Source organism: Vanacampus margaritifer, chromosome 2 (genome assembly GCF_051991255.1).
Source record: "Vanacampus margaritifer isolate UIUO_Vmar chromosome 2, RoL_Vmar_1.0, whole genome shotgun sequence".
NCBI lineage: Eukaryota > Metazoa > Chordata > Actinopteri > Syngnathiformes > Syngnathidae > Vanacampus > Vanacampus margaritifer.
Window position 1 is genome coordinate 26,779,295 of NC_135433.1, and position 129,260 is coordinate 26,908,554.

Sequence of the window (129,260 nt, forward strand, 5' to 3'; positions counted from 1 at the left end):
CAGGTCCAGAAGGTAAAAATAGGAGATGGTGGAGATGAGCTTGTGTGCCTGTCTGTTGAGAAGAAGCACCTGTGGCTAAAGCCAATCTGTGGCAAGGTTTTTACTTTCTGGACCTGGATACCCCAACCCTGTTAAGAAACATGAAGTAAATAAACCCGGACACTTTTTTTTTAAAATTATAATCCTTTTGTGGAGGTTTAAGTTTAACCCAATAGTTATTAAATTTGAAGATAACAGGATTAATACACTTCTGTATGACCAGCCTTTATCCAGCACTATTTGTATCTTATGTTGTTTAATTAATAAACCACAATGTATATTGTGCCTTTTCTTAAGAAGTAGCCATACTTAAGGTGTTTATTAATGCAAGTTACCCAATTCATCAAGAAAGTAACTGAAACACACAACTGCGATTAAAAACGTTGCCACCTAGTTTCACAAACAATCACACTGGGAAGCATCACAAAATAAGAGTATTGGAAAAACAACAATAGCTTTATTTCAACAGGTATCTTAACATACAATACAGATTGTTTGCATGATGGCAAAATATCCTCCTCCCCTTTTCCAAAAAATGACATTTGGTCTGGTTAACGGATTAATCAAAGCAATTGTCCACACATTCACCACCATATAACGGTAAAAATCAAATTAATTTTCATACAGTCACCAAATGAGATTTTAAGCCCATTTCAACAGTTTGATAAAGCCCTGACATTTATGGACGTGCTCCAAGTTGCCATCTCTCAAGTGGGCAACATGAACAGTGACCTGATCACACAAATCAATTTTGGGGGTGGTTTGGCCCCTTGTGACAACATTGTTTAAGTAGTGTGAACGTCAGACAGCTCACCTTTAGAACTAATTTACAAGCAAAACTCTTGACCTAGCCCGGCGGTTGGAAAACTTATATTTCTCATTTAAGAATCAGTCCAATTTGACGACCTAAACCTGAACATTGATCTGGATTGGTTTATGTACAAAAGGTATAGAAGTAACAGGGCCACCAATATTGAAAACACTGTACAGTAGAGTCATTTAAACCTCGATAGGACAAGATGTGAATGATGTGTATACCAGGCTGCGGCTCTGTTAAATGAGGAAAGATGACATATGGGGACGCTTGATTAAATCACTCCTCCTGTCTGTTGTTGGAACACATCAATCGTGTCTTCATCTTCCATTTCCAACTGTAAAAAAGAACAAGAACAAAAAATATTTTAATTTGTTTTAGAAACTTACAAAAACATTGCACATCTGCTTTGCAGCCCTGCTGTGTTGAGGATATTCCTGTTTTTTTGTTCATTTACACCACCATAAGCCACTTGTGGAGCAGAGATGGCATTTGGAAAGTCCAAGTTTCCCGTTTATAAGTTTGAAATAGGTGAAAATCTGCTATATAGAAAGACATGCTTTAAACATGTTTAAATGTATTGAACACCTGTTCTCACTCTATGTCAAGAAATGAGAGACTACTGTAAAACATCACTGAGGAAACGAAAAGACTTTTGATCGCACGGTTCTCCACATAAGAGGCAACGTCTGCTTGTTTCAAGCTGTTTGTGTTCGATACTCCCAGCTGGTGTACAAACACCATTACATTACAGTGGTTGACAAACTTGAATTTCACAGACAAACTAGGCTAGACTCTCTTCTATGCCCACCCCTTGAAAAAAAAAAAACGTTCTTGACAAATAGATTCATCAGAGGCAAGAAATGGTTGGTTTCTAGTTGACAAATATAAATGTCCACAGCAGTGAATAAGTTAAAAAAATGTGCATTTTAAACACCAAAGATTCCTATCAACCCATGTTTCACCTAATAAAATTCTGCTAGCTTAATGCTAACATATACAGTGTTCCCTCACTTTGGCACCGGCCGAAAACAGGCCAGGCCAATCAAATTTGTCTATTTGCGGGACGTAGTCTTCGTGAGCAACTTCACTCTTCATGTTTTTCCCGCAACGACGACATTCAACAACAGCGTTATTCACTTCTGTCTCCCTTCGGCTAGTTGCCATGTTGGATTTTTACTCTGTCTCCGGCAAACAAACAAACAAAAAAAAAAGATTTCAACGAGTCGCTTTTCTGACGTCACTTCCGCTCTTTGCTTGGTTCACTCCACTGTCTGTTAGTTGAGGTTTGCCCCGCTTCAGAAATGCGACTGATAGGGCGGTTGACCAGACTCACTCGCCGGCAAAGTCGCGAGTGAGTCTGGATTGCCAGGCTAGCTTCATCTCTTCCATTAGTGCTCTGTGCCGCCTGGCATTGTTGTGGCACAATGTGGTACTACACCAAAGGCCTGCAACTCAAAATTCAGACTTGTCTGAATACTTTAAAAACTAAAGAACTACTACTTAAAAAAATGCGAAACAACGTGGCGCGACGATGGCCTATTAGTGTCATCATAGAAATACAAATGCAGATATAAAGGCTTCCCTATAACAAGCATCCATCTATCCATTTTCTTAATCACTTGTCCTCATCGCGGGGGGCGCTGGACCCTATCCCAGCCAGCTTCGGGCAGAAGGCGGGGTACACCCCGAACTGGTTGCCAATCGCAGGGCATATAACAAGCATCTTACTCCTTAATAAAGTCAAGGTAATCACTGCAATTGAGTATCAGTAAACAGATAGGTGATCTGAGGAGTTATGGTATTTTTCCATTATTCACTAAGAAGTTAAGGAAACATGCTGTTGGGGAGAAAAGTTCAAACTAATGTCTTAATCTGCACTATAATTACGCGCCTTCTTCTTCTTCTTCCATGCCCTACTTGTCAACAGACCCGCTTTTGTCCATTTAAGAATATCTGAGATTGTGCATGTTTGCAAATCATGGGTCTTGGAGAAACACTGGATACATTTTGTCCAAGGGAAAAAAGTGAATATCATATTACGAAATAGTCAGTTAAGCGTCTCCAGGAGCGCAGATGGCAAAGAATGCATGAAATCCTGGACAACCCTTGACCAAGACTTGACACGAAAGCTGCGAATGCATCAACAGCAATCACGTGGATATGATACCATAAGCACAAGGGTGAACTTGATCAGATCCTCTTCGAATGGTATGTATTTTGTTGGTTTTTAAATATCTTAAACTTACTTGTGATGGTGTGTCTGTCTCGTTTATTGGCTGTCCATCAAATCTGAACCGGATTTGCCTCATAGACAATCCCTGGAAGAACATGCACATTGTTAGCGTACATCTTTACTGTAGATAGAGATATATTAAAGGGGACTAAACTAAAAATTCCTATATAGTGGTTAGAGAATGGGAAATGACCAATGATTTTGGAACACAGTTGCAATCACTCATATGTTTGGGTTGCTATAAATGAATAGTGAATTGTATATAAAAAAGATACCTAACATTATAAACAAAGATAATGAATTATCAACTTATTATAACTGCTTAAAAGTTAAATTACCAAAATACAGAGTGCAGTAAATACCACTTTGTTCCTGGTTAATAATGAGTTAAGGTGCATAATGTGGAAGTGTGACAACAGTAATTAGTTAATCACATGATTTTTCAGTTGCCCACACATAAAAGAAAACATGCTTGCAAAGTACAAACAGGTGTTCCTCTTCTGAATCATAAAGTCATTCAATTATTTTCATATAATGCCCCACACACCAAATACTATATTTGCACCACTACACAGATGGAAAGAAATACTTTAAGGACCCATAATTTCAACATAGACTATATGCTAAAGACGCTGCATTAAAAGTGAAAATGTTTCCTTGCTTACATTCCCCCACCCCGCTTTAATCGAACAATGGTGTATTTGATCAAGCAACTGGAAAAGCTTGTATGATGGGGCTCTCGTAAATCAAAGGTCGACTGTCAGGTGTCAAGTAGAGCTACCTGTCTATCGCAGTAGGCCTTCATGAGTTTACTGAGCGCCGTGTGCCTTTTGATCTTGAACTGCACGACGGATCCATCCTGGCCTGCCACCTTCAGGTTGATGTGTTCATTACCTTCAGTCTTTACGCCTTCCTATGGGACAGAAGCAGGAAAAAACACAAACCAGACGTTAACGTTGCGGTTGTGGGAGGTCAGAGCCAGTGAGGCGTTCTCTGTTGGCATCCTACATATCACTGGCGTTGGGCCCAGAACTTTCTACATCACAATCTAGTATATTTCACAAAATTATACTATTGATCAGTCCACAAATAATTAATGCTGAGCCTATAGTGCCATTGATAAACTGCAAAACGTATCGGAATTACAATGCGAGTGTAGTAGTAGTGTAGTTACTTATTTTGTATTGTAATTTTATGTGACTCATGGGACTGTAAACAATCGTCAATAATAAGCCTGGTTCAGCCTATAACTTTTTCGGTTAATTTATTTATTCGAAGGGATGTTTGTGTTTTCTTTCCTGCGTTGTGTATCGAGCCGAAAATAAAGTATTCATTTATCTTAAGTGTGATGATGCAATTATAATGACTGAACAAACATACTGTTTTTGGGGTCGCCTGAAAAGCGATGATTTTTTTTAGGTATAAGGATTGTGCCTGACACCATCCTAAATTTCAGTATTTGTTTTGTGAAATCTCTTTGTTTTGTAGCACAGTAACCCCGTAAGTGTCCTGTATGTGGATGTCAGATTTCAGCCTCTATGTGTTGCCATGTGAATTAACTGCAGAAGGGGCCTTAAGAATTAGCAGCGCAGGTCCACATAACTTCAGATATTGACAATTCTGAGTTTACGTCACAAGTAAAAAATGCTGAGTGAAAAGAATTGGACTTTGGATCATTGCAATTTGATTTTTGAGGATTAATTTGATTTAAAAGTGTGATGAAATGTAATTTGACTACTATAACAATCTGCCTGATTTGTATGATAGTAATAAGCAAAAGCAATTTAATACGCTGTTTGTTTTCACAGTGTAAAGGAAGAATTTGCATTGCGTTGCACTGCAGAAATATGAGAAATGCCTAGATGTTCGAAATTGTCAAATGTCAATACTATACTAACAGTTGGACTGTGAAAGTGGCAGCCCAGCATGCCCCCCCCCCCCCCCACACAAAGAGCAGAAAATTTAAAAACACGTTTCCTCTACTACAGTGGACCCCTGCTTACTTGCAGATTCCCCTGTTCACAGAACCCCCCTCCCCCCCTTCAATTTGAAATTTTCGAAAATCCAGGCATTTCTGGTATTTCCACAATGCAAATGCTTCCTTTATATGGTGAAAATAAATGTCGGATTGTATTGCTTCAAATTTAATTTCATCACATTTAGAGAAATAAAAAATTATCCTCCCAAATCAAATTACAAGGATCCAAATTCCAATGCTTTTCAATGGACGAAGATCGTCATTTCACCGAGGAAGACCGCCATTTTGACTTGACTCTGTGACGTAAGCTCGGAATTGTCAATAATAGGTTTTCAATATATGCATTTTTTAAAATCAATTTCTAGTGTTTACAAAAAAGTATTTGTCAAGTTCATCATTAATCAGAGAGTACAGATGACTGAAAAATATACTTATGTACAGTCACACAATATTTGTACTTCATTACTCAAGTACAGAATACTTAATGTAAATAGTATTTATACTCTGTTACTTTCCATCACTGGACACCATGGGAGCATTTCTCAACATTCCAAGCAATTCGACAAGTGAAAGGATGGAAACATTGTTGAACGAAGACGTGAACTGAGGGTGACACCAGCTGGTTGGCTGCGCCGTGTGCTCATCCACAAAATGCCGGCCGCGCGCCGCTCAATGCGCGTGCACAAGCCTTCCGGTCTATCCAAGTCGGTTCAACGACTTCAGTTGTAGCTTGCAAACTTAGACAAGATTCAACAAAGCACGTGGAAATTCACGTTTTATCTGAGCCCCTGCGCCTCCCACGTTGTGGATTAAAATCGGATTTAAAGGCGATGTGGTGTAGTAGCACTCACCTTAGGTTTCTCATCAGCCATGGTCACTCTTTTGGCGGTTTCTCTTTGCTGCCACACAAAGAACACGGGCGCGCGCACGTGCTCGTTCCCGCTAAAAGTTTCCAAACCCTACGTGCGCGGCCCCGAGCCGGTGCGCGCACGATACGGTGAGCTCCGATTGGCCGCTGGCTGTCACGCGGGTGGACGCCAGCCCGGGCGTGGGCGGGAGAAGAAAGATGCGCGTTACAGAGACTCTTAGCCCAACGTGAGCGCGCATGTCGTTGTTTTTCCTTTGTTGGCTTTTTGATTGGGGTAAATGCGCCGAATCAAAGCATAAATAAAAACAAAACAGACTATCTTCTAACGAGTGTCCCCTGTAATACTCTCTTTGTCAACCGCCTACGTAAAAATAGCCACCGTACGTTCGTCATTTTTGTGTTACAAAATCCTTTACTTTCGTACAAACTTGAATGCCACACGATTCTTGGTGTGTTCATTGTCAAATAGTATAATTTCGTAGTGTAATTTCGGTCATTATCGGTAAAGCAATGCAGATTAACTACGAAGCGAGGACAGATGGAAAATCAGGCATGAAAGCGGGCAGTCGTGTCTTGACGTCATCAGGCGGCACTGCGGGGGCCTTTCACTGTATAGCTGGAGCGCGCTAAAACATCACATTTGTAGTTCATCTACATGTATTTATCTCTATATTTGCTTCTTTCTCCACATTGTATTATATTGGTGATATTCCCTGATGGAGGAAGTTGACGTTGACCCAACAACTACAGTAAGAGACTTCAGTCGCTAAGTTTCTCTCGCTATTTTCTCGCCAAAAATTTCAAACTATACACGTCACAAAACGTAGTTTGTTGAGTACAGGTTCATGTTAAGAGATGACAAGTGTCGATTGCTGTTGTGTTCTTGTCATGTCTCTCTCCCTCTGTTTTCTTTATTGCAGAAAATTCCAACATCCAGTCATGGGAAACATTTGGGTTTTGCTTGGGGTCCAGGAGATATCCTCGTGTATGAGACTCTTTACAAACAATCTGGTGTGTACTATTCAGTGGATATAAAAGTCTACACACCCCAATCACATTCAAACTCATGTTTAAAATAAGTTACTAAATACGGATAAATCAATTAAACAAATATTATGGTGTTCTTGATTAGGGATTTTTTTTTAACCTTAAAAATCCTGATCAAATATGCAAAAATAAAATCCAAGGTATTTTTCAATTATTATTTTTTAACAAACAAAGGCAGTGATTCAAAAACAATTACAATAAACAATATCAGATGTATTTTTGCATTATAGGATATTAATAAGTAAAAGGCAAATTAAGTATTAAGTAATATGAAAGACAGATTGAAACAATTCCAGGTGTAAACTTACTAAATACTTTGATGTGCAGTCTGAGTTCACCACAACATAATTCTGCTACACAAATATGGCGTAAACGTAGAAATATATTGACAATTCCAAACATCCGGGCATATCTGATCTTTCTGCAATTTCATGATTTTCAATTAGTGGAGAGTGTCCTTTCGCTGTGAAAAATGCAGCGTTCGAGAAAAATGGAAAATCTGATCTATCCCACTCGGTTTTTGTCAGTTCCAAACATCAGAGACATAACCCTTTTGTTTGACACGGGCAGCACACATCAGATAGCTGTGATGGCTCCCGCACTAGGTGGTCTATCGGCACAGACACTCTATCAGCCATAATTTGCCTAGCTCACACGTAACCTATGCCTACTTGCTTGTGCCCTCTGTTTGCAGGTGATTCAGGGCCATGCAGCCCCTTCATCCACAAGGTCAGGAAGGACGAGGACATTTACGCCCCCATATTACGCAAACTCTTCAACGAGTCGCACTACATTTTTGTTGGTCTGCAGACAATCCGAGAGGAAATCCCCGGCAAGAACAAGAATTCCCAGTAAGATCAACTCAAGACTTATCCAGTTAACATTCAATCCTTTCAAACATGTTTTTTTTCCTCCTTAGATTTGTCAGCATCAGTAAAAATTATAGATCTGTAATACGGGCCTGTATAGAAGAGCTTCAACAAGTTGCAGGTTTGCATTTTCTTACTACACTTCTGGATTGTTACCACTTACTCAGTAATATGTGATTTGTTTTATTTTCCTTTCTTATTAGTTAATACCAAAGACTCAGTGGTGTGTACACAATATGGAAATCAGGTTGGTATTTTTTTCATTGAGCTTAATTCAGAACTTGTTTTTTAATAAAATAACTGAAGAAATAAACTGGTTTTCAAAAACATAATTACTATTTGCATCTCACCCTACCTTATTGTTCTGTATGATCAGGTGTCAATCCTGTTGGCCATTGAACTGATCTGGAATCTTTGTGAAGTGCTCTTCATTGATGCAGGTCAGTGTCACTGTGCACTGGTTTATTTTCTCCTTCTTTCTGTGTTTGCGGCTAACCTTTCTCTCGTTTTTGTTTGTGTCCTTAGCGGATGCCCTGTTGCTTCATCTGCTGGACTGGGTGAGGTTACACAAGGGTGACGTGGACGAGAAGGCGACGCACGTGCTGCAAAGCGAGAGTCCCGCTGAACACCGCAGCTACTGGGACGTGGTAAGTTATGTGCACACGCTGTCTGTGAATTCACGTACATTAATGATGGTCTTTTCTTGTACAGGTGGTGAGCTACGTGCTGCAGGGCCGTTTGGAAGAAGTCAGACAGTTGTTGACTAAGCAAGCCGTCCTCCAGCCCGCTGCCAGGAGCATGTTCAAGCTGATGGACAACCTGCTCAGCAAGATGCCCTTCTATAATGTAAAACCTTGTTTTGTGTCTTGTTATGACTGTGAAAAGCATTAGTCGCAGGCTTTATAAGAAGGGTTGGGAGGTTTACAAAATGTATTCTGATACCATTAATAGTTACCTGGCAAAAAATGTAGTTAGTAAGGTTATCCAAGTAAGAAAATATTCCAGATATGTGAATTGACTAGTTTAAATTACTTTTGGATTACTCCAATACCGAATGTGCTAAAAAAAAGAAGAAAGAAGACAAAAATAAATAAATACCAATATGCAAGCTTTTTGAATGCGGGATTCAAATCCAAACATAAGTACTGTGAGGCAGACGTGCTAACTTCTTATTCATGGTGTTATAGATGGATAACTTCAATTCATGGTGTGTGGGAAATGAGATTTTCTAATTTCATAACACATTTTCTCAAACCTTTTCTACATCACCGGTTGTATTAGGGAAAATTGAGTAAAAAAGACAAATTAATCTTATGCAACTGTTGTGGTTAGCTTTACTACCACATGCATGCACAAAAAGGCCACAAACGCACGTGTGCATCAATTCAATGACTGATAATTTGGGGGGAAAAATATTTTATTTTTTCTATTCCTGGTGACAAGTTTAGCTGCTGATATTGGTAATATTGTATTATTTTAAAAATGGTAAATTCTCCAGTGAATATGATCCAAACAGTCACTGTTCATTCTCAACAAATTCAGTTGAATGCCATTTGCTTGAATGACCAACAAAAACTTTACCTGACGACGAGTAATGGTGGACCATTAAGCTATATATTTGCTGTGACTAGTTATCCGCTCAACTCTTGGGAAGTTTAGTTGACCCACTTGTTTGAAAGCGGACAAAGCCCCAATCCAACCAGCCAGTCTCTCCCTGCATACAAAATGTAATCCTGCAAAATAATTCAAATTTTTAATCAATGCACCAGTAATCTGATTGCGTTTTTTTTGGATTACAGTTTAAAAAAAATTGTATCCTGAATACATAATATATTTCTTTACTCCCCATGCCTGTTTAAAAGTGCCTATATTAATCGTTTAAACCAGGGATGGCAAACTGCAGTCCTCGAGGGCCAGAGTCCTGCAGGTTTTAGAGGTTTCCCTACTCGAACTGCAGCTGATTCCAATTAACAGGATCATTATCCGTCTTATGCAGAGCTTGCTGATGAGCTGATCATGAATCAGCTGTGTTGAAGAAGGGAAATATCCAAGACCTGCAGGACTCCGGCCCTCAAGGACTGGATCTGGCCATCCCTGGTTTAAACCATAACTACATAATTAAGCCAGAAAAATATTGTGTTGGACTGAATTTGGCCACCAGGCTGTAATGCTGCAGCATAAGCAAAAACTGAAATAAACCCCACAATTGTTTACTCTTCCTTCAGCCCGGTGGTACTCAGACGGCGACAGAGTTTGATGTCAAGTGGAGACACTGGCACGAGGAAGTGGACCACTGCCTCCAGGACAATTCTTTTGCCAGCAACCCACACCTGGAACTCATATGCAAGGTTCGACCACCCTCAGCACAGAACATTTCATAAAGTGTAATTAATTACTATGGTATTTGTGTTTTGGTGGTGTGCCTTTAAGGCGGTTAAGCTATTAAAAGTCAATTCCTTGCCCCCCACCCCCATTTCCTGTCCTTTTAGATCTTAGTGGGAGATGAAGACACTTTGTTGGAACAGAAAGAGCTTGTGGGCACCTGGTACCACTTCCTGGTCACAAGACTGCTCTATTGCCACCCCACAGTCAAATCCACAGAGCTGCATTTCTACGCCCAGGTTCGATCACTACAGCAGCACCGTTTGCTGTTCATGCCGCTTCATTTGTTGCCTAATGTGTTTGTGTGCTCTTTGCAGTCATGCATGACCATGTTTCTGGACCCCAGGAGCGCTCCTGAAGCCCTGGACAGCATCTTATTAGCTGCTTTTGAGTTTGACATCCATCAGGTCATCAAGGAATGCAGGTAGTGTAGCGTCATGGAATTCACACTGTGTTGGGAATCATTCCTTATTCACTACTGTACATATCATCCTACGTAGTGAGAGCCATCACTTTGTCTCACGATGCAGCTTGAAAAGTAACAAACTGAATACAGCTACGGTGTTTTTGCTAATTCCCCCCTTGTGTGTCCCCCTCAGCATTGCTCTCAACAATTGGTGGTTCGTGGCTCATCTGACAGATCTGCTCGATCACTGCCAGCTCCTCCAGTCTCACAATCTGCAGTAAGCACCGGACTTGGCAAGTCACTTCAATCGACATTTTACACAGAGATGCATCAGATCCTTCTTTTTGTCTTTTTAGCTTTGGCTCCAACTTGAGAGAGTTTCTGCTGTTGGAATATGCATCTGGTCTCTTCACTCACCACAGGTATAGGCTTTTTCATTATTAACTCATTGACTGGCAGCTATTTTCAAAGCCGAGTTCCCCATATTGCCGGCCGTTTTAGAATATATTGTATGATCTTTCAAGACATGCAGGTTGCAGAATACTGTGGTCTGTCACAATACAAGCATTGAACCTACCAAAAGAAAGTGTAGTGTAGTGTCTTCCTTCACCAAAAAAAGAAGCTTATAGCATTTTCGATTCTTTAGAAATCAGCAGTAAAACTTGGCTTGGTTTAACCAAAAACACTGGTTCCTGGCCAAAAAAGTGGAGAAAATAAGCTTTTTGGGATGCTTCAAACTGTAAAACAAAAACAAGACTGAAAAAAGGGCTTTTGTTTGTATAATTGATTTACTGATATACAACCAAAAAGCTCACCATTAGTCTGTTAGTTACTCTTTCTCTTTAATCCGCACGTCAATAAAGCAGCTGCGTATCTGACGATTGCTTGAAACTTAAATTTTGGCTAGCAGCACAAAGCAAACAATTAATCAAACGGATTAGAAAGTCAGCTATCCATTATATTTTCACGTTTAGACAAATATTGTACAACTCAAGTCTTACCAGAGTTCATGCTTGTGTTCAGTCTGTGGCAGTTGGCTGTGGACTACTTTGACCATTGTCCGGAGTTTGGCCGCGTCTACCTGGAACTGCAAATGGAGCGCATCCCCTTAGACACGGAGCGCAAAGCCCTCAAGGTGCTCAGGATCTGTGAGCAAAGGCAGATGTCTGAACAAGGTAGCTCCTTTTCTCTTTTACAAGTTTCTGTTGTTGTTTTTAATGCACAACAGCAGTGATTCTCAGTAGTACATCGACTTCCTCGTTTGGTATGTGGAAGAATCACTGAATTAAATGTCCAAATTGTGTGTAATGTTACAGTGGCTTGCACATTTTCTATGCACAGTTCCATTCTATTTAACTTTTCAGTACATTACATTTGCATTGAATGCCCCCCCCCCCTCCTGTTCTTACACAGTGCGCAGTATTTGTAAGATCATGGCCATGCGCACTCTGAGGAACAACAGACTTGGCTCCGCCCTCTCCTGGAGCATCAGAGCCAAAGACGCGGGCTTTGCCACCTTAATTTCTGAAAGGTTTGTTTGTGCCTGGAGATGACTCATGGGGGAAAAAAAGGCAGGGATTGCGTGTTGCGTTACCTACTCGACAATCAACCCATCTAATCAGCCTCTGTATGCGTTTGTGTTCAGGTATTTACAGGATTACTGCGCCAGAGGGACCTTTTCAGATTTGGACCTCATAGACAATTTAGGTTCGGCCATGCTGCTCAGTGACAGACTCACATTCCTCGGTATGCAACAAGAGTGCACACCTTGCTTTTGATGAGCATAACAATCAGTCCACATGCATATTTTCTCTTTTCTTATTGCACCTTTTCCCCCAAATAACTTTCTGAAAATGCCTCCTGTTGCTCTGGAATTTGCTTGACCGCCATAGAGAATTTTCATTTTTTTTATATCTTAGGGAAGTACCGTGAGTTCCACAGGTTGTATGGAGAGAAGCGCTTCAGGGAGGCAGCCAAGCTTCTCCTCTCCTTGATGACGGCCAAGATTGCCCCAAGAAGCTTCTGGATGACTTTACTGACCGATGCCCTGCCGCTGCTAGAGCAAAAAGAGGTCAGTAAGGCAAAAGCATTTTAGATACAGGTTGGGTGGAAACTTATCACTGCTGTCGGACGGAATCGTGGTACCTGCAAAATCCTCACTTTTCAGGAGATCAAGAGAATGTTTATTCAACCAACTAACATTGCATCATCAAAGAGTGCAAGCTATTTTTAACACTCCTTTGTAAAAATAACACATACACACAGAACACGCCAGCAATATGCTTTTCCCAATTTTCTATATTGAAAATTCCTGATTGATTGACATAAACTATTAGTTCCCATTGAAAGTTTCCGACATTGGAAATTCACAGAATTTTGCAACCTTGGTATGAGCGAGCTTTAGAAACGCAGCCACTATAGATGGCGGCAGACAAACTCATCTCACTCGTGCAAGCCCGGGGAACTAAATTCAATTGCGTATCGCTTTTTATTGCTGCATTTCAGGTCGTTTTCACATCAGAGCAAACCTATGAGCTCATCTACTGTTTGGAGGAACTCACCTCCTCTTCCTGCGACACCACCGCCACTGTTTCCAGGACCGACACTTCCATGCAGGTACACATCTCAATGCATTGAAGCATCACACCAATCCATGCCTAACAAAATGTAACTAACTCAAATGTATCTGATTTTCACTTGGTAGTGACTAAAAAGCATTCAGACTTTCAATGTTGAGGGGACATTATCCGGCACAGCTCCCACATTGTGAGGAAGCAGTGGCGTGCACAGAGATTTTGGGGGGGCAAATGCTCCGGGGAGGGAAGGAAGGAATATACCTTACTGACAATTCCGAGATGACGTCACAAGCCAAGATGGCTGTCAATTTTGGTGGGGGCGAAAAGCGTTGGATTTTGGATTGTTGTAATTTGATTTGTGAGGATTATTTTGATTTCAAAATGTGATGAGATGTCGTTTGTATGATAGTCACAGGAAAAAGCATTACAATCTGCCGTTTGTTTTCACCGTATAAAGGAAGCCATTTGCATTGTGGTGCATTGGGGACATATCAGAAATGCCCGGATGGTCGGAAATGCCAATAGTTTTTTAATAAACATTATACACACATAATAATTAATAATACCCCACAGATAGTTTTAATAACAGCCTATTGGGGCAACATGACTGCAAGACTTGTAGCATAGATGTAACTTAGTTATGATTTGTACTAAACAATAGCTAATAATTTAGCTAATAATAGCTTTATGCCTGCTGATTTAGTACGCACTAATTAAAAAAAATTTTTTCAATACAATTAACCTTAAGGAGCAAATCAATATTAAAATGGGATCTTTAAAAGGTGCTAAACTCTAGTTAACATGACTCTCTCCGTCCTTGACTCTGAGCCTGACCTTTCATCTTCATGCGTCTTTGATATCATCCAAGAGAGCAGAGAGACGCTTCCCTTGACTGCTTGCTGTAGATTCTTTTCTTTTCCCCTTTTCAGCCTCTCCTTTCTAGGCAATATGATACAATTACTAAATAAATAGACCAATTGTAACCAAACAGACCAATGGCATGAGAATGAATAAGACTGACTGTTGTCATCACAACAAGGCAAAAGGGTATTTTTCACAGGCAATTGACAATTTCAAACATCCGGGCATTTCTGATATTTCCACAATGCAACTCAATGCAAATGCTTCGACCACCAATGACGTATTGGATTGCTTTTGCCTGTGACTACTAGTATGATACAAACCAGACACAAACAGTTCACCACATTTTTAAGTCAAAATAATCCCCACAAATCAAATAACAATGATCCAAAGTCCAATGCTTTTCAATGCACGGATCACAGAGAACTTCCGTTCACCGTCATTAGTCTTACTATGTGGTGGCTATCACGTTATCTATTGTTGAATTAGCATATAGCATTTTAAACTAAGTAGCTAATATCGGCTTATTTATGCTCAGTTGTTTGTGCTGTATGAGACATGCTACTTCACAACAAAACGATTATAGGTAGGGAATAGAGGGCAAACAAACAATACAATTTCACTGGATTCATAACACAGTTAGTTGGCTGGGGTGGAGCAGCAGGGGAAGGAGTTGCGTGTGTGTGTGTGTTTCTGCCTGTCTGCCCCACACCGCAACCATGGGTAATTGGCGTTCAGCGAGAGAGAGAGCGAGCTAGGTCGGGTGCGCGCACGCAGGGGACGCATATTGGTTTTTTTTTCCACACGCAATTAATCATGCAGCTTTTCTGAAAGATTGTGTCAACATTGACCTGTCCTCAGTAAAGTGTTTATTTAAAAACAAAAAGACAAACTTTCCAAAGGGCACTTTTTTGAGTGAGAGCAGAGGGGCAAGGGTGTGAGCACCACTAGGAAGTCTACTTGTGCACGCCAGCGTGAGGAAGAGTCCACCATTTTTTAAATAAATTTTTTTTACAACACTTCAGCAGCTGACAGATTTGTTCTCAAACTATTTTCAACTCTCTTTAAAATTTCTTAAATAAATAAAAAAGACCAAAGGGAGGAAACACCAGTTGTATTGATTTGTGGGGAACCCCCCCCCCCCCAAAAAAAAAACAAAAAACAAAACATGAACTTGACCATTGTTTGCTGTTGAAGGAGGAAGATTTGGAGGTGGCCAAAGTGGAGCTCCTGAGACTCGCCCTGGCGAGGAACTTGGCCATGGCCATCATCAAGGAAGCCACAGTAGAAGTGTGAACCTCAGCATACACAACAACTCTTTTCTATTGTTTATATACATTTTCAAGTAAAATCCTGTGTTTGATAACGAACCTGGTGTTACTTCTTCAATGAAAATCAGCTTCCACTCACGCAGAAATATTTATTTCATGCAGCAAACAAACTGAATGTACAAATGTAAAACTCTAAACATGTCACATATTCACAAACGACAAGACAGATTGGATTTATGTACACTTAACACGCATTTCTGTACATCTCATATGCAAATGAGGCTATTATAGTCACCATGACAATTCCACTGCTGAATATTTGTTTTAATTCACATCCATATATTTTATTTCACATTTTCAAGGTTCAATGCTAACTGACAATAAAATGCAGCCAACGTATAGTAAACCCTTAGAAATACATTAATGATGATTTGTAATTGCTTATAGATGCCATAGGATGGCAGCAAAGCGCAACTTTTGTCTAATGAATCTCATCAACTCACTTCAACATAGTTCCTTGGCACCAAGGTGCCACAAAATAGCAAAACAAAATGCAAATATGCGCAAGTTCATTGTCCTGTACTCCGCAATCTGGGAATAGTTGAAGAAAAACTATAATCCAAATGATAACAGGCATCAAATGAAATAAAAACAGCGTTACACAAGTTATTTGGTCGTCAGAAATTATAACCCTTCAACAGTGACATCGCAAACAATTTTTTAAAGCAAAAATATTATTTGCTTAGACATTTTGTGCAAACAGTAAATGTTAAAATACTGAGGATCTGTCACATTTATCAGTTTCTAGTTACAAACCTGAAAATGTACACATTTTTTCTGTTAAGCTGTGATTCAGTCAGAATTTTAGTCATGGTGGGGTATTACCTTGGATCTTTATGTTAAAGGAGACATATTTCACATTTTGTCACAATACCCCAAAGCTCAAGACTGATACTTTTCACCCACTTTTTTAAGCCTTGCTGAAATTGAGTTTTGAGTGGGCGTGCCAGTTTTATGCAAATGAGCCACTGTGGACACTCCTCTCTACTTCAAGTGCAACTGGGTTGCTAGTGTAGTGATATTCTTGCTATATTTTCAGAGTATTCCTACAGCAACTATTTCTAGCAAGTGAATAGCAACAAATGTAGCGGCAACCTTTTGGAGACTGAAATATTCACTCCTGCCATAATTCTGTTTAATTGCTTTGCTTCTATAGTTCCAAGCGCGTCCCCGCTGATGTGCACATCAGCTAACAACCAACCAAGGAAGTGGTAGTTGACAAAAGTACAGCCAGTGGTGCCAAATAAGCAATTTGGTCAGTATATGTAACTACTTTCCCCAACCACTCGAGTGACTTTTTATTTATTTTTATTATTATTTATATATCCATGCCAAGATTTATGGAATATATTTCAAATTGTTTTTTGTACATGATTATGAAAGATGCCCAGTGGAAGGCAGCAACCACTAAGTCAATCACACTTAACATATATGACATTTATACACTTAAGTTCACTCCGAACTGAGGAATGTGCTTCCTCGCTGCAAAACATGTTTGGTTTGGAGAAACAAAACAAAAAAAAAGCCACAAAAAAAAAAAGAAAGACCAAGCAATAGCTAACTCTGAAGTTGGGGCACTCGGAACTTAAGTCAAGGTTCGCTCTATTTGCATTCAAACAATAAAAATGTCAATTTTCTGTAGTATGTCCCCTTTAAATATGACTGTCTTCACCAGTGTTTACCTTAAGCTACCTGCAAAACAAACCAACAACGCAAACAAACATAAGCTTAGCTATACAGTATATAAATAAAACCTGAAGTGTCACTTAAACCAATGAAAATGTTGAGTTGTTACAACTGCACTAATGCAGTGATGATAGATCTCCTTCATGGAAACTGTATGTGTGCGTAAGTGCATTTGTATGTGTTAGATAGTGTAGGTTTGTGTGTTTATAGGTGTCCCCATGCCTCAAGCGATGGGAACTGGTCCACCTCCCCCACCTCGTTGCGCTGTACATCCCCAAGCGTGAACGCCAGCTTGTAGCGCAGCCGCACCTTCTCCTGAAAATATGCAAACAACAAACACCGCGAGTGGCTAAAAAGTTAGTGTAACGTAGAGTAACGGGACATTTGTGTGTATGAGTGTGACTCGCCTTTGTTGGATTGGCCAGCAGCATGATCTGCGTGATTGAGGCTGGGGGCAGGATGGGGTTAAACGCGGCCAATTCTGTTCCCGAAGGAGGTTGCAGCTTCACCTTCATTGACTGGCACAGGAGGGGAAAAAAAGGAAGTTGTTCACAACAAAAAACACTTACAGACTCCGTACATAGGGCTTTAGAAATGTTGAAAAGTGAAATTGCACCGCGCCCCCACATGTTTAGAAGTATATATTGATTAGATGATGCCAAATCACTACTTTTATATTAGGGCTTACACTAGTCTACCTTTGGTACAGCAGCTTGCAGTACCACCCCATGAACAGGGAGTGGCGCTGTGTTAAGCATGGACACCACCATGACCAAGACGTCGGTCCTGCCGGGAGGAGAGTCGGAAGCAAAATTGAGCAGAACCCGAACGCCGTCCTTGTCGTAGGCGGTGACCGGCAGCACTTTACCTACAACAGGAAGGACACGTTAGCCAATCAGAAGCCATAAAGAAAGCAGGAATTTACCAAACTGAATGTTGCCACTAAACAGGCTGCCTAAGTATTTTGTGTGTCTTACTGGGTCTGATGGCCTCCAGAGGAACGTGTACGTTGCTTAGGGACACCTGTGCAGCTCTGGCGGGGCTTCCCTGGACTGCAGGGTGGGCCGGGGACAGGGAGCGGAACAGCGGGCTTCCTGGGTCGGAGGCCAGGTTCTGGGCCGTGGTGTGGGTCAGGGCTGGAGAGCCGGGCACAACGCCCTGAAAGAGAGATGCTGGAGACGGGGAGCTCGACACGGGTGCGGGGGTTGGAACGACTGCGGGTGCCCCGAAACCGCTTCCCACCATCATGTGACTGGAAAAAGTATAAAGTCACACTTTTTATTCAACATTGCCAGCATTTAACTCATTCACTGCCATTGACGGCTATAGACGTCAAAAATTCATTTGAACTATTTCTATTAGTTTCACATTTTGTCCCACTTTGGTTAACAAGAGTATGAAAACCTAGAAAAAAATGTATTGTATGTTTAGAACAGATATCAAATTTGTGATTAATTGTGAGTTAACTAGTCATGCGATTAATTACAATTAAAAAATTTAATCGTCTGACGCCCCTAATTTTTTAATAATATTTTCTTTTTTGTTTGATTACTTAATGATTAAACTCAAGATTCAATGGCATCTGCGTCAATGGCAGTAAATGAGCTAATATACAAATAGTTTTGCTTTCATGATAAGGTAGTAAAAATTTGTTGATTTCCATTTTTTTGATGCTACGTTTTATGAATCATGAATGGCCTCTACATAACAAATAAACTGACTCAAATTAATCTACTAGTCTTCAAGAAATGTGACTGAACACATTTTCTGTCTTTATTAAAATTGGGTGCTTCTTTCTTCTAAACGAGCCTATTGTTAACTTTAAAGTAGAGCTGTCAAACGATTCATTTTTTAAATCAGATTAATCACATCTTTGAATTTTGATTAATCACGATTAATCACTTAATAAAAAAGGCTTTATCAAAAAAAAATTCTCGCCAAATTTGAAGAGCACCGGGTTATGTGTTCACTCTTTTGACATTTAAGGACGTCTTCAACATTTTTGGATCCACTGCACACGCTCATCCTCCTCTCCCTCAGATATTCTAAAGGTGATCTGCAAACATTTATTAAATGCTTTTCTTTAATGCATGTAATTATTTTTACTGCTCAAACTGTGTGTGCTTAGAATGCTGATATTATGCTTGTAATTGATCATGCATTATTTACACTATGAAGTAACAATATTACCAGAAGCATGTTACTTTACGATTTAAAAGGGAAAAAAGCCGTCATATTATGAGAATAAATATGTAATTGTAAAAGGGGAAAATTTCCATTTGTACAACAAAGTTGTAATCTCCTCCGAATAAGTAAATAATATGAGGTGGTTTACAAATAAACATGGTCAAGCAGTAATTGGCACCTTTTATGATTGGGGAAGCCCATCATAGCCAAGTCTTGAAGGTTTTGGAGCGAGGTAAAGTTGGGTTCTGCTGGGGGCAAGAGTGGACCCGGACACACTGCACTTCCGAATAAATCTGTATTCGAAGCAGGGTTCTGGAGATAAAGAAAGCCCTCTGAGCATTTGTCCCATATCCTTATTCCTTACTAGTAAGACAATTCAGCTCACTAGAGGTGCAAGAGGTTACGAGTGCAAGACACAGACCTAGTATTGTTACTAGTTCAACCTCGTAGATTATTACTGTAATAGAATGTGTACTAGAAAGGCAAAAGTGGCTCATTAAGAATCACAATTCTCACTTACTATGATTCAGAATTGATATAAAATGTCTTAAAATCGATTCTATTTCAACAGTATTGCCCTTGTTTATGTGAGCCTTTATTGGGAGCGCTGTTCATGTTGTACACAATTTGGCCACGTAGGGAGAGTGTGGTTCCAGGCGTTCAGACACTGTCTCGTAGCCACATTTAAGAGGAGAAGAGAAAAGTTACGATCAAGTTATGTGAATACGAGTTGTTTTTTTTTGCAGCGTAGGAAGAGCATGTGCCTGTAAGTAATGTTAAGATGCTTCTCTTTATACATTCTTGCGGCGTTTTATAGGGATAGCTGTTCTTTTGAGTGAAAAAATGCTGTGCGTAGCGCGCTAATTAGCATTAGCAAGTCAATGGTGCATTAGCTTTGCGCTAGCTACGTTCGGGAAACAAAGAGTGCGCTGTGTGTAATTCTTTTTGATTTGTGTTTTTAGTTTTACAGTTAAACTCAATTGGAGTTTAATAAACGGCTTGAAACTAGTTACATTGGACTCTTTTTGAGCGACTGTAAGCTAGCTGCCAAACTCAGGCTGCTCAGGGAGGGCAGAATATATAAAAGCTATACAATTTATAGTTAGCTTCAGTTGTAGCAATTGTGGTCCACATGCTGTTTTTGTGGAAAAGGGCACTTTCCTTACAATTCAAAACTTAACAAATGTAAAAAATAAAAAGGCACTTTAATTCATTCATTTGCCATTTTGTCTTGCAAAGCAGACTGGAGAAGATCATGACAATTCTTTACGTATCTATAGATTGAAGCAGAAGTCGATTGAATTGTTTTGAATTGAAAATTGATTGTGAATCGAATCGTGAGACAGTCAAAGATTCCCACCACTTAGAATTTTTTTCCCAAGCAAATCGTGGTTGTTCTACTAGTGCGCTGAATTGTCTTATTAGTGAGGACAGAGAGCACCGGCACCTCCTATTGTGCGCTTAAGTTAACCAATGAGTACTTGTTGTACCTGCAAGGAACTCCACTGATTGGATGCGTCGTTCAACTTTGGTTTGGATTGGTCGCTCAGTAATGCTGGTTGGTCATCATTTAGTCCTGTGAGATGGACAAAATTCATTCTTGCTTCTGTCCTTTTGACTTAAGTAAAGCAGTTGACTGAGTACCTAACGACAGCAGCTCATGATCAAGAAGCGAGAGCGCGTCAGAGGCCTTTTCGGGCGGGGGGTGACCCGGACTGTCGCTCTGACTAGCCAGCGAGCCCGGCGGGTGTTTGGGAGGCGGGGGCAGGGCGGGGAAGGACGAGTTTCCCAAGATGTCGGACAGATCGGCGCAGAGCTGGACGGGGGCCGCGGGGGCCACCGGCCGAGGAGGACTCGGGGGGTCCGTGCCGGCCAGGTCGATTAATGTGTCCGTCGTCTCTGGCGAGTCTGGGGGACAAACAAGGCAAGACGATGACGCGCCATACAGGATCATCTTTGTCTGTGTCGGTTTTGTGAGGGATTGTGTGTTTTGTGAACATGTGAATTATTCTTATTATTATTTTTTATTTTTAGTGTTCATTTTGTGTGCATTTTGTTTGTGTATTGTGAGCATGTGTGTTATCTGACCGCTGTGGGCGTGTCCACGAGCCTCCTGGCTGTCTCCATTGATGGGCAATCCCTCGACTATTATCTTGTAGGAGTTGATGACTCTGGAGAGGTCGTCGCTAGCCTGCAGGATGTCACCTGAGCATAACAACCATTAATTCCTCGTTAAGAATGAAGTGTAATTGATTATTGATTGATCATGTGGAAGAACCTGAGGCAAAATGGATTGCAATACTTAAGTCTCAGCTAGTTTTTTGCAGTTCCTTAAAAATAAATAAATAAATCCACTAACCTAAATTGGTGTCATTGTCCTCAGCCTCGGTGGCCATTTTGAAAGTGGCCCGCCTCAGCTTATCACAGCGCTCGTACAGTTCCTATAGGCGGCGAAGAACAAGTTTGTCAAGTATCGGTTCGGTGTAACTGACATTGTATTTGAACACAAACCTTAATAATCTCCTTGTCGGATTCTGACGAGGCGTCTTTGTCGTAGTGGGAGAGCATCTCAGATAAGAGCTTGACGTTGATGTTCACCTCTTCCAGTGTGTTGTTGCGCTTTGACACCTTCTGCACCCGCACTTCATCCTGGGGAAAGAAATAAGATGCTCACAACCCTGCGTAATAATAACAAAACTGTTTTCCCCAACTTTTGGTCAACCAAAGCAGCCATTTTACGTTAGAAAAATCTCATGGCACAGCACCACACAAAAATGTCACAAAAGGTATGAATAGTGAAATAATGCGTCATGATCTCGTGAAATCTGGGCCTCTTTAACTCATTCACTCGCAGCCATTTTCACTGAAGCAACCCCCTTCGCTCTCGGCTGTTTTACTGGATTTTGAAGCTGCATCAAAGCCTTTTGTATGCTCTAGCATAAAAACATATTTTTTAAAAACGTATAAATGCGTCTTCGGGAGAATGGTAATATTTAAAATAAAACGTATTTATACGGTTTTGGGAGCAAACGAGTTAATTGAAGACAAAAGTACAAAATCTACCCAAGTATAGATTTTAAAGACAATTACTTAGAGTATCACAAGCCTTTCCATCCCTGGCGGTTATTATGGCAACAAGATTTCAAATCCAATTTGGCAGTAAATGTTAGGTAACAAGACAATTAATTGTGTTAAATATTTAAAAAATCATATTTTACATTTGAAAATGCAACGCAACATGACTGAAGCGTCTCACCTCTTTCACCATATTTTTGATTAACCTGTTGGCCTCCTGCAGGTCTTCGGGATTTTTGCTGCGGAGAAGCTCAGCAAGGAGCTGCGGACACGCACACGGTCAAAGGCACACTAGTTTACTGCATGTCGAAACCATCACCACTGTACAAAAAAACACTATCAAAAAGTAGGCAACTGTGGTATATGGCATCTGGAGCAGTTCACAATCAAAACGTATCTAATAACATGACAAAAACCTTCCCCATGTCTTCATTGTCGAACACTGGATGTTTGGGCCGTGTGGGTGGAGAGGGAATCAAAGTCCGGTCCAGCGGTAACTCTGGATCCTGCATCACCAACCCTGAGGGGAAGAGTGTTAGAATAAGCAAAGAACGGGAGAGGAAAAAGGCTGATCCAAATGGTGTCAGCGCAAACCTTGTCTTCTCAGTGTTTGGTAGGCTTCGTTGATCTTGGGCTCATTGGAGAATGCAACGGTCCAGCTGTACAGCATTTCTACAATCTTTGTCTTCACCTTCTCAGGTGCACTGTCGCCCATGTACTGGAAATCAACAAAATGGAGCACAACATACAGCTACGGTTCATTTTTTTCTAATAGGTTTTAATAGTAGAGAGGTGAATCAGGATTTAGTTACAACATAATTAGGAAGCAAGAAGAGGAGGCAGTCCTAGTTCCATTGGTAGTCATCATGACCCATAATACAGTAGAGAGAATATCTGTGAGTATTGTAGTGTGCTCTGTTTGTATGTGTTGCTCCTCCAGGTGTTTGTTTGAAGGTTTAGAATTACTGTAACATCCAGGCTAATATCTGTTGTCCCGTCGGTGGCGTTTCAAATTATACAGTTCCGAGAAAATTAACAGTCCACTGCGCAATTAACAATTTCTCAGATTTGGCTGTTTACGTCTACTGACAACACAACTCCCAAATACAATATTGTTGTTGGGCATTTATTTGCAGAAAATAATATATATAAAAACAAAACAAAAGGTCTTGTGCTTTCTTTGGTCTATTCATTTTTTGGCTAGACGAAATGATATGGTTTGATTAAACTTTTTGTGTTTACTTTATAGGGGTGGGAATCTCTGAATATCTCACGATTCGATTCAATTTCGATTTTTGGGTCTGCGATTCGATTTAGAATCGATTTTCGATTAAGAACCATTTTTTTTATTCAAAATGATTTGATTGACAATGATTTTTGCTTCAATCTATAGATGTGCAAGGTAATTGTAATGATCGACTCGCTAATGCTAATTAGTGCGCTACTTGCGACACTTTCATCACTCAAAAGAATGGCTCCACGCTGAAAAAAAAAACTTTTATTGGAATAAGTTGAGCGTGACTTTTTTCTTCTACTCTCTAATGTGGCTACAACATAACAGTGTATTAGACCACGTGGCCAAACCGGGTGCAACATGAACAGCGCTCCAAATAAAGGCACACACAGACAAAGGCAAGACAGTATAAAATAATTTAAATAAAATTGATTTTGGGACATTTAAAATCGATTCTGAATCGTACTAAGTGAGAATCGCGATTCTTATAAGAATTAATTTTTTGGCACACCCCTATTACTTTAAATATACAACGTTTGATTCACTATTGTTTTGATGTGCCTGTTTTACATTAAACTTCAACTTGGGAGTGACAGAGCTTGTAGCAAGTACGCTTTGCCTCTTGTCTTTTTTTCATTTCCACAATCACGAAGACGACCAGGAACATCCGGGTATTCCTCTACAAGGAAATAATTGCATTGGAAAGTAATTTCTTCCGCCTGGGAAACCTACGTTTATACAAAAACGACATTGGGTAGGCCACCCTCAGCATATAGGCTCTTGTCAAGAAATTGTAGTTATAAAAAAAAGAAGAAGAAAGAAATAGAAACAGATACAGCGGGATTCGTACCTGTGACAAAGCGCATGCGGGGTAAAAGTAGGTCAGACAACTTTCCATGCGCAGAATTGCCACTTGTAGTTTTCACCCAGCTCACAGAAAAGGTGCTTGTGGCTTGTTGGAACCACTCCATATTCACAAAATGGATGGATGCACTTCAGGTAGGATATTCATTTGTTTTATTTACTGGCGTGCTTATTAGTTCGTCATGTCAGAGAGCTTCTTTGATTGGCTACATTCCGTCTCACATGAAGATTTTCATTGTAAATAATGAACACGTTCATTATTTAAAATTGTCAACTCGACTGGATTTAGACCCAATTATTGGGACAAATCCAATCTTAACACAGCTCACACATAAATATAATCTTATAAGACATAAAATAGTCAGGATTTTGACGTTCTTGGTTGGGAAGGGGCAAATTTGTGACAAAAACAGCCCAATTGTCTTTATGTGTGTACCCGGCTTTAGACGTAAGACAACTTACCTTTGGAGACACAACTTTAATCAGCTCGTTTAAAAATCGGTATTTGCCAACTTCGTTATGAAACCTCCTCCCACAGTTCTTCATGCATGCCTCTAACACCTGCGCACACAATCAATAAATCCAATTTAATCAAGTTTGTTTCTGCTGCACTGAAGATTTTTTTCTTCTTCTTCTTCTTACTGTAAGTGCCTGAAGAGCTTCCCATTCTTGTGGCGAATGGATTTTGTGGACCAGTAGTGGTATTGCAATTTGGGGGCTGCAAAAGAAAAGTCCTTTTTTTATCTAGATGAGGATAATAACGAACAAATATGTGTTGTAAATGTTAAACAAACCCTTCCAGTTCTTTGTTGACTTGGTCACAGAAACCAATTATGTACTCCCAGTCCTCTTGTCTGTTTGTTGGATGGGTGGCTTTATCTGATACAAACACACACGCACACATTTTCACATAATTACATAATGATCATCGGTCCAATCATACACTGAAAAGACACCACGTTCAAATATCTCCACCCTGATGATTGAAATGATGCACACATCCACTAGACACGACTACAACGGCACCGAAAGTGACGGAAAACAGTGCTGACAATGACTGTTTTAAATAAATTACTGTTTCGTAACGCTGGCATTGGAATTTGCATGACTACTGTTGTCTTTTAATTTATAAAATTATAATAATCACTCACTGAGCCAGGATTCAAGCGTCTCCCCTTCCTGGTACGCCATAGCAATCAAAGCATCGCGAGACGAGATGTCACAAGCGCGTGAACGAGAGTCGCGAAAAAATGGCATTCTTAGCAACTTGACATTAAAATAAAATTGCAATGCAATTTTAAAGTACAGTTCCATTTGGATTGTTATTCATATTTTGAAAACATATATCTAAATAATTTTGTTTTCAGAAGGCATCTGCACGGGCTACTAAAATCGTCGGGGTCCTGATAGACATTTACAACATGGCGACTTCCATCCCAGGACTCTTGAAACCTTGGACGCCCAGGTAACGTCGCATTGTTAAACTATAACTAGATAAGTAGTACCTCTATGATTTTATTGAATGTAATTTTACTGTATTTCCTTTAAAAAATTAAGGAAAATTAAATGTACAGACTAGAGAAATTCCGTTGTATCGTCAAACTTCTGTTCATAATTACCTGACTGTGACTGTACGATCTAGACTAGCCTTTATTCAAGTGCATTGTGCATGATCGTTTTGTTTCGCTCTCCCGCTCTCTATCTGTACTTACTTTTGCACATTTGTTTGAAAATCATCCGTCCATCCATCTATCATCTACTGCTTATCCGGGGTCGGGTCGCGGGGGCAGCAGCTTTAGCAGGGAAGCCCAGACTTCCCTCTACCCAGCCACTTCAACCAGCTCCTCCAGCGGGATCCCAATGCGTTCCCAGGCTAGCCGAGATACATAGTCTCTCCAGCGTGTCCTAGGTCGTCCCCGGGGCCTCTCGCCGGTGGGAAATGCCCGGAACACCTCTCCAGGGAGGCATCCGGACCAGATGCCCGACCACCTCAGTTGGCTCCTCTCAACGCGGAGCGGTTCGACACCGAGATCCTCCCAGGATGACTGAGCTTCTCACCCTATGTTTGAAAGTCATCACAATATATCAATTTTAATAGTAGCTTGCGTTTTGTTGGTTCAATGGCGCTACCTACTCATGTGTGTGTCGATAATTTCAGATTCTCTTACACATACGCATTTAAAGCATTGTCAACCTGATTATGACATTGATAGCATTCTTCAAACTGAAATGCATTAGAAATTGTCATGACTGCCTGATATGACGATTTGACGACTATGAATGTTTTGCGTTTGCAGGGTGGTGGCGATGCGATGGAGCAGATACAATCCATACTACCTGGAGCCAGAGGTGAGGAAGGAGGCCTATGACAAACCAGAGACAGAACTCAGCGATGAAGAGAAGGACGAGAAGGCGCTGAAAGCATTGAGGCCAATCAAGGCGGCCACCAAGGGCGTCACCAGCTCTGTTTTCTATGATCCTGTCATCAGGTACCTCACATACATTCTAGAATGCTTTAATAACCACAGATTCTGACTGATAACTGATCACGTTATTAAAATCACATCTTTAAAATGGGTAAATGGCTATAGCACCTCCCCCCCCCCCCCGTCCGCCCATTGAACACAATCTGTTTGATTCCAACAAAATATAGAATCTTTGGTACATTAAGAAATGACTTAAGTTTAAATAACATTCTTATCATTTTAAACATTTTCTTAGCACAGAACAAGAAAAAAAATAGGGCGCCAACTAACTTCAAAAAGTCAGCTTTGTTTACTCCGCTCTGCAAGCAGTCAACCTTAATGTACAAACCGCTTCAGAAAAGTAAAGAAGAGCTGGGAAAGCGGTAGTCGGTCCATGCCTATTAGTAGTAAAAGTAAAAAGTCACCAAAAAAGTAATTACTCAAGTATATGTACCTGGAAAATCGACTGAAGTACAGTAATGAGGTTTTTATACTTGGTTTCTTCCCACCACTGTTAGCTGATGATTTTGTTTTTGGTTTTGCAGCAAGTTCATCAACTTGATGATGAAGCATGGAGACAAAGTTTTGGCACGGAGCATCATGACAGAGGTATGAACACACTTATATTTACTCACAACTTCAAATACGTTATTAGACGACAGACTGTATTAGAGAGGAGGCCTTTAGCTGTGGCATCTTTTTTTTTTTTTTTCAAATCCATTGGACATTTGTCTCTTCCTTTCCCAGACATTGGAGCATATAAAACGGCAACAGGTAGAGAAGTACCACAAAGCTCCAGAGGGGAAGAGACAGGAGATAGAGTGCAACCCTTACGCCATCTTCCATCAAGCTTTAGACAACTGTAAGCCTGTCGTTGGTCTTTCCAGCATCCAGAAAGGTGGAAAGTACTATCAGGTCAGTTTCGATTGCATAAAACTTATTAGAAGTAACTAATGAAATCTCAAAAAAAAAAAAAAAGCAATCGACACCAATGTCATAAAACCATTTTGTAAAAAAAATAAATAAATAAACACCCTCTCGTCACACAGGTGCCAGTGCCGCTTACAGAAAACAGGCGGTGCTTCCTTGCCATGAAATGGATGACAACGGAGTGCAGGGACAACAAGCACCGGCGCACACGCATGTACGAAAAACTCTCCCAGGAGCTGATGGCGGCTTTCGTTAAGGAAGGAAATGTCGTCAAGAGGAAGGTCGATATGCACAAGATGGCTGAAGCCAACAGAGCATACGCGCATTACCGCTGGTGGTAGAAGTGCACGGGACTCAAAAACATTTCTTCTTGATATTGAAAGGTGACATGTGTCGCACCTTTTGTAAATAGTGCATCAGAAAACTGTAGGGCTGAAGAATTATGAACTACAGTAGTGTATAATTGTTTTCAAATAACTTAGTAACATGATTCAGTAAACCAAAAATAAAATCTGTTCTGAATCATTTTCAAGTTGTCAAGTTATCTTTGTTCCCCCGTTCTACCTAATCTTTGTAACGTGTGCACTCATGGCCGACAGCTAGCCACTTTATGATTGAATTGTGGAATTGGTCAAATTTTAACTCATGACAGCCACCTCTGGCCTAAAGTGTATCTTCAGCCTCTGTATCAAGCTTGTGCATGGTGTGCGTGCGAATAAACTTAGTTTTTCGATTTCTCTTGGAGTCTGAGCTGGAGTTTGGGCTGTGCTCAAAGCCCCGGCCTCTTTTTTTTTTCTCCAGTTTCCTCCATCCCACTTTTCATATGCTCGATAACACATATGTCCCCGCAAGAAACTGTGGAGTGTGCCCCAAACACTCCCCTCCCCTAAGGGAAGATACAAGGTGATAGGCGCAGTCACAGTTAAAGTCAGGGCACTTTGTACTCATCTGGGCATTGGGCATGACATAGAAAATTATTTAGCATAATCATTTTAAACTCCACAAAGCAGTGTCCATGCCAGCCCAAAGACATGGCCCACATGCTAACCACATTTATCTTCAAAGGTATATACTTTTTGTGTATGGAGTTTGCATGTTCTCCCTAACCCCGTGCCTGCGAGTTTCCTCCCACATTCAAAACACATGTATGGTAGTTCGATTGAACCCTCTACCCTAGGTGATAGTGTGTGAATGGTTGCAACTTGTTTGTGTGCCCTGCAATTGGCAGGCAACCAGTTCAGGGGGTACGCTGCCTACAGCGGGATAGGCTCCAGCATGCCAGTCACCCTTGTGACGATAAGCGGTCTGGATAATGGGTGAATTTCACTTATTGCATTGAAATACTGAAAAAGATTTTTTTTTTTTTTTTTTTTACAATTTGGAGAATAAATGACACTATTCATCACTGAGATGCATCTGAACACAGTAAAAGGGAACGTACATCATTTTGACAAAGTCAGGCTAATATCCACATTTTTTTGTTTTTTTAAATCTGTTTTATTGGATCAAATACAAAAAAAAAAAACAATATACACAAAACAATCTCCCTGAATAAACCCTTAACACTCCTTTTTACCAGCTGGTAAAGAAAACATGCAAGAATAAGTGCAATAAAAATCTTTAAAAATAAAATAGTTTTTGAAACTCCAACAGATATTCTATTTTCTTAACTATTTGTCACACATAAAAAGTGTCAAACCAGCTTGTATCTGGTGGAACCTTGAAATATTTTCTCATGAAAAGAAATGCTTTCAAGATATATAAAACTACAATAAATAAATAGATGAATAACTAAGCGAGCTGTGTGACTGAACCTCGGGAAATGAACTTTGGGATCTATTGCACATTCCTTATGTCCATGAAAACTGCTGGTGTATCTCCCCCCAATCACAATGCCCCTTTTGTCGCCTTCAGTCTGCAATTTCGCTGTAGTAGTATCTGTGCGCTGTGCCACTGAGCACCCAGCCCCCCGCCCTGAATTCCAGAATCTCCAACAGCAGGAGGCGGGACATGGAGGTGAGGCCCTCCTGGAGCAGGAAGCCGTCGCGCAGCAGGTAGAAAAGCTCGTCCATACGTTGGCCGTTCGACTTCTCCAGCTGCTCCCCGATGCGATGGAGCTGCAGCACCAGACAGTCCACCTGAGAGAGGATGAATGGAAGGAAGGTGGATGTGAGTACAGTGCTGCGAAATGCAAACATCTGTGAATCTAGGTTTGTAATTGCATATCGATGCCACAAGATGGCAGTAAAGCAACTACGACAGAATAATTTAGCATCAACCAAACATCGAGGCAATCATGAAGCCATGTTAGCTAAACACCTGTATTCATTCAGTAGTTAAATTATTCAACACAAGCCACCATTGAGGCCTGATCAATAGTATCAGCTAGCATAATCTCCAGAAGAAGAATTTTTTTTTTTTAGCTAGCATACTGGTCTAAATACAATGTGGTCTTGCTCACCTCCTCTTCATTCATCAGAGCGTCGGGTTGCCCCAGCCTCATCAGACAGTCGTACACGGGGTGAACCAGCGCCACTATGGGCACGTTGTTCACCTGAGCGGCATCACAAAAATTTTAACAAGTGCATGCTAACATCACTTTTCTGGAGATCACAAAAATGGCATGTTTGGTCAAGAAGGATTAACATTGCATCATCAATAAGAGCAAGCCATTTTTAAAACCTGAGATTGTTCAATAATTTGCAAAAACAACACCCACACGTGTAGATTGACCAATAGTATAGTTTTTTCCTTTTCTTCAAATTGCGATATGAGGTTCCAGCCTGATGCTAGCGTTAATGGTAAGCCAAATGATCACTGCTTAAAAGTAGACCAAACAAGACTAGACGATGCACTAGATAACAGTAATGCACAGTTGAATAATGTTTTGTGATTATACTTGTACCAAGTGCAATTATTTTGTATTTCACGCTTTATGTACATGCATTTTGTTACAGCTGCAGTTTTTGTTAAGTGCTCTAGTAATCGAGTTTATACATTGGATATAAAAAGTCTACACACCCCTGTTCAAATGTTGTTTTTGTGCTATATCCCGTACAACACTGTTGAAACAAAACAAAACAAAACAGCTGAACGTTATTTGTGGTTATGGTGCACTTTAAAGCTGCTCAATGCAGGAAATTGAATTTCAAATTGCTACTGCCACGTGTGGCCAAAAAAGGAAACGGCACACTCCCTTCTTCACACTCAGCACATGGCGTTAAATCCGCAGGCAGAGGGGTAGGAAATTCGAATCTGAAAACTCTTGACCAAAAGCCTGCAAGAGTACCCATTGTGAATAGCGAAGGTGTTAATCTGCTAATTAAGAGATGTTTGAGTCTTGCTACATTAGGTACCTTTAAATGGTGGCAGCTACTATATGTGCTGACTCTCACTTCAGTCAAGTCATCTTTATTCCTATCACACTTTCAAACAGCCGTAGCTGTCACAAAGTGCTTTACAGAAACAAATAACATAAAACATTAACAATTATAACAAACCAATATTTTTTCCCCATTCCTACATATGCATTGATGATTGAAGCGGTTATAGATGAAAGAGGAGCGATTCAGTCGCCTTTCAAAGGGTGTGCACGCTTGAAGTCATGTCTCGATGTCAGTCGTTTACGTGAGACATTCTCATTCAATCCCATGAAAATTGAAATGCAGATAGTGTAGATGTTTGCACACTCACTTTGAGGTAGTCGTAGATGTTGCAGATGAAGGTGACTAAGCAGATCCACTCCTGCTGGGAACGAGCTCGGGTACCCTCGCGTTCCTTGAACTCCTGCTGAAGCCTGTTCAGCAAATTCCTCCTAAACATGCTGCCATTGTTCTGCTTGGCCTCTGCCTGTGCCACAGAAGATTGTCACGCAAGAATGTGAATCAAAATGCCTCATGCTTCGTAGATACATGGTACGCTCAGCCATTGAATTTTGGAAACATTTTTGTCACAAAAATGTATTCCTCACAACTGTGCAAATAAACACACTCCTGGCTACTTATATGAGGAAATGCAGGCCATTTGTACATGTACGAAATCTCCCGATATTGTAATCACCTGAACGATAGTGTAGCAGATGCGTCCTGCTTCTTTGCTGAACACTTGGTCCTTCAGCGACTGGTCCACAATGATGTTGGACACTTTCTCCAGATTCACTGACCCTGGATCTGGAAGATAATATTTTTCAGTCCATTGACAAGCTGTTGGGTCTATTTATGCGTTAATCTCACCTTTCAAGGCTGTCTTGAGCAACATTTGCGTTTCCAGATCAAACGACTGGATCCTGTAGTCCTCTGGAGAGTTTTCCATAGCTGCAGAGATCAGCGACAAACAGAATCATTCACTCATTCTATTTTACTAATACCTAGATTGTATGGGGATTTTAAATTCGTTTTTTTCCCCTAAATTCTAACTCCTACCTAAAATATTTAGCAGGCAAGGCAGAGACAACAATAGCTCCAAAATCCTGTGGTGTCATCAAGTTGGCCCCAGAGTCCAGAACAAGGATTAACTCGGGTCACATTAAACACGTTTCTTTTCAGAAATTAATTACTAAATAAAGCCCAATCCTATAACTTCCTCATCACCCCACACCCTTTTGTCTCTTTTAATTACCTCCCATCGCTCTTAACATTCGTGTGGGGGGAAAAAAAGAGTTTGTTTAACGTTCAAATCGAACATGATGCTAACAAACTAGCTTGTTTACTAGTGCTCAACAAGTAGGAATTTAGATTAACGCAAAGAAGAGTTTAATGTCAATTTATGAAAACATGGGTTCATATTTCACTACTTACATTTGGAAAATGCTACGTGAATCGTAAAGTTAATTGAAGATTCTTCGCGTCTTCACTCGCATAGAGGTACTTGTACTGGATGCATTCAAAGATTAAATATGTCTACAAGAGAGTTCACGTTAACACTCGCATTTGTAAGCGTAGTCTTTCAAAGATACACGATTAGTACAAGTCAAGATAAACACCCGAGAGACAAACTACCTTGATTGTCGTGGCGAGAGGCTTTTTAAAATCATTTTTAATTTTGACCTTTTTTTTTGTATGAATTTACATTTTGATCATTCTTTTATGGCGCTAAAAGTTGTTTTATGAAATACATTTGTTATTTACGGTGTTATGAGAAGTGTTTTTGAGCAGTAGGAGACGTCACCTCCCGGAAGTAGTTGTAACAGTTGATGGTGGAAGCCGCATTCATTTAACTTGTTCTTGTCAGATTTTCCAAGTCTCCATGTTGCGGATATTTTTGTAAAGACAGACACATTTAGCCAAGTAAGTTATTGCCTACTCTGGTTATTATCGTTGCATCCTTCTTTCCAAAATGCTCTCGTTGTTAGCTTAGCTTTTAGCCAAGTCCTACAACATGCCCTCTACTGTCGGGTTTGTTTACATATTTCTCACATTACAACTGTCAGAACTCTGAGATTCTTTGTTAAATAATTTCACCTATTTCACTTTAATTTATCTCTTTGTTTGATGATTGTGAAAAGGAAGTTGACTTCGTGTTGAATCAACCAAGAGTTTTTCATTTTCCTCTGGATTTAAGGTGTGGTTGGGAATGGAAGGAAAAGACTGCTGCTCTAGATTTCAAAATATGAGAGGCTAAGGGAAAATTCTTGCTTGATTTTCGATGAACGACCCAGCACACGTTTATTCTTGTAAATTCTTAAATAAGAATGATTTCAAAGGAAATCTATCAGTTTGTTCACAACTGGTATTGTTTGATGACACAAGCAGAACAAAGTTATGATTCTTTTTTAAAATGTGGTAACAGGGGCATTGGAGACATGGTGGGCTATGACCCCAGGGTACAGGGCGTACCGCTCAGTGCCCAGGAGGCAGCCCTGGCGGGGTCCGCTGCCGGGATGGTTACCCGAGCCCTCATCAACCCTTTGGACGTCATTAAAATACGATTTCAGGTAGCGTGACATGGAGTCATTACATTAGCCTTCCATCTGTTTTCTAAAGTGCTTGTCCTGTTCTGTCTTGGAGCCCATCCCAGCTGATATGGTGGACTGGTCGGCAGTCAATCCCATGGCACAAATGGACAATTTAGGGCTATCATTACAGTATATTATATATTGTGTTTATGATGTCAATATTATTTTCCCGTCCAGCTTCAGATTGAGAGTTTGTCCTCGACCAGGCATAGAGGAAAGTACTGGGGATTATTTCAGGCGGCACGTTGCATTCACACAGAAGAAGGCGTCCCTGCTTTTTGGAAGGGTCACGTCCCCGCACAGCTGCTCTCCATCTGCTATGGAGCAGTGCAGGTACAATCGACCCCCTGACTGCCGCCGAGCGATCATGTCAAGACCCTTTTGTGATGGATGAATATCCGTGATATAGAGAAACCATGCAAAAAAAGAAAAACTAGTGCATAAGGGAAAAGAGTGTTAAACGTTTTAAGACGACAAACAAACCATACCATTTTATCTAAGTTCACTAACCGCATGCTAATATATACAATATGAAATGCCGTAGAGGGGCTAATGGAAATTAGCATGGATGTTTTGCTAACTATTAACCTTCAAACAGCTGCTAATCACTCACGGAGCAGCCACACATACAAACAAATCTTACAAAAATAATCACAGGCATATCCTTAGCATACTAGCATAGTTGGAAAAGCAGAAAAAAACATTGGCATTTATTTAATTATTTTTTTTACAGCAAGTAAAAAATTATATAGGCAATTATCCAATGAGGCTAGCAATATGTTCTACACTAAGGGTGTCCAACTATAAATTTGGACCGACCCATATACAGTAAAAAATACTCGGAAAAAAATTGTAGTGTAATTTGTTTGAACACATTTTGTGTGCGTAGAAAACGATATTAAAAGTGAATTTTTTTCCCGTTGCAGTTTGCCACTTTTGAGTTTCTGACCAAGGCGGTGCACGACACGACGGCGTTCGACAGCCAGACGTCCGGGGTGCACTTCCTGTGCGGAGGCTTGGCGGCCTGCTCGGCCACGGTGGTGTGTCAGCCTCTGGACACGCTCAGGACGCGCTTTGCCGCCCAGGGCGAGCCCAAGGTGCGAGATGGTCACAACACTCAATCATGGCCAACCGTTGTGATTACATTTAGCACGGCGGGATATGTCGCAGACTCACCCGAGTGAAAGTTTGGCCCTCAAGAGCACCTAACCTCTAACACACCTGAATCACATAATCTAAATTGAAACTCCTCAACTCACTCTAACATAGTTCCTTTGTCGCAAGCGGCCATAAGATGGCACCAAATCGCTACTTTTATGTATATTCAGGTCCTCAACTCACTTATTGACATAGTTTTAAATTTGGCAGTAAGGCGCTACTTCTGTCTACATGAAGCTTCTCAACTCACTTTAACCTAGTTTGTTGGCACCAAGACGTTACTTTCCTCTAAATGAAGCTTCTCTACTCAATTCTTTTAGACAACAATTTGGTCTGAGCAAATAGAAGAGGATTAAAAAAATATGTACACTTATAAATGCTAAATATTATGATTATTATTATTATTAATACAGCATCTCTTAGAAATGTGTTATGTTATCAAATATTGAAATGTGCATGCTATGTGATCAAATTGCGTGTTTGCAGTTGTACAAGAACCTGACAGATGGCGTGCGTACGATGTGGAGTTCAGAGGGCGCGCTGACATTCTACCGCGGCCTCTCTCCAGTGCTCATTGCCGTCTTTCCTTACGCCGGCTTGCAGTTCTTCTTCTACAACGTCTTCAAAAGGCTTCTGGCGCCGCCTCCTTCCGCTGGGAAATCGGGAGGTCAGTACACTCGGGTCACATCGCGCTTTTAGTATAAGTTTGTCTTTTTCTTGAGGCGGCGGTGGCCTGACCATGTCGGCTTTTTTTTTTTTGCTGTTGAAGAGAACCTCAGGAGTCTGGTGTGCGGCAGTGGAGCCGGAATGATTAGCAAAACAGTCACATATCCGTTTGACCTCTTCAAGAAGAGACTTCAAGTTGGAGGCTTCGAGGAGGCTAGAGTCCACTTTGGACAGGTCAGCTGCTTATTTATTTTTTTATTGTAAGTTCTCTTTCCACCCTATTTTCAAGTCTAAAATTTGACTAATTCGAGAGGCAAGAGTTATAATATTCATTTACAGGTTTTTTTTTGGATTGACTTGCAAGCAACATATTTGAGTGTAAGATGGCGTGCTTGCTTCAAGCTGTTAATTTCTCCTCCTAGTGAAAGTTTGCTGTATAACTAAACATAAAACAGAGAGAATTCCATGTTGTGCATTTAACCAAACCATGCACATACTGTAACTTTGTTTGTAGCTTAATGCTCACACATATAGAAAAATGCCATAAATGGGCTAATATGATTAGCATCAATATGCGGTATTCTAACCCTTTAAGTGACAGATATTTGAACACACACAGTAAAAAAAGATAAAAAATAAAATAAAAAACTTAAATTTTGGATGTTTGGATGGATTTTGGGTGACTGAAATGGATTGTCATTTCAATGGGTAAAGTTTTAAGTGGTCGTGAAATTAGTTAACTCATTTGCTCCCAAAACATAGAAATACCTTCTATTTTAAATATTACTAGTGTCCCAAAAACTTTATGCGTTTTTTTTATTATTATTTTTTTTTTATGCTAGAGCATACAGAAGGCTTCGATGCAGCCTCTCAACTGTAAAGAACGCTTAAAGCAATGGTAGTTCTTACAAAAAAACGTCCAGCAGGTGGCAGCAGAGTTTAAGAGATCAGCCAGGGTCATGTTGCCAAAAAGCTCTTTCCCCAACTGTTTTAAACAGATTTGTTTTGTTTTGTTTTGTTTGTTTGTTTTATTAATTTTTGTTTTGTTTGGATGAAGATCCGACAGTCTTTTGTCCATGTGTTCTCGATAAATCCAATCTTTCCCAATTGTCGCGCCCTTCTGGCAATGTCAGAATTTCGTTTTGTGAGATTTTTATTGACGTTAACATGTTTGCTTGTAGCTATCTCTCAAAAAAGCAATCTTTTTCTTCCTGTCAACAAACCTCATCGGAACTGCCGGTGGTCGTGTCCCCCCAGTTGGAAGCCAAAAGCACATCTGGATGTGCGCTGGATCCACAGTTAATCCCAAATCTCTGAGTTGAGTTGTCACTTGCTGTTTGACAGTCTCGTTCGCTGAAGCTAAGTCAGAATCAACTGCACTTGTGTTGGCCGCAGCTCTCGCCCGAGGGCCGCGGCGCGGTTTAATCTGGATACCTGTAACTATCACATCGTTGATTGGAAGATTCAGTTCCAAATCATCCACTTTTTGTTCAAAGATCTTTTTCTTGCGTCTCTTTCTTCAACTGCTGAGTTTCCTGCAGAAGTGGCTCGATGCTCTTTTTCATTTCAACTATTTCGGTGACCATTTCGTTGAGTTTTGCAAGAGAAGATTTTATCTCCTCAATTTTGTCAACTCTTTTTCCGCCAAGCATATTGCAACAATGTAGTTAAAAATCCCAACGTCAACAAAAAGGTTAGAAGTCACGAGCGAGTGCAGGAGCAAGTACAGATGCGTCCTTCCTCGACAGATGCGTCCTTGATGATTGTGATGATGATTTATGAATAATGATGAAACGTAGGCGCTATATTCTAATGCTAATTGCTGCAAAAGGGAAACAGAAATATGCTTGTTTTCCTGATGAAAGAAGAGACTCTAATCTTTCTTTTGGTAGGTTTTTATAGCAATGGAACACAATATTCTGTGGGCCTTGCAAAATCCAGTAAAACAGAGTTGAAAATGAGTTAAACTTGTAAATCAAGGCACCAAAAGTCCATTTTCCCAAAATATGTCCCGTAGGTGCGGCGTTACCGAGGGTTAGCGGACTGTGTGTCGCAGATAGCCAAAGAGGAGGGCGTGCGAGGCTTCTTTAAAGGCTTCTCTCCCAGCCTGGTCAAGGCGGCCCTGTCCACCGGCTTCATCTTTTTCTGGTATGAATTGTTCCTCAACGTGCTCCGAGACCTCAAAGACGTGCCGAGAAACGACGGCGACCTCAACAAACGTGCGGCGGGAAGATAGCGAAGGTGGGGAGTTTACAAAATGGAGGTGTGGTGGCAGGACTCTTTACAGGACAGTGCAGTAAGGTGGTACGCTGAAAACATGTATTTATCATATTCTTTGTCATGTCTTTAAATGAAAAGTATACTATCATGCATACTATCATACTATCATACTATCATCGCACATTTTAACCATTGACTGTTGTTTTGCAATCTGAGTGTTTATTTATTTGCATCAAAACAGTGGAACCTTTATTTACAAGTTTGTAAAAAAAAAAAAAGATTCACTTTGTGTTTACACACGAGTGGGGTTCAGGTAATCCGCCACTAGATGGCAGCAGTGTTCTCAACATCTGTTAACACGGTTACCTCGCAGGTCGTGCAAGTATTTGGTGCTTTTTGTGGTTATGTTTTCCAAATTGTATTTTATTCTTACCAAAGCAGTATAAGCATAATATACTATGTACTAATCAGAAGGTGTCGCTAAATGCTAAGAATAAGTTCAAAGATGTCCATCTCTGCCAATGAAAAGATGGCAAAGCTGCTGAAAGTGAAGAAAAAGACAACAAAAAAACCCCATAACTTTTCATAAAAGTAAAGTGAAAAAAAATGCATCAATTAAGGAATTATGTTTTGTTGTTGCTGTTTTAGGCAGGTTGGAATGGATTAGTAGAATGACTAAAAGTTGACTTGCGATGCAAGCATGGTGACAGAAGGGATTGATTACATTTCTAAATCAAGGCACCACTTTTCTGTTATACACGGTGTGTTGTGTACTGTACTCAATTGCACAATAAACAACTATATTGATATATTTCTCATGTGAAAAGTGGTGGTTTGTGGTTCAGTCATCGAGTGAGTAGTGTCATTTAAAAAAAAAAAAGTATTTTGTGTAGCAGGTCAGCAAGCCAGTAGTGGGCTAAACCGTGATCTACTTTTACAACTGAATATTTTTTTTCAATCAAATTTGATGAATTTGCTACGTTTACTCATTCACTAGCATTTCACTAGCAATCAGTAAGTAGTGCTGGCTCATCAAACCTCAGCTAGATTCCAATCAAATTTGTCCAAGATGACATCAGCATTTTTTTCTCCTCTGGTCAGAAAGAGCAAAACATGTTCATTTGACATGCAAAACTCTACAAACGAATATCATGTATCCTTTTTTTTTTTTTGCTTTTGTTGCGTTAGCGCAACAAAATGAATCACAAGTCATTTATATTAATGCAACAATATTTTATTTCATTGACTTGACAGAATAGGAACCCCATAAACAGAATGGGATGTAACGAAGCTGCTGAAATGATTCAAATAGTAAAAGTACACAGAAAAGTTGCAATCACGTCAAAGAATATGGGAAAAACACTTAACATTCAATTTGCCCAAATTCAAAAGTCATGCAAGTACACAAGTACTGTGATTGACACGCACACAAAATAGGCAGATTGTGCGTCCATTCAAATACACAACAGTCAATTAGCATGACGCCACCAGAGGATACAGTGTTCCTACGCTATATTGCGTATTTTTATTTTTATTTTTATTTTTTAAAGTTTACAGTCCTGCAATGCCCTCGCATGTGGTAAAGCTGTTTGTCGGATATCAGGAGCACAGTTAAACACAATAGCACTGCCACGCAGAAGCTGCTGTCAGCCGCAGCTCATGCCCAGACACTCACATTTGCTTGCTGTCACACATATGCCTAGCCAGCCTCTTAAAGGCACATGCACGGACAGACACTACAATATGTACAGTATTTTCTATGCATTTTAGACCAGCAGTTTTTTTTTGGTTCAAATATACTTACAATGTGTTTAAAAAGTTGTGTTTTAATATTTTCAAGTGTGTGGTTGTAGTATTAAAATAATAATTATTTTTTTTATTTCTACGACACAGATTTTGTGAAGTAGATTTGGAACATATCACTGGCAATAAAAGGAGTGCTTTGCCGCCGCCTGGTGTCTTGCCACAGAATTATGTTAACGTGAGTTGATGAGCCTTATTGAAACAAAAGTAGTGCTTCACCACCATCTTGTATCAAAATGCTAAGGAATGCATGTTGAATTGAGTTTTGAGACAAAAGTCTAGAGATTTTACGCTTTATTTTTGGCACATTTAGTGCCAAAGAACTGTTGAAGTGAGTTGATGAGTTTGGACAAAAGTAATGCATTAACAACATCTTTTGGCATTTTGGTACCAGGGAACTACGTTGAATTGAGTTTGGCGCTTTGCCACTAGTTTGGTGTCGAGGAACCATGTTGAGGTGAGTTGAAACTTCTTGGCCGCCATCTTGTTGCTGAGGAACTATGTTGAAGTGAGTTGAAGAGCTTCACTTTGACAAAAGCAGCGATTTGCTACCATCTTGTGGCATCTCGGTGCCAAGGAATAAAGTTGCAGTGGGTTATGGCTCATATGGCTCAATTGGACAAAAGTAGTGCCTTGGCACCATCCTGTGGGGTCTATAAACCTTTTTAGGAGGCGCATTTTTGCTCGGTCCCAATTTCTTTGTGAAGATGTAATCTTGTTTATTACTGAAGCATATTTACAGCCCCCCCGCCACCCCCAAAGTCATACGAGTCAAGTGATACAGACACACACACGTGCCAAGCACGACGCCAGCTCAAGAAGCAAAACAAGTGTACGCCAGATGTGCGTCATGTGACTCCATCACAACATACGTAAGCATCCACACCCGAAGCTCGTCTTCTGTAATGTGATTTCTTTGTAAGGAATGTATGCTACACTTAACGGGGCCAAGAGTGCTGCCCGGTGCTTCTGGCTGGTGTGTCTCCGTCTTGGGAACCTCCCGGATGTCCCGTCAGGCTGCTTGTCCGCATGTTCTGCGGCGGGTATGGGAGCTCGGACCGCCGTCACGCCGAAAACCGGCCGAGGGGCTATTACGGGATGCGCCGGGCTCATCATTCGGGCTGCGGGCCGGAGTTCCAGGAGAAGAAGCTGGGAAGTTTGAAAATGGAATCCCGCCGGCCCTGCGGGTCGGGCAGGGTCAAGGTCTCCGGGGCCGACTTCTTACGGGGGCGGTCCTTGGGCACGGTCAGGAATTCGGGGGCCTCTGTGGATAGGGGCGTGGACGGGGCGCTGTTGGGCCCGCTGCGGGCGTTGGCGGGCAGCGGCGTCTCGGTGATGGCGATGGCCGGCGGGAAGGTGCCGATCTTCAGGTTGGTGGCTTCCTGCGTGGCGCGCTCGTACTCTCGGACCTCCTCCATGGTCATGTCTGGTGTTGAGGACACAAGGAGGGGGGAGGTCACATGACACTGTTAAAAAAATAGTTTTTACACAAACAAAAAATATTAGGGGTATCAAAATTTGTGTGTTAATGTTGAGTTAATTTAAAGTTCCTTTAACGCCATTCATTTTTTTAAACGCACGATTAATAAACGGCCCCTTACTTGGAATTGAAACTGGGGGAATTCCAGTTGTAACACAGCAGACACGTCCATGTCCAAATTTAGCAGTAATAGATTTAATAATAATGCATATATTTGGGGATCAAATTGTATTTTACAATTTTAAAAATGTGCAGAATTTCACAAGTTACTTAATGTTAAAGATTGGATAGCTCTTAATATGAAAAGAACAATGCACTGAGCTGTCACCAACGTATTACAAATGCAATTATGCCATCTAGTGGCAGAAAAATGACTTCAAGACAAATCAATATCACACATTGTAATTTTAACTCAATTTTATGAATTATTATGAAATTTCTGTATCAATGACTAAAAGATGCAGCCATATTTCTATTAGTTATGTTAACAAGAGTATGAAAACTTAAATATTTTAATATACATTTTATTTTACATTTAGAACAAATTTAAAATGCTCAATTAATCGCGAGTTATTGAAGTCATGCGATTAATAATGATTAAAAAAATTAATCGCCTGAGACCCCTAAAAAATATATTTTACAAATATTGGCAAAAAAAAAATAGCAAAGTGGTTAAACTAAGTTTCTGAGGTCAAGATAAAAATATTTTATTTCAACTCATTCACTCCCAGCCAATTTCACTGAAGCAACCCCCTTCACTCCCGGTCGTTTTACTGGATTTTGACAGATTTTGCAAGGCCCACAGAATATTGTGTTCTATTGCTATAAATACATGTAACCTACCAAAAGAAAGATTCGAGTCTCTTCTTTCATCAGGAAAAAAAGTAAATTTTCTATTTGTTTCCATTTTGCAGCAATTAGCATTAGAATATAGATAGGTTTCTTCATTATTAAAAAAAACTGTTGAAAACACTGGGGGAAAGAGCTTTTTTGCAACATGGCCCCGGTTGATCTCTTTGGCCGTTTTTGTTGTTGTAATAACTACCATTGCTTTAAGCGACCTCTCAGGTCAGAGGCTGCATCAAAGCCTTCTGTATGCTCTAGCATAAAAAAAAACCCACAAAAAATGTATAAATACGATTTGGAGACCATGGGAATATTTAAAATAGAACGTATTTATACGTTTTTGGGAGCAAATGAGTTAAAGGTGCAACACATTGGGGCCAATTAAGTGATTTTAGCTGATTAGTATCTTGTGAACTGCGGTAAGTCCCTGAAAAGAAATGCCGAATTTTCATAGCTGACCCTTTCTTTCCTGTACGGTAATGGTGTCAGTCAGTTACTGAAAGGTTTGCGACTCACCAATCCACTCGTCCACCCAGGCAAAGGCCTGCTTGTGTCCCAACAGCAGAACGTCTCGTATTACCTGCATGAGCACAAAAGAAGAAAAGTGTCAAGAGGCGTTTCAAGGATGCGAGGTAGGAATCCAGCATTGAGTGCTCTCCATTGACAGTTTCAAAGTACGTCATGTCCTCAATATTTTGTATTCACCCCCGAGAAGAACGATGATTCATGAGTTCAATATCCCAATTTATTCATTTTTTAAAATGTTCTCATCCAGACCTTGTGTACAAATTGCTCCACGCGTGTCTGCAGGCCCCACACTTCAAATTTGACGCTGACCAGCTTGTAGGAGCACATGATGGGGTCCTGGGTGTCCATCCAGCCTTCCTGCAGGGGGCCACGCTCCGTCTTCTTGGACTTGAAATAGCGCAAATCCTACGCGAGACAAAAGTAGAGATAAATAGATAAAAGTAGTGCTTTAGCGCCACCTTGTTTAACTATGTTAACATTATGGTGCTGAGCTTCCATTAGAAAGATTGTCACCCTGGCAAGTATAAAAAGTATTGTTTTTTTTCAGAGGCTGTTGGTTCTATTCATTGACTGTACTCGTGTATTTCTGTGACTCCCCACGCTTCGCTTTCTTATCTAGCGAAGCAAAAGTACAGTACATCAAGTACATAATATGAATTTCTAAATATTGTATTATTGTAAAGCACAAAATATGGATTAGACTTTTTATTTGTTTGGAAAATTGTGGTTATAATTGAAACGTACAGTATGTTTTGTTTTTTGAACCGATAGACATGTGCAACGTTACAAAGCCGTTCAACCATTGATACAATTTGGTATGATGTTGTCGTTCCCAGCACACGTTGCGTCACTTATGCCTTACTTAATCCACCTCTTAAAATCACCACTGTCAAACAAAACATCTACACAAAAACGCAATAGAACAAACAACTGTGCCACATATTGTTTTTGAAAAAAACGGCTTTTATCTACTAAAGACATCTGAAATCTGATTGGCCAAAAAAACTAAAAACAAAACAACATCCACATATGAACTGGAAGCAGTAAAGCCAAGAGAAATGTTACCAACTGAATAGAATAGGTTTGAAATAAATTAATCCAGTTTCATGGAACAAATATTAATAATTTAGGTTGTAAATGTAGGTCAGTACTACTGACTGGCTTTGCTGCATCTCTCACCATTTAATCAATTCTAATTCCTAACTTGTAGCAAACACACACGCACTTGCATCTGTGGAAACGTGCGTGTAAAAGTCCTCAAGCACATGAACACAGAGACAAGCTGCTGGACGGGAGTGCCCCCATTATCACGTTTACGTTCGTTAATCAGTGGTCCCTCCGGACTCATTATGCTGTTGCGCTCATTTGTCGGGCTGCCGTGTTGGACTGCGGCTTAACGTTCCGTTCACGCAGGGAGAGTGAGCTGTGTTGGAGCTGCGAGCACATGTTGCACCGGTGGCGCGCCAGGCCTGCCGCGTATGCCAAAAGTGTCAGTGTTACTAGGGTCCAATTAAGATTGGGGCCCGGTGTTGGTTAAAGCTGCCCTACCACATCAGTCTAGAGTTCGCTATTCCTAAGAAGAACAAAGATGTGGCACCGCACCCCAACCCACAATTCCAAAAGTGTCGGCTAAAGACTAATCAACAGCAAATAAGCGCCCTCTAAAATTAATGCTCTGGCGCCATCTTGTGGCATCTTTGGGTGTTTCGGAATGAGCGCAGAATTAGCAAATTAGCGGGTTTTTCAGCAAGTAACAGATAATTGAAGTTGAAGTGAGAGGAAGAACTTTTATTAGGACAGGACAAAAACCTGGCTTGTATAAAAGTAGTACTTTGGCATTGTCTTGTGGCATCTACAGTGTTTTTTGTTAACCTATCCTCTATTTGCTGAAAAAAAAAACACTTATTCACTGTTCACTTGTGTTCTTTCTTAAAGGTCCTAAAACGCCAATAGAAATAATAGAAAATGAGTGCTTTGACGCCACCTTGGTCCCAAGGAATATTGTTCAAGTGAGAGAAAGGACTCCTTCAAACACCATGGCTTGTGTTTTGCTACTCACAAATTCACCTTTCCCCTAATTTATTTTTAACCTATACAGCCTCATAACAGGAAAAAATCACCTATTTGCATATTCTTATTTTTTTTTTAAATCAGAATTTCAAAATGATAAGAGGCAGCATCGTCGTCACCTCTGAATCCTTGCAGTAGCGTTCAGGAACCTCATCATAGACGATGTCCACAAAACACACCTCCGTTTCCTCATCTTTGGGCTCGCTGCAAAATATCTGCATAGGAAGGCACAATTCAAACAAGTGACGACAGCCCGATCAATAATGCGCTTTCGGCCATTGACAAAGTGTCGGCTGTGATTTCCCCAGCCACAAGCTATGTGTGTGTGTGTGTGTGTGTGTGTGTGTTGCAGGGGCATCTTGAAAGTCAAATCAAAGAAGAGCCAGACTGAGATACATAAAGGAGGCAGAATGATACAATAATTTCCTAAAAGTACAGCTCAGATTAGATGAGAACTTCCCAGCGGCCCTTTGAGTGTGTGATGGAATGAGATTCTCATCTCACACACAATAACAAACAAAATGCTCCTGACACTTTTTTCGGCTTTTGGGACTTCTCAGCATATGAATTATGAAGTGACATTTTTAAACTGGTTGTCCATTGCAAATAGTGAAATTTGAGACAATAAGAATTGAGAGGGAAAAAACTCGTGATTATTTACACAGGTGAAATCATGCGAAGGTGAGATGTGACAGCACATTTTTTTATTCCATATTTAAAATGTGGAATAAAAAATGTCTGGGGCTTTATGCCCCTGGCAAAGTCACCCATGACAAACAGGTCCTACGTGAGGGACCAGACAAAGCATTGGTCAAACAGACCCCTTATGATGAGTACAAACATTGGATCTTGGTTTCCCTTGCCAGGACGCAGGTCACCGGGGCCCCCCCTCTGGAGGCGGGGCTCGAAGGCGAGCGTCTGGTGGCCGGGCCTTTACTCATGGGGCCCGGCCGGGCATTTCCTGAAAAGGCAGCGTGGGTCCCCCTTCCTATGGGCTCACCACCTGTAGGAGGGGCCAAAGGGGTCGGGTGCGTAGCGAGCTGGGTTGCGGCCAAAAGCAGGAACTTTGGCGGTCCAATCCCCGGCTACAGAAGCTCTTGGGACATAGAATGTCACCTCTCTGGCGGGGAAGGAGCACAAGCTGGTGTGTGAGGCAGCCAAATTCTGACTAGATATAGTCTGACTCTCCTCCACACACGGCTTGGACTCTGGTACCAATCCTCTTGAGAGTGTCTGGACTCTCTTCCACTCTGGAGTTGCCCACAGTGAGAGGCGCAGAGCAGGTGTGGGCATACTTATTGCCCCCCGGCTTGGCGCCTGTACATTGGGGTTCACACCGGTAGACGAGAGGGTAGCCTCCCTCTGCCTATGGGTGGGGGGACGGGTCCTGACTGTTGTTTGTGCTTATGCACAGAACAGCAGTTCAGAGTAGCCACCCTTTTTAGAGTCCTTGGAGGGTGTGCTGGAGAGCGCCCCCTCTGGGGACTCCCTTGTTCTGCTAGGGGACTTTAACGCTCACGTGGGCAATGACAGTGAGACCTGGAGGGGTGTGATTGGGAGAAATGGCCCCCCCAATCTGAACATGAGTGGTGTTTCGTTGTTGGACTTCTGAGTTCGTCACAGATTGTCCATAACAAACACCATGTTCAAACATAAGGGTGTCCTGTCCATATGTGTACTTGGCACCAGGACACTCTAGGCCGCAGTTCGATGATCGACTTTGTAGTCATGTCATCGGATTTGCGGCCGCATGCTTTGGACACTCGGGTGAAGAGAGGTGCGCAGCTGTCAACTGATCACCACCTCGTGGTGTGTTCGGTCTGATGGCAGGGGAAGATGCCGGTCAGACCTGGCAGACCCAAATGTACTGTGAGGGTTTGCTGGGAACGTCTGGCGGAATCCCGTCAGAAAGAGTTTCAAGGCCCACCTCTGGCAGAACTTTTCTCTTGTCCCGAGGGAGGTGGGGGACATTGAGTCAGAGTGGGCCATGTTCCCCGCCTCCATTGTTGAGGCGGCCGATCGGAGCTGTGGCCGTAAGGTGGTCGGTGCCTCAAACCCGCTGGTGTAAGGGATGCCATAAAGCTGAAGGAGTCGTCCTATCTAGCTGACAGGTACCGGCTGGCCAAGCGGAATGCAGCTTCGGCGGTTGCTGAGGCAAAAACTCGGACATGGGAAGAGTTCGGTAAGGCCATGGAGAATGACTTCCAGACGGATTTGAAGAAATTCTGGTCCACCATCTGGCGGATGAGATATGCCCGGAGTTCCTAAAGGCTCTGGATGTTGTGGGGCTGTCATGGTTGACACACCTCTACAGCATTGCGTGGACATCAGGGACAGTGCCTCTGGATTGGCAGACTAGGGTGGTGGTCCCCCCCAGAGGGTGTGCTCCAACTATAGAGGGATCACACTCTTCAGCCTCCCTGATAAGGTATTTTCAGGGGTGGTGGAGGGGAGGGTAGTTGAATCCTGGATTCAGGAGGAGCAGTGCGGTTTTTGTCCCGGCCGTGGAACAGTTGATCAGCTCTACACCCTCGGCAGGGTCCTCGAGGCTGCGTGGGAGTTTGCCCAACCAGTCTACATGTTCTTTGTGGATTTGGAGAAGGCGTTTGACCGTGTCCCCCTGGGAGTCCTTTGGGGGGTGCTTTGGGAGTACGGGGTACTGAGCCCCCTGATACGGGCTGTTTGGTCCCTGTACGACCAGTGTCAGAGTTTGGTCTGCATTGCCAGCAGTAAGTCGGATTCGTTCTCAGTGAGGGTTGGACTCCAAGGCTGCCCTTTGTCACAGATTCTGTTTATAACTTTCATGGACAGAATTTCTAGGCGCACCCAAAGCGTTGAGGGGGTCCGATTTGGTGGCCTCAGTATAGCACCTCTGCTTTTTCTCCAACTCTCACTGGAGCGGTTCACAGCCGAGTGTGAAGCGGTTGGAATGAAAATCAGCACCTCCAAATCCGAGGCCATGGTCTTCAGTCGGAAAAGGATGGCGTGCTCTCTCTGGGTCGGGGATGAGATTCTGCCCCAAGTGGAGGAGTTCAGTTGCAGCGTCTGCAGTGATGCGGACTTTGTATCAATCCGTTGTGGTGAAGAAGGAGCTGAGCCGAAAGGCAAAGCTCTCGATTTACCGGTCGATCTACGTTCCTACCCTCATCTATGGTCACGAGCTGTGGGTCAACGTAGACAGCTGCAACCACCAGCGCCAACGTCACCGTTAGCATCAGGTGGTCAGGTAAGTTGATCGATTGCCTTTCTTATATTTCAATAGATTGTACATTCCAAAAAATGTAACAACCAAGTGGCAACATTTTGTTTTTGGCAATAGTGCTGAGTCCTTTATGAATAAATGATGCTAGCAATGTAGCGGCTTTAGCGCACTGAGGGCGTTTTGGTGGCCAAAGAGGCGGGATGGGAGAAAGTATTTACTGTAAATTGAGTTGTAACAAGTAAGAAGGTAAGGATGATTTTTTTCACACTTTTCATAGAGAGGCTTCACAAAGTTCTTCACATAGTTTAAATAAGTCACTACAATGAACAGTTTGAATTCAGAATGGAAAATATTAGCAAGCTTCTTAATGAATATCACATTTAAAAGTGGCAATTTTTGTAATGTGAGAAATTGTTCCCTGCATGTCCTGAATTTTGGTGTCAATAAACTGAGAAATGTGGAAGAACAATGTAAAAATCTTGTGAGATTATTTTTACAAAATCGTCAGTTTTTTTGTGTGCCTGTGTTTGGTAGCGTGATTCCTTTCCCCACAATAATACAAAAATAAGAATATCTATTCTATTACGTAGAATTTACTGTGATGGAAAGATGAAAGATCAGCTACACGTGAAATTGCTAATTATTATTATTATTTTTTTAAATTTGGCACTTGGACAGATTTTGGTGGGCCAGGTGTCATCCGACAGTTGCACTGCAAACTTGAGAAATGGGAGGAGGGGGTAAAACTACCTTGCTTGCTGTATGTAGTCTTCTACAACACCCTCAAATGTGAAACGTGGACCATCTGTGCGAGAATGACGAGACTGCAATGCCTATTCGTTGGCCACTGGGTGGTGCTGTGGCCTCTTTTCTGAACTGACGCTCAGCATTGCGTAATGTGTTTTTAAAAGTGACACAATAAAACAAACTCACAGTACTGGATATGAGTAAAACGTAATAGTGACACTCTGTACTTAGGTAGAAGTACAGATACTTGAGTAAAATACCCTAGTATATGTAGAAGTATGGATTTATCTCCTTAAGTAAAAGTAACCAAAAAAAAGTACAGACTGTACATAAGTACAAAATTTGTTGTTAATGAAGTATTTGTACTTAGTTACTTACCACCACTGGTAATGAGACTTAAAAACCGCAAAGAGTATTAAGTACTATTATTCAAATTTCATTGAAATATTTTCCTTTTGCTCCTATTTTTTGCTGGGCGCGTAAATAATCAAGTAAGAAGCAATCATGTCCTCGTCACATACGGAAATAAATGAAAGGTGGCACATGCAAGGGCTGCCACTCATCTTCCTCACTTTTAAAATCCCGATTTATGATTAAATTAGGACTCCCATCCTCCTCTTCGCATCATGGCCCATTTCATATTCACCTCCAGACACTTTACCGGCTCTCGTTGGCACTCACATTTTGAAGCATCACATCTTCCCCACTTTTTCTGCCAAGCCATTACCTGCTCTGGCTAATATGTACGATATTTCAGCACGGAATTAGTCAAGCCCTCTCTAAGCTGCTTTTAAAGAGAAAGATAGCAGAGAATATGATGAGAAAAGGCAATCAAATAGTGGGCAAGATCACGCAAGCGTTGGTTGTGGCAACTTTTGTACTCACGTTATCATTGCTCCCTTTGTTGTCTTCGTATTTGCTCTCTATGTGGATGGAGAACTTGGGCAGGAAAGAGCACTAGTGAGACAAACAATTAAAATTTTACACCATTAAGTTACCACCGGAAAAAAAATAAGTAGCACCATCATAACTGACATTAAAAGTGCTCATCAAAAACATGACATCAATACTAAAGTATCAACACAGTAGTGCAAGTTTAATTCATACTTAAATAATTATTCAATCAACTTGTATTGCATATTTAATACACAAAAATGTAGAGTAAAATTGAAAAACCAAGCCATTTTTAAATATAAAATCCAAATGTCTTGTGCTAAATTGTTAAATACAACTGAACTAAACTTTACGAAATGAGGCGAAAGACATGGGACACAAAAACAAAACACTGATCACACAGACAACAAGAACACCCAAAATCAAACAAAGTCCCAACCCCACAGAACCAAAATATAACAACTGGGCTGATTATGGTGTTCCTGATTGTATAACAAGGAGACCAATAATACCATTACCTTTTTTTATCATTATTAAAAGCCATAGAACAACGAATGGTCAGTGTTCCATCACTGTCAAACGAAATTATTCATTTTCCAACTCAAATGAACCTGGAGCCTGAAGTACTTGTTGAGGTGGCAAAATGTTGCTTCCTTTAATTGGCTCCAAGGGGGAGGGATTTTCCCATATCTTTTTTCGGAATGCTGTGCTAGGTTTGAAGATTAATCTTGTGCCATCAAACTTGTATGAAATGATTAATAATCCAAATAATACAGTTGAAATACAGATTTTTTTCTCGTGCGTTTTCCGTTCAAAAAGTATATCTTACTTAATAGTAAAGAAATGCTGTTATTGTGCAAAATTTGAGTGAAGCCCAGCCAGATCCCACCTATTGCCAGTTCTTTGTTTCGCCCACCCACTGCCCAAGTGGGGCCCAACAACAAAGCCCACTCTATGCCCATGTCCAACTAGACCAAGTGGTGACCATTTGGGCCCCAACTGTACATATTTGCTGGGTTGGCATTGCATCAGTTCGGCACGTCGCATTCAAGGCAAGTTTGTATTTTTTGGTTTCCTGCTGCTGAAAAGCTTTTAAATCGACCTGTATAATGGAAAACAATAATTGCACGACAACCTTTGTTTGATAATACAGAGCATTCATTGCAGATTTGCACAACTCTGCAGCCACTTCAGCTTTAATGAACTAAAAAACACTTGACCCAAAGCATCCTTAACCTTTTGTGGCGAACGCCAGACCTCTGCCAAGGCCAACTTTAATTACAGCATTCATTTTTTTCCCCATTGGATTTGCACCAAACTGTAAACAGCGCGCTCATGTGTACGCTGCAGCCGTTCACAAGTCTCCTGGACATCATTCCGATGGATTTTTGTGTAAAGCCAACAGCCTGAAGTGAGAAGATCAAGCAGCTGTTGTTTTCTTCCCCTATTGATGTTTTCTGGCCACCTCTGGTGGACAGGCTCGTCCATCTTAGCGCTTCATCTCAGCTCAAATCAATTAACAAGTTACGATATAGCCGAGAGGGGCTGGTTGGAATGTTTTTATGCCCTTCATTCGTTCCTATCGACTTGCTGATCTTAGATTTGGACCCCAACACATGAAGATCTTGTTGGTTCATGATGGTGTTGCGTGCTAAACTCATGGGTGTTGGTGTTTTATGATCTTCTCCGCCATTTTGTGGCATCTACACACAATTACAGCCCCCTTTTACGTCTACATAATGAAAAATAACCTTCATCTTCGTCCAAGTATTTGTACAGCTTACTCAGAACAACTGCTGTTATTTCATGTCATTCATTTCACGAGTGCAGAACAAATGGAAGCATCGGAACGGTCATTAATGAACCTCTCATTTGCACTTGTATGGCTTCGTGTGTGCAGACATTGAAACTACTCACCGTATACTCTGATCACATTCCCAGCGGTGGTTGGCGGTGTAATGGACAGAACGTGTGAGGGGGGGGGCGGCAGGAAGAGAACAAAGGAGTAAATGTGTGAGTGATGAAGAGAAAAACAGCATTTGGATGAAAAAGCATTCGGAGTCCTGATATCACGTCAGTTCCATGTGACAGAACATGGAACAAATCTATAAGGCAGCCGCACTCGAGGCCACGCTCACATCAGCGTGGCCTCGAGTTCCACGTAATCAAAAGTTTACCTTTTACTCTACACATTTTTGGGAGTGACATTTAAATCCTTGAAGCATACAAGACTACTTTGATAAGAATATGTTGATACGATTGATTGAAACCTTTTTTTCCTAATATGCAGTACAAAAAAAGAAAATCAAATTCCTATTCCGTCACATTTACCTAAGATGCAATTTTAGTGTAATATTTCTTCTTCATTTTCCCAATAATTTGTATTGGATGTTCATGTTTAGTAAGCAAACTGATGAGGAGTACCGGTGATGGTGTATGGGTAGTAGTTCCAAGCCTTCTCTGTCACGTAGAAAATCTTGGGCACCACCGCTTTGGCCCAATTTGGTAGCTTGCTGTAACCCACAAAAAACATGACAACAGGGTGAAAAACATTTCACCATTTGTGTTTTTATTTTTCTGTTGGAACAATTAAACTTGGCAATACAATTTGTTCAGCTGGAAAGCTCTTTTTTTTGTTTTTTTAAAACGATACCCCATTTGTAAAGAACATCGCATTTGTGTGATGGTCACAGCAACTGCAGACGAAGGCAAAATGTGCCAAATGCTCACTGCCTGTGCCAAGCAATTCATTCTGCTATAGCTGCAGACTCGCTTTTAGTCTTTTCTGGTGGTGCTCTGCTAGCCAAAAATGCCATCAGAAGCACTCACTTGCTACTTTCATTCAGTAAAATGGTATTAGTTTATTCCAAACTGTCTATTCATAGCATTTCTCTTGGCGACACTGCTTCCAGTACATATATGTGGATGTCAGTTTATTATTATTATTATTATTATTTTTTTTTTTTTGTCCAATCAGATTTCAGGATCCACGTGTTTCCATGTCAATCTAATCTGCTCTGGGCCTTCACCGTCTGTTAGTGATTTCTTGTCTATGTTTCTTTAAGCAATCAGATTTCAAATTCATCCTCACAGGGCCAGAGCACTGGCCCTTGATGACATCAGCACTTTCCCATCCTCTGATTGGTTAGCAAAATTTTTCGACCAGGTAAACGTGTCTGTTTCTGGTGAGTTTGATGTTTTGTAGTTTTTATGTCTTTGTCATGCTATTAGCAAAAATGTTTGGCATATGGTTTTTTTCATGGTTGTTCTTAACTCATACGCTGCCATTGACGGCTATAGACGTCAAAAATTCATTTGAACTATTTCTATTAGTTTAACATTTTTTTCCCCCACTTTTGTTAACAAGAGTATGAAAATCTAGATTTTTTTTATTGTACATTTAGAACAGGTATAAAATTTGTGATTAATTGTGAGTTAACTATTGAAGTCATGCAATTAATTACGATTAAAAATTGTAATCGACTGACACCCCTAATTTTTAATAATCTTTTCTTATTTTTTTTTAAAAATCACGTCAGGCGATTACATTTTTTTAACTGTAATTAATCGCATGACTTCACTAGTTAACAAATTTTAGATCTGTTCTAAATGTACAAGAATTTTTTTTCTAGGTTTTCATACTTTTGCTAACAAAAGTGGATTTTTTTTTAATACTAATAGAAATAGTTAAAATGATTTTTTTTACGTCTATAGCCGTCAATGGCAGTGAATGAGTTAATCTATCAAACACACGTTTCTCAACTTTTTTTGTCTAGTTAAAATTCATTGGATCGTGGATAGGGACCAAGTTCAACCGTGAATAGCGAAAATTCACAAATAATGGACGGTCCCCTAAATGTGATTCTAATTGCCTAAGTAATCGCTTAAATACGCCACAAACGATGATCCCAAAACACTTGAGGAGAAGCTCTTTGCATTTGAAAGAATTACAGACATATTGTAGACATGAAAATTCAGACTAGGCAGGTTTTTCTGCAAATAAGATGAACCATGAATACTATATGGAGGTCCGCTATTTTGGAGTCCTAGTCACCAGGAAGAGGCACTGCAAAGCATCCAGCAGCGTAAAGTGTTACCAGAGGTCATTCATTCATGACGGCCCCTGTTAATGTTGATTACACCCAACACCCTGCAGTGCTCTTGCACATAAAAACTACATGACGGACTCTTTATGCTGATGGTTGCAGGCACCTCATTGAGCATCCCAGTAAAATTGACATGAATACTGTCAGAAGGTTAAACGAGGACACAACAGGACTTTAGCGATACAATGAGAAGTGTTCAAGTCACAGCTTAAAAAAAAGAAGAAGAAAACTTGAAAATAAGGGAGATACTTATAGGACATAACAGTTGATGGTGAATGGACAGCTTCATTATTGAGTTCTGAGCAGCCCAAATAAGGCTCGGCCCAGATGACAGCAGCCTGAAAATAAGCCAATCAGGCGAGGCAGAAGGCCGCCAAGTTGCACACAAAATTGTCATTAGATGTGCTGCATATTTCCCTTTCTCTCTTAAATCAGTAGTAAAATGTGATAACACATTGTTCTCAAGAATCCTAATAGTTTTATAGAAATGAAAACCAGAGACTGGGACAGTGAAGCAATTCTCCGGACATAGTCGACTTGTTCCATGTCATTATGCAGCTTTACGTGCGGCCAAGACACCTCATACACTGACACACACTTCATTGCATCATTTAACAAGTGCAATTATCCAGAGAGGCTTGCATCAAGAAGCGTTTAACCCTTTGTTGAACAGGGAACCACAATTACAAACATAAGTGGCCCTTTCAAGTGGACACAAACTCCCCTTAAACACCCAGCCCATACGAGAAGAAAAATAACGATAATAAAGAAAAGTGTACCGTGATTATATAACTACCTAATTGTGTAATGTAATCCAACAATTATTTCAGGTTGAAAATTTTGGCTCAATGCTGGCCATTTTTGTTCCTTCCATTGGATTCTGATTATGTCCACCGATTACGGCAACACATGGACTGTGGGATGCCGAGAGAGGATTGGCCATATTTGGCGCCCCTCATACCGCTATGCTCACACTCCAACTGGCAGAAGGGCTCCAAGGACACGCTGTCTTGTATGACAACTTCTTTAACCTGGGGAGAGCAACCCCTCGGGAGAAAAGTGGCAGATGGTTGGCACAACCACGAGACATAAACCAGAGATGGCTAACTCTTCAGCTCTTACAGCAACCACAGAGGAAGACACTGTTGTGGTGCTTTCTAGCCATTGTCTTGAGTGAAAGTTTCATCTACACTGTAAAAAAAACAACCCTGTAATATAACAGAATTTTACTCTTTATTTTACAGTAAAAAAAAAAAAATCATTTAATTTACAAAAATAGACTGATTTTACATGTCAAATGTAAAATAACATGGAATCACTGTAACTGTAAGAACACCCAATATTTATGTTCTTTTACAAAAAAACAAAACAAAAAAATAGCTACATATATTGATTGTTAAAATTTGTTCACAAATGTATCGTGATTTCACAAATATTTGTTATTTAATGAGATCAAATGTAAAATTCAACTTTAAAACCCTAAAAAAGAAAAAAAATTATATATACTAAGAAATTAACAGTAAAAATTTAAATTTAAAAAAAAGTGAAAATAATTACAATTTCTGTTATGTCCTACAGATTGTAGCATTCATTGTATTAATCAAATGAGCAAATGTATCTTAATGAGATATAGACTGCAGAAAAAAAACAAAAAAAAACCACTGTAATTTTCCAGCAGCTGGGGCGCCAGAAAAATACCGTGAAATAACAGAAAATGACTTCCTCGTAAATAAACGTAAATTTTCTGGCAGCTGGGGTGCCAGAAAAATGCAGAAGTAGAAGTTAAGGAGTACCAAGGTTTTTTCTGTGTACAAAATTCAGAGGCGGCCACCTCCACCTTATTTGCTTACCACCTCCAGCCTAAATGACTGATAATGAATGAATGCTTAAACATGATAATATTCTTATTGGAACTATTATTCTTATTATTGAAACATGGAATAATTATATGTCGCCTGTAAAAAATGAAAGCAAGTCAGTTGACTTTACCGCCGTGAGTACCGATACCTTAAAATAAGACTGGTATTGGCACAGATACCGATACCTGGTATCGGTAGTCACCCATCATAGTCAGGATGATACCACCTCTTTTTCAATTTGAGCCAAATCTTAAAATTGACAATAGCTTTTTACAATATAATTAGTAAAATTACATTTTGGACACAAACCTAAGTGGACAGTCATTTTGTAGAAAGATTAAATTGTCCCTTACTTAGACTGACTTTATCTCTCTACAAACACATCGCTCGCTCGCACGCACGCACGCACGCACGCACGCACGCACGCACACACACACACACACAGTCTGTCCAAAGCACTTCACTTGAAATTTCCCAGAGGTCCATTTACTTGTTGTCCACAGCCACAAAATCTTGTCGTGTTTGTCTTCTCCCGTATGGCTATCTTTTCATCTCTGTCTAAAAAAGAGGTAGAAGAGTTGAGTGGCGACTGGCGAGCTTTCTGTCCAAGTATTTCACTCATAAATCAGAATTTAAACAGCTCATTAAAAAAGCATGAGTCCAAGGTGAAGTCATTAAAGAATTGGGGATGAAGGGAGAAAAGTGAGAAAATGTTGCACTTTGTAAAACTCAAATCTACTTATCATGTCACAAATGGCGATGTCTGCTGTATAGGAGAGACCACACTTCAGTATGATCATTTCTATGAGAGCATGCAATACAAAATGCCTGCCAATTACCGCTGAGTTTATTTTGTGCATTGGGGGAGGAGCATATGCAAATAGATTAATTTGGCACATAGGCCTACAATGTGAATTATAATACACGAGCGAAATTGCTGACTGATTTTATGTGTAAAAAGTCGTGCCAAGGAAGTAAGGACTAAATGAGAGGTAACAGGGAGAACTGGTCATTTCTGCTCTTGTAAGCGTTTTTTGAACTGCGAGAGCAAACATTCTCAAGACAATTTTGGAGCTGCCGAGTGATCTTCTTTGCCAGTCACAAGAAGGAGTCAAGCATTAGCAAAATTATCGGGGGGATCTTGTAATTCAGCAATACGTTTGGTTGTCTTCCGCTTACACTTCCAATGCCATTACTTCAAACTTTATTTCATGCTCGGGGCGCCTGTTGCCAAAAGTGCAGTCAATCTGTTAGCGTGAACAAATGCACCATTTAGTGCCAACAATTTTTGGAACTTGGTAAAATATCGCAGTCTTAGTAGATCATCTGCAACACAGCAACCATCAGTGTGCGCTAACTGCTAGTAGCGTGAACACACAATTTTTGGGGATTTTAGTCAATTAGGCATAAAATTCGGATTATTTCACTATTTTTTGCTATACACTTGATAATAACCATGCCTGCCAAAATTGTTTGCTGTTTGCTGGAATTTGAAAGGTTAATGACTTCACCACCTCAGGGATGTAATGGCCAATCCAAATGTCATGTTGTGTCACATGATGCTAAATGACGTTTCTGAGTGTGCAGATGTCCGCCGCAAAACTGTATCAATACAGTAGGAAACATAATGAGTTTTACTATAATACTTCATTTTTAATATGTACCTGTGGCTAATAAGTCTTCATCATTAATGAGTGGAATGATGAGACTTCTCAAATAGCAGCCAGGGCAATCAACTTATTTCCTTGACAATTGAACCATCTTGGTTTTGGTTCATTAATACATGTGACACTTAAAAAGGTCGCAGTAGTTTGTTGCAGTAAGCAGCCTACTAATTTGTTTCAAGCTTATTACATCAAAAAATAATGGAATAACAACAACAAAAAAACATTTTTATTAACAAAATAAAATGAAAATACTTTTAAAACATTGAAAACTAACTAAAACTACCTGTACAGCCTACATTCATAAAGGTACCGAAAAACATACCATTTAAGTACCCATCCCGACCCTAAAACTTAAAAAAAAAATAATAATAATAATAATTACAGCGAAAATGTCCTTGTCTTTCTTCTTTTTCAATTAATATCATAAATGAGCTACTGGGGTTAATTTTAAAATGTATTTATTTCCAGAGATGGTAAATGTGTAAATGATGAAGAAAGTAAAAACCCTTCAGAGGTTTGGAAGTAGCCACAAGTGCTTCTGCTCTGGCAGGTAAACGAGCTCAGGTGATTAGAAACACCTGTGGGCTACAAACTCCTGAAGGGTTTTTACTTTCTGGACCTAAATTTCCCATCTCTGTTTATTTCAGTGTTGCTGTTCATCTGTACAATAGACGGAAGGTCAAACAGTCATTTGAGAATTGTAGTTGTACTCGATATTAAAAAAATAAATAAAACAAAGCATTAAAAGACCAATAAAAAAATAACAAAACTCGTTCTAAAAACAGAATTTAAAAAAAGTACAAAATGAAATAAAAACTAACTAAGCCTGATTTGTTTGCAACTATTTCGTTGCGACGATTGCTCAATGTGTGACGAGCCTTTGATGATTACATCTCTTGGCCATCTGCAGTGTTCAGTTGGACGTCAGCAATCGTTGGGAGATACAGTAAACAAATCAATGAAGTGAACTGGCACTGTCCCCTGGATTCATCTCTGGACTCAAGTCATGAACAGCACAATTCTCAAAAGTATTTCCAACAAACAAACCATTTCTTCCGAAGGAGACCATTATTATTACGGTACATGCGGCAATTGATTGAGTCAATCATTTAAAACAGTCAATTTCACACTGAGGAAGCTCAAGAGCGCAGTGTTGCCTTGGCCTTATCAGTCCGCTTAATCCCTTACTCATTCCCAAAATGGTAAAAACACGCTTGGGACAACTACCAAAGCCTATTTATTGACCTTTTGCACGTGAAGTCAGCCCTCATGGAAACTGGACGGCAAAAGAGCCACTTGCCTGTATTGTAACCATTGAATCTCATACAGCGTAAAGTGCTTTATCTAATCGATTATCTTATCAAATGGTCATATCTTGCTGTGCGGTCGGTTGTACAGACAGACAAAGGAGTAAACCAAATGTTGCTTTTTATCGCATACCTACTAATGAAGACAAAAGACGTCGATGGATAGCAGCAATCAACAGAAAAGACTGGCAGCTCACAAAGTATTCACGGATTTGCAGCGATCATTTTTTGCCAGGTTAGTAGATAAATGTTGTAATTAGTAGATAAATGTTCATACATTTTACTAGTAAACGTAAACGCTAACAAAGATTGTAGCAGAGGTGTGGAATTGCGTGTTTCAAATCACATTAACGAGCCAGATAGTTAGCGTCCACTCCAACTGCACGAACACACAGCTTAGTTTTAAAATGCACCTTCTTCAAAACTATTAAGTGCATTTGACTGTTTAATAATAAGGGATTTCGTCTTTGTGCTTGGGAGTTTTTCACTCTGCAGCCGGAGTCATAAACATGAAATGACTGCATAGCTTGCCACTACGATAGTCATTTGTTCCATGCTAGTAAACATAGTAACATAACATCATCACAGCGTTTCAATATAGAACGGACTATGTAAAAATAAGTCAGTTAGCATGACAAACAAGATTCACCTTTGCATTACGAGGTGTATATTGTCCCCTGGTGTGAGCGTAGCATCTCGTCCCAGAGACTCAGCCAGCGACTAGCTTTTAAATCAGCCCCAGTGTAAGGAGAAGAGACGGCATTGGCTGCATAAGGATATACTGTAGGTCGTGCGATGTGAATTCCGGCAAAGTCGGCGATTTGATTAACTTGGTAAAAACAGCAGGCAACAAAATGTAAGGGGCTGTTTTCAAACTAGCGATCTCCAACTTAAGTAAATATCGCACTTTATGAGTCCCGACTAAATGTGCCACTTGGACTGACAGGCGAACTTCGCTTGAAGTAGTAAATTCCATGGCTCTATAGGCAATAATAACTTTTCATTTGTAAAATAACAGTTGCTAAGTCACTAAGTCGCTCCGGGTCACGTCCACTTCCATTCAACAATCCTTTCCTTCCGCCGTCCGTCATGGGTCAGTCACGTGATCATGTGATGTTGGTGCAAATGGTCAATAATATCATGTTCTATATGTGAATGCTAGGCTATTTATTTCAGTAAAACAAAATTCAATTTCAGTAGAGTTCATTTGTAAATGGCAACCGTTGGTTTCATTGGAATCCCGAAAAAGCGACTCCGGTACAACCGAGAAAGGTTGAGGTGCGAAGAATATTTAATTGTCCGCAGGCATGTCAGTTGATAATCTAAATAAATTCTAGTGTGAAACCGAATGACAAGTAGAGGAGACTCACTTGCTGAGGTAGATCCGTTTCTCCGTGAACTGGCCCGATCCGTGCTCGGGGTCCTCGTAGGGCTCATTCTGTACCACCTCCACCCCCTCGCCACGTTCACTCTGTTCGTTGCTGTGCTTACTGATCATGTACAGCTGGCCGATGCGGTACTGAAAGACAGGACAGCGGACAAAGAATTAGATATAATTATGAGATTCATCATTCAGTCGAGTTAGGTCGGTGAAGGTCATCCTGATTGAGTGGCGTTGCGATAAGAGCAAGCCACCTTGGATTCAATTCAAATGATGCCGCTCCGGATGGAAGCAAAAAGTTCTTGTCCAAAGGTGTAGCAGTATTAAAGTGTTACCTTAAATTACAAGTTTAAAGGGGTCTGGAAACAAGGTCGTAATTCAATTTATTCATTTAGTGAATCCATGTCCACAGTTGATTTTTTAAAATTGTATTATTATTTATTTATTTTCCTTTCGGACATATATATATTTTTAACTTTTCAATAAAATTTGGGCAGCAACATGAAGCAAAAAAAAAAAAAAGTTGTGACACTTGCAAGTGGACTTACCACTGTAATTTTAGAACTGTCATAAAGATACAACAGAGGGAAAGTGTAGGAACTATTTTATGTTCATGCCACGAGTGCCACCACAGCAAAGGAAAGCCATGCAGATTAGCAGCTGTCTACATCATAACTACAAAGCGCTCAATCCTGACCAGACGACACAATAGTAACCTTCATTTGGATGAGCCCTCTCACCTTTCGTTCATCGCTCACTGACCCACTTGGCCACGTGACAAACTCATATTAGACCTCATGACAGGCTGGAATGGGGAGTCAGGCGGCAACTATTTTCCATACATTTGGAGCAAGTGTTGCTGTGGGATGGAGAATTCCGACTGCTAGTACGCCTATTTCCAGGCCTGAGAAATGGATACAGCACTCATGATGACTTATGCCACTCAGCAGGAATGCCAAAGGGTCATATAGACACACATATACACATACAGAGTGCCAACTGAGGATTGCTTTGTTAAGCTAATGGCAAAAAAGTCCAGTCAACCCCCCTCCATTGCGGGTTCCAGTTTCACGGTCCCGCTAGCTCACAGATTTTTTGTACAGTTCAACGGGAAGTATTTCCACACAGCCTACTTGAACATTTTTCATGTCATCCTGCTTTTTACCCCTACAGAAAACAACAGCTATAGGTTAATGTTATAAAGGTACATCTTTGGGCAGCATTATTGATGTATATTGTGATATGATACGTTTGTTAGTTTGGAAAAAATAAAGGGTTTTAGTAAGTGGAAAGCGATTGCCATTTGCACAATTGTTTTGTGTTACCCATTACTCGTAGCCTATATATATATATATGTTACGTTAAAGTGGCACAGGTTGTGTCTGAGCAATAAACATAACTACATACATTAAAGTAAAGCATTTTATTAAATGTTTGCGTATGACAATCAGAACATTTTGTTCATGTCAAACTACTTTTCATTTTAAATTATGCAAGTAATTAACTGATTAGAAAATGAGGAGGATGAAAGTGTGCAGTGGATCAAAAATGTTGAAGACACCCTCATAACATGTCGAAATAATTAACACATAACAGGTGCTCTTTAAATTTGGAGATCAAAAATTGTTGACAAAAAAAGCCTTTTTAATTAATTAAGCGATTAGCTGTGATTAATCAAAATTGCAAGATGTGATTAATCTGATAAAAAATGTAATCGTTTGACAGCTCTAATATATATATATATATATATATATATATATATATATATATATATATATAAAGATGTCAAACCCATTTTCTTTGCAATATGTTCTATGTTTATGTCTATCTAAACACTGTATTATAGTTGAGCATCAAAATTCGCCTGTTTTTATTCATCTCAGGAAACATTTTGTCACTTGCTGTCGACAGAAAATGACATCACAGCTGCTCAGGGCTCAGGTAATGACCAATCACGGCTCACCTGTTTTTTTTAGTTTGGCCATGTGACGTTCACAAGCTGAGCCGTGATTGGTTGTTACCTGAGCAGCTGTGATGTCATTTTCAGTCGACAGTAAGTGGCAAAATGGCTGCTCCCTGAGATAAATTAAAACGAGTGGCTTTTGCTACTTAATTCATATTACACAATATTAATTAGAATGCTATGTTAAGACTACTGGGGGTGCATAAAACATATTATTGTAAAGAATATCCCCCACCCCTTTTTATAGACCTTTAAAAAAAAAAAGCGATGAAAATGCTATAAAAGCTTAAAGGGTATTTCTGATGTATTGCGGATTTTACTATATTGTGAGGGTGGTCTTGTAACGGCCACGAGGAGAAGGGGGTTACTGTACAGTAGTAAGCTTGTGTAACTACTCCACAACAACTACAAAAAGTCAGGAACAGACAGAATGTAAATGTGATCGCGTGGCGGAAAATCAATCCGGCCAAGAAGCCCCGGGGTGTAAGTTCGTATATCACAATGCCGCCACAATTTTCCATCTGACTGTCAGGTGAGGAAAGTGAAGCTGGAATGTGGAAGGCGGTGTGTTTCTCACTCAGCAGCTGTTGGACCGTGGCATCGTTTTTCACTTGGGATGACAAAGTCACTCGCAAAGAAGGTGATTAAAAAAGGAGCTAGTGTTTGTTGTCACTCAAATACATGTTCACATTAGCATAGCCAGAATGGCAAAAGAAGCTGCCAGAATTAATGCTGTGCCAGCAAAAGATGTGAAATCAAATATAGAAAACGGCAAATTGTGTTCAAAGAAGACAACCACAGACTTTACCAAAAAATCTCTTGCATTCTGGCTGGATAAAATAAAGTGAGGAAAAAGGGAAAATGTAAATTTTTTGGGGGGCAGTAATTCTAAAATGGTGGTAAGCAAATTTGACTTGTGTTATTGTCACTCAATCATAGTCATTCTTCTTCACAGAAGATAAACAATGTACATGCCTGTGAGTTTCGTTACGTCTTCCTAAAAGTTTTGGTCCACTCTTTGTGTTCATATATTTGTTGCTTACAGCCTTCTAACATTACGACACAGATGCTATTTTTGAGCCTGTCTATGGCAATTTACATTGTTTGTTAGCAGAGGTGGGTAGTAACGAGTTACATTTACTCAGTTACATTTACTCGAGTCGCTACTTTTTACTTACTTAAACGCTACTCTTACTCCATTACTTTAGGCTCACTAGAGTTGTTACCCGCCGCCCCATTCATGTATTAGATTTACCTTATTTTCACGTAAGCGCTCCACTTGACTGTTTGGGAGCAATTCCGCGGACACATTGCTTATATACAGGAAATGCGGCTCTGGTTGAAGACTGGCAGGCATGATTATATTACAACGCGAAAGAGTCAACTGAAAAATGACGTCCTGGTGCTTTCACTTTAAGACTGGGAGGTAACTGAAAAATGACGTCTTGTTGCTTTCACTTTAAGACTGGGAGGCAGCGCCGCGCTCGTTACGCTACAATTTGTGAATGAATTGTGCATGCTTGGTGTTGATACTTTTGGTTAATGGACAAACTATTCTCTACCGAGACTGTGACTGTTGCGTGTATGCTTACACTAAAAAGAGTTCTATGTGAAGCTTGGACAAAAGGTCGCACGTTTGTTTGACTCGGTGACGGGCAGAAGAGAGCCGTTGTGCGCATGAGCCAACCTTGCAAAGCATTATGGGTTATGTAGTTCATTACATTCAATAGAGATTTTTGTGCATCAGCTTTGTTGTAAGATGTTATTTGAAATCAAATGAAACAACATAGAACATACATTTCAACAATAAATAACACAATGTATACAGTGCATGTATTTGTATAATGATACATGTAATATTAGCATTATATCGTTGTGATATTATTTTTATTTGTTTTGTTCCTTGTTTATGACCTGTGGTCTTATGTTCAATAAACAAACAAAGACATACACGAGCCATAACAATGTGTGTGTCCTGCTGAGCCTTTTCGGAGGGCTAAAATAAAAATATCCAAACACTTGGGCTAACGTTGCTTGCACTGTTTTTTTGGCCAATTTTATGTTTTTGTCTGATGACATTGTTCTTAAAAATAAATCAGACTTCATGTTCAAGCAGTTAATCAGTACTTGAGTATTAATTTCAGCGAATACTTTTTTACTTGTACTTGTGTGATTTTTTTTATGACTACTTTTTACTTTTACTTGAGTAATATCCTTTTTGAAGTAACGCTACTCTTACTTGAGTACAATTTTTGGCTACTCTACCCACCTCTGTTTGTTAGCATTAAGCTAAGTGGATTTTTCTATGGCAAAACTATGTGACTGAGACTATGTGACTTTTCAAGTTTAGCCTGACAATAAACTTCCCACTGTGCTACATACACTACAGTATTTTAATATAGTCATGATGGTAGTTGGTGTAAAAAGTATGAGAACCGCTGATGTATGTGAAGAATGAGCTGATAGCATGTATTCAGATAATGTGCTCACAATTTCCCAGTGTGTGGAGGAAATACAAAACAAAGATGAGAGACTGTTGACATTGCTCATTAAACTCCCTGGAAGGTGAACATGATCACGACCTAGAAATCATCAAGAGTGCTACTCGGTTGATGACTAACGGCGGTGTATTAAAACATCAACATTTGTAATCATTTTTCTCTTGGTTTCATTTGGTTTTCATCTGCAGTTGCCAGTTTGTTTGCCATCCAGGCTCCTTCCTCTGTGTAGACTTGACAAACAGGAGACTTGTTTTTCTTTCCGTAATAGGATGGAGAAGTGGCTGTTTTGAGCAGACGCAATGTGTTCTTATCATCTCTCTCACCTTCTCTGGGAAGATAGAAGAGGCACTAGGCACCATCACGATATGATGCAAAGTAGTCAAGATGTTGCCCTGACGCACTTAAGCAAAAATAGACTTGTGTTCTTACTCAGATTCTTTTGCTACCTACAGCCAAGATAAGATTGAACTAAGCAAGGGATTTTTTTCTACCTGCACAATCATAAAATTAATGTCATCTTTTTTTTTTCTTCTTCTTTTTTTTCGTTTTTCTGGAGAGCTCAGTATTGTTCATTCGGTAATTTTACCGATTTGACATGTCATCATCATTGCTCTCTCTTTTTTATTTATTTATTTTATTAAAAAAAAAAAGTTTTTTTATTTTGTATGTGGGTGAGTTTGTGTATGTGCATGTGCGTGTATGTGTGTGCGTGCGTGTGAGTGTGTATTCATTAGTTCACCTAAAACCTATTTAAAAAATCCCATACCGTTCACCTAAACCGAACACTTCCAGCCAGAGTTGTGAGGCCGTCAGGAGACCCGAGGAAGGACCAAAGAAAAGAAAGGAAAGTGAAATCCAGCACCGACCAGACACCACCCACCACCCACCGGGCCACCAACCAAATGAATGTCATCTCACTTACCTAGCTACTGTCACTACCAACCTGCACACATTGTCCCTATCACCTATACAACCATTTTACCTACTCCTCTACTTACCTTCCTACATGCTAATCTAATCTAATCTAATCTCATCTAATCGAAATCAAATCCTTGTTTCATGAAATTATTTCAACCTCTATTTTGCCATGTCAGTCTAATACAGGGGTGCTCAAGTTCGGTCCTCGAGAGCCCCTCTCCAGCCTGTTTTCCATGTTTCTCTCCACCAACACACCTGATTCATGATCAGGATCGTTATCAGGCTTCTGCAAAGCTTGCTGATGAGCTGATCATTAGATTCAGCTGTGCTGCAGGAGGGAAACATGGAAAACAGGCTGGATAGGGGCTCTCAAGGACAGGACTTGGGCACCCCTGGTCTAATATCTACCCATGGTCTTCGCAATTTCAACTGTATTAGCAAAGGGACTGTCAGGTGCGAGGGGGTTGAGGACCCTAATGGAGGAAATGGGGAGACGAGGCAAGTTTGCAGGATGTCCACACAAAAAAAAAAGATTTATTACCAAAAGTAAAAACAAAAGGCAAACAAGGAACTTGGAATTGCAACTACTCAACGAAAAGCAGATACACAGTAACAAGCAGATACACAGTAACAAACACCTACACAAGGCACAAACACAAACAAATGATCCAACAAAGACTTCAGGGAAGGCGGGAACTAAATAGAAGCATACTAACGAGACAATGACAAACACCTGGACATGAGAAAAGTGGCAGAGGGTGCTGATTAGAAGACACAAGGGCGGTCACATGACATGAAACTAAAGCCCCGTCCACACGAAAGCCAGTTTCAATGTATCCTCGCAAGTTTCTTACCATTTAGGCCATTCGTCCACACGATGTTTCACTTTTGAGAGCGGGCTCCAGAGTGGAACGATTTCAAAACGTGCCCCGTACGCGTCCGTCTGGACACCTTATGCAGGCTACTCCTCGGTAGTGATCTTTAATACAATTAATAATCTGATGTTTTGCTGATTTTTGCCATTATATGTGCTGTTAACTTTGTTTTTTGTATAGTATTGGTGGTTTGTAACAGTGAAGTGATACTGGCGGATCAAGTCTGAAGGCCCGGGAACGAAAAGGCACAGCCTGCCACTGTTGTGTTCCTACGTACACTATTAGGGGTGTGCATCTTTCCACGAAAGATTATTCAAAACTATTCTCTAGGGGTGTTAAAAAAATCGTTTCGGCGATATATCACGATATTACCGTGCACAATTCTCGTATCGATTCAATATGTGGCCAAATAAATTTTTCAACATAAATTTTTAATGGAAATATTCAACAAAACATCTTACTAGAGGTTAGCTTTTAAACGAAGAGTGCCATCTAGAGGAGTCAAACAATATCACAAGTGTTTCATGAAGCTTCATTTGTCTATCCCTACTGATTAGTATTTTCTAAATTTTGAATTAAAAAAAAATCACAATAATCGACTTATAGATTCGTATCATGAATAATCGGTATCTAATCGAATCGTGACCTATGAATCGTGATACGGATCAAATCGCCAGGTACTAGGCAATTCACACCCCTACTATTCTCGATGTACGAGGTACGATACGATTCAGAGATATAATGATTTTCAGATTGTAACGATTTGATTTGTCTTGATTCAGTGGGATTCCAATTTGAATTGATATGGTATGGCTGTAGCTTTTGTCATGTTTATTAATATGCAACGTGTACTGAACTGTAAAAGCTCCCCAAAGCCCAAACTATCCAAATTAATGAAATTCAAAGAAACAACAAATCATCAGCAACGTCAAACCAATTTCTATCTGGTTTACTAGGGGTGTGCCAAAAAATCGATTCTCATTCAGTACGATTCAGAATCGATTTTAAATGTCTCGAAATCGATTTTATTTAAATTATTTTTATACTGTCTTCCCTTTGTTTGTGTGTGCCTTTATTGGGAGCGCTGTTCATGTTGTACCCAATTTGGCCACTCAGGAGCAGTGATACACACTGTTAAGTTGTAGCCACATTAGAGACTAGAAGGAAAAAGTCACGATCAAGTTATTCCAATAAAAGTTGTTTTTTGAAGCGTGGAGCCGTTCTTTTGAGTGATAAAAGTGCCGCGAGTAGCGCACTAATTAGCATTAGCGAGTCAGACTGGAGTAGATCATTACAATTCCTTGCACATCTATAGATTGAAGCAAAAATCATTGTCAATCAAATCATTTTGAATTAAAAATTGTTCTTAATAGAAATTCGATTCTAAATCGAATCGCAAAAAAAACAAAAAATCGGAATCGAATCGTGAGACATTCAAAGATTCCGACCCGTATGGTTTACATCTCTCATAACAGACCATTTGATACGTATCTCGACACATGGGCTAGGATACAATTCAAGGATGCAACGATTTGAAAATGCAACGATTCGATTTCGTTTGTCAAATCAAAAGAGATTCTCTCACTCAAATATTTTTGTTTTTGTTAAACCCCTAATAATAACCCAACTATCCACCCTACCAACCTACTTTAGCACCCAATCTCCTACCGAGTTGTCTTTTTCACTTGATAACTCACCCGCCGTGTAGTCTCGTGTCTTTCAGCTGTGACACTATATGCAAATATTGAATATGGAAAGCAGCTCTGTGTGCCATAATTGGACAAGTATCCTGCTTCCACAGCTGAGTGCCGCCGCACCGAACAACTGTAAAGTGACAAACGCCTACGCTTCAGCGCACGCGATGACACACGCCGACTCTTTGATGGCACAACAACGAGTGGATCGTTATGGCCGTCTGACTTACTGTCCGTATGCGCTCAGATCTATAGGCCTAACCTCTAAGAAACGGTGAGTAAAAATGCAAATGAGGGCCATAAACAAATGCTGTGACTGTGACAATGAAAATGATTTGACAGTGTGATGGTAGCTATGGTTACGGTCAAATTTAGCACTCTGCGGGAACACTTGTGTTTTTCAATTAAAGCGACACGAACGGCTGCGGGAACATCACACTGATGCCGCCGTGGCAACATGTGCACAAATAACACGTTAAGATAAAGACACGGACACTATTATGTGATCACACCGTCTTCTTCTCTGCCGCTCTGTTCTCTCACAACAGCAGGTGGGGGGGTTGAGGGAGCGAGGGAAGTGCTGGTCATTGTGCCGAAGCCAAGGAGTGTGTCAGTGTCAGCGCGCACACACTTTCTGTACTGAAGACAGTAGTGGGCACAGTGCTAACATGTAATTAAAATTCAGCCACAGACGATATCATTACTGCTTTGAGCACTCTCGTATAATTGACTGTACCAAAGAGATAAATAGCTTGTCTACTACCTCTCTTGGTTTTATGTTGAGTTTGACAGTAACGTACTGGGAGAGGCAATAAACAAATTCAAGCCTGGACTTTTTTTCTTTTTTTTTTATCTGCCAAACAGCTGCTTGTTTTTAAAATGGAAGTCAATGTGACCTCACTAGTTTAAACATGACATTATGATTAATATTACATTTGTGGAATATGAGTTATGAAGCAAAATCCAGCTGTTTTTATCCATCTCAGGGGGCGGCCATTTTGCCACTTGCTGTCGACTGCAGATGACATCAATGTTGCACAAGGCTCAGGCAAGGACCAATCACAGCTCACTTGTTTTCTGAAGCCGAGCTGTAATTGGTTGTTACCTGAGACCTGAGCAACTGTGAAGTGGCAAAATGGCCACCTCTTGAATTTTGCTGCTTAACTCATATTCCACTAACACAATATTAACCAGAACAACATATTTAGACCAGTGGGGCTGCATAGAACATTTTTCTGAGGTTGACTTCCCCTTTAAATGGGTTAAATTCAGTTGAGTTTGTGGCCACAATGTAGCATTCGTGTTGCAAAAGTAAAATTGGCTAAATGACAGCTTGTACTTAATCTTAAGGTACCACTGCACCTGTTTCTCTACTTGGGTACATGACTTTTTTACTTGGTTATCTGTAAGCCTACTCCTTACTTTGTCAAAATAGGCTTGTTACAGCATAAAAAAAATAGTAAATAGAGAGCTAGCGATCATTGTGCGAGTTCCAGAACAAAGCTTCAAGGCCTCCTTTCTCAATTGAATTTGAGTGGGGCCACGTAAGCAGCATGATTAACAATAGCGCCTCAAAGCATGCACTGTCATAAGGAGCATCCAATTAAAACCCCCGCGAGACTTGTTGCAAAGTTAAATGCTAATTAAGCAATTGGCCAAAAATTCACTTATAAAAGCCAAAAAGTAACCAAGGCTACCACAGGCCAACACTTCAATGTTATCAAAATGGGGATTGTAATGGATAATTCAATGAACTGGCGATTGTCTCCACTAAAATATTTCACGTTAGAACAATGTGAAAATTCCTGAAAAAAATACATGCTGTCTCACAGGGGATTATCCCAAAAAAATAAAAAATCCCAAATGTGTCTGTCAGTGGCGCTGCTGATGGATTATTGCGTGACCCAGCTCCACCTCACCACCTACTGTAATGAAAAGAGACCAACACTGAATACACTATGTCCCCTCCTTTTTTTTTTTGCAATGAAAGCAACCAGCACCACAAAGAACTCCAAACATAAAAAAAAAATATATAAATCCATGAATAATGTTCTCCATCAGCCATCATGCAGAGGCGAGCAGGTTCACTCTGTAATAAACGACATTGTGCCCCAGCCGGGTTGAGGGATTCGAGGTTCCAACAGAGCACCGCTGCCATAAATAAACGTGTGAACAGGAGGAAGCAACCAAGTTAGGGGGAGACAATTTTTTTTATAATCTATTGGGACGGTGAACTGAGCTCATAACAAGAAATCAAGATTGTGACTCAGTGAGTTTTTAAAGCTTTAAAATATAACAAAAGGTCTGGTCGGTGCTGGATTTCACTTTCCTTTCTTTTCTTTGGTCCTTCCTCGGGTCTCCTGACGGCCTCACGGCTCTGGCTGGGTTCTGAAGTGTTCGGTTTAGGTGAACGATATGGGATTTTTTTATAGGTTTTAGGTGAACTAATGAATGCACACTCACACGCACGCACATGCACATACACATATTCACCCACATACAAAATAAAAATTAATAAAAAAAAAAAAAAAAATATATATATATATATACAGTATATATATAAAAAAAGAGAGAGCAATGATGATGACATGTCAAATCGGTAAAATTACCGAATGAACAATACTGAGCTCGCCAGAAATAAAAATAAAATAAATAAATAAATAAAATAACAAAATGAGATTTTGAAGAGCACAGACAAGGACAAACTTAACAAAAAAGCGGAAATTGGTTAACCGTTTTTTTTTCTTCCTGTACACTTCCTTTCACTTACACATGAATGTGGTTGTGACTTGTGACATTTCTGCCTGCTTTTAAATTCAGGGCATCATTTTGATTTCACTCAGATCATAGTGTCTACCTGAGCACAGAAAAAAAATGGAATCCAAGAAAAAAATGCAGTCAAATAAAGAAAATAGACTGAAAAAACACTGCAAGAGTCGAGGCACCCTGCTGCTGAAAATGTTATAGCCTGTCGGGAAGAGACGTTCACGATTCCATAGAACAAATACAGCAGTCCTTCATTTATGGCGGGGGTTTACGTCCCACAACCCCATGATAGATGAAAATCCGCCAAGCAGTGACCATACAGTATATATATATAAATTACATTAATGTGTACAATGTATTTGAAAAAGACGCAATAACCGACCAGGATTCTTACGGTAAGCAATTTTAAATGAAAATTTTAAGCGGTTAAGCAAAAGAAAAACAAAGTTTTGAATGCAATCAGAACTCATTTGCTGCTGTCAACACAGAGTGCCTTGGGAATTTCACTCAAGATGGCTGAACGTTACTGAATGTGTGCGCGTGTGTGTTCAGAGGCAGAACGCGCTTCCCTCCCATTAATTAGCAAACACAGCCTGTTATAAAGCTATCAGCAGCTCGTGCTAGATCTAAAATGTGCTCAAATTTGCATTTTGCGCCCCGTACGAATCAACCGCCAATTACGAGGAAAGCCGGAGAAATAACGCAAATTGCTACGATAAGCTAAGATTGACACGTAATCGTTTGATTTTATCGTTTGATTTGATTTCCAGTATGCTGGCTTAAAAGTATATTCATAGAGTAAAAATGACTTACAATATCAGTCTTACCTGTTGATTATGACTTTTGAGGTCTGCACCAGTGTTCATTTTGACAAGAAATTTAAATTTTGTTTGAGTTATAGTCTTTTGACTAAAATGAACTCAAGTTTTAGTCATCTGATTTTATTTTAGTTTGCATCCAATTTTAGTCGACGAAAATAAAGAGCAATTTTAGTCGACTAAATTGACAGTTTTTTAGCGTGCATTTCAACTTTTATACAGAAAATGATAACATACCTATTTGTAACCGTAGTTTACCACGCAAGACACATTCAACACAACGGTGTCTTTATTGTTTCAATGAAACATGTTGAATTGACAATAATATGCTGTCTTATAACTTAGTTTTCACCTAAATAAATCTTACAGCTGCACAATGAATGTAAACATGTTTGAACATTAAATAAAGTGCAGTGAACAGTTTCTAAGTGGTTCTTTTCTACCACCCGCTTTTCATTCCTTCTGATTGGATTGTGTGAATTCTCATCACTGACATTTTCGTTTTAGTCATTGACGAAATTGTCAGTCAATTTTAGTTTTAATTCTAGTCTTAATGAATGGCTTCAATTTTAGTTTTCGTTTCATTTTAGTCAGAAAAATTGTTTTCGTGACGAAAAATTATGACAATTTTTTGTCGACAAAATTATCGCAAGGTCTGTGCACAATAAATGTTGAAAATTACATTGCAGTAGACTTTTTTCTTTTTGAGTCTTTACAACCTATTCAGTAATATTGATTTTAAATTGCCACACTGAAAACGTTTCTAGACAAGAAAATCACTTTGCTGCTATACATAATGTGGATTTAAGAAATAAAGACAGTTGTTTGGATTAGATTTAAAAAAAAAAGAAGAAAAACAATTCTTAATTATTTGTTGCATTGTCGTACTTTTATTGTTGAATAAAACTCTTGCTTAACATGCAAAAAATTGGCCCTCAAAATTAGAAATGTGTTCTCCAAATGAAATCATTGTTTAGCAAAACTGCACTGCAACAACAAAAAATGTATTTCTAGCCTTGCTGATAGTCTGAAACACAAAGCAGTTTTTTTGACTCCTTTCGAGCACAGCGATTGTAAGTTGTACTCGATGAGGAAGCTTCATTCCAAGTCCCGCTACTTCCTCCTTTCCCCAAGGACTTGAACCGAATAGCATCAGTGTGTGTCCTTTGCTGCTTCAGCACAACCCCAAGTGTCACTGCAATTGAGAGCGAGCGCACGGCTGACTGAATTTGTACCATTCAGCAAAAAGCCAAGCTCCCTGTAATAGTTTGATCCAATCCGATTGAGCCGCATGCGCACTAGAGGACGACGACGGCAGGGAATGGCTGAGCTCCGGCAGCCCGTGCGCAAGCAGGCAAGCAAGCAGGCAAGCTGCCTTCTTTCTAATTTCACCGCCTTACTCAAGTGCTCGAGTACAAGATAAATCCAAGAGTAATAAAGCTGTCAACACAAATGCAATGACGTTTGATTCAGGAGGAAACAGGAAGCGCTGACTAGTAGAGGCCCACACGACGTGCCTTTTTAACTCATTAACTGCCATTGACGGCTATAAACGTCAAAAATTCATTTGAACTATTTGTATTAGTTTAACATTTTTTTTTCCACTTTTGTTGAAAATCTAGATTTTTTTTATTGTACATTTAGTTTTGTACATAAAATTTGTGATTAATCGCGAGTTAACTAGTGAAGTCTTGCAATTAATTACGATTAAAAACTTTAATCGCCTGACGCCCCGAATTTTTAATATTTTCTTTATTTTTCTTTTTTTTATTCATTCACTCCCGTTGAGGGCTATAAAAGTCAAAAATTCATTTAAACTATTTGTATAAGTTTAACATTTTTTCCCACTTTTGTTAAGAGTATGAAAACCTAGAATTTTTTTATTGTACACTTAGAACATATAGAATTTGTGATTAATCGTGAGTTAACTAGTGAAGTCATTTGATTAATTACAATTAAAAACATTTAATCGCCTCTTGCCCCAAATTTTTTAATCTTTTTTTTTTAATGAATTTATGGCAGTGAATGAGTTAATTACGCTTCTTCCTTTCATCAAGCTTGAATTGAAAAGATGCTCAAATACATTTCAGCAATTATGCTGGTGACAAAGCAGATGATGATTGTTAAAAACACCACTGAATTATAATAATATTCTCATTGTGTAAGGTTGTTGACCTTGACGCTGATCTTCTTCATCAACTGGAATCCAAACATTTACTGCCAACAACATACATTATATTCGTCTAGAACGTTTTTCAATGTGTAGGCATACATGAAGGCTTGTCTGTGAAGTTCATTTTTGCAAACCACACTCAGACTCAGTATGTATCACGGAATCGTGAGTCTTCCCCTCGTGGTGGGTCAACTTTGTTTGCATTGAGTTTACACCGAATGTTCTTTTGTTATTGGTGGATGTCACCCACAGCTTCCTCTAACGTTACTTTGTATAAGCAAGACGTATGCGGAAGATTTAGCTCAACACTCCTTGCAAGCGGTACACGTTGAAACGTTTGATTGGTTGAATCGATGGGATTGCAAAAATTTGCCAATGTTGCTGCCCAGGCCGGACGACATGGCAACGTATGCCCCGAGGTAGGATGGCTCCCAAACCACGGACATTCTTGAGTCTTCTGTACTTTTGGCTTTTATTGGTTGCTATGTGCATTGATCATTTGTGAATTCAAGGTGAAGAATCTCGGGTTATTTTTAAACCAAGTTAGCTAGTTCCCCAACAGCGATAGCTACTAGCGCTAGCATGTCACAACAAATACTACAACAACATTCATCACTTATTTTCATACACTTTAACAACAATTTAAACTTTTGGACTACTGCGAAAGGAAAATAAAGCGACCTTAAGGAGGGTATTTGGAAAGATCTCAAAATCGAACATGTTGACCACCAGATCTATTTTTAGCCAGAGCTAGCGCATTATGGTAAAAGCATCTTAATTAAAATGGTCAGAACACACATTGGTAGACTTTGTTAGTAGGAAATCCTTTGGACACTTCTTTGTCCGTCAACATTCGACATTCCATGAACCCGTGGAACGGCACACAACGTGGTGTGGCTGGCCATTGTCGTTGTGGTTACTGAGGTCAGGCACACCTGGATTAATCAGTTTGTCCAATTTTGAAAGAAAGGAAATGAAGGAGTTGTGCAGTTCAGGAAGTAGTGGATTTGTGCAAAGAGCCCATTGAACCCGTGTGAAGAATGACTAATATTAGTGCCGTACTGATGAATCAAAAGGTGTTGAGACGTCTCAATGAACAGTATCCATCTGTCTGTCTTGCACCATTCAATTGATCCAGTGTGACATAAACCCTTCCACTTTTTTAAATTCTATTAAATGTTGTGAATGACGTTGTTTGTTTTTTCTAAAATACAATGATATGTAGTGCCATTTTTATCCTCAAGGAACCATTGCTTATATACTGCAGATTTACACCGATCTTTGCAGGTGGAGACTCATCCTCCTCCTTTTGTGTTTTCATCCTGCATCTCTGCAGTGTCTGAGGTCACTCAACCACCCGTTGCATAACGTCAAGATCAATCACTACGGATCCTCGCTTTTTTTTTTTTTTACTCCCTGCCTCGCCGCACACTGGGTGGCCCGTTCGAATTAACGGGAGAAGATGGCAAATGAGAAGGGAGGTAGTTGAGGTAGAGAAGATCAGAAGGACTGTGAGCGTAGAAAAAGGTAAAGCACTGCAGAGGGAGCAGGCAGGTTGGGGAGCCATTACATAATAGGATTTGACTATTTGCCTTTTCTTTTCTCCTTGTGACAAAAGACACTTCAACCTGCTTTCCCTGCATGGATAGTTTCTTAGCTTATGGTGAAGGAATATAATTTTTTTTGGACTCAAACTATTTCTCATTTCCTTGTTCACATCCACACGTCCCACCATTTTGTCAATCTTTTTTTTGTCCTCGGAAACATGTCACATAATGACAAAGAGGTGTGGGGTGAGGGTGCTTTTACATTCACACCGACTGTAACTAACGGCAAGACTCCACATTTCTGCGTTTATGGAATTTCTCATTTCCATTCCGGAGGCCTGGAGCCAAGAAGCAGGTGACTTCCATCTTCACAAGGCTCATTGAGCGTCTTGATAAACAAGACTCTCAGGCAGTTACGTAAGCCCTCGCGTCTCCTCTCGGTTCCACTCTGGGGTGTTTTGGTACGAGTTGAATTTCAGCCTGCTTGGGGGAATCCATCTGATTTATTTATTATGCATATGGAGCACACAGTGTACTTTTTGCGTCAGATGGAGACAGATGGCGAGGAATGAGTCGGGAAAGTATAGAAATGCAAAAGAATGGAGTGGAAAAGACGCAACCACAAGTGTTTCACATCTTTTCTGTCAGTTGGAGTGAGGATTAGTTGAAGGCACACAACTTGGGTGACACAAGTGGACATCACACAACACTTCATTGATCAGTCTGGGGCTGGCCGGGAAAACAACTTTCCTTTCACACGTACACAAGCAGAACCTTGACTACAAGTCCATTGAGCAGTCTTTTTTCTTTCTTTCTCTGTGTTGGGAATCAAAATTCACTCAACAGGTGAGCTTCAGATACGCCAACGTGCTAACGTCACCGATGGACTTTCAGCCGATTACGCTACAGAAAGTCACACATGCACGGCATCAACAAAAGCTTGATTCGGTTGACGGCGTTGGTGTGTGATAAAGCTTTACCCGTACTACTAGTGTTAATTTCGTCAATGAAAACTAAACAAAAATAATTTCGTCAACACACATTTTTCACTAGACTTAAACTAGACTAGACTAAAAACCCTCAATAATAAACAATAACTGGGACTAAATCAGTATGCATTTTCGTCGACTAATGAAGACGAGAGGAAAATGTACTCACGTAATAAAAACTGGACTAAAATCTATGGACATTTTAAGTTCATGAACAAAAATGAGATGAAAATATGATTTTGTAAAATCTTGTCTCTGCTAATCGGTCACTGTGACAGCCATGTGACACAGTGACACACCCCCTTTCAAATCTGCAGCTAACGCATGGGACAGACAGGAGGTGGATTCACGGTGAACGGTTAAAAAAAATCTATTTGTACATTAATCCAACATCTTTAACGTTCCAACAATAATGTTAATCCAACCACTAACTAATGCTGGCTAATTTACTAGCTCATAGCATGGAGCCATAGTAGCCACTTGTTGATATACTATAATTGTGTGTCGAGTTGTTTTTCATCAAACAGATGAATTTTTTTTTTTAATGTGAAATAGTTTTAGATCGGAAATATTCAGCATTATCTGCTGACAAAAAAATATACAGGGGTAGAATGATTGTCCTGACTAAAACTAGACTAAAATGTTGACAACTTTTGTTGACTAAAACTAGACTAATAAAATAATGTTTTCTTTCACTATAATAAAGACTAAAATGCTAGATTTATTGTCGACTAAAAAAAGACTAAGTAAAAACGGGACAAGGTTGACTATGTTGAAAAACGAACAAGTGTGATTGAAACTGGACTAAAACTGAGACTGAATTTAAAAATGGCGGATACAATTAACACTAACCCGTACCAACTTCAGGTTATTGCGTATCTTAATCCTGAAATTGGAGCTTTTGTTGAGTTCCAGTGGAAACTTCCCTGGCTTTGCGTGAGTGCCTACTCTAGACGTTTGGTGCTCTCAGCAGTGGTGCTAGCAGCAAGCCCTCCACTGTCTGGTTTGTAAAAAACAGAATTTGTTTTGGCAAACTTGCCATGGATAGTGTAAATTGTACTGCACAACTGCAGTTGGGGACAGAAAAATCGCTAAGAAAGAAAAAGTAGTATACGTTGTGAACGCCGAACAGTGATATAGTGGGGGTTCAACTTCACATAGATTATTCAATATAAGAAAAATATACAAAATATAAAACAATAGATACAATTAAAATAAACTAATTATAAAAGAAAAATTTAAAAGAAAAAATCCACAGTATTTGTCATACAAAGGACACAAACCAAAAATAAATGACAGTCAAGTCATGCCTTTACCAGCTTTTCCTAAATGTCAGTTTATAAAATGCAAGTATTTGATACAAGCAGAAAAAAACACACAATTCAGAGTCAGAAGCAAGGAATGCATTTGTCAAGCAGTTTTCTTTCTACAGACTTACCCAACGAAGCGGGATATTACTGCAACTGAGCGCGTTTCGCTTTCAGAGACACATGAAAAATGGATGTAACGAGGTTAGTGCCGGTGTCCGATGTGACGTATACAAAACCTGTAGTACAGCTAATATAAGAGCCAGGCGGCATTGCACGACTCGGCCAAACGGGTTAACCTCTCCTTCTTCTAGGTCCACAAGAGTGGATGGGTTCTGCATGTGGGCTGAAATGTTCAAAATCCTGCTCGAGCCTGGATTTTCCCCTTTACTGGTTCCCAGTCAAGTAGTACGTAACAGAAACCTGAAGAAAAATGAATCAACAGACAGAGCTGTAGTTCTGTCTTACAAGTTGGCAATCATAAATTATTTTTTCCATTTTCTTTTATCGCTTATTTTCAGCTGACGGAAATAGGTCAAACGTGCAGGAAATGATTTCCGACAACATTAACTAAGTCAAGGTTGTACACATAATACACCGTGCAAGCGCTCCACTGGATGTACTGTACGCATTAAAGATGAGATGTGCTACTCTTTTTACAATCTTCATTTAAATATCTAAGGCAGGCTAACTGAATGGAGAGACACTCGTGCGGGGGTCGTCAACCGTCCATTTTGCATGCACAGGTGCACACAAGAACACTTGATCTTCAAGGAGATCACTTTATCAGTTGTGGGTTGTTACTATAGCAACCAGGGACACTGCAGTAGACATGGGAGCATACTGTGCTTTCACAAAGCAGCCCTATGTGAGAGTGCAATGGTCACTATTAGGCTATAAGGGCGCTAGAAAATTGTTTTCAATTTAGGTCATTAGAGCATGGGGCCCAAAATCGTATTTTCGCCACGGGCCCTCCCTGGTGGCACGTCATTGACACAAATGCACTTTTGCATGTGACTAAGTGCTGCTGTGAATGGGATTCATTAGCATTTCAATGTCAACCTTTCAGAGGCTCACGCGCCTCATTGACTTAACAAGTCAAAGCTCGTGCTTTTTGATTTTCGAAAGGAAACATTATGATTGGTGGTATACACGTTTTATCTGCAACAAATTTGTTAAATGAGGGGCAGAAATAGTTACATCCAAGTCAAATATCCCTAAACGTTCGGATATATTTCATTCCCCACCATTTCTGCCACAGGAGGATTCTTATTATTATTTTTTAAATGTTCATTTCTTTCTGATGAAACTGTAATTGACCAACTCACACTTGCACATTGGAACACATCCAAAATCTACTGTCTCATTACTGGTACTCTGGGGTTGTGTACAATTAAATTGCTTTTTCCACTTGGATGCAATAATGTTTTGCATATGAAAAAAAAAAAACTGGCAAAAAAAACAATTTTGTATACTTGTTTGTAATTAAGTGGATGAGTATTGTTAAGAGTTTCGCACATGAAACCATTTGCTTTTTAATGTTGCCAGCCATTTTAGAGCATTCTGACTGATCTTTCAGACCCACAGAATATTGTCTGTGACAATGACTATGCTTACATGCAGGCAATAACCCTTTTAAATCGGAATATTGGCAGGTGTTGGAAGACCATGTAAACACGCGCAATAACCCGAATATGCTCTTATTCGGGTTTTTAAAAACCTGAATAAGACCTCTGGTTTACCCTTCCATAACCGGAATTCTTGCTCATATAAAAGCATTCGGAATACCTCAATCGATCGGGGCATTGTTTTTCGTCGTGCGCATGCTCGCTGATTTGCAAGGAATCTATGGACTCTATCAAGGTTTCATGTAGTCACGACTTGTGTGCGCAGCGCTGTCCTATCCGCTAAATACATTGAATACATTGATTTCTCTGTTGCATTTTCACGTTATTTTGTGTCTCTAAGGCGAAAACCCCACAGTTTGTGCCTATGGGTGGAACGGTTCACAAATTCCACGGTTCGGTTCGGTTTTGCACTCACGGTTTTCGGTTCAGTTCGGTTTGCAGTTTTAGAAAAATCAATTATGTATTGGAGTTAAAAGTGAAAGTGTATATTTTTCACAGCTAATTACTTTTATTATATTGTATTATCATTTAAATCATTATTATTATTCTATTTAGGCTAGTGGCATATAGTGGCAGGCATAACAAATAACTGTGCAGTTGGATGGAAAAAGGTACAACCTACTTCTGTGCGTCCGTCTGTTGCCATTCATACAACAGACTAATCATGATTACCTGAAAATATATCAGCTTTGTGTTCAACGATACAAGATCAGATTTCACACAAAGTACATTTGTGAATAAATTGAGTTAAAATAATTATTTCACTATTCAAACTTCTCTTTTTTTTCTGGTCTAGCATGAGGTTTTTCCTTATGCAAAATAAGTGCCTTGGCTCCACAGGTTCCTGATCTTAGAATTACTCTCAGATCAAATTACAATTATGCTATTATATACGTTTTATTTGATGGACATAAGACAAAGATGTGTCATAATTCATATCTAATAGAGATAGAGTAATGATGATCTTATGTATTATTGCTCGAACTAAATGATGTGTGAATGAGCTGAACAACGAAATATTTAGGTCATCTCTTAATTCCCGTTCTTTAACACCACCACACTGAATTTCAAATGAAATGAAGAAGATGTGCTTTAATTGCAGACTTCCACCTTTATTTTGAGGGGATTTGCGGTACAGTCGACATTTGCCTCCCAAGTCTCGATACCCCAATCCGACGTCGGAAGTCGGAAAATCCGTCGGAATGCGCATCGAGGACGAGGCGGGCGTTGGCTAGCTGCTTGCTATATGCTAGCATTGAATATCCTCGGGTTAAACTAAGCTCCCGTTTCAAACAAAACACCACAGTCATGAACATAGCGATTTCCAGCCAGTTGTAATTCCGAGGTCCGTTTGTACCAGGAAACTTGCTTTGGATCAATAAAGACTCGGTAGCGATAGCAGTTGTCATGAAACCCGAGAAGCCTTTATCCGCCCTGCTGCAATATGATTGGCTGTCCCGTCGCTAGAAGGATATGACGCGTGCCGTAACCATGGACGTCAAGGCGCTCCCAGCATGCTTTGCGGAGCTAAGGATTGAAATAGTGTTTAAAGTGCATGTTCATTATTTCTTTAGTTAGTGGTCTTGTTTTATTAGTTATTAGTGATGCTATCAAATTCGCTGTTGTGTGGTGATTTTAGTTTTGATGTGACACCATGATTGTGCATGACGTGTGAAATAATGACTTCCTTATATTTTGTGGCGTTGAAGTGAAGGTAAGCGAGGGCTCCTGCGAAGTGTGAACTGAGGCTTACTGCCCTTTGTGAGCGCTCATAAGGTGGGGTAAAAAAAAAAAAAAGTTGCGTGAACGGGACCGAACGGAGCGTGGATGGACCGAACCGAAACTACTAAACCGATCGGCTTTAACGGTTTTCAAAATCGGTTCCAGCCCTATCGTGCCTATATACACATACAGTAAATACTGTATATAAAAGTATATAAGTTAGTGCTTCTGGCGTATAACCTACCGGAAATACTCAAGCCGTTGTCAACAAACATGACGCTGGCAGCAAAGAACCACATTTCTGGAGCGAGGAGGAAACCAACTACAGTGGTACCTTGGCTCACGAACTTAATTGGTTCCCACAGAGAGTATGTGAGCCGATAAGTTCGTCTTCCAAACAAGTATTTCCCATAGGAAACCATTGAAATGAGAATAATCCGTTCCCAGGTCCCCATAAAACACAATTTTCTACTAAAAAAGCCTTAAAACTACACAAAATATACCTTATTTTATGTATAATAAATGTGCTATTGTATTGTAATTAAAGAAATACACTGTACTGTATAATAAAGTGTTTTTATTTGCAAAACTTGCAACTTGCCTTTGTGATGGTACAGTAGTTGAAGGCTTAATGGAATGGAGTGGGAGGAGGAGGGAGGGAGGGAGTTACTGTTTGGAAGGAGAGTCCTCCGGTGTGGCTTCTCTTCTTTGCTTCTTAGGAGACTCTTTATCCTTGTTGCTGACTAAAAACCTCTTAATTGACACCTGTTGCTTTCTGAGTTGTAAGGTCTTACGAAACTGAGGCATCACATTATCATTCATCATGTTGATGATTCTCATAGCCACAGTCTTTTCTGAATGGTACTGTTCGACAAAATCCTGCACATCACTCCACTTTGCTAACATGGTCTTGATGCTCTCACTTGATGCTGACAAACGCGCACCTCGTTCATGTTTGTCGATGATCTCCTTCTTCTGCTCGACCGTAATTTTCTTCAATGTCTTCTTAGGCTTAACACTAGCCTTTTGTGGGGTCTTTTTCGGTCCCATGGTAGCAAAAGTACACTCCAAAAGTACTCCAAAATGATCCAAAATGTCTACCGAACACAAACCACGTCCGCACTCAAACAAAGGGGGCGACGAACTGGGACGGCGCGAGCGTGCGTCAGCTTCTCGTGATTTCTCGTGTCGCGAGATTTGGTTCGTCCGCCGAAAACTAGTTCGTCAGTCGAGACAAAATGCTCGCGAATTTAATGTTCGTGAGGTGAAAAGTTCGTGAGCTGAAGCGTTCGTGAGCCGAGGTACCACTGTACTTTATTTAGCATGGAACGTATAATAAGTTAAAAGAAGAAATGACGTTATTTACATAATTACGTTGTTTGCGCGTCTCAGTCCAAACGGGAAATATTGACTGCATGTAAACGTAGTCACTATAAGCACTGATACTAACATAAGAAAGAGTAGTAGACACCTATCTTTCACCCAAAAATGTTTTGTTGCTTTTTACGTTTCTTTAATAAATAGCAGTAGAACATGAAGCATAAATTGGACATTAATATTATTATTATTATTATGATTAGTTATGCATGGTGTATCAAGAGGAAATAGGAGTGTCACCTTATATGCCAAAAATATTCTCCTCCCGCATCGCTTCTCTGTCCATATGAGATGATGAGCGCCTACACCTGGAACCATATTTATTTCCGTAAACATTGTGCTACGTGACATCATTCTGTCGTGTGCATGCGTGTCACGTCACGGATGGCGTCGGACGTGTTCCGTTGACATTAGAAGTTGTGTTTGCTTTTGTGATATGAAAGAGTATATAAAAAAAGATCGGTTTAAATATAAAAAAATGAATTTGGAATTACACCCTGCAGGGTGAACATAGCCAAAGAATGAATTTAAAGGGATTGAGTGGATCACTTCCATTGGCTAGGAAGAAAGTCGGCTCCCACAATGGTGCAAATGCCTGTTTCTACCCGTGTTCGTCCAGGAAAATACCTGAAGAAAGACAACTCAACTTTTTGTGTATTGGGGACCAAAGTCCCTGCAAATGACCCAGGTACCAAATGCACAGCCAGCAGCAACAGCGTCTATCTAATATGTAAAAAAAAACAAAAAAAAACACATTGCCACTGTTCTTGATTTGTATTCACATCAGTGACATAAAAGCTGATTAGCGCAGCTGTGGGTGCCAGGGAACAAAAATAAACCTTGAATGACACATCCAAAGAGATGAGTAGTGATGAACGCCACTTTGGAAGGCATTTCTGAGTGTGTTCACTTATCAGAGCACACAATGCGTCCTGATACATTGTGATGGTCGCACGCTGTGACACGGCCAGCTGCTCCTGCCGCCCACCACGCCACATCGCAGCCACCACCTGTCCCGTTAATCTGGCCGCCTCGCTTCTATTCTGAGCGGCCGCTATCGCCTCTTGTTTAAGACAGCGTGTTTACACAAAGTGAGGCTTGAAGTGACGATAGATTATTAATAGTTTCCTGTCAGAGTCTTCTCGTTGATTTCCTGTTGCTGACTTTGCTGTGCCATGTTTAGCCACCTGTGACTCTTCTAGCTACTTCTGTCTTTCTAGACTGCAGTCCTGTACCTTCCCTTCCGTTTGCCAGACTGTGTCAAACTAAGTCCGTCAGTCTTTAGAGACATTTTAGGTACATTCTAGTATTTGTCACATGGAATTGTATTAGTTTATTTCAAACAGTCTATTCTCTTCATTTGGTAGCCTTCCTATTGGCTGCACTGCTGCCAGTTTGCGTATGTGGATGCAAGCCTTTCTTGTCCAATCAGATTTCAGCCTGTGTGTGTGTTGCTATGTTAAGATGATTTGCCAATTATCTTCACGAGCAGTACTGTAGTGCTGGACCATGTAACGTCAAGTATGCGTATATTAACAATGAGACTCTGTCTTGAACCAACCATATTTTAAATTCATTCTCATGTGGCCAGTGACCTGGCCTTCAATGATTTCAGTAATTTTCCGTGCTCTGATTGGTTGGTTAGAACAAAACGTATTACGGCTGGTAAGAGTTATTGGTGATTCGATAAGTGCAACGTAATAGTGGTGGTATTCAGTTGGTTAAGTCTCCATTGAAGGCCCAGGTAACAAATGTACCCTGGTCGAATGCCCACGGCTGTCCAATATGGAATTTGGCGTACCTGTTGAGCGTTCACTGACTCACAGTTGTAATTGTGTCCGGCAGCTCATGGACATTTCTAAAGGATTTTAGGATTTCATTCAAACCTCTGGTGTGGATTGTTTGGGTTTTACTGTTGAAGACAATGATGAGTGAGCGAAAACTATTATTGGCAGACACTTCACTGTCTGCACACGTTGCTTGAAACATTTGCAGCCCTTTTCTGTGGACGAAGATGTTTGCTTTGGGAACGTCGCTCAACCTACGTTAAATTGAACAGTGGGACTAAACATGGGTCGGTTGGTCATGCCTCTATGATGACTACAACTGTTCCACAAGTTGTGTTTTCGGGTATATTTTTGAACTTTTGTTGTACATATTTAATACTAACTTGACTTGTATACAATTAGTCAAAAGTAAGAGGTGGTTTATCGTTTGAAAGAGTTGCATTTGAATCATTTCATAAATAATGGAGGTAGACAACGTCTCCACCTTGGTCTCTCTTTTTCCTCCTTACTGTAGATATATCCCCCCAACACAATTCCCTAAATTGGTGCTGTCTCCTAAGACAGATATAAATATGACAAGCAACGGCTTTTTTTTTTGACATCGTCAACACATCGGCTGAGATGATGGAGGTGAGATTTAACTTTAGTGGATCATTACATGCTTTTGCACATCTTTATTCCAAGCTTTCACACTGTGCAGACAGAAAATAAGTGAAACAAGAACAAGATAAGTGATAATGAACATTTCAAGATCTCGTGAATTGAGAGCAAGTGTTATAAAAGCACTTGTCAAGGGAAATGTGTTCTGTGGAGGAAAATAAGAGCAACAGATGGCAGATTTAAAGTGAATCCTGAGATCCCGGAGATCACAGCAGGAATGATTTATTCATGATTCACCCGTGTGGGATTTATTTCCAGTGTGTCAGCCCTTCCAGGCTTGTGTGTGTGTGTTTGTGTGAAGGATGAATGCAGTGTTGTCTTCACAGCTGCATGGGCACAAATTCAGTGAGTGAGAGAGGGCCAATTTAAAACTCCCCCATCGAGCATGCCTGCACAGCTAAGGTGAAAATATCTGCAGTGAATGTCAGAACATTTTGAAGGTAATGAAGGCCAGGGCCGAGCAGGTCCAAGTAATAACAAGTGCCATATGACTTCAATGTTAATTGAAACGACACATCAGCAGCAACTTTAGGGGCTTTAAAGCTGGGTTTTATTTGTGATTAGCAGCCTGCAGCATTATTGATTTATGTTTTTAATTCAAGAGAGACAAACATAGCGGTCTAACAGATTGTCACAACTCCATTTCCGGTTATTAAACCCATTCTTCTAAGTAAACTGCAGGGAATTTTCGGGGACTCTTTACAAGTGGGAATTGATGAATTTAAAATGGATGGTCTCCAGCAAAATGAGCTGGCAAATACGCATTCCACGACTTACAAAGATGAGTTAATCGGCACCATGCCCAATCAATATCCAATGTGTGTGTGTTCTTTTGGCAAAAGTACTCACATACTCTGTACTTAAGAAGTATGCTAAACACTAAACCATTCATTCAGTTAGGTTGAACAGTGCAGAAATGTTACTTGTAGTTTACACAAGTGTCAACCACAAGCTTTGGGAATTTAACACGGCAATTGTCATTGAAACTTTGGCATTGCAAATGTGAAGGATAATTGATTGCTTTGAATTCATTTGGACAGAATGTTTACTGATAAAGGCTACTTTTATCACTGTCCTGCGAGCATGGAGGTCTCAGAGAAAGTGGGCGTGCGTTTAGTCCGCAGAGGTCGTGCGGGGGTCAGTTCCGCACCTAATGACATCACAAAGTGAGCACCCGCTCGTTTTCTCAGGTTGGGAGGAGCTGGTGCTTGGAGAGTAGAATGACCTAGAATTACTCATAGAGGTGCGAATGGAGGTAAACACCACTTTAGTGATGTTTTTGGTGAGGGATTAGCATTTTAACTTGGCTAAAAGCTCCAAAAAGTTGATTTTTCACGTTACTGTCTCTTTAAATCCATCGGTGTAGCTTAAGCAGCAAAGACACATTCCTTCCCTGGTGTCCACTTCCGCTCCACCGCATATATGCAGCTCTTATTGGAGCATATGGTCACATGACCAAGTAAACGGAGTGTACATTGGAGTATAGTATCTAAAATCAACTTTTCCCTTTGAAATGAAAATAAATGCCTAACTGCAGCTGGCTCACTCAAGAAAACGCAGAATGGACAATATGGTCAAAAAAAATAAAAAATAATAATTCGGACTTCAGATTTCAAAAGTCAAATTTTTGCTTGCAACTGCACAGCAAAATGTGCTCTTTATGCTTTAGTAAAAAAGTAAAAAGATGTCAGAAAACTAAAGAGAAAAATAAAGTGTAGATACCTAAAAAATTTATTTGTACTTGATTATTACCCACCACTGGCCTTACTTCCTCTGACGAGACCTCTGCTTGAAGCTGAGCGCCACAGCGTGTGCATTTTAAAACGCATCGCCACAGGCAGCATTAGCGCAGCTCAACAGGTGTTCGAACACAAACACATTATTGGCAGTGAGGAATTATTTTAACGTGTAAAATGGAATATCACTTCTGGTGAGACCTACAGTGGGGAAACCAATCAAAGTGTGAATGCATTTGGAAATGGTAAAAATCATTTACAATCAAAAAGCAAAGTTTTTTTTTAAATTGCCGTGCTGAGCACTGTGGTTGAATGCACCATCAGCAGTGACCAGCAGGAGAACAATTGGCGCTGTTGCGGCAATTGATTTTGTAACATTTCTCTTGGATGCACTCTCTGAGTATGTGTATGCTGATTGGTCAAGCAGAGCAAAACGTGTTCCAGCCATGTTCGACGAATAAAAATATATCTGTAGAAATCTGCACACAATACGTTTCAGCATTAATCAGCATCTATGGTGAGTATGATGTATTGTATTTACTCTTTTGATGTTTTTCTTTGTTTTGATTGTGAACTTTCACAGTTGTGAGAAAATATGACACAGTTCATGGACTGAATGGCAAACACCATGTACAAACTTTGCTGACGTCCAACTCAAGCCATTAGGTAAGTGGCGTTTACTGTTATGTTTCCCTTCACAAAAAGCTTCTTTTCTCTGCTTTATGATGGAACCAACCCATGTTCTACTGCTGATAGGTAGTAGGAAAGGTAGAAACTGTCATGTCATGTCATTTTCGGTTTTATTTTGAAAGTCTAACTCTCCTCTCGTTTCAGGTCACTTACCACTCAAAATGTGCATGGGGGGCATAAAGAATACCTTTGATTCTACGTGTTCCAGTCCCTATCTCACACCCTGATTTTGGGTCATCCCTGGTTGTGCAAGCACAACCCACGTGTAGACTGGCGCTCTGGAGAGGTTATGGACTGGGGAAGGGACTGCATTGACCATGGGGTGGGCAAGCCGGCTGACAGTATGAACTCTGCTGCTGTTAACATCCCATCCCTCCACAGACAATAAATACCCATACTTGAACTTGGTTCCATCATGTTATCATCACCTCCGTGAGGTCTTCAGCAAAACCAAAGCCCTGTCTCTTCTACCACATCGGGACTATGATTGTGCCATCGACCTGATCCTGTCACGGCTTGAGAAGGGCGGACCCAGATGCAGTGAGGAAGGCGAGCCACGGCAGGGATGCGGATAACTTTGATTTAATGTGGCGATAAACGCAAACACAAAATCCCGCACACAGGCGGACAAAAATAAACACAAACTCACGCACACAGGCGGATAGCAAACAAACTCAAAATCACGCACACAGGCGGACGAAAACAAACACAAACTCACGCGCACAGGCGGATCACAAACAAAACTCAAAAGCACGCACAGTGGCGGCAAAAAGGTAAGACATGGGCAGCAGGAGAAAACTTGTAAGACGAGTAGTCAGGTCAAGAGAGCGGCGTCTCGGGATAATCACCCGACACTCCTTGCTGTGTCCATCAGGCTTTTATTGAGGTCTGATTGCATGATGGGCAGCAGGTGTGTATGGTGGGTGGAGCCCACCAGCTGACCCAAATCATGACAGTACCCCCCCCTTAACGATGCCCCTAGGCGGACCACCCGGCGCCGATGGGTGTGCTAAATGGAAATCCCGAACGAGGGACTGGTCCAATATCCAGGAGCGGGGAACCCACTGGCGGTCCTCGGGTCCGTACCCCTCCCAATCGACCAGATACTGAAACCCTCTGCCCCGCTTTCGAGATTCCAGAATGTCCCTTACTGTGTACACCGGCTGCCCCCCCACGACCCGGGGAGGCGGCGGGGGCGCGGTCGGCGGGCACAAGGGGCTGGCAGAGACAGGCTTAAGCAGGGACGTGTGGAACACTGGGTGTACCTTGAGAGTAGGGGGCAGGTTGAGCCGGACCGCTACCGGGTTGACCATAGCGTTGACCTCAAACGGGCCGATGAACCGCGGCCCCAGCTTCCTTGAACTCCCCGCCAACTGTAGGTCCCTAGTTGAGAGCCACACCTTCTGACCCGGTCGGTAGAGCGGTGCCGGAACCCGGTGCCTGTCCACGAGCCGCTTGTTGCGGTCCGAGGTGCGGCACAGGGCCTTCCTAGTGTCTTGCCAAACCCTGCGAGCCCGGCGGAGGTGGGTCTGGACTGAGGGAATGGCAACACCGCCCTCCTGGGAAGGAAACAAGGGGGGTTGATAGCCACAGGCCGCGTTGAACGGGGACAGGCCTGTGGCCGAGCACTCGAGAGTGTTGTGGGCGTATTCGACCCAAGGGAGGTGGGACGCCCACGAGGAAGGGTGCTGATGGCACACACATCGAAGTGCTGCCTCCAAATCCTGGTTGGCACGCTCCGTCTGCCCATTGGATTGGGGGTGGTAGCCCGACGACAGGCTAGCCGTAGCCCCCAAGGACTTGCAAAAGGCCTTCCAAACCCGGGACACGAACTGGGGCCCCCTGTCGGAGACGAGGTCCGCTGGAATCCCGTGGATCCTGAAAACGTCTTTTATCAGGATATCCGCCGTTTGTAGCGAGGTGGGCAATTTGGGCAGGGCGATAAAGTGGGCCATCTTTGAAAACCGGTCCACCACCGTCAGGATTACCGACCGCCCGTTGGAAGTAGGTAGTCCGGTAATGAAATCCAGGGCCACATGCGACCAAGGACGGTGGGGAATGGGCAGGGGTCGGAGCTGGCCGGATGGCTTCAGGCGGGAGGACTTATTACGGGCACACACCGTGCAGGACGTGACATAGTCCTGGACGTCCTTGCGCAGCCCAGGCCACCAAAATCTCTGTGCTACCAAGGACAGCGTGCGACCCACCCCAGGGTGACATGCTACCTTCGACGCATGCCCCCACTGCAGCACTTCCTGCCGAAGGTGTGTGGGCACGAACAACTTGTCTTCAGGGCACGCGACCGGGGTCTGCGTGTCGTCCGCTGCATCCGCCACCTTCCGCTCCACTTCCCACCGGAGGGCTCCCAATACTCTGTCCTCCGGGACAATGGTTTCGGGTGGAGACCCCTCGGCGGCTGGACTGTGTATTCGGGACAAGGCGTCCGGCTTGGTGTTCCGGGCTCCTGGTCGATAGGTGATGGTGTAATTAAATCTGGTTAGGAACAGGGCCCAGCGTGCCTGGCGGGGATTCAGCCTTCGGGCGGACCGGAGGTACGCCAAGTTTTTGTGGTCAGAAAAAATCTGGAAAGGTTCCGCCGCGCCCTCCAGCCAGTGCCGCCACTCCTGCAACGCAAGGATAACGGCCAGCAGCTCCCGGTTGCCCACGTCGTAGTTGCGCTCAGCCTGGTTGAGCCGGCGCGAGAAGAAGGCGCATGGGTGTAGCCTCTGGTCCTCCGGTGACCGTTGGGATAACACTGCCCCCACTCCTGTCTCTGAAGCGTCGACCTCGACGATAAAGGGAAGAGTCTCATCGGGGTGTGTCAACACCGGGGAACGCGAAAATAATACTTTTAAATTGACGAATGCGGCCTCTGCCTGTTGGGTCCAAACAAACGGAATTTTGGTGGATGTCAGTCTTGTTAGTGGTTCCGCTTTTAAGCTGTAGTTGCGAACGAATCGACGGTAGAAGTTTGCGAATCCAAGGAACCTCTGTAGGTGTTTCCTGGATGTGGGAGTGGGCCACTCGACCACGGCCTGGATCTTCGCTGGGTCGGCTCTCAATCGACCCTTCTCCACAATGTAGCCGAGGAATTGGACTGAACTGGCGTGAAACTCACATTTTTCGGCTTTTACATACAGCCGGTTTTCCAGCAGTCGTTCCAGGACCAGCCGAACATGTTGTCGATGTTCGGTTTGATTTCTTGAAAAAATCAAAATGTCGTCCAGGTAAACAAAACAAAAATGATTGAGTATGTCGCGCAGGACGTCATTAATGAATCCCTGGAACACGGCGGGAGCGTTTGAGAGGCCAAACGGCATCACCAAGTACTCAAAATGCCCAATAGGTGTTTTAAATGCTGTCTTCCACTCATCGCCCTCCCTTATCCTCACTAGATGGTAGGCACTGCGAAGGTCCAGTTTGGTGAATACCGTGGCTGAATGTAAGGGAGCAAACGCTGAGTCCATTAGCGGCAACGGATATTTGTTCTTGATAGTTATGTCGTTCAGACCACGGAAATCGATGCACGGGCGTAGGGTCTTGTCTTTCTTTTCCACGAAGAAGAACCCCGCCCCTAGCGGTGACTTGGAAGGCCGAATCAGTCCGGCCGCCAGGGACGTGGTGAGGTACTCCGTGAGGGCTTGACGTTCCGGCTTGGCGATCTGATTATAGGCGTGTACCAGGCAGCGGTGCCCCAGGAACCAGTTCTATTGCGCAGTCATAAGGTCGATGTGGAGGGAGAGACATGGCCCGGTCCTTGCTAAACACCTCCCGCAAGTCGTGGTATTCTGCCGGTACCTCATCCAGGTTAATCTCCTCTAACGTGGCTTTGGCTGGGCCACGGTGATCATCCACTGCTGACTGCAGGCAATGCGAGTGACAGAAAAAACTCCATCTCTCCACCCTGGGAATGGCCCAGTTAATGTCCGGGTTATGCCTGGCCAGCCAAGTCAGGCCCAGGACAACTGGGGCCGACCGGGACGGCATAATGAGGAACTGAACGGTTTCCACGTGGTTCCCCGAAAGACGCATCTGTAGGCTCTCCGTTCGGTGTGAAATCACACCCAGGGTGCGCCCGTCGAGGTCGCGCATCTCCTTGGCTCTCTTGAGTTCAACCACCGGGCATTTCAGGATGTCCACCATCCTCGGGTCAATAATGCATTCATCCGACCCTGAATCCACCAGAGCCGTCATCCTAGCGTTTACATCCCCCCCCCCATGTCATCTCTCCTGAGACTAGTAGTCTCCTTGGGTTACGTTGGAATGGGATGGTTGAGGCTGGAACAGGTGCGACGTGCCTGTGTCTCTCAGGCCGCCTCCCACACTTGGCCGCTAGGTGTCTCCACCGGTCCGTGTGCTCCGTTGCTGAGAGCCGCTCTCCTCCCAGCTGCAAAGGCTCCGCGCCATCTCTGGCAGGCGCGCGTCGCCATGAAGCGTTGGGAGGCGGGGCGTCGACGAAGCGCCCCGCGGACGTGGCCGACACCGGCTGAGCAGACGTCTCCGTTGCCTCCGGTCGTCGCTCCTCCTCCTCCCGTTCCCGCCGTCGCTCCCGCAACCGGTTATCCAACCGGATGGCCAAGCCGATGAGCTCCTCCAGCGTGGACGTCTCGTCCCGTGCCACCAGCTCATCCTTAATCCGCGGGTTTAGTCCCTGCCGGAAAATTCCGCACAGCGCCGCGTCGCAGTAACCACTCTCGGCGGCCAAAACCCGGAAAGAGATGGAGAATTCCGCCACGGAGGAGCCGTCTTGCTGGAGGTCCAGTAAGCGGCTGCCTGCTTCTTTCCCTCTTACTGGGTGGTCGAAGACATTACGGAATTCAGACAGGAAGGCAGGAACTGAGGCTCGGAGCTCCGGGTTGGTTTTGCTGGCCGCCATCGCCCATAATGCTGCCTGGCCGGAAAGCAAGCTCATAATAAAAGCAACTCTGGAGCCGTCGTCCGGGAAGGTGTACGGCTGTTGGTCGAGGACCAGGCTACACTGATGAAGGAACTGGTCACACCCACCAATCTCGCCAGCGTAGCGGGGGGGATGCGGAATATTGGGTTCCCGGAAGACAAGATTGCCTGCTGATTGGGAAGTGGAGAAAACAGGAGACGCTCTGGCAGGTCGTGAGTCTTCCGCGGCCGTGGATTCCGGTCTCCGCTCCATCTTTAAGGTGAGCGATCCAATCTGTGCAGTTAGTGCCGACATCACCTCCTTTAGATCCTGGAAGTATTGCTCGTGCCGGCCGAGCAAGTGTCCATGGCTGGCCAGGACCTGGCGGGGGCTGTTGGGATCTGCGGGGTCCATAGTTGGCCGGATGATTCTGTCACGGCTTGAGAAGGGCGTACCCAGATGCAGTGAGGAAGGCGAGCCACGGCAGGGATGCGGATAACTTTGATTTAATGTGGCGATAAACGCAAACACAAAATCACGCACACAGGCGGACAAAAATAAACACAAACTCACGCACACAGGCGGATAGCAAACAAACTCAAAATCACGCACACAGGCGGACGAAAACAAACACAAACTCACGCGCACAGGCGGATCACAAACAAAACTCAAAAGCACGCACAGTGGCGGCAAAAAGGTAAGACATGGGCAGCAGGAGAAAACTTGTAAGACGAGTAGTCAGGTCAAGAGAGCGGCGTCTCGGGATAATCACCCGACACTCCTTGCTGTGTCCATCAGGCTTTTATTGAGGTCTGATTGCATGATGGGCAGCAGGTGTGTATGGTGGGTGGAGCCCACCAGCTGACCCAAATCATGACAGACCCCAGGGTCCACTATTCCCAAAGGTCGATTGTACTCTGTTTCGGAGCCCGAACGCAAAGCTTTGAATGACTATATAGACACATCCTTGAAGGCCGGACTTATTCGGCCCTCCGCGTCTCCGGCTTTTTTTTGTTGACAAGAAGGACGGATCACTAAGACCATGCGTGGACTACAGCCCACTAAATGACATCACAGTAAAAAAAAAACGTTACCCACTTCCCTTGATGTAAACCGTGTTCGATCAGCTGCAACATGCAAAAGTATTCACCAAACTAGACCTTCGAAACGCTTACCACCTAGTCAGGATCAGGGAAGGGGACGAGTGGAAAATGGGCTTCAACACGCCTCGTGGACACTATGAATACCTGGTTATGCCCTTCGGTCTCACCAATGCACCTGCGGTTTTTCAGGCCATGATTAACGATGTGCTAAAAGACTTTATTGACTATTTTGTGTCTGCATATCTAGATGACATCCTGATATATTCACCTGACATAGCCACTCACCAGAATCATGTCACTCAAGTACTCCGCAGCTAGACCACAAGCTGTATGTCAAGGCCGAAAAGAGTCTTTTTCACGTTAACACCATCTCCTTCCTGGAGTTCGTGGTGGCTCCAGGAAGGGTACAAATGGAGGCCAACAAGGTTAATGCAGTACCCCTGAGTCCTGTAAAAAGGTCCAGCAGTTTCTGGGTTTTGCCAATTTTTACAGGCGGTTCATTAGGAACGTTAGTACCATTGCCGCGCCATTGTATGCCTTAACCTCTCTCTAGGTACGGTTCCATTGGTCTCCCGAGGCTGAGATGGCGTTTGCTCAAGCAACGTCCTGAGAGTCCCGGACTCCAAGGGGCAGTTCTTCCAGCATCGGGATTGGAGCCGTTTTGTCACAGCGATCCCCTGAGGATGGTAAGGTCCATCCTTGTGCATTCCTGTCCCGGCGGCTTTCCAAATAAGAACAGAACTACAGCGTCGGCGACAGGGAACTTTTGGCTGTGAAGGTGGCCTTGGAGGAGTGGAGACACTGGCTTGAGGGAGTGGAGCAACCCTTCGTGGTCTGGACTGATCATCGAAATCTGGAATACCTACGCAAAGCTAAAAGACAACACGACAGGCCAGATGGTCGCTTTTTTCCAACCGCTTTTCCTTTTCTCCCACCTACAGACCGGGGTACCGTAACACCAAGGCGGACGCCCTAGTTGAGTCTCTGCGCCCTCAGGTGATCCATTGGGCACACTCCTCACGTCTCTCCTGTCACCCCGGGGTTTGCAGAACCAAGTTCGCCATTGCTCGGAAGTTTTGGTGGCCTGGCATGGAGTCAGCAATACGCGAGTACGTTGAGGTCTGCACAGTCTGCGCCCGGAAAAAGACCTCCAACCGACCAAAAAGGTAAAACCACAATACTCACCGTTGTTGACCGATTCTTATAAAATTCATAGCATTGTCAAAGTTACCCTCAGCCAGAAAGACTGCCGAAATCATGATCAACCACGTCTTTCGTGTCCATGGCTTCCCCCGTAACATTGTGTCGGACCGGGGCCCTCAGTTCGTCTCCCGGTTTTGGAGGGAGTTTTGTAAGATGCTAGCTGCCACCCTGAGGCCAACGGTCAAGCGGAAAGGCTCAACTAGCAACTGAACCCCCTCATCATAGAGCAAACATTTGGTATGGGTCGAACTTGCACATAACTCTCTCCCCACGTCTGCAACAGGATTCACGCCTTTCAAGAGTCCTTTGTTACCTTTTTTGAGTGCCTTGTTTTTTCCCTCCAGTTTGGAGCGTCTTTTGTTCAGCGTTTTTTCCCTCAGTCCAGAGGTGATTTGTGTTTATTAAACTGCAGTCGTTGAGGCTAACCAAATCCCTGCGCCTAAGTCCTCCCTGCCTCGCCTTGTCAGTAATAAACTTTTTTGGTGAAAGAAGAGTCTACTCTTTCTTTTGGGAGGCTCTGTGTTTGTATTGTCAGAACATATTTTGCGGGTCTTGAAACGGTTAGTCTAACTCAGATTTAAAAATGTGTTGCAGTAAATGAGTTAAAGGTGAGGTCTTTAGTTTTCACTCAGAAATAAACACTTCCTTAACACTGGATGTATACACAGGTAATCCTTTTCAATCAACACCTCTGGGCTTCTGTTCATGTGTGGTGGTGATTTTGTCATCAACCACCAACCCAGCCTGTATTTTGCCATTTTGTTGTGTTTTGCCATGAAAGGCACGTTTGTGGGCGGAAAGTCTATGTTTACCCCTCCAGCCAATCACAGAGTGGGGGGCGTGTCGCTGAAGGCAGGCGCAATGTTGACGAGAAGAGTGTGGGTTGAGCCATGGGAGCAGTCAGTTTGGAATTGGTTGTTTACAAACACAAACGGACATAACTAAAGACCCCACCATTAATGTCCTAAAATAAATGGATGGATGGATTAGGTGGATAGATAGATAGATAGATAGATAGATAGATAGATAGATAGATAGATAGATAGATAGATAGATAGATAGATAGATAGATAGATAGATAGATAGATAGATAGATAGATAGATAGATAGATAGATAGATAGATAGATGCAAAGTTTGATAAGCCAAGCCCAAAACTCCACGATTGACTTGATGACTTGATTGAAGAATTCCCTTTTAGCAACAAACTACCAAACTACTGTCATGACTCAACAACAGTCCTCCATAGAAAAAACATTTAGACGGGTGATTGTGAAAGTGGTGGTATGTGGGGTCCCTCTAGTTCAGGGGTAGGCCTGTTTCAGTCCTAGAGAGCCGCAGTCCTACATGTTTTTGATGTCTCCGTCATCAAACACAGCTGACAGGCTCCTTTTTTTTTTTTTGCATTTAATCTTTAAAGCTATTTTCAAACATCAATTTAGGGTTCGCCATTACCATGAGCAAAAAACTGAGCAGATTTCATTTGCTTTCTTCTCAGCTCTGCTTGTTTTTAGCATCAACTTTATCTACATGGTTACTGTGTTGTGGGTTCAAGTGGCTGTTCTTGTTAAAATACTTAGCATGTGTCACGGTGACTCGGCCACTTTTGATTCCGTCACCTGACCAAATGACCAGCTTTAAATTTAGCCGTCAGCTCTCTGCTATTAATAGTATAGCTTGACCCTTTGCATTTGCCCGGACATTTGCGTTGCTATTGTAGCACTGACATATATGGAACTTTCACAGGTGGCTAAAGTGGTCACATTATGGAGATAAGAAGTTCAGATGCAGTAGTGCCTTGAGATACAAATGATAATATACAGTACAATCAGTGGATTTTTTTTTCTTTGACTCTTGAGCAAAAATGTTAAGTGCTTTTCCTCAACAAGCAGCAGTTTGGTGGATAGGGAACAATTAATCAAAAAGGAGGTTTTTGATGGCAGCTCCTACATGAAGTTTGCTGTCAGAACATGAAACAACAACAATAACAAAAAGTGTACCGGGATTTAAAACAACCAGAGCCTTAGTAAAGTCTGTTTAGCTTAATGCTAACAAAGAAAACAAAACACCATAGATGGGCAAACCAATAGCATCTGTGTCACAGTGTTATAACGCTATAAGCAACGGAGATTCAGCAACATGTAGACAGAAAATATTACAATATTACTCTTCTTTGTGTGCTTTGCTACGTCGGTATTATACTGCCCCCAGGTGGCCGAGGCCTGTATATCAAGAGGAGTAGCCCATTGAATTGAAGCAAAAAATGTGGCAATTGAAAAACTGTTTAGCAATGTATGAGTGTTTTATTTTACAAGCGTGGACACCGAACAAATTCAACTCTTATTTCAAGGCACCGCTTCTTCATCTTTGCTTCCATCCTGACAAACTCATAAATAATTCATAGAAGCAGCTTTCATGATTTGAAAGTTCACTTAAAAGATCAGGTCAAGAAAATATTCAACAGTTATTGAAATATATGACATACAGCAAAACAGAAAATAAGAAAATTATGGGTGGCTTCGTGTGTAAACAATGCATATGTAATAACACGGTCGTGTGACAGGTTCTCTGCTTGCAAGTTCGCAACAGATCGGACGGAGCGCATCAAAAAGAGAGCATCACATAACACCATTAAAATGAATCATTCCACAGCCGGGTGACAAATTGTACTGTATTAATGACTTGTTGTTGCTCCGAAAAAGAAGGGACCTGCTGCTGGATTGAAGGGACGCCAGGGCAGCAAATAAAATATTAGAGAGAAAACGAGCATAGGAGTCAATTGTCAATGCGAGAGGAGAAATGAAAAGTGTTCTGATTGAACAGCCAGACTAGGAAGAAAAATCAAAAAATGTTTTTATCAAAGGCCATGAAAAATGGATGTGATTGAAATTATGTAATGTTGAAAAACTGCTTGATTGCTGTTGGCAGCAACCACTGGTGGGTTCTAACACTGGCTCTGTTTACTTGGAGTAAAATCTTGCCGACTTGTTTTTTGGTCTCTTAATGATTACAGCAACAAAGACATACATTACAGGCAGATCGTGTTGCATGCTAAAATGCTTTTTTCAAGCCTCATGCTTGCATGCAAGCAAGTACTCGTGCTCTGTCCGTAAAGTGCATCTCTCGGTAATTCAGCACATTTCCTTCTAAAACATTGCTTGTTTAATTGTTTGAGAAACTTACACCAGTTTGGAATGTTTATAGATTGTAATATCACATCTTGATGCTCGTAAAATAACAACTTTTTCAACTACATGATTATGACTATTACAATTTAAAAAAAAAAGCTTATTTGTGATTTATCATAAAACAGTTTAATGGAAATAGTCTCAACACAAATAAGTCACTCCACAATAGTTAAAAAGACAATTGCTCTTATTCTAACTACAGAGGAGATATTAAGTCTGTAAAAATACGTAAGACCAAGAGAAACTTTTTCCAACATTAATGTGGCCTATAACCGGTACAACTCAATTGAAACAAATAGTCATCTTTTTGAGAAGGGAATTAAAACTAAATGACTGACTTAATGGGCTTGCACAAGTGTGCACACCCTCATAACTGTGATATGGCAGTCACAAGTACTCAATCAAATTCATTAAATGTGAGTCAGCACACACCCTCCGCCATTTAAACTGTCTTCAAGTAACTTCAAATAAAGTTCAGATGTTCTAGTAGGTTTTTCCTGACATTTTTTTTTTTTTTGCTTTCTAGCAGAAGCCTGACTGCTCTTTAAAACTTTTGATAATTTCATCCACGGTGTCTATGGCCTCAGGTCAAACAGAAGAAAAACAGTCCCAAAGCATGATGCAGCCACTACAATGCTTTTTTTTTTTTTTTCATTTGCTGATGAGCCGTAATGTGGGAAAATGAAAAGGAGAAAAAGTTCAACTGACTTACCTCGGTCTCACTTTTATATCACGACAAGCTGAGATTTGAACAGATGTGTGCATGTGCATGTGCACATACCCAAAATGATTTGCGTCAACAATAACGGCTGTATGGATCGATTTATAGACTAAACTGCCATTTTTTAACAATCTGAAATAAAGATTGATTTGAAAGTGCTCTGCTTTTGCTCTTAACTCACAGCCCATTTACTCATCTTTTCACCAAGGGAGATGATCATGCCTAAAGTGGAAATCAAATCAAAGCTCTCAACCATCTCCAAAGGCTCTTTGATGAGCGCCTGTTTAATTACAGGGGAAGCCGCACGGCGTTTGAAACTGCTCATATGTGAAAACACAAGCAAATTGTGCTGACTTGAGTCACTTCAAGTCATCCAGTACCTTATTGACGCACACCTGTCGTCTCCCAAATGCCTCATCCTATGACATCTGGCCTATCAACACTGTATCCATCTGCTGCGTGTGCTTGATATGTGTGTGTTTGTGTGAGCCAGGTCACGAGCTACACGACCTCCTGCGGGAACAATAAGGGAGCAGAACTCTCATTAGTCAGGTTGCTGAGCCAAAACACAGCAAGAGGCACTAACGCAACCTTTTGGGTCGCGGCCCAGACGTGGAGCATCTACATATGTACACACTCGCAGGATAAATAAAAACAAAACTGACCTTACTCAACAAGAGGGTGTCACCTGCTGATATACAACATTGCAAAATGAATACAATAAACTAGTGTTGTCACTGTCGAATATTTTTAGAATGTCGAATATTTTTAGAATCAATTAACACATCCACTCGCAGCCATTTTCACTAAAGCAACCACCTTCGCTCAAAGCAAAACTTGTTATATCTAAGTTCACGCACACTCACACTCGATAAATAAAGCAAAACTGGCCTCACATGACAAGCTGTCGTTCAACATGCAACATGAGTCATAACATAGTCGACCACAATACAAAGTGACTCGATTGTATTGTGATGCTGAAAATGCATAGCATAGTGACTTAAACCACTTAACTTAAACTTAACTTCAACCACAATTGTGTATAATAATGAGCCTAATTTGTTCGCGCCTGTTGACATTCTCACGATTGCCCGCAGTGCTTCCATTTAAAAAACGTATTAAGGAGGAGGTCTGTTTGAAGACTGATAGTGATGGAGGCGCATTCAGCTGCTTTTACAAAGCACACCACTTTACAGTTGGCAGAGGGGGCCATTCAACAAGGCTCTGATTTGTGATGCGCAGTCCGAGTCATGACTCAACATGTGCCCGATGAAAAATGGATGGACTGTTTATGTTTTTAAACCTTATTCAGCCACTTAAAAAAAGAAAAGAAAAACACTCAATGAATTACTTACAAACAAGGAATCGACTACCTTTCCTTAATCAACTATATAGCAACAATCAATAATGAATAGTTTCTTCAATTAGTTGTATCTGAAAACATATTTTTGGAAATGTTTCCCTACCAAACATATGGTAGAAGACTGACAATTATTGTCTTCTGGTTCTACAAAACGATCTCATTAATTAAACACAGTATTAATGCTAGTACAACATAAGAAGCCATACACAAAAAGACACAAGAAATCGGCCATTTTGGTTTGAAGCGGACATTTTAGGCTCAATTGTGATTATTTCACTCAAGGGAGTCCTCCACAATATCAATCTGGGACTGGTTCTATGGTGATTTGCTCGGGAAAGGCGGGACATTCTGTACAATATTTCGAGCTGATTGGACGATTAGGCATCTTGTGTACGTCTACCTAACTTTGGTTTTGACCAATCACGGCAACGGATGAAAATGTCGTTTTCGTTATAGTCAGGAGTGGAAGCATGAACATCTTTACGAGCTAAAAATGCACGAAGCGCCTCTCGCTGTTCAACATTTAACAGGAAAACAATGAGTATTTCTGCAAGAACAGAATTAATTGCAGCGTCCATGTTAGGTTTGTTTGTTTCCCATGGCGTCGGCACTTCCTGGTTTCGTCACAGCTGCATATCCCTCCCCCAAACACAATACCGCTTTGTGATTGGTCCGAACCACGGGTAAAAATCAGCGGGCTTGGTACCAGATGTATTCTCTGGAGTTATGCTGCCTTCAAGGATGGTCGGAAGTCGCATACTGTATATCCGAGTTGTTTTTTCAAAGTTCCGACCTGAAAGCGCTCGAGGCGAAAGTAAACAACCAAAATAGCGGATAGTGATGAATAGTTTTTTATTTTGGTCCTCAAAACTCATTTACATTTTGCTTCATTTATTGTTTTTATCTTATTTCATAAGCACGTCATACAATTCAGTAGCTCACCGTACAATTTCATAAAGGGAGATAGCAGCATACTGTCACGTACGTTGTGTTACGTGAAGTTATGTTGAATATTTATGATTGAAGAAAGCCATCGAGTTTTATACTCGAGTAAATTGTGTTTTACCATTCACGGTTTGTGTTTCCAAAGGGGTCGCCATTGTAGAGTGACGTCAGATTGTAGTCCGTCGATGAAGTCTGGGTTACTTTTATTTCCCGACTTCGTCTTGGAATTTCTGAGTCCACGGGAGAGTTCCCGTACCCACTTCCTGGTTTGAACTCGGAAAAGTCCGACTTCCGACCATCCCCAAATGTAGCATTAGTGAGCTCACAAATACCGCGAGAATTCAGCAAGGTTACTTCATAAACATACTTGCTTCTCAATAATTTGTCCAATTACTATGAGACATGATTCACATTTATAGACAGATTAGCAACATTAAACTGTGAATAATTTGAGTTTTCGACATTGTGTGTGGGTGGTGCTAGCTGGCAAAGTATGATGACTTGCCATAAAACACATCAGGTTTTTTTTCTATTTTGGAAAATGCAGTCCTCAAAACCATTTTGACTTAGCAACATGAAATTTAGTAGACATATCTATCATGCATACCCTAAACGCACAAAAAAAAAATTCTCAAGAACCCATGCCAGATGGGTAAGCATTGCAAAATTTTGAAATTGTGCCATAAAACACAAACGTCATCTCTTGCATTGTTGAAAATTCAACCCCCAAAGCAAACATGAAAATTGGTTAAAATGTATATCATGAGCTTACCCATAAAGGAAGCCATGCCTGAAAAGATGCAAGAAGCCTGCCACTTTCATTTAAAGCAGCATTTCAAGGTGCTTAAGTTTTGACCGTTTGTGTTTGTAAACAAACAACTCATAACGGACTCCTCCCATGGCTCAACCCCCCCACTCTTGTCAACATTGTGCCTGCCTTGAGCAATGTGCCCCCTGCTCTGTGATTGGCTGGAGGGGTAAACATTGACTTTCCGCCCAGAAACATCCCACTTATGGCAAAACACAACAAAATGGCAAAATACAGGCTGGATATTCTGAATATCTCCCGGGGTCCTTCAAAGACAAACTACTTGCTGATATTTGGTCTCGTTTATACTAAATTTGGCAGCAAGTTCCATGACTCACTCAAAGCAGTGCCACACATCCTTATTAGGGTTGCCAACCAATCACAGGGCACAAATAGACAAACAACCATTCAAACCTATGAAGACTTCAAGGCTAAAATGCATGTTTTTGGAACATGGGATAAATTGAGTTGAGTAACCTATCAAAAGCTGTAGTTGATTAGCAATTCAAGTTTAATTTCAGGTCAGCATATGCACACACATTTTTGTTTTTAAGAAACAAAACTGTGATTGCCTTTAGCTGGTCTAAGAACATTTGTATCCCCCACTTTTACTTGAGTGAAACTTGCGATGTGATAAAGTAGCCTACCGTTAATTACAAACATCAAACTCGGAGAAACCACTTAAGGCTTTAAAACGTCACCATCACGCAAGATTAGGATCAATAGACTTCAGGGTGCGGGCCCAACATATGGATGAGTTCAATTTCAAACTCAAGCCAATGCAAAGACAATAAAACAAAGTAAATAGCCTCACAAACTGCATGGCAATGATGCAATTTCAAGCTAACGACCATGAGCCTCTCTGGCAACACGCTTATTTATAGACGCAATGATTCCATAAGGTGGAAGGTTACCTCGCACCATAAACCGTTAAAACCTTTAGGCCAAGTGCTGCGCTCAATAAAACACTTGTGGAGGAAACGGAGTTCACTTTCCACCGGCAGTGAAAATTCATCATCATCATCGTCATGCTGTATTGTGGTCGGGCGTAGGAAATAAACACTCCCTACCATTCCATACATAATCACTACACAGCATAGGGATTTTTATATGGTGGACTATATAGTTGACTGCTGTAGTTGTTTTTGTGCTCAGGCCAAAGCCATATTTTATATAAAATTACTGCTTTGGCGCCATCTTGTGGCATGTTGTTGTCAAAACACTATGTTAAACTGGTTGGAGAACTCTAAGATGTGCATGTACGTCATTTTTTAGGCCAAGCATGAGCACAAAATACAAACATCTGATATTATCCATCCTATAGGAACTCGTGTTCAACTGTGTAGATTTTTGGTTACAAGGCTTTAGATAAAAAAGAGCATGTGTTTCATAAGCATCATTGTACCGCTGCATTCCAATAGTAACCCAGATCAGGAAAAGACATGCAACCATGGTGCAGTGAACCAAACAAAACAGTCAGTCCAAATGATTAGATGTACTTAAAGCCTTATATTGAACCAAATGATCCCAACACTGCTGATGTTGAACAAAATCCCCCTCTAATCTCATATCCTGAAGCCAAAACAGAGGGTTTGGAGAGGATAGCAGCGCCCCCTGCTGCCAGAGGTCTCACAATCTCCAAATAAACGCAACAATAGTGAAATGTATCAAACTCAAGGTTTAGGGGCCAAATTCGACCGGACACATCATTTCAGGTGACCCACTAAAGCGAATCAAGTGCGTCTACTTCATGTTTCTCAGTAAATGGCCAAGGCGGGCACACCAGAATGAGCGGCACAATCAACAATGAATTGAAGCATTAAAACAAGATGCTGTTTAATTCTTTACATCTCTTTACTTACCGTATGTTTGTATAAAGTACAATATAGTTGTTGTTGTTTTTTTAAGCACATTAGTAATTTTTTTGTTTTGAATTGCGGGAATGGATAAATTTTCATTCAAACAGTGGGGGGAAAAAGATTTAACATGAGTGTTTTTTTTTTAAATGAATATAAATAACAATTTTAAAAGACAACAATGTATTAAGCTTTTGTGGCTAATTCCACATAAATGTGCCTTACCTCCTCCACGGTGAGGGGCATGCAGATGCGGTACTCCTTCATCAACATAGTCTTGAGCCCAAAATGTTCTTCTCGTATACAAGTACTTCCGTCTCACTCGTGGAACTTCAAGTGAGGCTTTCGGTTGAAATCATTCATTGAGAGGAATGACAGCCATTTGACCCCCCCGTTTACCCTCCTCACTCCCAAAGATGCTGTAAAGTTCACAGATGCCACCTTGATTAGGCTCACTTTTTTATGCTCTCTCGCCTGGGATCAGTCGAGTGGGAAGTTTCGAAGTGAGGATAATATGTCCCAAAAAAAAAGAAGATGAACAGAACAGTAGCCGAACCCAACGGTGACTCGCCAACACCGCGTTTCAAGAACTCCACTCCCCAGTTAGTCTAAGCAGCTTCGAGCAGTCTGAACTGAAGCGACGCAGTCAAGTGGAAATTAGTGAGGAGGCGGAACAGGAAGTACAGCAATGGGGCTTTCGCCATAAAAAACATCATAGTGCTTTTAAATGCTAGCTAAGACAACTTAACTCGTGTTGGAGTAGCGGTTTTCCTTATTTTTAGAATTAATCACATACGTCTTTAAATCTGTGTTTCTGTTTTAGTAGTCAACTTATGAAATAGTCTGTTAGATCTTATTTTGGAATCCAAAACAGGATTATTTGATAGTGTTTTTTTTTCCTAAATAGAACTGCAGCTAAGGCTTTATGACCTCAATGATTTAAAAGTCACAAACGAGATTATAACTGAGCGGAAAACGCAACAAATTAAACAAATGAAATACACTTTGAGGCGTTCTAAAGCTCAATACACAATACCTAAACTGTAAATAAAATATTAATAAAAAGAACAATAATGTTACATAACGTGTGTGTGTGTGTGTGTGTGTGTGTGTGTGTGTGTTCCAAAACAAATACATAGTGCTAATAATAAGTATGTACATTGTGACGATTGTTCTTATTCTCCACTGCTATGACATCGGCTGTATCAAATTAATTTAAACGGAGCTGACCTTGGTCCTGAACTTTAGCCATAGCCTAATAACTAACTACTGTAGTTACAAAAAAAAAAAAAAACTAACTAGAAGATTTTAAAATGGATTGCCAATATGCTAACTGTCATCCATTAAAGGAAAAAAAAGACCGCAATAACCTTCAAGGTTTCACATCAATCTAAATATTAATCAAATTCCAGATGTTCCTTAGCTCTTACAGTGAAGGTCAAAAATCTCATCTGTACTAAAGGGTTGCTTAAATGCAAGAAAAAAAACAAAAACTACATCAGCAGTGTCAGCACAGCAGTGGTAAATAAATCAGTGAAAAAAACTAAATGTATATATGTATACCATGTAGGTTATATGCTACACGTAGCTTTGCCTGCGTACATCTATGGAAACAAAATCTGTATATGCTTGATAGTTGTTATAATAACATTTTAATACTTGCATAATTGCATCTCCTGAATGTATGGTAGTAAACACATTCTTGTACGTCAAAGCTTTTAGGATATTTTGTATGCAGTTCTCCTTTATAATGGTAGATGTCACTCGAGCGCTGTTCTCAATTGCATCTCATTCTTCCGCTGTTCTCAATTGTACTATATAGGCCTGAAGGAACACTTAATAAAAAAAATTCCCATTTACTCAAAACTAATATCTCATACACTTAAATGTATTGAATAAGATAAAGATACATAGGTCAGACAGTTGTTGCATGGCATGCATTTGCGTGCATATGGGTGCATTTCAAGGGTCCTGACTTTGTGTGACAGCAGGCGGAGTTGGCTTGGCTGGATAGTAAACTTGTGAGTGTCTGGATGTGAGTTGTAGTCTACAGCGGCTATAAAGTGTAAGTAAACTCTGTGTTGCGACAAGAGTTGTTTGGGGGGGGGAGTACACAATCAAGTTCTAATTATGTGCCCGTTTATTTTCTAATCTACTTGGGAACTTAAAGGGGGTGGGGCAAAACACCAACTACCGTGATAGGAGATGAGGGAATTTCTCTAATCAGGCAAACAGGGGACTGGAAAAGTTTATCTGACCACTCATCAACCCAATTTAAAGCACCAATTTGTACAAAGTTGCAGGTTTGCCCTGAATTAGGTCTCGCAGGCAGACAGGCCAGTTAATGACGAGATGGAATCTCTTTGAAATTATAGTAGACCCCTACTCCTCTCCTTCTGTCATCATTTGATGTACAGTATACGTGGACTTTGTTTTTTGTTTTTTAAATGGGATAAGTAGGTGTTTGTGTTTTTGTGTATATAGTGCACATTTTTGGGGAAATGTACACATGCAGAGTATACAGATGTATAGTTCGATATATATTTTTTCATGTTGTGATTTTTTTTCTCCTTAGGTGTGTTTTTTATTTTTATGTGTGTGTATATCTTGTCTCCTGTGTGTCAAACTGTGAGCCAACAATTGACAGAAATTGAGTCTCTGTTGGTTGCATGTTGTTCATTGAAAACGTTTCTAAATAAACATGGTAAAACAAAACAAAAATAATAATGACGAGATGGAATTTGAGCTGCTGGTTTTAGAGGAGCGCACCTGGAAGGCCAAACTTGGGTTGACCTTTGGTGAAGTTCACGCTTGCATTTAGTGTTGGGTCACGCAACCAAGGAAAAAAGAATAAAAAGTAGATAATGAAACGATACAAAGTTATTGACAAAAAGAAGGAAAGGAAGGAGGTAGTCAAGTGATGTTCTTCAGGCTTCCCGTGCAAAAAGGGGAAAAGGCTGGAAGACGCTCAGACGTAAGGTACAGTACGTCCAGTTTGGAGGGTAGCCCAGGGATGAAGAGGAAGAATAAAGGCACCACCTTCCTAGCAAACCCCAAAAGCAGGATCACTCCCACGTCACACATATGTGACGAGTGGAAAATTATCATCTTACTCATCTTTGCAGAAAGAATTTTGTTAAAAGTGTTCAGATTAAACTTTGGTCCCATCAATGATAATACATTTCAACATTATCTTGAACCCTTGAGGTCAAAGTTCTTTTCAATCCAACAAAAATTTGCCCCCAAATATCTTTACTATAGCCCTTTTCATCTGACCATTTATAAAATGTCTTCAAATTAATAGATTAACACCTTCACAATGGGTACTCCTGCAAGCCTCTAGACAATATTTTTCGTACCGGATTCGGGTTCGAATTTCCCGCCCTCTGTCTGTAGATGTGACATTATGCGCCTTGTGTACGTGAAGAATGGAGCGTGCAGTTTCATTTTTGGCCCACAGGTGGCAGTAGCAATCGTAAATTCAATGTTCTGCGATCAGCAGCTTTAAGAGAAAGTAACACCATATTTCCAATTGATAGTTGCTCTTCTACATGCACTAATAAAATGTAGATAATGCCAAATGAGGAAATACACACAAGTGAGTTCTGGTGAAATGACCCCCTGTTATCTTTGGAGGTCTTCTGGAGGATTCCATATTGGGGGATGGTCATCTGTAGAGGTGAACCAGTCTCTTAAGGGGATGGGAAGACAAAAGGAAGTTATTTTGTTTTTGATGGGGTTGCAAAAATGAGCAACCGGACAATGTTCATTACACATTGGTCTATTGGTTGAGATTGGTGCTAAAGGGAATGTTAAGAGACTTTGTTTAGTTGTGTAGTTTAATTATGTTGTGTAAATATCATTAACCTATAGCATAAATCGCTTTCAACACAATATGTCACAATATCAATTGAAAAATAAAACAGCAATGTGTTTGTTATAAACAGCCCTCTCTCTGTGTACTGGTCATGGTAATCTGTAAAGTAAAGTTGTTTAACTCATTCACTGCCATTGACGGCTATTGACATAAAAAAATCCTTTCAACTATTTCTATTAGTTTAACATTTTTTCCACTTTTGTTAACAAGAGTATGAAAATCTAATTTTTTTAATTGTACATTTAGAACAGATATAAAATTTATGATTAATCGTGAGTTAAGTATTGAAGTCATGCGATTAATAAAATTTTAAAATTTTAATCGTCAGACAAGATTAAAGAAAAGAAAAGATTATTAAAAAAGTGTCAGGCGATTAAAATTTTTAATCGTAATTAATTGCATGACTTCACGAGTTAACTCACGATTAATCACAAATTTTGTATCTGTTCTAAATGTATAATAAAAAAATCTAGGTATTCATACTCTTGTTAACAAAAATGGAAAAAAATGTTAAACTAATAGAAATAGTTCAAATGAATATTTGACGTCTATAACCATCAATGGCAGTGAATGAGTTAAAAATGGCTTAACCAATTATGTTTTTCGGCTAATGATATAATAATAAATACGCTTCTGCTGTTGTTATCAGTCTCAAAGTGGACGATGTGATCGCTTTTCAAATCCGTGTTAGGTATTTGTCAATATACAAGCAAATGATGACAAGTTTGTCCCTTCTAGTAATGTTGATCCATTCCAACTTTGGACATTGTGTTCTGCTCTGTTGGCCTTTGGACAAATTCAAGCTGCATCTTGTCCGCAGCAATCCGTTCCTAAGCAACCTGTGCAGCCAACAGAATACTTCAGTCGGTCGCCTCATTAATGCAAATCCCAGTCACTTGATAAGCTTTAATTTGTACTTTTATTAGAAGAGTTTAAAACATCCTTGTTGAGGGATATTCAATTCTCTTCCAGAGACAGGTACATACTGTACATGCAGTCTACTAAACACAGAGCTACAATCATACAGATAGGTGGTGTTGGTTGTAGGGGTGTGTGGTGCTCTTGAGCCCCTTAATTCCCGTCAGTTGCTCCCTGAACATTGACATACTGCCCAATGCATTGATGAGTTGGAAGAAAAAGTCACATTTCAAGTACATGTGGAAATATGTTCTTGACAATACTGTCGAAAGGTTTATCCCTTTAACCTCCTCTTAATGCTTGAATGGAGCACACTAAAGAAGCAAATAATTGATTTTAAGGAACATAGAAGCCAGATTTTTTTTTAAATGGTAGGCCAGGCCTTTAAAGGAATGACTTTACATTTACAATCTTTTTTGCTATTGTAGAGCTCAAATGAAGATGTGTTGTTGCACCTTGCACAGATGAGATGATAAAAAAGTCCACCATGGTCATTTATTGTGTAATATTTCCATGCATTGAAAAAGCAACAAAAAGTCAAGAGGAGAAGTGGCAGTAAAACAGGCCAACATTCAGATTTCAAGGGTGAGGCAGGGAAAGAAGCTACTTGCATCATTTATTTTGTTCATCTGTCACTTTGATAGAATTAGTTCAAAACTTTATTTCCTTCTTTTGTTAGTTTCCCAACCAATGACTTTATATGACAATTTGCTCTAGCAACAAATGTATCCGAGTGTTTTTGCATATTTTTGGAACGTGGGAGTAAAAACTCACATAAGCAGCTGCCGGCAGTGGGAATCCCTAACCCTAACCCTAACTACACGCAGGAAGTTCAGAGTTAAAATTCAAACCCAGAACATCAAAGCTGTGAGGTAGACTCATGCCCAACACATTTGTATGTATGCATATGCATAGCAATGAATTCACAAACCTTTACATAATTCAATAGTACTAAAGCACATCAAACCAACAGGGGACTCTGATTTGATAGGCTGTTACACACAAAGTAACACATACATATAATCAATTTTCATGTTGAACTGCTTTAAAATCTGATGATAACGGTTAAAACAGTTATACAAACTGAGTAAGAGGACAACATATTTCTGGCAGGTGACTGGCATTTTCGAGATTTGAACACACGAGGGCGCCATGCTCTTACAAATGTGCTGCTGTAGCTGATGGACGTTTTTGCAACGATATAAAGTTCTTAATTGTATTAAAGTAAAATGATTAAGTCTCATATACTTTACCATCATACATAGAATTAATGTTTTTATTTTAAAATACTTGAAATAAAAGACCCATTGAGTAATAACTGCCAAACTCATTTTGTGACTGGTCACATTGTAATTATGGCGTCCCCCAGAGGGTCGTTAAGACTCTAAAACCTTAAACAACGGTGCCTTGAGATACAATCATCTTTCTCTATTCAAACGAATGGAAAACCTTTATAACTACGTTATATTTTAAAACAACATCAATAATATAATTAAAAAAGACAGTAAAGAATGAAACAGTTGGAGCATCATGATTACTTCACTGTGACTCTTTCTGGTGTCTCTGAGACTTGGCCACCAGGGGGCAGTTTAATAAAGTTGAAAGGAAAAAGTATCTCACCCAGTAAGATGCAGTAGCTGATAGCCACTATTAGAGGATAAAGAATATATGTATGTGGGTGCTGTTGCATTGTCTGTGTTGATGTGATTGGTTAGTCATCTATGGCGTTTTGCATTCCCCCCCCACACCCTTCCGCTTAGCAGAAAGCAAATTTGTGTGGTTGTGTCAAATACATGTGTATTTCTCTGATGTTTGGTTTGACAAAAAACTTCGAACGAGAGTGGCAGTAAACAGCTTGGCAGTTTGAAACAAATAAATAATCCCTCATCCATTTATAATTGATAACGATTTAGCAAGAAAAATGAATTAGTCACATTTGCATAATGTTCAAAAAATAAATTTCTCTGTAACAATTACTGTGCAGCTGTGTGAGCATGTGTTGCAAAAAAACACAATCAAGCTTATCATGCATTACCGTTTTGCTAGATTTATTTGACACTTTTGATCATCTGACTCCCACACAGAAGGCAAATTAAAGTGCGATGAATAGAAATGTTGTACAATGTCCTTAGTTACCTCAAGGCAACATCGCTAATTGGATTGAGAGCAGATAACCAGAATCAGTTTCATGCTCTTTCTCTCACCGTTGTCACTGATGATACCTGCCAGAGTTCGTCCGGCACATTCCGATCTGCTGACACACACACACACACACACACACACACACAAACAAACAGCGTGTGTTCCAGCTGGTGGCGGCGAGGAGAAGCTGTTGCTAAGAGACCCGCCTTCCTCGCCTCTCAACATCATTAGCGTCCGTCATTTCCTCGCAGCCGCTCTGTTACCGTGCAGAAAGCGCTTCCTTTCTCAGCACGTTCCATAGCAGCGGGGACAATATTCATAAGGGGCCTTATTGGAGGCATCAGTCAAAAGGGGGAGGGGTAAAAAAACGCACCAGTGGAAGTCGGGTGTGGTGGCAGCTTAATGTTAGAATGACCTCCAGGTGAAGAAGCGTGTGAGGCTTGGTTTGAGTTGTGCAGCTCTTTATGTTTCTTTTGATGTCACCCTAATAGGACAATAGCTGAAATCAAGACTGAGAATTACTGGATGTATTGTAGAAATACTACATTTCAGTTAACCTGATTTTCATGATAAAATTGTAACCTGCAGATAGCTCACTATGCCAACACCCCAGAAATACATCTTTAGAGTGCCTCGTTGTAGGCCGTCAGTGCACACAGAAGTGCGAGGAGGGTAGTAACATTTTTCATGTACAATTTGACAGCCCATGTGTAGGTAGGATCTTCGGGCTGGCGTGGCTACTTTGGAGCACCTCATTGTCTGCTGTGAGTGTGCGCACATCACAGAGAAAAGGCAGAAGAGTGGGCACTTGTGAGTTTTTATTTTATTTATCTTTTTAAGTCCAACTTGACAGCCAGCATGTGGACCAGGGGTTCAGGTTGGCATGGCCGTGTTCGAGTGAGTGCCTCATTGTTGTGGTCACAATGACCCGGTGGGATGCCATATGCGCCAGTCACCAGAGGCTGTCAACAGATATATTTTTTGTGGCTCACATATGTAGTTATGTAAGCACAAGTCATGCTAGACAATGTAGCAACCATTTTCAGGTTGTAGTATGTTTTGATTGACAGCTGACAGGATTGTGGTTTCAGCACATGCACACGCCCACAGCATAAAAAAATAAGAAATAAATACAAAAAAATCTTGTTTTTTTTAAAAAGGAGAGGAGAGACGTGATTTTTCACGATTTTTAAGTGCCATTTTATATCAGTTTTTTCAATCATTGAAATTTGGCGTGGTTTTACAAATATTGTTCTGACAGTAATTATTAATTTCTGGCATAAGTGTGAAAGCAGTTGTTTCATAAAAGTGCACCGCTTTCCTCATCATTTGGAAACGGCTGTTCTCAGCTGAGACTCACATGATGAGCCGCTCAGCATTTGTGCATGGACACTCTTTTGAATGGGATTTGCAGCGCAAGTCAAATTCAGACAATTTCTCTGTGTGTCTCTTTACAAACCAGAAAAAACTCACACGCTAACAAAACTGTCATTCTGAACAAAACCACAAAATCTATCTCAGTCAATCTTAATCCTCACACAGCAAACCTGTCTGATCACTAAAAACCTCACACCCATATTATATACAGTATATATATAAAAAAAACTGTCACACTCACGAAAGCCGCTGTCAGCCCACCCCCCCCCCAAAAAAAATACACAAACCAAAGCCCCCTCACTCATGAAACTCCCCCACATACATAAAAAAAATCTCCCAAGTCACTATAAAAACTTTCACTCACACGTTAAACCCACTCACATGCACCAACAATACATCTTTTCACACCTACCACAAAACCACTCAGACACACCCAAAAACACACAACAAACCCCCCCACACATCAAACACTCTCACACGCAAAAAACCGCCACACAAAAAAAAAACATATTTACATATTTACCCCAAAACGTTACATATTGAAACATTTCTCACAAATAAAAAAAAACTCTCATAGCCCCAAAAAACTCACATTCACTACCCCCCCCCAAAAAAAACCTGAACAAACAAAAAACTCTCTCACAGCCAAACAACCAACTCACATAGACCAATAAATACATTAATTAATAAAAAAGTCACTCACACAAAAACACTCACACTCAGTAACAACAAAAAACACTCACACTAACTTAAAAAAAATCACATAACAAAACCGTACACACTCGCCAAAAAATCTCTTAAGGAGAAAAAAAAAATCACTCGCACCAAAATCAGGACAAAAAAACAACTCCCACATACAAAAAATTCCTCACCTAAAAACTAATTCACACACCAAAAAACCTTCCTGTCACACACACACACACACACACACACACACACACACACACACACACACACACACACACACACACACACACACACACACACACACACACAGCAAACGTCTCACACGCAGACCAATAAAAACTTCTCTCTCACACAAACAAGTTTTGTCATTCCCCATTGCTAATGCAACAGGTCGAGGGTGGGACTTTTTGCATAGTAGAGCCAATCAGCATTCCAGATTTGAGATGGTTTCCACTGACATTTTTGAGCTTCCTTTCATACAATTTTTGACTCTCAAATGGACACAAAAAAACATCTCACGCAGGGAAAAAAATGTTTTATGTTTCAAATCCATGATGAAATGCTGCCAAAAACACAAGGCCAACAATTTGCACCATCAAGTGTAACACCAAAAAACTGTGAGGGTTCACACCGAGGTTTATTTGCAAATTGCACTTTGAGTCCAAAATGTGCAAGATAAATATTTAATAAACACCCAGCCAAGAAAATAAAGCAGCAGAGTTTTATTTTATTTCTGCATCCTTATCCTTCAGCATAGTGGCGTTGGACGCGTTGTCATCCGTGCCGTTACCATGACAATGCAATCCACTCGCTTACACTCAAACATGCAGGAAGTGAAGTTGAACAGATGAGCCGGCTCCGATGTGTTTGGATGCGGGTCATTTCCCGTTTTCTCAGACGGATCTGACTGCGGAAGATTGTCTCTTGCATAATGGATGATCAAATCTCACTTTATTGCCAGTGGAAAGTTTTTGCTTTTATTTATTTATTTATTTATTTATTTGAGGCTATCTATCCCATCTTGTGGCTCAGCTTGCATTTCCACTTGCAGATTAAATGACAACTGCTCAGTATCACAAGTGTGAGGGTGTGCTGAAAATGTGCGGAAACGTGTTTGATTCCTTTGTGTGTGTGTGTGTGTGTGTGTGTGAGTGGCGTCTACCACAGAGCGTCACAGTGGTCATAACACATTTCGGTGTGCTTATCATCCCTTCACTCCCCTCCCCAATTCTACGCCCCTCAAATCTGCCGCCTTCTCGTCACTATGGAGACAGTGGTTGCTGTACATCACTTCACAACAAGTAGCACTTTGGCGCATAGAATTAGTGAACAATTCTTCCAAAAAGAGGCTGTTAGTCCCAGTTAAGTTTACTGTCAAATCAACCAAACTTAAAGAGTGCGTGCAAAACAACCACATAACTTAGCCTTTAACTCTGGTAGTTTAATGCTAATAAGAGAAAGGCTATAAACGAGCTGACAAATAGAATCTGTGGCAGTGTTCGAACCCTTTAAGCAGTGGATCTTTGAGCAGAAACAGACAATATAACAATACTCACAGTCAGATATTTTTTATCCTCTGCAAAGAACGGATGACATTACTGCTGCACGGATAAATCCACCCATTTTCAGCCATCCAAAAAGGCTGACATTTTATACAGCACTGCCCCCTGCTGTTGACCAAAATTGATGTCAGTGTGTCCTTAGGCTCGTAACGCAATATTAATTGACTTCCACTTTAATCCTGGAATATTATTGTGCTTTACTATACTTGCTGTTTTTTCTTCTTTCAAAGTATCTTTGTGCAGTTTGTCACTGTTTTACTCGCAACTGCCACCTCTGGCCCAAAGCGTAACTGCAATACCTGTGTCAGGCTCCTTGAGGTGCGCGTGCGAGTACGTGCCCGATCTTAAAGCGACAGCCACAGTTGACAAACGAAAACATGACAAGAAAATCTCCGCCCCTCCCCTCCCCTCCCCAAATAAACTACTATAAAGGGAAGATAAAAGCTGATAGGTGCAGTCAGAGTAAAACAGTCAGGGCTCTTCTTACTCATCTGGGCATTAGTGGAACATGCATGATGTAGAAAAAACTTTAACATTACCTTTTTAAACGGTACAATGCACCTTTAATGGTAATGTTAAAATTCATGGATCGTATGCTTTAGCATAAACAGTAAATTTTTTGTTAAACAGCTTCAACATTGGTGGTGAATCTTTGACCTCAAATTAACCTTAAAGCTCAGTATCCTACACTTTAACTAATTTGCTGCCAAAAACGTATAAAAACGTTTTATTTTAAATAATGTCATGCTCCCAAAGACATATTTCTACGTTTTTTGTTTATATACTAGAGCATATAGAAGGCTTTGATGCAGCCTCTGACCTGAAGAGTTCGCTTGAAGCAATGGTAATTATTACAAAAAACGGGCAGCAGGTGGCAGCAAAGTATAAGAGATCAACCAGGGCCATGTTGCAACAAGCTTTTTTCCCCAAGGTTTTCAACAGGTTTGAAAATAATAATGAAACTTAGCTGTATTTTAATGCTAATTGTTGCAAAACGGAAACAGATACAAATGTACTTTTTCCCTATAAAAGAAGAGACTCTAATCTTTCTTTTGGTAGGTTCCATGTTTTTAGAGCAAGAGGACACACTATTCTGTGAGCCTTGCAAAATCAGTCAAAATCCAATAAGACAGCTGAGCGAAGGGGGTTGCTTCAGTGAAAATGGCTGAGAGTGAATGTAAACTGAGTGGTTAATTAGCAGCAGTGTGACATGCTGCAGTCACTTTTGATCAGAAAGAGTGTAAGAACAAGGCAGTAGTAGTACCAAACAACTGAAAGGTGATTGAGACAAAGAAGATGGACGAAGGTTAATTAAAAGAATCACTGAGGCCAATGAGTTCACCCTGCGTGCCGTCTCCACCTTGATGAAAGAGAAATTTCCATCCCCTAATATTAGTCAAGCGCACTGCAAACACTGAGAGCATAGCGGGAATAGAGAGCTTTTTGTTCTCAGAAAAAAAAAAAAAGTGAAATGAGGTGGTCGCGCTTTTTCAAGTCTGACCTTTAAAGTTTAATGTGCACTTTTGGTGCTGTGAGCGTGATGGACAAACAGTTACTTTGCCGTGCACTAATTAGGGTGCCTTGCGGAGGGGGCAAAAAGTACTCAGACTTAAGTAGAAATGCAGATACAGATGCAAAGGGTAACTGAAAACACTCATATCAAAGCATCTTTGCCCATTGGATTGGATTGAAATACCATTAATCTGTTCCAGCCTCTCCCAAAAATAATTCAACAAAATTGCCTTTTAGAAAAAACATGCATTATAACACCATTTAATAGAATGTAAACAGTTTTTTCCACTTATTATTTTTATTTTTTTGCTTCAATTTAATGGACCCGGTGCTGCTTTTTCTGGAGTGCACGTCATAGACACCTGGGGCCACGAATACAGACATATAGTGACACACACATGAAGAAGAGTTTCATAACAGACTCAGTAATCGTCTTTTTTTTTCTGACGAAAGCTTCAGCCACCCTCCTTTCAAAATGTGCGAAAGCACATAAACAACTTTGCGTGCGGTGAATATTCAAAAGTGATCGACCCACGCAACTGATTGCAATAGAATGATAGCCCTCTTTCTGACAGAATGATCTCCAGTAAAAAAAAAAAAAAGATGCCAATCTAATTGAGAGCACCTGATGTGCACCTCAATTAGTCCTTCATTTCCATATTTTGGATGAATTTTCACTTTTATTGACAAATGCACTTTGACGTTTTCATAAATAACACACTTTCGCGTGAGGAAATGTTATATATGTAACAACACACGTTGCTGACTTTACTCTTTTCAATTCAAATTGCTTCTGAAGTCTGAAATTACATTTGCATGTGCCGACTTGTCATGCAGAGTGTCGGCAGGTGGGTGGAGGTGATGGTGATGATGGTTTGTGCGTGTTTGCGTGCGGTGGGGGCGATAGCATCCATCTCCGCATTCCAACCACTTTGTTGTCTTTGTAGCCAGCCAAACTCGTTTACCCGCACCAGCTCCACTCAGTGATCAATATATTTTTTTTGGGGGGGGGGTGGTGGGGGGAGGGCGTAATAAAGTGGCAAATTTGCGATTTAATAAAGTGGCAAATTTGCGATTTAATAAAGTGGCAAATTTGCGATTTTATAAAGTGGCAAATTTGCGATTTTATAAAGTGGCAAATTTACAAGAAAAAACTTGTAAATTCATGAGAAATAAACTCAGGAACTTGCGAGTAATGCACGTAGCGTAGCTATAGTCTGGACGAGGTGCTGGCTTTTGTCCACCAGGAGCTAACGTGAGGATTCCTTAGTGGTTAATGGAACACTCTTTTTAAAATGAAAAGGCAGGATAGAGACGGATTTCTTAAACTTTATTTGTCATACACGGCAGCTAGAGCCCTGGGTTGGCTGACAACGAGTTTGGGGTGTGCCCTGCAGGTTCGGGCACCCCCACGACCCTTGTGAGGAAAGAGGTTTAAAAAATTGATGGATGGACGGCAACTAGAGCGACAACACTTCCTGACACCTTATCCGCTGACTAACACTAACCAATCAGAAGTTAGCATACTTGAAGTAAATGCAACAGCGGAGAACAGCAGACTTGACACATCAATTTAGCTACTTGTACAAAAAAATACCAAAATGTACCGGTATAAATGCTTAAATAATCATTCTGGAAACATAAATGTACAAGTAAATGTAAAATTGTATATTTAACCTCTGCTAAAGTAATTACTATCTCCTACGTGTATTGTTTGTAAGTTTCAGAGTTTTTTTTTCTAGCAAATCTGAGAGTTTATTTCTCACCAATTTTTTTGTTTTTTTCTCGCCAATTTGCCACTTTATTTTCAATGTCTTGTTTCGTTCTGCTCTCTGCTGGTCATTTCTTTCCTGTCTTTTTAAAAAGTTTTTCTGGAGTGTCAATGGGCGAAGTTCCTGCGTCTCAGCTGCACGCAATCCTAATCAGCAGGCTATCTAAACACAGGACTCACGGGAGGAAGATTGGCAAATTATTGTTCTTGCTGGTTGCTATTGCCACAGCATTTTGCGAGGAATGAATCTTTTGAACGGTTATTTTTAATGAACTGATTCAAAAGATTCAGTCCACTTAAAAGAACTGTAAGGCCCATCACTAATTCCGTTACAGTACAGGAAAAAAAAAACATGCAATCAGATTTCAGGTACATTTATTAAAAATGAGGATTACTTCGAGGGATTACAATTTTCTACAATAAGAGAGAGAGAGACAGAGAGAGAGAGAGAGAGCGAGAGAGAGAAAGCATTTATCTTTTATTTTTTTAAAGACATCACCCTGGTGAGGAAACGGCAGTACTTTGGTCTCCTGAGTCGCGGCAATGTCTGCGCCAGTGAGATAGGCCTTTTAATGTACCATGGGTTCCTGATTGTGTGCATGCTGCAAGCATGGCCTCGATGCTTTATGCTCCTCTCGCATTTATAACACATTCGCTGTACTATCATAGTTATATTTCTAAGTGCATTGAAGTGAACCATGACCTGCTGACTGTCTGCTTAAATCACTTGGAGTTGATGTGGAAGGAGTGAATGCATAAATATGCTTAGAGAAGATCACATTTCTATTGAATCTTTTTGTGAAGGATTCAGACATAAAGTGTAATGAAGTGGCACCAGACTCAATGAATAAATCATTGTGTAAATATGTTACGAGAAAGGCTATTCTGCTCACGCCTGGGACTCGGGGACAAAGTAACTTAAAACAGGAGATTGGGATTGTGATACAGAGTTAATCTCATTTGTCTCCGTTTGATTAGATGTCTGACATTAATTGGACTCTGACATCAGTTGTCCACCTTGAAGCACTCAAGACCGGATAGAAAATAGACCGGATCCATGCTTGCTCTGGTTGCGATTATGTCTTCAGTGACCCGAACATTCATGTTTATGGAATGTGGGAGTATACAACAAAATAGGAAGGCACGGGGAGAACATACAAACGGCACACAGTAAAGCCATAGCGGAGATTCAAACCCCAAACTCATGACCGCGAGGCAGACATGACAGCGGCATACCAAAACTTCACAAATGAATTCTAATTTCATATTTTCATAGTGTCTATCTGCCCATTGTAAATCATGGGAATTGCTCAATCTTGTTCCTTGTCATGTCACATTTGTGTATTTAAAACAACCACATAGCTGAGACTTTAATAGCTAGCTCAGTCCTAATGCGTAATGGCAACAAATGTAGACAGACAATAAACGGTTCTCATAGTCATATTCTTTATCTTCTGTGAAGAACTACAAATATTAGTGCTGCACTGAGAGTTGAGATGAGTTGAAACGTCTCAGTGAACTGTATCACAGTCTGTCTTATACGGAGCCCAAGTGGGCACACCAGAAATAGCAAGTGACTATTAAATTGATACAGTGTGTCCAAAAACAAAAAACCCGTTAATTCTTCTTCATTACTGTACATTTTTATAAAGTGCAAAATTATGGAGTGCTATTTTGCCTAATTAAAATATACATTACAGGGTGACACTGTCTACTCCAGATTAAATCCTTGCCCCACCCCACTCAAAAATCAAACAAACAAACAAAACAAAACTGTGATGGAGCTGAGCATATAATAATAATATATCAGAGGAACAGTGTACTCTGTATTAAATATAAAGTGTATCTACAACATGTGCAGGTAAACTGCCTCTGTCTATTTACCCGTTGTGCTGCCAGGACTTTCCACACAGTTTGAGGAGTTTTGAAATCATTTAGTTAGGCACCACACGGGCAACTAAATCCTCGAAATCCAGAATAACTTTAGTGGATCCTCTGTGGAGGAACGTACGCCAGAAGTCACCCAGCCAGTGCGACCTTTTCACCCAGCGCTCCTTCTTTCGCTACCGTCGGGTCTCGCTCCCGCGCCGTTACCATAGCGACCGAAAAAAGAGATCCTTTTCCAAAGAGGAAGCAGTTTATGGAGATAATATTTTCAAATGAAGATTGCAAAAACTTTGCCTGTGCTTACAGTATGTTCTTTCCTCCCACGTTTTGCCCATGAATGAGTCACAACAGGCCTGCATGATGGAGATGAGCGCGTTTAGTCAGCCAGCGAGTGAGAGAATATTCCGCAGGCGTCATTCAAAAAGGGCAATTAGCATCAGCTTTATTTTTCTATTTGGTCGTCCAACCTGAATGCAAAACACTTCTGGTGCTTTTTTTTTTTTTTTTACTTGTTTGATGTCATTTTTACCTCCATGGCAACACAGTGGTACCTTGATGAGTTTAATTGGTTCCGTCGCCTCAATTTACGTGAGTTCAAATCGAATGAGCCACTGAGATCTCGAGTGGGCCAACTCCGGTCTTGGCATTTTGACAAAGGAGAAATAAATGAATACATCCTGATTATAAATATTGGTAATTATCAATTGTTCAATATCTGTATAACTTTATATAAGTGCTTGCATGCAATTAAATATAAAATTCTTAACATTTATTTTTGAGAACCAGCTCCCAGTAATTCAATTCCAAGGAATCATTTTTTTCAAGCAAAACTATACTTATCAATCATTCAAAACAAAGTCAGCAAAAAGGCAAACCATGGCAGGGGAAGGCTTATCAATTCCCATTCCTACATTACACATTGGGCCCTATTTTCATTTCCAAAATAAGTCTAGCACAGTCACAATCTATCTGGTGCAAAGTGTTTATGCAGGTAAAGTGCAAGATCCCCCGCGGATGATGTAGTCGGCTGCACTTGTGATGTGGGCATTTGCCTTGCACCCTTGATTGAGGATCTTTTTGTGACACACACACAACTGCACGGCGATAGGGGTGCTATTAAAATATTTTTAAGATGATAATGACAATTATTTGCTCAATGAATTGATTGATTGCCCCATGCTGTTGTCAAATTTTTATGAATGAAATGTGATGGCATCCACCAAACGTGCTCATAATTCTAAACGGGAAATCAAATCAATGACATCACAGTGCTCAGGGCAGAGGTGGGTAGAGTGGCCACAAATTGTACTCAAGTAAGAGTATTGTTACTTAAAAATATTACTCAAGTAAAAGTAAAAAGTAGTCATAAAAAAATCACTCAAGTACAAGTGAAAAAAGTATTTGCTGAAAAGAATACTCAAGTACTGAGTAACTACTTGAACATGAAGTCTGATTTAAAACGATGTCATCAGACAGAAAAAACAAACAAAAAATATGTGCTAATTCTGGCATCTTCAATACCACTTTTTTTGAAACCGATACTGATACCGTTACTCAAACCTTCAGTACTCACCGATACCGATACCAAGTGCAGATACCATTAGTACTTATGACCCATAACATTTCTCCAAAAAACAATGACAGATTTTTTCTAAATAATATATATATACCCCAACTATAGCAAATTGTCTTAAAATTTAATGAAATGAATGGCAATTATATTTTTTCAATTTGCTCATAAAAGTCATTTTGCATAAAGCAAACAATAAAATGAATAGTAAAAAAAAAAATCCATAAATAAGATGAAACAAATAATCCAGTGGTCAGAAAAAAAGTCCCAATCAAAATATGTGGTTGTACAACTTCCTTTTAAGGAATACAGTGAAGTGCAAAGTTTAATACAATACGGCTTCAAGTAATTTTTTATTATCTACCATGTTAAGAAGCTCTTTAGTGAGTGATGTTTAATTACATCTTGTTTTGAAATCCATGCTTTTACTTTGGAAGGCTGCTCTGTACAGGAATTAGTATACAGTACATAAAACCCAAAGGAAACCAAAAAGCCGCATTACAAATATGATGTAGTGCGTATACGAGCTATAATTAGCATCTGCGAGGGCACTGTTCTATTTTTAGCACTGCTCAAACCACCGAAATGCAAAGAAAACTGTTACCTATGCAGTTATACCTATACACACAATAAAACACAACTGAAACAATTCAGAAGCACTTTATGCTATGTTCACGACAAAATATGAGTTTTTTTCCATGTATATCTGAGAATTGCTACTGCGTGCGTGGTCATTGAATGCACCAAGAGTCCACTGCAGCGCGAGTGGTTGCTTTACTTTTGCTTCTCTGCGATAAATACTTTTCCTTGTTTGTTTTCATGTATTTATTGAAAAACATGCGTTGTACCCGCACTGCACCGCGTCCTCACACCAAATCATGCCATACATGCCATACGAATACGGTAGATCTAATGTATGAAATGGGGGGTAAAGACTCTAGTGTAGCCCAATATAGCGGAGTAAGAGTAGCGTTTCTTCTTCACACATCTTTTCAAGTAAAAGTAAAAACTATTGTGTGGTAAAACTGCTCATAGAAGTAAATGTAACGGAGTAAATGTAACTCGTACTACCCACCTCAGGCTAAAGGTTCAGATAACGACCAATCTCGGCTCTCCTGTTTGCTGGGTTTGGTCATGTGACATTTGCAAGCTGAGCCCATAGGCAATGTGATGTCATTTCGGCAAAATGGCCACCATCTGAGATGGATAGAAATGAGTGGATTTTGCCGCTTCATTTTCTACAAATGCAATTAATCAATCACAATACCATGTTTAGTGTACTGCGGGCGCATCAAATGTATTATTGCAAAGCAGACTTTTGACTTGTCTTTCTTTTTCATTTCAAACGATAGAGAAATTAATTGACCAGAGATGAACTTTTCCAAAATGCAGCAGCCTGTGTGACCTCTAATCATATTTGCCTTGCTGTCTTGAGTGCTTTGCCATTATGTAATTACACACACACACACCAAAAAACATAATGGCGCAGCTAAAATCTATTTTCCACAAGAGTGGAGCAAAATAACGCCTCCGCGCCCGTCATTCTTAACAATTGTTTCCTTTGCGTCTGTGTGTGTTTGTGCAATGATTTCCTGACCTTTTCCTCCGCCACCTGTTGATTGTAAAAACAGACTTAGATCAGTAATTTACAACAAAAGCATTGAACATTTGCACTTGTCTAGTTGCCCCTGGCAGCAACATGATGAGTGAATCTTTGTATTTTGGTCCGCTTTTGATGCCGTTTGAACAAAATTGGTCATGTTATAGATGTTATTATGGTTAGTATTTGTTGTAGCTTGTGTGGATTTGGTTTGACTTCTGTAAAGTGGCTGAATTATAAGTTTGTGTATTGACTGCTAGACAAGATATTTCAAACTACTACGGAAATACTGAAACTGATTTGGTGACTTTAGATTGTGCAGGGAACATATTATGGATTTTTTTGTGTCCAAATAGCACGACATATTATATTACAGCATATTTCTGCAAATTCTGAAGCTGTTCTGAATTTTGCCCTACTGTTGCATCAATAATACTTGGGCAATATACATAATACTATTTGTGAGTTTCTATTACCATTACTTGTAGGCTGGGGGAAGGTCCATAGCCACTTTCAAGTGCCAGCTCCACTACTCCATATTGTGGACACACTGGTTGACGAAGCATCCACTGTATTATGTAGTATGCTTCGTCCACTGATTTGCTGTACTAATTGACAAATCCAAGCTTTTACGGTCTTTAACTCGTTCACTGCCATTGACGGCTATAGACGTCAAAAATTCATTTGAACTGTTTCTATTAGTGTTACTTTTTTTCTTCCAATTTTGTTAACAAGAGTATGAAAACCTAAATATATATATATATATATATATATATATATATATATATTACATATAGAACAGATATAAAATGTATAATTAATCATGAGTTAAGGGCGGTGGCTGACTGGTTAGCACGTCCGCCTCCCAATGCAGAGGGCGTGAGATCGAGTCCGGGCTTCGGCCTTCCTGGGTGGAGTTTGCATGTTCTCCCTGTGCTTGCGTGGGTTTCCTCCAGGTACTCCGGTTTCCTCCCACATTCCAAAGACATGCATGGCAGGTTAATTGAACACTCAAAAACTGTCCATAGGTGTGATTGTGAGTATGGATGGTTGTTCGTCTCTGTGTGCCCTGCGATTGGCTGGCAACCAGTTCAGGGTGTGCCCCGCCTACTGCCCTAAGCCAGCTGGGATAAGCTCCAGTGCCCCCCGCGACCCTTGTGAGGAACAGCAGTTAAGAAAATGGATGGATGGAATAGTGAGTTAACTATTGAAGTCATGCGATTAAAACATTTAATCGTCTGACATCCCTAATTTGTAATAATCTTTTCTTCTTCTTTTTAATTAGGGGCATCAGGCAATTACATTTTTTGATTGTAATTAATCACATGACTTCACTAGTTAACTCAAGATTAATCACAAATTTTATATGTTCTAAATGTACAATATATATATATGTATATATATATATATATATTTTTTTTTAATATGTTTTCATACTCTTGTCAACAAAAGTGGAAAAAAATGTCCAAATAATAGAAATAGTTAAAATGAATTTTTGACGTCTATAGCCGTCAATGGCAGTGAATGAGTTAATGGGGGTTGGTATGTGCTCCACTGATTGGACTTGCTTTTTCAGACTAGGCGTTGACCTTGTAACCACCCGCGTTTTGCCCCTTGTGGAAACTGAAGCCATACTTGCCATTGGCCAAAGTCCTTATACCATCAACAAGTGCTTCACTTGTAAGATATTATAGATGCTCTTGCTTCTTGATTAAAAAAAGAAAAGAAAAAAACACAGACCTTCTCTTTTCTGTCCACTATCATGGCAGAATTAGTCAAGCACACTCAAGTTATCTTCACGTCCATCGCTCCTCAAGTCCGAGTGCATTTTGCGGCATATCCCTTGTACATGTGAAGTGCTGGTGTAATGCATGGTTGGATTGCCTTCTTACACATCTGTCTCAGCCGATCCGAGCCATTAGACAGCCGAGTGCCTGCTTGAGCGAGCAAAAAAGATACACCGAGGGAGATGGGCAAAAAAAAAAGCAGATAAAAGAAAAACAGATCGGGAAAGCAGCGCAGCAGTGACGGAACAAAAAAAACAAAAACAATCGGAATTTGAAGAAGATTTACAAGAGGTACGATGAAAGTGGAAGCAAAAGAGGTGCCATATCAATAAAAGATGTTCAGTGTTAAAGAAGACGACAGGATTTTATTATGACGGTGCCTTTTAAATCTTATCATCCATCTGTGGATGAGGATGTAAAGATGGCAAGTGATGAGAACATACAGAAAAAGATGTGGCAATTAGCTGCATGTGACGCTAACTTCAGTTCAGTCAAGAAGCTCATTTTGGAAAGATGATCTAGCATCTTGGTAAACTCCCTTCGTGTGACTGCAACTTTAATGTAGTCGGGTAATCTTCACCATTGTGGCCTCCTTCAAGGTCGCGTCCCAGGGCCCCTTATGTTCTCATCTCTATTTATGTTAAATTATTTCATTTGATTTTAAAGTGCATCATTGTTGATTACTTCTCTGTCTAACCCAGTAACAAATCTGTCTTTTTCAGGGTCTAAACATGACACTCTGAGTACTGTAATGATTAAGTATGGATATTATACCTGCAATGGAAGGAAACATGGTAGATTTTGCTACTATTTCAAAATGACTGGATCTAGGAGTGAGGGCTATTTAACACCCCCCCCCCCCCCCCCCGAAAAAAAAAAGTTAAGAGTAAAATGATACCTTTTTATTCACATAGTAATAAATATTGACATTTGAGACATTGTAGAAATTTGAGGACTTTGTCTGTTCCGCCGTATCTCTAAGGCAAATACTGCACTCTCTATTCCACTATTGTACAATGCACAGCATAAATGAGTACACCCCCTTTGAAAAATAACACTTTGAACAATGTCAATTAACACAAAACAATTTCCAAAATGATGACAAGACTAGATTCATATAACTCTGTTTGACTTATAACATGAAAGTAAGGTTAACAATATGAATTAGAGAACAGCATTTTCAGTTTTACTCAAATAAGGGTGTTGCAAAATTTAGTACACAACACAGAACGTCTCTGGAGCAAAGCCCAAATTTTAGACTACAAGCGTCTACAGGTGAGTCTCATTATTCATTACACAGGTATCAAGCAGACAATTGATTATAAATGGGTGTTACTTAAAGAAAACACTTTCCCATTTGTTTTTGTATTCATTGAGATATTGTTTAAAAAGGGGATGTACTCTTTTTTTACGCTGAGCACTGTACATTATGTTGCTTCTTAAGACAAAACTTAAAAAATAAATCACTCTGGGCCAATTTGGAAAATACATCATGACGAGCCTAAAAACAGACTGGCTGCAACTCACAGGAGTAACAAGCGATGCTACAAAATATATGAACATTGTTTAAACTGTCCAACAGCACATGAATTCATTTAAAATGAGCTTTAAAATGTCACGTAGCCAGGGTGGGGATGTACATGTCCTAAATGTTCTAAAAATAGCAACCGTCACGCAGGTGGTAAGCTGCAACGATAACGGGCCCTCCCACGTTCAATGAGTTGAAGTAATATTTGTCAATACAGGGGAAATGTCACCAGCTGAACAGTTACTCACTACTTTTGCGCCCCCAACAGGCGTCGATCTTGTTGTTGCTGCAGGCTGTAAGTCGCCATAGACGCAGTGAAAATATTTGTCGTGTTTTTGTAACATGGCAATAAACTTTTTGCTTTCCTCATTCTTTTCGACCCCATTGGGATAACTTTGTTTCATTTTTTACGTTTCTTCTCAGTCTCGCTAACTACCGTCACTTTGCGCACTTAGCGCAGTAAGATGGACTGATCCATTAGTGGAAACTGATGGGGGGCCCCGAGAGACATACGATACAAGAAGCCTTCTGCTGGCATTTTAGCAAAATGATTTCGATCAAAAACATAATTAATGTGCGTAATATAAGTAAAAGCTATATTGGCTATCAGTGTATGAGAAATGTTATGGGGCCCTCGAGCACCTCGAGCACCCCAACACGGCCGCGCCCCAAGCCCAACGGACAGAAATTGGGGAAAAGGCTTTTGGGTACTCAGCACCCTCACCTTGGAATCTTCAGCAGAATGATTTAAAGCTCAAGGAATTGGTGTCCTTAAATGTTTTTAAATCTAAATTGAAAGATGTGGAAACCGCTTCCAGAATTTCCATGATTTTAGCTTAGCTTTTTGAACAATTTTATTGATTATTTAATCCAAAATTTGTACTTTGTAAATTTTTTACATGTTTTCAGTTTCTCCCACTCTGTACTGTATGTCTTTAAATTTGTGTTCTTTTCCTGCTGCCTGTCTTGGCCAGAAAAAGAGGTTTTTAATCTCAACGGGACCAACCTGGTTAAATAAATGGAAAAAAAGAAAAATGCCCCAAAAAAAAGGCTGGGCATGACTGTACTGTGTTTAAAAAATACCAGTGAGATAATTGATTTATCAACTTTGACTAGACTTTCATCACATTATAGTCGACTACAAGAAATCTTTAGTCCTTCACCCCTTAGCGAGTGCAAACTCTTCTCATTTCAAATTAATTTCTTCCATCCAGCAGAATGGTAAGAACCCTGTGATTTTTTTTCTTCACCACCCTTTCAGCCAGCTCACACTCTCACACACAAAAGCGACAATGATACCTGCAGTACTAGTGCTAAAATGTTAAATAAATAATTATTGCTTCACCCAATCAGAGGCCAGGTAATTACAACGATGACTAAATCCAAGCCAATCAACAGGAAAAATAATAGAAATAAACATTTTCGAAACAATTTGTCACACCCAGTCATAGCAAAAATGATTACAATAATTACAATCATATGGAAATGTCAGCCTAACAATGGCGAAAATAAGGATGATAATTAAAAATGGATACATTCATAATTAAAACAACTTCACCCACTCAGTCAGCGGCCAAATAATGAATACAATTGAAATGTTAAAGAATTACATAAGAGATTATAAATTGGCCCAGTCAGTCGTGGTAGAAACAATTACATTAATATAAATGATAAATATATATATATTCCAACAAAATCGCCCAGCCAATGTGTCAAAAAAATTAATAAATATAAAAATATTATATATATATATATATATATATATATATATATATATATATATATATATATATATAGAGAGAGAGAGAGAGAGAGAGAGAGAGAGAGAGAGAGAGAGAGAGAGCTTTCTGATTAACCAGGACAAAAAAGATTTATTCATCGTTCCTGAGGTCCAGAGAGAGAAACGTTGAACTAAAGTATATAAACTGTCTCTACATCCCTCACATGAGGTGAAGAACCTGCATGTTATTTTGGACTCTGAGCTCACATGTGGAAATTTACAGGCAGAGTCTGCCCCTTTCTCTCTCGGGTCAACATGGAGACATTAATGCATGCTTTTATCACTAACTGAATTGATGACTGTAATGCTTGCTTTCTGGTCTTTCTAAAAAGAGCGTTTCAAGTTTCTCCAGAATTCAACAGCACCAATTTTAAAATCCCTGCATTGGCTCCCCATGTGTTCCAGGGTTGATTTAAGCTTTTATTACTGGTCTTTAAATGGCTTAGTTGTCTAAGAGGGCCTTCTTATATTTCAGAACTTGTTTTACAGAATGAACTTGCAAGCTCTGAGATCCTTCAGCATCGTCCTTTTAATCATTCCGAAAGTCAGAACACGCATTTACGCTGAAGCATCGTTTCAGTTTTACGGCCCCCGTTTATGGAATAACCTGCCGGAGACCCTCCGGGTTGCAGACAATGTTTGTGTTTTTAAGGCCAGGACCTATGCCTACCTCTTAATGCAGCTTTTAATCTTGTCTGCTTTATTTTTTTGAATTTCTATTTTATTTGAGTTCTTTCATTTTGAATTTACCTTATTCCTTATTTTTTTAACGCGTGATTAATGACTGCCTTGGAAAGCCTGTGCTGGGGGAATTCCAGTCGCGGACTCGCAACACAGCAAACACGTCCATGTCAAAATTTAGCAGTAATAAATGTAATAATAATGCATATATTTGTGGAGACTGGGGTCAAGATGTGTTTTACAATTTTAAAAATGTGCAAAAGATTAGTTAGCTCTTAATATAAAAAGAAAAATACACTGAGCTGTCACCAAAGTTTTACAAATGCAATTATGCCATCTAGTGGCAGAAAAATGACCTCAACTCAAATCAATATCACACTCGTTTCTTTACAGTCCAATACATCTTTTTAATTTTAACTCAATTTTATCAATTATTATGAAATTACTGTATCAATGACTAAAAGTGCAGCCATATTTATATTAGTTTAACATTCCCCCCCACACACACTTTTATGTTAACAAGAGTATGAAAACTTTATCAAATAATATAAAATATTTTATTGTAAAATTAAAACAAGTATAACATTTGCGATTAATCGTGAGTTAACTATTGAAGTCTTGCGATTAATTATGATTAAAAAAATAATAAATAATAATATATTAATATATACTGTATATAATAATAATAAATAAATAAATAAAATAATCACCTGACATTCCTATTATTTATGCTTTAGTATTTTAAGCTGAATAGTTTTATCTCTGCTATGTTTTGAAAAGAAAGATTGTTTTAATTTTTATTTATTTATTTCCATTATTTCTTCAGAGGGCGCTCTCTGTGGCGGATGTTAACAACACTCTCCAGTGTGCTGTATGAAATCAACAAAACATATTTTTCAATTCACAAGGACTTAACATGTATTCATGTGGGCGGATCACTATTGATGTGTTTTGCTAGTGTCATGACTGGGGTCAGCTGTTTCTGTTTTCCCTTGCAGTTGCTGGGGAAACAGCTGGAGGGCGGATCCCGCCAAACACACCTGCTGCCCATTAGCTCATCAGGCCAAGATAAAAGCCTGGCAGAAACAGCGAGGCGTGTCGGGTTATTACTCCGTGACGCTACTCACCAGACCTGACGTTGTGATTCTGCTACCGTTCTAGGTGCAATCTTTCCAGGTGCTGTGGATACCACGAGTGCTTTGACTAGTAGCGTTTCTCCGTGGATCTACTCCGTATCCCACACTACTCGCTGTTCTATCCGCCCTCGGGTGTGATCTTGTTTCCTTGTTTTTAATTAAACTAGGTTATCAGCATCCCTGCCGTGGCTCTCCTACCTTCCTGCATTTGGGTCCTCCACTCCATGACCGTAACTGCTAGGATTTATTTGTATCGAACAGTTTTGCTTTAAACGACCAATTAAGGGACGGGGAAAAAACTGACATCATCAAAACGTCTCATTGCTAATATAGTTTACATATATATCAGTGCTGTTGATTGTGAAGGCAGATTAGACTTAAATGTCAACATAGACACTGAAATCTGATTGGACAGCAGTACAGCCAAAGAGAAACGGATTTACAAATAGATTGGTGCAAACGAATTGAAACAATTTAATCGAACAAACATTAGAATGC

At 40.6% G+C, this 129,260-nt stretch overlaps 7 protein-coding genes across 8 annotated transcripts; 3 read left to right on the top strand and 4 right to left on the bottom strand.

Moving 5' to 3' along the window:
* Positions 1-474: 474 nt before the first annotated feature.
* LOC144043887 (small ubiquitin-related modifier 2) lies at positions 475-6,107 on the bottom strand. Its single transcript, XM_077557961.1, has 4 exons — positions 5,919-6,107; positions 3,871-4,002; positions 3,103-3,174; positions 475-1,190 (listed from the first exon to the last, which is right to left on the bottom strand). The coding sequence occupies exons 1-4, from the start codon at positions 5,937-5,939 to the stop codon at positions 1,128-1,130; spliced, it is 288 nt and encodes a 95-aa protein (XP_077414087.1). The 5' UTR covers positions 5,940-6,107; the 3' UTR covers positions 475-1,127.
* A 20-nt stretch (positions 6,108-6,127) lies between these two features.
* On the top strand, positions 6,128-15,446 carry nup85 (nucleoporin 85). Its single transcript, XM_077557957.1, has 19 exons — positions 6,128-6,684; positions 6,856-6,946; positions 7,677-7,833; positions 7,902-7,972; positions 8,055-8,098; positions 8,228-8,291; positions 8,377-8,498; positions 8,563-8,697; positions 10,077-10,199; positions 10,341-10,472; positions 10,551-10,657; positions 10,833-10,916; positions 10,996-11,061; positions 11,663-11,814; positions 12,053-12,170; positions 12,285-12,385; positions 12,559-12,710; positions 13,145-13,255; positions 15,274-15,446. Exons 1-19 carry the CDS (start codon positions 6,652-6,654, stop codon positions 15,370-15,372), a joined length of 1,962 nt encoding a protein of 653 aa, XP_077414083.1. The 5' UTR covers positions 6,128-6,651; the 3' UTR covers positions 15,373-15,446.
* Positions 15,447-15,482: 36 nt separating this feature from the next.
* On the bottom strand, positions 15,483-25,649 carry gga3b (golgi associated, gamma adaptin ear containing, ARF binding protein 3b). The gene is made up of 17 exons (XM_077557955.1): positions 25,605-25,649; positions 25,248-25,332; positions 25,096-25,171; positions 24,916-25,014; positions 22,950-23,073; positions 22,772-22,875; positions 22,537-22,617; positions 21,792-21,929; positions 21,640-21,721; positions 21,369-21,485; positions 20,925-21,188; positions 20,771-20,856; positions 19,459-19,592; positions 18,071-18,345; positions 17,792-17,961; positions 17,501-17,611; positions 15,483-17,408 (listed from the first exon to the last, which is right to left on the bottom strand). Exons 1-17 carry the CDS (start codon positions 25,642-25,644, stop codon positions 17,298-17,300), a joined length of 2,097 nt encoding a protein of 698 aa, XP_077414081.1. The 5' UTR covers positions 25,645-25,649; the 3' UTR covers positions 15,483-17,297.
* A 101-nt stretch (positions 25,650-25,750) lies between these two features.
* mrps7 (mitochondrial ribosomal protein S7) lies at positions 25,751-28,373 on the top strand. Its single transcript, XM_077557959.1, has 5 exons — positions 25,751-25,918; positions 26,751-26,942; positions 27,464-27,527; positions 27,666-27,833; positions 27,968-28,373. The coding sequence occupies exons 1-5, from the start codon at positions 25,875-25,877 to the stop codon at positions 28,187-28,189; spliced, it is 690 nt and encodes a 229-aa protein (XP_077414085.1). The 5' UTR covers positions 25,751-25,874; the 3' UTR covers positions 28,190-28,373.
* Positions 28,374-29,335: 962 nt separating this feature from the next.
* Positions 29,336-32,739, bottom strand: mif4gdb (MIF4G domain containing b). Of its 2 annotated transcripts, none has more exons than XM_077557813.1 (6): positions 32,645-32,739; positions 32,081-32,161; positions 31,908-32,017; positions 31,542-31,697; positions 30,310-30,402; positions 29,336-29,986 (listed from the first exon to the last, which is right to left on the bottom strand). In XM_077557813.1, exons 2-6 carry the CDS (start codon positions 32,157-32,159, stop codon positions 29,759-29,761), a joined length of 666 nt encoding a protein of 221 aa, XP_077413939.1. In that variant the 5' UTR covers positions 32,160-32,161; positions 32,645-32,739; the 3' UTR covers positions 29,336-29,758. The 2 variants fall into 2 exon arrangements, with proteins under 2 accessions (XP_077413939.1, XP_077413940.1); XM_077557814.1 differs by lacking the exon at positions 32,645-32,739 and adding an exon at positions 32,270-32,303.
* Positions 32,740-33,003: 264 nt separating this feature from the next.
* On the top strand, positions 33,004-38,656 carry slc25a19 (solute carrier family 25 member 19). Its single transcript, XM_077557821.1, has 7 exons — positions 33,004-33,133; positions 33,636-33,780; positions 33,979-34,134; positions 34,728-34,898; positions 35,446-35,626; positions 35,729-35,859; positions 37,643-38,656. The coding sequence occupies exons 2-7, from the start codon at positions 33,649-33,651 to the stop codon at positions 37,859-37,861; spliced, it is 990 nt and encodes a 329-aa protein (XP_077413947.1). The 5' UTR covers positions 33,004-33,133; positions 33,636-33,648; the 3' UTR covers positions 37,862-38,656.
* Positions 38,657-39,057: 401 nt separating this feature from the next.
* On the bottom strand, positions 39,058-103,569 carry pitpnc1a (phosphatidylinositol transfer protein cytoplasmic 1a). Its single transcript, XM_077558480.1, has 9 exons — positions 103,173-103,569; positions 59,725-59,873; positions 51,840-51,928; positions 51,333-51,340; positions 49,407-49,478; positions 44,692-44,787; positions 42,752-42,907; positions 42,491-42,554; positions 39,058-41,074 (listed from the first exon to the last, which is right to left on the bottom strand). The coding sequence occupies exons 1-9, from the start codon at positions 103,218-103,220 to the stop codon at positions 40,761-40,763; spliced, it is 996 nt and encodes a 331-aa protein (XP_077414606.1). The 5' UTR covers positions 103,221-103,569; the 3' UTR covers positions 39,058-40,760.
* Positions 103,570-129,260: the final 25,691 nt, after the last annotated feature.

Excerpts from the sequence above, each read along its gene's own strand:
- LOC144043887 (XM_077557961.1), bottom strand. The coding sequence starts at position 5,939 with ATGGCTGATGAGAAACCTAAG. Across the intron at positions 4,003-5,918 it reads TGGCTGATGAGAAACCTAAG|GAAGGCGTAAAGACTGAAGG; the intron begins GTGAGTGCTACT and ends TCTGTCCCATAG. Across the intron at positions 1,191-3,102 it reads AGACAGACACACCATCACAA|TTGGAAATGGAAGATGAAGA; the intron begins GTAAGTTTAAGA and ends TCTTTTTTACAG.
- nup85 (XM_077557957.1), top strand. The coding sequence starts at position 6,652 with ATGGAGGAAGTTGACGTTGACCCAACAACTACA. Across the intron at positions 8,499-8,562 it reads ACCGCAGCTACTGGGACGTG|GTGGTGAGCTACGTGCTGCA; the intron begins GTAAGTTATGTG and ends TTTCTTGTACAG. Across the intron at positions 13,256-15,273 it reads GGACCGACACTTCCATGCAG|GAGGAAGATTTGGAGGTGGC; the intron begins GTACACATCTCA and ends TTGCTGTTGAAG.
- gga3b (XM_077557955.1), bottom strand. The coding sequence starts at position 25,644 with ATGGCGTACCAGGAAGGGGAGACGCTTGAATCCTGGCTCA. Across the intron at positions 22,618-22,771 it reads ACAATGAAGACATGGGGAAG|CTCCTTGCTGAGCTTCTCCG; the intron begins GTTTTTGTCATG and ends GCGTGTCCGCAG. Across the intron at positions 20,857-20,924 it reads TCATGAGCTGCTGTCGTTAG|GACTAAATGATGACCAACCA; the intron begins GTACTCAGTCAA and ends TCCATCTCACAG.
- mrps7 (XM_077557959.1), top strand. The coding sequence starts at position 25,875 with ATGGCGACTTCCATCCCAGGACTCTTGAAACCTTGGACGCCCAG. Across the intron at positions 25,919-26,750 it reads TTGAAACCTTGGACGCCCAG|GGTGGTGGCGATGCGATGGA; the intron begins GTAACGTCGCAT and ends TTGCGTTTGCAG. Across the intron at positions 26,943-27,463 it reads TTCTATGATCCTGTCATCAG|CAAGTTCATCAACTTGATGA; the intron begins GTACCTCACATA and ends TTGGTTTTGCAG.
- mif4gdb (XM_077557813.1), bottom strand. The coding sequence starts at position 32,159 with ATGGAAAACTCTCCAGAGGACTACAGGATCCAGTCGTTTGATCTGGAA. Across the intron at positions 32,018-32,080 it reads GCTCAAGACAGCCTTGAAAG|ATCCAGGGTCAGTGAATCTG; the intron begins GTGAGATTAACG and ends ATTATCTTCCAG. Across the intron at positions 30,403-31,541 it reads ACATCTACGACTACCTCAAA|GTGAACAACGTGCCCATAGT; the intron begins GTGAGTGTGCAA and ends GATGCCGCTCAG.
- slc25a19 (XM_077557821.1), top strand. The coding sequence starts at position 33,649 with ATGGTGGGCTATGACCCCAGGGTACAGGGCGTACCGCTCAGTGCCCAG. Across the intron at positions 33,781-33,978 it reads TCATTAAAATACGATTTCAG|CTTCAGATTGAGAGTTTGTC; the intron begins GTAGCGTGACAT and ends TTTCCCGTCCAG. Across the intron at positions 34,899-35,445 it reads CCGCCCAGGGCGAGCCCAAG|TTGTACAAGAACCTGACAGA; the intron begins GTGCGAGATGGT and ends GCGTGTTTGCAG.
- pitpnc1a (XM_077558480.1), bottom strand. The coding sequence starts at position 103,220 with ATGTTGATGAAGGAGTACCGCATCTGCATGCCCCTCACCGTGGAGGAG. Across the intron at positions 42,908-44,691 it reads GCTACTGCAAGGATTCAGAG|GATTTGCGCTATTTCAAGTC; the intron begins GTGACGACGATG and ends TGTCTCGCGTAG. Across the intron at positions 42,555-42,751 it reads TGGAGCAATTTGTACACAAG|GTAATACGAGACGTTCTGCT; the intron begins GTCTGGATGAGA and ends GTGCTCATGCAG.